The sequence below is a fragment of the Cheilinus undulatus genome, linkage group 17 (assembly GCF_018320785.1).
Source record: "Cheilinus undulatus linkage group 17, ASM1832078v1, whole genome shotgun sequence".
NCBI classification, from domain to species: Eukaryota; Metazoa; Chordata; class Actinopteri; order Labriformes; family Labridae; genus Cheilinus; species Cheilinus undulatus.
In genome coordinates this window covers 22,304,810-22,426,705 of record NC_054881.1, presented here as the reverse complement: position 1 = coordinate 22,426,705, position 121,896 = coordinate 22,304,810, and the positions used below count along the sequence as shown (strand labels likewise).

The window sequence follows — 121,896 nt, the reverse complement described above, 5'->3', positions numbered from 1 at the left end:
TCTAATCATAAAATCAGTAAAAAGGTAAAACATCTAAGGAGATGAAGCTTTTAAAAGGCACTGTATACAGTATATTGGAAACAGGAAGGTTTGCCACTTTAGGACCCTGTCTGATGTAGTCTGGAATTGGATTGGTAGCTAGACTTTACTTCCAAAGAACAGCCAAGTTACCCTTGGGCAAGGGCACCAGAACCCCCAGACGGTGCTCCCTCATGAGCAGCAGGCCTCACTTTGATACCTCTCCATCAGTGCATATCTATAAGATCCTGCTCCAGCATGTGCATATATATTCCAGCCTATGTGTGTGTTTAGTATGTTCAACAACAGAGGGTGAAACTGAATTTCCCCTTCAGGAATAATTTAAAAACATCTCATTCTTATTCTTCTACTGCTTCTATATGGCACATAAATCTTTATTCAAATCCTCAAGTATAGTAGGGTATATAAGGGAAAGACAGTGGATTCATATTCATAGACTTTATCAAACTGTTCTGTCTCATGGGGGATGTAAAGCAGACAAGTAAGATATAAAAGTGATGGAAGTTTGCTATTTCTTACCCAAATGTTCATTGCATCTTTCTATAAGAATATATTTGATTTTTCAATGTTCAAGAAAAGCATCAGCTCCTTTATCCAGGCACACCGAGGCGCTTTGTAATAATAAGCTTAATTATGGCGGAATTGCATTTAGCTGCCTCAGTCTCAGGTTGTGCTTGCTGACTCACTGTCACACTGACATGACTTACGCAGAAAAATAGACCCATTACTCTTGTTATAAGTGACAGTTGTTCTTTTTCTACAAGGACAAGTCAAAATGTCTGCCATGAAAGAAGGCCTAAAGCTTGCACGCATCAAATTATACCCCCATCCATCTGCACACTTGACTGCCTTTAATTAGAGTTATATACAGCCTGAACAACCACTGCTGCCACTTTCTGTAAACAACACAATGTTCAATTACAGCACGTATACAGAATACATTACTTTCACACACATATTGCATAAAACATGCAGTCTGCAGCAGGAGAAAGCTAGGCAAACTAAAGGCAATAGTACATCTTTCGTTTATTTCCATAAAATTAGAGCTCCTGGGAGAGTTTTTATCTGTTTTTGAACAGCATTAAATTCATACTGATGATTCTGAGACCATCAGATGAGACCATCAGAGACTGGATTGACTGTTTCTACATCATAGCACTGCTCTGTTTTTTTATCAGCAGCTGTATCGACAACATCTTCGAATACGCTACTCAATACATACTGGTAAGCATGGTATCTAAATCAAAACGCCAGAAAAACTACGTCCATGCGAAGAGTAACATGTTGTAGAATCAAAGTTCATTCTGACCACAGGTCATCAGTCTGAGCTGATCTGATGTTACTATTCATTATTGGTGATACAATAAATTGAATTGTGATCTCAGAATTTCACTTTTATGTCTCTGTGTTTATAGTTTACATCCCACACATTTGGTAGTTGTACACTGCCTGAGATCTCTGGTGTGCCCTCTAGTGGTGTCCTCCAGGAGCACATGTTGCACATGGGTTCAGTCCAACAACCCTGCAGTCACAAGCACTTAACCCCAGTTGCTTTGTCTGTGGTGTGTTGATGGGTACAGATGCATTCAAAAGGTATTTGCTAGTACTGATGGCCAATTCTCTAAATCAACCTCTGCCATCAGTGTGGAGTGAAAGGGTGTGAACAGGGAGGTGTGACCTTCAGTTTAAAAACATATGGGTAGTCAGACAACTAGAAAAGCCAAGACAGTCTGGCTGCATATCTCAGAGCAGAAATACATGGTGAAATGTTATTTTTAATTAAAGTCTGATTTTAAACTGCCATTTAGGCTTAGTGAGGGGTTAAGGTAAGGGTTAGGATACCAAAAGTTAAAGTTACGAACTTGACCTGCAAAACCTGATTACATAACATTAAATAGTAGTAAATAGTCGCTAGCAGTAAAAAATCTCCATGAAAACATTTTAAAGCAGCAAGCACATAGCTGACGAAGCTTAAGATAATCTCACAAAGCAGCTTCAAAGGCTACATATCTATGTAGCTAAGTAAGCTTTATCTTCAATTTCTAAAGCTCACATTGCTAAAGCTAACTCAGCTATAGATAACAGAGCTATGGAGTTAACATAGCTAAAGCTAAGCTCACAGAGCAGCTTTGTAAGCTACGTATCTACATAATCTACGTAGCTAAGTTTGCTTTGGTTATGTTTGCTAAAGCTCACATTGTTTAAGCTCACTTAGATATCACTAACAGAGCTACCTAGCTAACATAGCAAAAACTTGGCTCACAATGCAGCTTCATAACTACTTATCTACATTATCTACATAGCCAAGTTAGTTTTAGCTACATACATTAAAGCTACATTGCTAAAGCTAACTTAGCTTTAGATAACAGAGTGATGTAGCTAACACAGCTTAAATTAAACTCACAAAGCAGCTAGTATGTAAGCTATGTAGCTGCATTATCTTTATGCATTATGTAGTTATAAAGGTAATGTAGCTAAGTTAGCTTCAGCTACATTTACTAAAGCTCAGGTTGCTAAAGCCAACTTAGCTTTAGCTCAAGGAGCTACATGGCTAACATATGTAGCTAAAGCTAAGCTCACAAAGTAGCTATGAAAGCTAATTAGATATGCTATCCACGCAGCTAACTTAGCTTTAACCAAAGCTTACGAAAATAAATTGAACCACCATTTATATAAATACCTCTAAAAAGGGTCTAAAGGGTCTATACATAATTCAGTCTCAGATTAGGTCTCTGACCTTTTTCTCTTTATACTGTATTTATAAGTCTGTAATGTTTGCTGTGTGGTTATTTCATGAATGTGACTGCCAGACTTTATTTATGAATGAAGTTGATTTTTTAACAAAGTCTAAAGTTCCTTGCTTTAACCAGGTTTACTGTGAAATTTAAAAATAATTCTTGCCATTTCTCCAGGAGGTTTTGTTCAATCTTACATATTCAGCACGTGACTTTGTGTCCTAAATTAACTCTGATGTACAAAAGATGAACAGCAGCCTTTCAGATGAAGCACATATGCTTCTTGCTGTGTCAGAGATGTGGAGAACAAGCTATCTACCACAAATCACTCCTCCTCTCTCTCCCGCTCTCTCTGACTCCTTCTCTCTCTCTCTCTCTCTCTCTCTCTCTCTCTCTCTCAGCTGCATGCAGGAGCCATTACTGCCCAGTGTGTGTAATCTTGCGATTTCTAAAAAGAGACAGGCCATGCCTCCTGTCTGAATTTTTCATTCCCCACCTCTCTCTGTCTCTGTATAACAACTAATAAATAAACAATGAATTCTGCGGGCATAAAGCAGAATGGACTTGATTTTATATCCTGCACACACCAATGCAAACTCCCCTGGATACACATGTCATCTCAATCCATTTCTCTCTCCACTAGTGTGTTTGCCTGCTAATTTTTCTCTATTGCTCTGTCTTTAATGTTTACCCAGTGAACTGTGCTGATGCTTAAAAGAATGTGTTTTTGTTTTTGTGGATTGAATGTGACCTTTCGCTTGGTTAATCCATCACTGATGCACATTTAGACCACTGGTGGATTGGAGCCATGCAGCCCAGTGGCTTTGATGAGCAGATCAGATTAGCCTGAGTTTAGATGCAACATTGTTCCCTCATTATGCAATATTCTTCTTTGTCAACAAGTGTGTGGGTTGTTACAGACACAGCAGAGAGATGGTCTGAATATGAGTGCTGTGAGGTGGAATCAACAGTGATATGAAGGGGCTGAAATAAAGAAGTCAGTTTCAATGGTGCTTTGGCACCATCTGATGGTCTTACAAGGTTAGTGGACACATTTAAAGGGAACCTGTAGCATAAGAGAGGTTAACTTTATTGATATAACAGAAAAACAGTATTTATGTATATACAGTATTTACATTTATGACTATATAGCTAAGAAAATCATTAAAAGAAAATAACTCCATTGAAAATAAGTAAAAACAAGAATGTTTTATCAACTTCAATTAGGCTACTTTTTTTTTCAACTAAAATCAGACTTAAACTTTTGAGAGTGAAAATGACCAAAATGTGACTAAAAATAAAAAGTTTTTTTGAAATTGAAATATGGACAAAATGAACACTGTTCAGATGTTACTATAGAGCCTACTACAGTAATATGTAAGGTACAGTGATGCATACCATGGTATGGTACCACAGAAAGGTACCATGTATATCATAGTAACTCACATATTACTGTGGTGCATAGCCCTTACTACTTTTCCCTGGATTATATAATGGTTTCACATCTGTCCTTGATTGCACTGATTTTTGTTATATATTAAAACTTAATCCAATGAGTTTGCCTCATTCAGAACTAGAAAATAATCATTAAAACTGAGAAAAACAAAGATATTTTGTGATACTCAGAAACGTCTTGACATTAATTGAGTCCCATTATAACATGATGAATAGAGATTTGAAATTGATGTATAAATATAATAAAAATAAATGATAAAAACCCTATTAATATAGTAAAAAAAAGAAATTGTGTGTTACTGTATTCCATACAAATAATCTAATCACAGCTGCAATTACAACGGCAGGCTGTGCAATTACATAATTGCACAAAGGGCTGCAATTAATTGTGTATAAATACAATAGTGCCACTATAGCACTTTTTAGAAGAACCCTTATTTTAAAAATATTTTATTTTTTGGAAAACATTGTCATTTTGAAAGCAGTACTGTAAAAACCTCAGGTTTTGTATTTTATTGTGCTGCTTAATATTTAAATGCGTTGAGCTGAGAAATAATCACTTTCAAACTCTCTTTATTTTCTGCATTTTCCTTAATAGCTATGCAAGTAGGCTTATGATACCATTTATGAGTTACATATCGTAATCTCAATATTGCACATTATTACTTAATTTTGCAGTCCTATTGGGTTCTATTTATCTGTCTATCACTTAATCTAACATGCAAATGCCTGGGGCACAACTTCTATTGGAGGCATAGCACAACTTTTTTTATGAATGAACCATGACATTTCTGGCAATACACATGATTTATTTCATGAACATGAACATATACTATGATGTATTACCTGTTCTGTGGTACTTTCACCTTGATACCATGCTACTCATACTATGGTTTAATCTCCTAAGACCCAGCATGTAGGCTACACATGGACATTACATCTTGGCCTTCCAACAGCATTAATATAAAACTTGCCATTAGAATTTTTTGGGGATGACAACTTAAGTTTAAGAAATTTGCTTGAAATGTTTGGCTTTGAAATAAAAATTTCTGGATTTGTCATGGACATTTTTGTCCATTTTCAAGTATATTCGTGAAAAAATGGGGATATGTTTGTATCTTTTGGAGAGTTTGATTGGAAGTTAAAGGGTAGTTTTTCGGTATTTTCATAGAAATTTGGGAAAATGGTTAGAATGTTTACAAGACTTTTGATTCAAGACCCTCGAAAGAAGAGGTCAACATGTCGACTAGCTTTGACAAATTTGATTTAATTTTTTTCTTCAAAACAACTTGTCTTAAGTTTTGAACAAAAAAAAACTAGCAGGTCGAGATGTTAGATCAGATGGGAGGGACCAACGGCGCCATCTTTCACAGGATGACCAAAATGGTCTAGTCCCGCCTCTCGGTTTCAAGAACCAATCCGCTTTCAGTATGAGTCTGTTTACCAGCAGCCGCGAAATGCAAACTTCCGCCTTCTTCCCTACACTCCTCTGACTGCAACAGATAAATGACTTTGGCACATTATAAAACATTTAAGCCACTATGAACACAGAGCAGCTCGTTGAAACGCACCGTAGTACGGATAACTACCAGGTTTCTACGCCCGAAGGCAACGACTTGAAGAAAGGAGCTCTGAAAAGGTTCATTTTTAGCCCAAATGCTATTTACGCTGCTAGCCCGCTGCTAAATGATACTCCCACATCTGCCAAGATTATTTTAGGACGTGATGTTTAGTTGTCATCTTTAATGGGGTACATTTACCCCTCTATTGTCCTGTTTCGCTGTATAATGAGTTAAAGTCTCATGTAACGATATATGCTGTAATTTAAACAGTGTTTATGTGACTATATTGATTTTTATGTGAGTGAGCCATGATATTAGGTGAGTCAACGCTCTTTAACTCATAGTTTGTTCATATTCGGGCCCTAGAGCCTTTGAAACGAAAAAAAATGTTAGAAGAATAACCTCAGAAATAAAGTATGCAATACTGTATCTGACTAACTTGTACTGTATGTGGGAAAAACACACGTCTAAATATTTTTTACAACCCCATATCCCAAAAAGTAGTTATAAACTAGTATTATTCACACTAGAACAAAAACGGAATATCAGATGAAACTGAGACATTTTACTATTTCATGAAAAAACTGTATCTCATTCTGAGTTTAATGGCAGCAACTCAGCCCAAAAAGGTGGGGATGGGGCAACAAAAGGCAGGAAAATTAATTGGTGCTAATTAAAACCAGCTGGAGGAGCATGTTGCATCTAATGAGGTTAATTCCTACAGGTCAGTTACATTACGAGGTCTACAAGGAGCATTTTAGAGACGCAGAGTCTTTCAGAAGTAAAGATGTGCAAAGGTTCACCACATGATCAAAACTGCGTAGAAATACTGTGAAACAGCTCCAGAAAAATGTTCCTCATTATTGAAATACATAGACTTTGATTATCCCACCATCTACAGAACACAATATCATCAAAAGATTGAGAGAATCTGGAGAAATCTCTGTGTGCAAGGGACAGGTCTGAAGGTCAGTATGCAAACAGCCACGATTCTGTTTTGGAAATCACTGCATGGACTCAGGAACATTTCCAGAAGTCACTGTCTGTCAACACAGTATGTTGTGCCATCCACAAATGCAAGTTAAAACTGTATCATGCAAAGAAGAAGCCATATATGAACAGGAACCAAATTCAGCACTGTCTTCTCTGAGCCAAGGCTCATTTAAAATAGACTGAGGCAAAATGGAAAACTGTTCTTTTGTCAGATTAATCAAAATTTGAAATTATCTTCGGAAACCATGGATGCTGTGTCCTGAAGACGAAAGAGTAGAGTGAGCATCCAGCTTGTTATCAGCGCACAGTTCAAAAGCCTGCATCTCTGATTGGTTGCATTAGTGCCTATGGCTTGGGAAGCTTACATACCTGGAAAGCAGCTGTTAAGACTGAAAGGTATATAGGGTTTTGGAGCAGCATATGCTCCCATCCAGATAAAATCATTTTCAGGAAGACAATGACAATGCTAAACCACATACAACATCCATCACAACAGCATGGCTTCACAAGAGTCCAGGTACTGAACTGGCCTGCCTGCAATCCAAACATTTCATCACAGAAAATATCATCATCCTAAAAATCCAGCAAAGAAGACCCAGAACTGTTGAGCAGCTAGAACGCTACATCAGAAGAAGAATGGGACAGCATGCACCCCACCTCCCACCCCCTCTACAACTACTCCAGCAACTGGTCTCCTCTCTTCCCAGATGTTTACAGACTGTTGTTAAAAGAAGAGAGGGTGCTACATTTGAATATGTTTGTTTTGAAGACATGACTTCATAATATGTGAGGTTTGAATTCTTTATGTGAACTTTTTGTAAAGCATAAAAAACACATGATGAACATTCCTTACTACAAGAAAAGTCTTTATGTGAGATAACGTTAACAGAAATTACACTTAGGCTTGATTTTAATGTATGCACACACTTCTTTTCTTAACATTTCAAACTTACTTTGTCATTAACAAAAGTTTGTCTCTCCTCCTCCTCCCTAGAACTCCATTCTCAAAGTTTAAGAGAGTACACTCCAACTTCAAATCGCCTGTAAGCAAAGCCCCGCTCTGTCTGTACATCTATCTGTAGTGCCTTATGTGCTCTCCATTATCATCTTTGTATGTTTTGCGCCCGACAGCTTCAAGTAACTGAGAGTGCTAAAGTTAGCCCTGCAGAGGAGGTGGCAGAGCTAAAGAGAAGAAAAGAGCAGCTGGACGCTGAGATAGCACAGCTGGAGGCTGAGTGAGTACAGCTGTGGGTATTTTTGTATTTCATGTCAAACTCGAATGGTGCCAGCTGAAGTTAAGAGCACACCATTAATGGGGTAGTTTTTCATTGTGGTATGAGAATAAAAATTGATGCCAGTATCCCTGTGAAAGATGCCTTGTTATGAGGATGTCACAATCCTGCTTTTGTGGGTTCTGTGTTGCTTCTTCAGGGGATACAGAGTGGAGGAGCTGGAGCATCATATTGATATGCTGCATGAATACAATGACATCAAAGACATTGGACAGTCACTACTTGGGCGCTTAGGTAAAAGAAATACATTTCAATACACTTTTTTTGCTGTAATATTCAGCGGCACACTAAAATAGTCAGGGTTTGAAAAATTTACAAGACCAATATAAGCAATAATTACTATGTTGTGTTGTTGTGTTTAAAGTTGGAAAAACGTGAATTATTACCAGTACTGTCATGTTAGTTGTACCCTCTACTATCTCTGTTAGCATTGGCTTCCTTCATGAGCAGGTACAACTTTGACGGGTGAGATATTTTACTATCGTGAAGGACTGTAGACACATAAACATATAAAAAAACTTATGTAAGATTAAGTTAACCATGAATGTGAGTAAAATAAGCTGTCTGATTGTCTGTATGACTCATGTTTACACAAGTTGTGTGAACCAGTATCCAGAGAAATGGGGCTTACAAAAATGCATGTTTTTCTGCTGTGACTTTGACAAAATTAAACTAACTGTTAGCTTGTGTGACCAGATTTTAAACAAAGGCATAAATCACACATAAAACTATGTCAACAGTAGCCAAATGTTCGTATGAGATGAGATCTATTTTTATATTGAGGATTGTTGCATTACCAAATTTCCCCTAGTAGGGGATCAATAAAAATCCTTCCTATGTTGTAAACTTGGAGCCCTGTCTGCTCTGATGTCAAAATAAGATGTACATATGTTTAAAAAAAATCAAGATTAGAAACATAATGACGGTGTATTAGAGCCACCCTAGAAGAGTCTTCCTCATTTTTTTCATGTTTAGAGTGCCTGAGTTTCTCTTTAAATAGGATCTGTTAATTTTTGAGGAAAAAGGCATTTTTTATTGATATATTTGAGATTATAAAGTCATATATTTGCAAGAAAACAAAGTCAGAGAGTTTAAAAAGCAGCTAATTTACAAGAAATACTGGAAATTCTGAGATTAAAAAGTCTTTCATTTTGACACAAGAAACCCATAAATATCAAGTTTGTAGATTCATATATTTAGCACAGAGTAAAGATAAAAAATGAAATGAAACTAAATGGAAAACAGTAGTTTGACTTTAAAAATTTCAACTTTTTAATAAGAAATTATAAATTTTAGTTCAAAACATTTGAAGTCAAAAATTTTATTTTTTCTCTCATGGATTTATGACTTTAAACTTGAGAGTTGTTTTGTTTTTCTTCTTTTTTAATCCCTGGATACTCGTACTTTTTTCCTTAAGTGGCCCTAATAAGGCTTCATTAGAATGGATAGTTTATACATAGATCTTTTGTCAAAAACAAGTTTATGTAGGCCTTTTATGTTGGGGTATTCTCAATGGAAACAAGTAAAATTGAAGTTTAATTTTTGCAGGTGGGTCATGGCTTTTCTTAGTTGTGATAAAATTTCCGGTCAAGTTATTTAAACATTTCTCACTGAGATATACTGAGATTGATTTTGACTGTGGTTCCACAACCAACCACTAGGTGACGACAGAGACAATATACCACTTTCCTCTGAGCTGACTCAAAATCTAGAGCCAGTCTTTCATTTGACTTTAAACAGTATTTACACAACACTTATGTTTGCCTTTAGATTTTACTGGTGAGCCTATAAAAGATTCGTCCCTTGTTAGATTAACACTTGGAATGCCATCAGTTTAAGTATTGCTCGTATTTGGAGCCTGCTTGGTTATAATTAAGGTTAAATAAAGTGGACAGTGGAAATCCTTTACCTTTCAGTGCTGAGTCATCTCAAATTGATCAACAGACTTGTCATACATAATCGGATTCAAAAATAGTCATTTTTGGCTGAATAACTTCTAATAAATGAGTGAAAGTTTACTATTCATTTGAGTGTGCTTAAAATATCTTTGTGACTGTGCTGCAACTGCATGAGGTCAAGTAAATGTGGAGAAGTTCACATATTTCACGCGGTTTGAGAGGGGGAGTTTGGTGAATCACAGCCAAGTCACATTATGGTCTGTGTGTGTCATAACAAACAAGACTTTTAACCTACTTTGTCATTTACAGGCTCATTTTTGGTGCTGAAACAGAGATAACTCCTCAGATGCTTGGCTGTCATTTCAATGTGTCATTTGAGGTTTAAGCACTTGCTATCCCTTTAAATCCTCCTCTCTCAGTACAGTGGACTGTCAGGATGATAATGACCTCTTAGTGAATGGAGGTGGCGTTTCCACTCTGGCACAATGGCACTCTTTCACAGTGCTCACAAACACAGACACACATAAATACAATATCTTGTCTGTCATGCAGACGCATGCATACACTCACACATACACAGCTGTCTAATATGTACACGTGCCATCATCCTCTCTCTTATACGCACTTTCTCAGAGAGTGTACACTTAAACACTGAGTAGCTGTTTTACTGTGTGCTCTGTCTCTCAGAGGGAGGAGATGGGTGGGCAGGCTATAGAGAGGGCAGACAAGAGGAGATGCCCTGCAGTACCCTCTTTAAACAACAATCCCTTTGTCTCTTACCATGTCCGTCTGTCTGTTAACGTCATTGTCACATCTATTTAAAAAGTCCTCCTTAGTGTGTGCAGCTCTTTAAAGTTTCCATCACTTGAGGATATTTCACACCAGTGTGTTGCAGTGATAGCAGAATTGCCTTAAGAGTTTGAAGTCTTTGTTCCTGTATTATGAAAGTTTTTATGAGGACACCAGCAAATACTTCTGCATTAAATAATCCTTATCATTCCTATATTTCCTAGCTTTTTCCTGTTGATAAATCAGTCTGAAATTAGCATCCCATTTAGTTGCATAACTTTTTAAACTCTAATCTTATAAAATGTCAGGGCAGGATGAGTGCAATTATGAAAGGAAACGTGCCTCTCAAATTGTACTATAACAAGTTCTGAGTCTGCAAAATAATGAGTGCAGCCTCCGTTTTGACACTCAGTTTTTTCGATGCCTAGAGTTTTTCCTTTTTGTTGCCATCGTTTCTGTTTTATGAAAGCAAAAGTGAGCATATTTGGGGCGCCAATTTAGCTCATCTGGTAGAACAAGCATCCAGATACAGAGGCTACAGTCCTCAAGGACCGAATCCTGATCCTGGCGCTATGTGGTGCATTTCAGCTGTCCTATCCAAAATAAAGGCAGCATCACCAACATGTTTTTTTAAGTGGCCATATTTGGTGGAGAGGAAAGAGCAAAGGATTGCCAAACATTGATGAAAAGGCTCCCTCGTATGAAGTGGAGAGCAAGATAAAGATGATAAGCACAAACCTGGTTACTTGTTCTTTTTTTTTTTTTTTTAAGGTTTATTTTGGGCATTTTTGTACCTTTATTTGATAGAGGAGGATAATGGATAGAGTTGGAAACAGGGACGAGGGTGGGGGAGAGATGTGGTGAAGGGCCTCAGGCCGGATTCGAACCTGGGCCGTCCGCATAGATGGGGCATGCCTTAAACTACTCGGCCACCTGTGCCCCAAACCTAGTCACTTTTAATAACCATTACCATGATCAACCATTCTTTCTGTGGCAATGTTAATTTTTGCAGCTATCTTAAATTTTGTCTTAGTCCTTAGATTAAATATAAATATATATTTTAGTCACCTTCACTCTTAAAGTTTTTTTGTCTAATGTTAGTTGTCAAAAACTCACCTATATTTAATGCAGTTTGGTTCCATATAAAGCCCTTACATTTTATTCTTTCCTTTTAGTCAAGCATCTACAGTATTTTCTTTGATCTAATTTAATCCAGAAGATAGTTGACAGTATTTACACCTTTCTGTGGAGAAAAACGAGCTACGATCCTGACTCCTTTGTACTGGCCACCTCACATCAATCTGAAGCTGTTTCTCATTTCCGAGGTTACAAATCATGACCAAATTAAATGAAAATCTTTGCAGTTTAGATCATTTTAGATACAACAAAATACATTTAACTGCAGAAAAGTACAGATTTAAAAAAAACACATCTAAATCCCCATCTCTTAAATTACAATTTGTTTCTTTTTGCCAATTTTCCAGACATCTTGAGGATTTTCCTCATTAACATGGAGGAAGCAGCTTTGTTATGCAAGAAATGAATTGGGTTGAAATACTAATAAAACATTATAATTTACCCGTTACCATGCTTAAACAGAGTAAAATAGAATGTCAGGATTTATGTCTACTGAGGGCTCACACATGTCATACTTTTTGCCACCATGCTCTTTTTTTCCAGGCACACATTTGCAACTCACCGTTAACAGCTGTGTAATCCACCAGTTGAGATTGACTGGTTTTAAGGACCCTGCCATAGTAACTTTAATAAATATGTACAATTCTGTCATAATTAAGGATAAATGCACTTAAAAGTCCACCTCCACGTTTGCGCTGGAAGCACTGGTACTCAGGCATCGCTTCAAGCGTGTAGCATAACTTGAGGCCAGAAAATACTTGTGTTATTTGAACAGGGCGCCATACAGATCATTAAGTCTGTCATTAAAAATCTCAGGGTAGAGAAAATCTATTTAAGGCCTAATATCTCTCTCACCACTCTGCTGTGCAGCAGGAATCACTGGTCTGCTACAAGTGTGAATGCAGATTTGTATTTTTAAGTGCCTGGGTTTGACAGGGTTTGGAGGGTGGGAGGTAGAGGATAAGCAGGATGAGAGAAGAGGGAAAAGCAGAAAGAGGGACAAGAGAAACAGTAAAACAACAAATGGGTCACAAGTGTTGTGGCCATAGAATTACAGCCTCTTCCATTTTGCAGGATATAGCTTTAAAGTCAGTAATGACAGTAGCAATATGTGAAGAATTAGCAGTGACAATCATAACTGATTGAAGACAGAACATGTAGTATTAGCTTCAACCAACCCAAGAGAGCTCATGTCACTCCTCTTTTCATCTCTCTAAACTGGCTTCCAGTTGTGGCTCTCATTAAATTCAAAACTCTAATCATAGCTTACAAAGCAGCAATCAAAACTGCTCCTGTTTACCTGGAGTCTCTCTTCCAGGTCTACACTCCTTCTCGCCACTATGTTCTGCCAGCGAAAGGCGCCTGGTACTTCCAGCACATCAGGCTCCTAAGTCCCTAGCTCGACTCTTCTCTTCTGTTGTCCCTAAATAGTGGAATGAATTACCCAACTCTATTCGATTGGCAGAGTCCCTCTCTACTTTCAAGAGAAAGCTAAAGACCCAGCTCTTTAGAGAACACAATGCACTTAGCTAGACTATTCTCCACTGTTGTCCCCAGTGATAGAATGAGTCTCCCAACTACAGCTGGCTCACACTGTTCTACTTCTGGGATTTTTATGCCCAGCTCTTTTTGAGTGACCCAGCGCTTGGTACTTTGGTCATTAGTTGTTGTGAAACAATTTAATGGTTGGTGATGATGAGAGATCTCACATTTTGGTTGTTTCATTGTTGATGTCCATAAAAAAAAAAAAAAAAAAAAAAAAACTTGTATATATTATGTGCTTTGCCTTTAATACTGCATGGCAGCACCTGTGTCCAATTGGACTTGAAGCACTTTGTGGCATTTACTGATGTTGTTTCTTCTAGTCTAGATCTTTGCTTGTGTTGTTCTTGCTCTCAAATGTACACCACTTTGGATAAAAGCATCTGCTAAATGACATTGTAACATTGTGGCTTTAGCAGTTGGGATGATGATGAAATAGAGAGGACAATTATTAATATAGCAGTTAAGATAGAGCTGCTCTTAGATTCAATTTAACTGTTACATTGGCTTCCCTGTCCCGGGGTGAACACAATTAGCCGGCTAAGCAGTTAAGTCTGTCTACACAATAACACAGCCAACTGCCACTAGTAACCACTTTTGTTGTTCTCATTGACTACTGTCTTGCTGCCAAAGTGCTCTTTAATCTAATACAAACACCCGCTAACTGCTAGCACGGATAGCATTTCATAGGAATCAGCGTGGTTTAGCACAATTTTGATAAAGAAAATGCATATAAAGTTTTCCAGAGGCTGTGTCAGATTATACTCACATATAGCCAAAGCATTGAGTGACAAAATTCAGGATGTGGATGTTAACCTGCAAAGAGAATCAAAGGACAGCAGTGCTAGCTGTGCTAACATTAGCAACTTAGCATTGCTGCAATGTGAAGTTGGTTTAAAGGCTGTATTTACTTGGTATTGGAATAGTCTGCTAAATGAAATCATAATTTGCATTTAATCAAATGAGAAATTATTCAGTTTGGAACCTCACTACTTCACTCCCAGGCAGCTATTGCTCTGTCCATCTTAATATATGGTCCATGGTCCATGCCTTTTGTTTACAGTGATCAGTTTCTTTGGCACTGGTATCTCTGTCTGTTCAGTGTTTTCTGAGATTGTTTGAAAAGCAGGCGAGGGGGAACTGACCCTTCTGTAATCTGCTAGAGGTCCCTCACCCTCACTTTTCTATGTTTTGCAGCTGCTCTGAGGGGGACCACCACTCGGGATCTTTACAGCCACTTTGGTCTGGAGCTCGATGACTGAAAATAAAACTGGGCTGGAGAAAATATATGCAAATACAGCGGTGAGAATGGGTTTACAGACTGGGAGAAGAGGAACAAGGAGTGGGGGCGAAAAGGTCAAATCATTACCTTTGAGTTGTGACACAAAACTATGATGTAGAAAAAGCTTTTACTTACCTTAGTTGTTGAGTTAAACACTACTGTGACTCTATAAAGGTAATAAAGGTTTGTTTTGACATTTGAGCTTATTTAAATCGACTGGGAAAGCATATGCAAACTTAGTTTGTAGGAAAAGAGGGGATGCTAAGAGGGAATTGTAAAATATGTGCATATGTCTTTATAACATTGCTTTCTGAAAATGATATTTAATAAATAATGCACTAATACTACCTTAAACAACATTGTTTCACTTTTATTGCTGCATTTAAATCCACTAGAGAAATTCAAAAAAAGTTGCATATGAATTGTTTGATTATTTCAAGAAGTATCACAATACAAGTTCAGTTTTTGCTATTTTCTTCACACTTATTTAAGTTACAGTAAAAAAAAATCAGGTCATGTTCAGCCCTCCTGCTTCTTAAAAGTCTTAGTGGAGGCTGAAAGGATATTAAGCAACTGACATGCTCATTTACAGTTTCCTGTCTGCCTTCACTGGGCCATTGAAACGTTTAACGACAAAACAGGTTTGGAAACAGACTTACTTTGATGAAAAAAAAACTCAAATTGTGCTCTGCTTGGCTAAAGTGGTTGGTTTATGTACAGAAAAGATAATAAAAGTTACCCACTAAGCAGAAAACAGTTTAGTGACATAATACTCTGGGTGTGTCGTTATCTGTCTGAAAACTACTGATAAAGCACCTTCTTTGACTGATAGCAGCAGCGGAGCTTCACAGCCCCAGTTACACTCTGGTCAACTGTGTTGGTGGGTGTCTGTTCCTCACATAAAAATGTGTTTGATCAAGTGTATGGACACTTGTATCTCTTAACAGGTCAAAGCTCAACCCATGTTCTTATCCTGAACTTTGAATCTCTACTATCTTACAGTGTGTCTGCTGAGTATTTGAGCTCTCTAGGGAAATAACCGTTCTCAACCCTGCACACGTGTGTACAATGGGTCTTTTGTAATCTTCCTAGATTATGCAATAAACTTCATGACATGACACACTGCTGCGATGACCACTGTGTAAAATGTCAATCTCTTTAAGTTATTTAAAAGAAGACTTATTGTTGCTAGCTGCATTGCTCTATTTTAGTTTTTAGCTTCTGTGAGGTGTTTTTGGCTGTATTTCTTAATTGTTATTTTTAATGCCTTAAACAGCTGCCACAAGGAAGGACTCAGACAAGGTAATTAACAGCACTGCAGGAATAGTCTGTTTAGATCAAAATTTTCCTCTGATAAACATGCACATACCCCAGCTGGGTGTGTTGTCAGTTAACTTACTATGATGCTGCATCTACAAATGTAGGTTAAAATTCTGCTATGCAAATCTGACGAGTCCACATTTCAAATTGTGTTTTTGGAATTAACAGTTGAAACTTCGGGCTGAGATCATCCAGATCAGTGATTCCCAAACCTTTTGGCGAGTGACAACCCCCCCCCCCCCAAAGAAAAAAACAGTGCCAGAGACTGGGAATCCCACTGTTTGTACACATTAAAAGCACAAATCTCACTTAATAGCAATAGTTTTTTGTCAAACTTAACTGATTTTAAGAATATTTTTTACCATAATGCATCAAATTTGACACTTTAATTTTAAATATCATTTCAACACCTCCTTAGTGTCTCACAAAACTCTCCCAGGGGCCCTGAATCTCACTTTGGGAACCACTGATCCAGGTTGTTAACAATGCAAAGTCTGAAAGCCAGCAACTGCAATGGTGTGGGTGTAGTAGTACCCATGGATTGGGTCACTTGCACATCTGTGAAGGCATCATTAATACTAAGAGGTACATCCAGATTTTGGAGTAACATGCCATTATTCAGACATTTTTCCATCGATGCCCCTGCTTGTTTCAGCAAGACAATGCCAGTCTACATTCTGTGTAAGTCACAACATCATGGCTTTGCACTGAAAGAGTACTGGTACTAGACTGGCCTCAGTGGTGTAATGGTGCCTGCAGAAGTGGGTATACTCTTGATTTACCCACATTTTTTTAAGCAGCTGTCCAGCAGATTGGATAAGGATAACTGCATCGTAAGATCATCTTACATATTTAGTTCAGATTCAGGCTACTTTATTTGTACCCGTAGGTAGATGTGTTTTGCAGCCAGTGAGATTACAACATTCATTATAGCACACAGATCACAAGACAGAAGTAACATGAAAAAACACCTGAAGAAATACACCTATTAAAACCCAATCCAATACGACATTAAAAACCCGTAAAAACACTACCTCGAGGATGCCAAACTCCCCCTCTCTGCTGGTCGCTGTGTGCGCATGTGCCCACGCTTCAAGATAAACATTCAAACCATGTCTCTACATTGACTCTTCTGATGTCTCGCAGAGTAAGGATCATAATGGAAATAATGGCTGAAGAAAAGCAGATTTTAAAATCCCCTCTGGTCCAGCGACAGCTACATGATGATGCTTTTTGAGTGAACTCATCCATATTTCTCAGCAGTGATGGAGGTAGTGGGTGACAAGGAAACGCACTAGTGTACTCTGATTACTTATTGCTGCCTTTCCCATTCTAGGATAGAGGATTTAGACATGGGTTTACTAATGGAGACCTAATAATAAGTGAGTATTCTCCTTATACCAGTGTATACCATACCACACTCAATGCCAGTAGTACCGACAGTGAGTCTGAAAGTTTGGAAAGAAACTTCAGTGTTTTTATAGACACCTTTTTGTGCTTGTACTCCAAATGGTTCAAACAGCATTCAATTTAATTTGGGTATTCCTCAATAGGTGTTTTTGACTGATTTTACCTGGAATTCTAAGGGATTACTCTTTAAAAGATGTCCGAACTATTATGAAATTGAGGTTTGTACTTATAAATGACACATCCTTCTTTTAAAAGACAGCCGGGCTACTTAAAAGTGTATGGGACAAACTCATAAAAGCAGGATATGGTAAAGTGCTGCCCAAATGTGCCATGAAATCAACATAGACCACAAGTTCCTCCATGATCTTCAAGACTGCAGTAATAAATGACGAAAATAGTTTTTAATGGCATAAATACCCACATTTTAGTCTAATGCAAGGTTTGTGCAAATTTCACTCATTCGTAAATGGTGCCTTTAATCCACTCATTTAAACATATGTGAGTTACATCTGCAGAATATCGCTTTAACATATTGCCAGCTTTAGAAATGCAGACAGCTTTCAGCTGATATTGTTTGGTTGCACTGAAAACCTGCTGACTTATAGGTTGTAGTTTTATTGGCAGTCAGTGGCACATGATAAGAGAGTCCCGGCTATTGTTTGACAACCTGTCTCTGCATCCTCGTTGCTCGCGTCTCTACAACCGACAGATCCACACTAAAAGCCCGTCTTGAGGCTGGGTGAGAAGCCGTGAGTGGTCGTGCAGACTCGGACTGTAGCAGCAGATGCACCGCTCATCTCAGGCCACACGGTTCAGCATCAGCCTCCTGCTGTAACCGGGTGGAAACTGCTGTGCGTGTTGGCCTCACTGTGTGTCAGTGAGCGGGCAGGGCCACACCGCATTTCCTCTTCAGCAGTGCCGCAAACCCCGCCCATGCCGGATGGGATGTTTTAAAAACTCGCCCTTTCTGATTGGTTCGGGTTGCTGTCAATCAGTGCTTATTCCTGATGCACTGATGGGACGCTGACGGCAGTAGGCGGGCGCAGCTAAGAAAATTATAAGGTCATTTGAATTACGCTTGCTAGCGAGCTTATCGGCTACAATGAACCCAGAAATGATATCAATGATTGTGACAATGAACGGATGATGATCGCGAGGTCAAAGTCGACACGCGCGGCCAGGCGGATTTGACGCCCGAGCGGCAGGAGGAGAAGAGAGGAGAGGAGCAGCAGCTCGTCGTGGTATTAACAACAGGAGGGGATCCCGGTGCGTGTGTCCGTCCCTGTGAGCGTTTCTGTGAGCCTCTGTCAAGCCAAGCGAGCGGCGGCGAGTAGCGGAGGGGTCGACCAGGCTAGCCTCTAAGCCGATCAAGGCGGAATCGCTCACAACCAGTTCAAGTCCTGGGATTTCCGCGCATCTACATGCTGTAACGGCGTCAGCCAGGTGCAAGGTATGTACGCAAAAACGGATCAACTGAGGTGACTGAGCGCCCTCGCGATGCTTGAAAATATTCGCTAAGAAAGGGGACGGAGCCCGGTTATGACTCTGTTGTCCTCTATCAACCTTGTGAGCCTTCTAGCCGCTATTAGGACCCATGAGGTGGCTCGACACTTTAATATGAGACAGCCCCGCAGTCCATGAAAGGTAATTTATGTGACTGCATGTCAGCAGCATTGCCTCTTCATCCTGAAAGAGGCTGCTGCTGCTGCTGTCACACTGTCCATCCGCTTCCTCGCTTTAAGCCGATGCGCGCAATGCGCTGCGCATCCTGCTACAGGCGCGTCAGCGACAATGATAACCTACATCAGGTTAGCCTGATAATAAATGCTCTGGCCGGGTTAAGGCCCTGTCTGAAGGCGCACATGGCACGGCTAGTAAGACGCAGTCAAACCAAACAGTAGGCTGAGCCTGTCCATCATTTCCCCTCTGCTACCGCAATATGATGCGCCTCTGAAATTTCCGGGTGTAGCAGCAGCAGCGAATGATGAAGCTTTTTTCTCGCTTTGAAATGACTCCAGCCTCCTTGGCGTATTTTTACTCCATCATGCCGATCATCCAGGCTAATTTTGTCCTTCACAACCAGCTGTCTCGTCACACTGTTACTCGATTAATGTTTTAAATAGCAGCAGACTTATTGACCTGCTATTTTCTAGCATTTAATACAATTGCAGCCACATGCCGATGAGATAGAACAATAAATAGCCATGTAAAACACGTTATCAACAGAAATAAACCATGCAGAGCTGATCTAAACAGGCCACTGAATAGATAATAAGCAATCATGTATCCTTTACTGCTTTGGGATCATCTTCCCAGCTATCTGGTGGCAACTGAACACCAATGTCAACACAAGCTGTCCTCTGCTGCTCTCAGCTGTCACTATAGTCAATTTTCTTAAAGTAGTTTCTCCAGTGTAGCCTTAGGTTTTATTTTAACTCCAAGAAAAAACAAATAATCCCTCTGTTTAGAAATTCTGCCCATGTGAGATAAAATAGTGCTTGTGACTGCTTAACTGATTTCACACAGTTTATGACAAACTTGGCCTTTGACCTCAGTTATAGCAATCCCATAGAGTGCCAGACTGAGTCAGTAGGTTAAAATGTGCATACAGTCATGGTAGATAACATTTATAAATGGTTTGCTTGAACAGCATTGAAAAAAAGGAGGTTTAATATATTTTTCCTTAAACTGATTGATGTTTGCATATTTGTGATTAGTAACAGTGGCCTGCAGCCTTTATCTCTGTCTATTTATACGTGTGTGCATTTTTTCAGGATGATGCGTCTCGCGTGCTGCACGGTCCTGCTGTTTGTGCTGAGGCTGCTGGTGGGCTTGCCTTGGTACCAGGTCCTCCCGGCCATGCTGATCTTCTACCTGGGGAGCGGAGGATGGCGCTTCCTGCAGATTTTTGCCAAAACAGTCCACAGAGACTTACAGTAAGCATATTGATGTTCTGTTTATGTTAGTGTGGTTCTGTTTCTGGTTACAGCAAAAAAGCCACGGAAATGGACGTTAGTCATGCTCCTCCAAAGAGAATTAATGCTCTTCAGTAGTTTCTGTTTGAGTGTCAGTAAGTTAGAGCTTGAATGAACATATTACTGTCTGTAAGTATAGAGATGGGGACAAATTTTCAGTTTTGGCTCTGCACTGTGGAACATTGGACCTCAGGCAAAAAATGAAGGTACAATGCTGACTTCTGAGCTTTAATTTTAACATTTTAACAACCAAGTTTGGTAAATATTATAAGAGCTGTGTACTATTTCAAAACTATATAACATAGCTATCTATTTATCCATAAATAAGGTTATAAGAAAAACTTCAAAGTTACTAGAAAAAGTTGCACACTGGGTCCCTGTTTTTTCGCATCCATTTTTTCAAATCAGTAATCCAATAAGTGTCACATACAAACCTTGCACATTGAGCTCTGGTTCAAGTCCGGCCAGTGGCTCCTTTCCAGAATATGATTCCCCATGTTTCTGACTCTATCCACAGCACATCTCTGTGAAGAAAGACACTAAAAGCCCCCCAAAGGATTTATTTGGCTGGCTTTTTGCCTCTATTTGGAGATGATAGAACAGTAGATAGTGTAGGATATAAGGGAGAGAGTCAGGAATGACACGTTAGACAGGAGGCACGGGTCGGATTCAAATCTACGCTGCCCACTTAGAGGATTAGCTTCCATACTCGGGGTGCAGTTAAACCACTTGGCAATCTCCTTCCAAATTTATTTACATTCATTCAATTGGAGAAATCGAGATGGGCATACTCATGTTCTGTGAAGAATAAAGCAGTGAAGAAGATTTTGTGGCTCTTTTACTTGACAAAAGAAAACACTGGGTCAATCCTGACAGACCCATGTTTTCTAAGGTGGAATTCCATGGAATGCATGGACAAATCATTGTATCTAAAGTCAAGTTTTAGTGCGAGGGAGAGAGAAAGGGAAAGGGGACTGCAGCTGCTACTTGGAAGAGTTAATCAGCATTTAAACAACTTAAAGGGATACAGAAAAAACAAAAAATCAAACATGTTTTGGCAAAAATAACAACAGACAAAAGATTTGGTGTCATCATGTAAACACAAAATTAGAGATAAACTTACTATGACTGCATTTCACCTAAGGACACTACTAGAAGGCACACAAGAGAGCTCAGGCCATTTACAATTACCTGTTATGTTGGATGTAGACTACAAATATGGAGACACTCAAGGAGGTTACAATAATGTTAATTCTGAGATCAGAGCTAATATTTACATCAATAATCAAGAGTAATGTGAGATCAGGACAGACTGATGACTGGTCAGAACACTCCATCTACACAAGATAAAGGAATACCTTACAATGTTTTCATCTGCATGAGTGTAACACTCCCAGTGTATCGGTTTATTAAGTGACCGTGTTAACTGGTGACTTATAGCTGACTGTGTTTGTAGATATGGTCATAATAAAAGACACTTTTTTGTTGTTATTATGGACTGACTGGACTGGACCCCTGAAATTAAGTAAGTCCTTCAACAATAGCTTCCAAGGATATATGCCAATCAACAGTAGTGGCGCTAGCTTCCATGCTAACAGATGACACTTTGGTCCATCTCCAGTCAGCTTTTTAGAGCTTGCAGTAAAAGTTGTTATTAAGGGTAAAATGCCTTGGCCAAACATTTTCTTTTTCTTTAATTTTTGGCATCCCAAACCTTCGTGTGTGTCTTGAGACGGCTCATTCTCTGACGTTCTTGATTAACAGTTAAATACAACTGTTGCACTCATGTAAATGAACAAAGGATCACACCACTCTGAAGCCTAAGACACATTGGCTTTGTCTGGTGAAAGTCCCAGTGATTGCCCCCATTATTTTCTATGAGCAAACTGACAGTGGAGGCGCTGCAGCACTTTACACCACTGCTCCATTCCTGGCATGACCGGCCGCATCTGTTTTTCTGGGAGAACGGCTATTTTGTCTATCTCGGCTGCTGTTGTAGCAGCTCTGAGAGCACAGAAAAAGAAATTTAGCACTATCTTTTGTAAAAGTAGTAGAATACATGGGAGGCCTCTGCCACTGGTGAAATACCACTTCTTCTATCTTTTTTTCCACTTACACAGAGAGGCGAGCTCTGAACAGGCTTTCAGCTCTGGTATTAAGCACCTTGCCCAGCAGTGGGTGGTGGGTAGTTTGACCGTTGACACCCAGCCATCGGTGTGTGCTAGGGATGGCAGTTGAGGTGACGTATTTGTCTGGCACTGGTTTGTTTGGGGCTTAAGAGGTGAAATGTTTTACAAACCTCCATGTGGCCATTTTCCCCTCTCATGGGTGACCTTGTGACCAACAAAACTAATACAAACACCACTTTGGATGGTCACTTTTTGTACTGCAACACTGATCTTACTTCCATTACTTTTTTACCATTTTAAAACAGGCCATCTGTTCCAGGTAGTTTGACTGACATGTTTGTGCAGTGACAATAACACCGTAAAGATGTGGAGAATTTTGGACTTGTTTCATCAGTTTGTCTTTCAAACCTCCTGCTGTTGTTGTCTCTGCTTATGAGCTGACGTGCCTACTCTACCTCTGCTCCGCCTCTACTAGGCATTCTGAATCTTTGTCTCTGATATGTTAATTTTTGTGCACAGCTGATAGGTCAACCTAATGCTGTGAATGCATGGCAGCTATGTTATGCCTACGTATGTGTAGTTAACAGCACGCATATCTCCAGCCTTAGTGTGCACAGCCCTTTAAAGTCAAAGCTTTTGGACACTTTAGCTTCTTAGGAGCAGTGGATGTGAGATTTTCACTCTGCATTCTTAAAAAGTCACCATAGGACCATAGGAACTTTACATGTCTTTGTCCAGATCCTTTGCAGAGGCTTAAGTGTAGCTAGGTGAGAGTTATAAGTCACAGTTAATGTTTTTCACCTCTCCACAGAATGCTATATGATTACACATTGATATTGGCCTACGGTGATACACTGTAATGTTGTTTAGATTAATTATTAAAAGCATGCAGCGACTCAAGTTTCTTTTAATCTTCAATCAAATCATAGCTTTAAAATTGTACCACACTTGAGGAGCTCCTTTCAATAATTCATCAGCTATAATATTTTCCTTTATAGTTTCTTTGATCATAATTTTGCACATTAGAGGGGCATGTGCTAGCAAAAATGTTCTCCCTCCTTCCGTCTTGAAAAGTTTAACATCTTTGAACACAACCTGGGGCCCCAACAGGCTCAGTAAACAGCCCAGGTTCAAACCGACTGCTTATTCCTGTTGTGCATGTTTTAAAAACCTTAAGTATTTCAGACAAAGGATGGCAGGGGGATGGGGGAGGTGCAGGTTCTGTAACCGTCTCACCTAAAGCAAATATTTACATTCAGCGGTTCCCATGGTAATTGGTATGCGTTCAGCTTCCTTTTCTTTCCTCAATAGCTCCAGGAGTGGTAAAACAGGAAATTGTAAAACTAGAGCTTGCGTGGTGACTATAAATAACCCACTAACCTGTTCTTATCAGTGCCTCTATGTGTCAGAAGTCAGAGCTTCCAAGGCTATAGCTGAAAGACATTTAGCTGAATAAGCATAAAACAATAGCTAATAATTGTCTTTGGTTCCTCTTACCTTAAGGTTAACATTTCACTGTATCTGACCTTGTCAAAGCAAGCCTTTTTCATGGTTACTCATAAAATTTCTGTTGTTCACTTTGAGTAGACTCTGGTATTTACACTTCAAGAAGCGCTGTGGTTCACATCTTAATGCCTTTGTAATCTAAGCCATTTCTTTTCCCTGCAAATGCCAGTGATTGTCAGTGGGCAGTTTAGTAGGTGGAAAGCATCTGTGTTTGCACGATTTTTGCTCTAAATAGTAGTTTCTTTTTCCTTAAAGCTCCTGTGAGAAAATTTGTGTTGTTTTGACCTTTGCTCCCCTGTAAAGATAGAGGTATATCTTGTGGTTTTTCTGGTCTTAATCCTGTATGTGCTTATGTCGTGTTTATTTACAAAAGAAAAAACAACAATCAATTAATTCAGCCATCTTTGTCATGGAAAGTCGCGACACATTACCACCACAATTGATCTGAAATAAAACTATAAATTTTAGCCTCATACTTTTCTTTCCTCTAGAATCCCTCCTTTGTGCTGTTCTAATGACGCTATCCATGCATTTGTAGCCTTTATTGTGGCTTTTCTAGTGAGCCTAAAACCTTGGATGCCTTTCCAGGGTCTTTAGAGATTAAATCCACAACAGTAACTTCGATATTGACCGTCTTTTTATCCAATTAATCAAATTAATTTTTGATCGTTTCTGCTGTTAGCGGCTAACACTATCCAGCATATTGCTCTGTCATATTGGCTGTGACAACCAATGGCAGGCCATTCTATTGTCTCGTCATGCTTTGCCAGACTGCGCATGTCTTTACTCTAAGATCGTGATGGAGATGGCCTGAATAGCTCTTAATGAAGAAAACGACAGAAAGAGATGAATTTTCATATCTGCTGATACGATAATTCACTTTTTAAGCTAACATCTGTTGAAAGTGATTTGCTGGTAATATCATGTGTCTCTAGTGTTCTGCCTTTGATTTTGTCTCAATAAGTGAAAAGCATGTTCTGTAGGTTGTTTGCTGTAATGTGACGTGAAGTCCTCTTCAAAGAACTCTAGATGGTGGGCAGGAAATTGCTGGCACTGGACCAAAACCTTGTATCTCAGATTTTCATGATTTTATGTTTTTTCATAAAACAGTGCTATTTGTCACCTCAGCATGAACAAATTTTATATAGTACTGAACACCGCCAGTAGGAACACTCCTTCCGTCCTGAGCCGTGATTGGCTGCGAGTGCTAGCCTCTTCATTGGCTGGAGCATCGTCCCCTGCTGGGTTTCCTCAATTGGGAGTGCAGCACGAGGAGGCGTTGCAGAAGTTATTCTTTTAGATGGCTTCAATAACAAGCCCCTGACAGGTTGTGTTGTTTTTGTGGGCATATGACACTAAAAGTAAATCGCTTACAGCAGCTTCAAAGTGTCATAAAGGATGCTGACTAAGACCATTCAGTGTTCAAATTAGTTGAGAAATACAGTGTTTTTTTCATTCCTTGAAAAGGGGGGATTTTGGAGATATGAGGTTTTGGCCACAGTGACATTTATCACCTCCATGCAAGGTAAATTGGTTAACTTGATCTGAACCTGAAAAATCACTTTCTGTAAAGTGTAGGGATTATGCCCAATGTATGTAGAGATTTTCTGATGGTTATTGCAGCATTCAGGTCCATTTAAAGCTTTAATGTACTAACTTTCCTCCATTCACATTGTTTCCTAACCAATGTTCTGCACTTCCTGGCCCCATCTGACATTCATGTGTTATCAGGATGATGTAACTAGAAACAACCTATGGGCTAAGATCAGGTGAATGGCTTGACCATTAAAGAAAAATTAATTTCTTTGCCTTTCGAAACTCTTGGGTTTCTTTTACAGTGTTTTGTGGGTCATTATCCATCTGTGCTGTACAGCACCGTCCTATCAGTTTTGAAGCATTTTTCTGACAATGAGCAGAGAGTAATGCCCTGTACACTTCAGAGTTCCTCTTGCTACTTCTGTCAGTAATCACATCATCAATAAACAGCAGTGAGTTTGCCTGTTGGCATGCCATAACACTGCCTCCTCCATGTTTGATAGATAATGTGGTTTGCTTTGGATCAGGGACTGTTCCTTTCCTTCTCTGTACCTTTCTATTCCAGACATTGTGGTACAAGTTTCCCTTTGTTTCATCTGTCCAAAGAATGTGATTCCAGACCTGGAAAGTCTAATTTGGCCTTCCAGTTCTTGGATGCTACCAGTGGTTTGCACCTTGTTGTAAAGCTGTATTTATATTCATGAAGGCATCTCTTGATTGAAGATATTGACAATGATACACGGGCTGCCTTTGGAGTCGTCTTAATTGTCTTGATGTTTTGAAAGGGTTGTTCTTCACCAAGGAAAGGATTCTGCAATCACCTTTATGGATTTCTTCTGTGGTGTTCATGGCTTTTATATAAAATTGATCCTTCTGGTGAATTCTTTATGGCTGTAAGTCCTAAATAGTGAATACCATGTTTTATGATACATTTTAAATGAAAGCTCAAAACTTCACTTTAGTCACATATTGACTGTTTTATTCCAAATCCATTTTGGTGGGCACTGGAAGCAAAATAATAATAATAATAATAATAATAATAATAATAATAATAATAGTGTTGCTGCCCAAATAATTATAGACTTAACTGCATATTGAAATAACGTAGTTGTCCCTCTGATGGTTTTGTTGCTCAGAAATGTATGTATTGATGATATATTCATTTAAATTTGTTTCATAACCAAACTGCTCACTTGAGCTTAAATGATGCAGTCCTTTATGAAACTCCACTCATGAAAATACATTAGTAGACCAGCATTTTTAATTCTTGGATTTGACAGCTAAAGACTTATTATAGCTCTTTATATCTTTACTATGACTACAGTATATCCGTTGATAAAAAGAATCCTGATAAGAAAAGTATAGAGTTCATGTTGCATTAGAATCTGTTGGTGCTTCTAAACTGCCATCAGCATGTTCTGCTTATCAGGACCTGCAGGAAACTAATCCCCCCTGCAATGATAAAATATCATCATCACTTCAATTTAGCCATGATGTTAAACCGTTCACAGGTTTTTATGATTCTTCAGCCATTATAGACTGTACAGGAGAGTGCCCACTATCTGAACCTTGCACCATAAATGTACATAATCAAGTAAAAATCTGCCATTTAGGCAGACTTTGACCCTTGGATTTGTCATGCCATCTGTCATAATGTTCAGAGATATAAAGGTTAAATCTAACACTTTATGTAGATGACCTCAGCTGAACTTAAGAATATGAAACTTTGAATGACTGTGATTTTGTGCATTTTAGCCTCTTTAGTAGAAAATATAGCCATCCTATAAGTTTATAGGTGAATTTCACATCATTTATGCACCCTGTGTTCAGACAAAGTGTCAGTTTTCCTACAATAAGGCTGGGAAGTTTATTGAAATTTTGATTAAATCACAATATGGTCTACTGTTATTTTCAAATTACAGAAAGTGAGATGTTTCTTAACCTCCTAAGACCCTTCGTGCACATATGAGGATATTACATACTGGCTTTCTGACAACATAGTAATAATTTCTGCTATTAGAATTTTTGAGATAAAATGTCTATTGAAGAAATTTTCTTGAAATGTTGGGAGAATTTGCTATGAAAATTTCAAGAATTTAAATGGAAATTCTAGGGAATTTTTTTGGATATTTAGGGGAATTTGCTTGTATTTTCAAGAAAATTTTGAGGGTATGTTTATATATTTTGGAGAGTTCCATTAGAAGTTGTCTCAGGACAACTGACTGGAAATCAAATATGGAAAATTATTTCTTAGTTTTGGGGAATTTGGTTTGGAATTTCAGGGGAGGGAATCCTCTGAAATTTAAGACTTAAATTGAATTTTCAAAGTAATTTATTTTGTATGTTTGGGATCATTTTCATAGATACCTGATACCTGAAGTTCAAAAAGAGGCAGTCAATCTTGTCACTGAAGTTCTCATTTGCTTTAATAATTATAAAAAGTAATCATTATATGTTTTATGGTGTTTCATTACCAGCAAAAAACTACTCACAGGACCTTTAATGGGTTCAAACACACTTGACCTATGGCTGTTAGAATGAAATCGATTGGCTCTTACACTAAAGTGTGTAATGTTTTTTGATACTCTTCCCTTTCCCCTCTCTTAAGTAAATGTTTTCTGTCCCGTCAGTGCTGCATATGTGTTGTTGCGGGTGAAAATGAATGTCAGACGTCACCTCAAAGAGAAGAACACCATTCCTAAGATCTTTGCGGAGACAGTGCGCCGCCACGGGGACAAAACAGCACTGATCTTTGAGGGGACAGGGGAGAGGTGGACCTTCAATCAGCTGGATGAGTACTCCAACAGAGTGGCTAACATGCTGCTGGAAAGAGGTTTCAGGGTAGGTCTACAGATCACCTGGGATTTGCAGTGCATATTTAACACATTTTATCTCTAAGCAAAAGGACTATATTGTGCTTGACTGCTTGTAAACAGGCTTTAAAACTTAGTTTCTTCTGCTGAAACTTGAATTTGGCTAAAAATGAAACAGCTTTGGATGCAAAACAAACAGTTCCTGTTGTTTCAGTTGTGCATGATATAACGTTTCCATAGAGGCCTGCATTAAATGAAAAAGCAGTTAATTGGAATCAGTTTGACAAGCCTTTCTTTCTGCTGCTTCTCTCTTCAGGAGGGTGACGTTGTGGCCCTTTTCATGGAGAACAGGTCCCAGTATGTTGGCCTCTGGCTGGGTATGGCCAAGATCGGAGTCGAAGCTGCTCTCATCAACTTTAATTTGAGACTGGAGGCCTTGGTCCACTGTGTTACCATCTCCAATGCCAAGGCTGTGGTGTTTGGCGCAGAGCTGACTGACGGTAAGAACAGGGAAGATGAATGGGAAGGGAATGGGCTGAGTCAGGGATTAGAGAAGCATCCACAGGGTATATGGGAAAGTAGAAATATGGTTAAGTTTATGGGAAAAAAATCCTAAGTGTTTCTGTATCTATGAAGCTAAAGAGTGCCTCTATGCTTCTGCTGTGATAAGAGAGGTAAGTGGTGCAGGAAGGAAGCAACAGAGGTCATAAAAGATAGATGGGTAGGGGGGAGGTGTCTCCTGAATATCAGAGAAGGGAGCTTTAATGGCTGATGGATGGAGAGAGGGAGAGAAGTAATGAACAGTAAAGTGGAGAATTGTCTTTATCAACTATCTGCAGTGTTCAGTCTATGAACTGGTCTGAGAGGTCTGATTGATAATTAACTTGATCAGATTTTAAACCAAAGTTTACCATGTTACACTTGGTATGTAGGGTCAATTGTTGTTTTAATATATTAGCAATTAAGGGTGGGAATCACAGGCCAACTCACGACACAATACGTTGCAGGTATGCACATAGTTATTTGCATCCGCATGCAGATATGAACATTTCTGCTGACTTTTGCAGCCAATGCGTCTTTGATATAAAAGCTCTGAAAAAAAGAGAGTTTAGTTTTCATCTAGGAGACTAGAACACTAAAACACGACTTAAATGTTGCTGTGTATTTTAAAGATCCTGATTGAGTCCACAAAGACTCTGTGCTGTGACTGCAGTCAAAGGTGCATCTACTAAATACTGATTTGAAGGGGGTGAATATCTATTCAGTCACTTATTTCACATTATATATTTTCTCTGAATGCCAAATCATATTAACCATGATTAATGTATAAAACCAGCAAAAGAGTAAAACATTCTAGGCAGTGAACACTTTTAAAGGCACTGTATAGCCCTAATAATTCATTTCACTAGCTCCATCATGAGGATTCATAAAGTAGAGGCAAAATGAGTCAAATTGCCAATGAAATCTGTTTAAAACATTGTATGGTTTTAGCTGAAATATCAATATATGATGATTTTATGTCTGATAATGTAATGAAATGTGATAATATTAACACGCTTATCAGCACAATGACACAGTGCATCCGGAAAGTATTCACAACGCTTCACTTTTTCCACATTTTGTTGTTACAGCCTCACTCCAAAATGGAATTAATTCATTTTTTTCCTCAACATTCTACACACAACACCCCATAATGACAATGTGAAAAAAGGTTTTTTTGAAATATTTGCAAATTTATTAAACATGAAAACTAAGACACTACATGTACATAAGTGTTCACAGCCTTTGCCACGAAGCTCAAAATTGAGCTCAGGTGCATCCTGTTTCCGCTGATCATCCTTGAGATGTTCCTACAGCTTAGTTGGAGTCCACATGTTATAAATTCAGTTGATTGGACATGATTTGGAAAGGCACACACCTGTCTATATAAGGTCCCACAGGTGACAGTGCATGTCAGAGCACCAACCAAGCCTGAAGTCAAAGGAATTGTCTGTAGACCTCCGAGACAGGATTGTCTCGAGGCACAAATCTGGGGAAGGGTACAGAAAATTTTCTGCTGCTTTGAAGGTCCCAATGAGCACAGAGGCCTCCATCATCCGTAAATGGAAGAAGTTCAGAACCACCAGAACTCTTCCTAAAGCTGCCCCCCCCCCATCTAAACTGAGCAGTCGGGGGAGAAGGGCCTTAGTCAGGGAGGTGACCAAGAACCCAATGGTCACTCTGTCAGAGCTCCAGCGGTCCTCTGTGGAGAGAGGAGAACCTTCCAGAAGGTCAACCATCTCTGCAGCAATCCACCAATCAGGTCTATATGGTAGAGTGGCCAGACAGAAGCCACTCCTTAGTAAAAGGCATATGACAGCCCTCCTGGAGTTGGCCAAAAGGCACCTGAAGGACTCTCAGACCATGAGAAAGAAAATTTTCTGGTCTGATGAGACAAAGATTGAACTATTTGGTGTGAATGCCAGGCGTTATGTTTGGAGGAAACCAGGCCCCGCTCATCACCTTGCCAATACCATCCCTACAGTGAAGCATGGTGGTGGCAGCATCATGCTGTGGGATTTTTTTTCAGCGGCAGGAACTAGGAGACTAGTCAGGATTGAGGGAAAGATGAATGCAGCAATGTACAGAGACATCCTGGATGAAAACCTGCTCCAGAGCACTTTTGACCTCGGACTGGGGCATCAAAGGAGTGGCTTTAGGATAACTCTGTAAATGTCCTTGAGTGGCCCAGCCAGAGCCCAGACTTGAATCCGATCGAATATCTCTGGAGAGATCTGAAAATGTTTGTGCACTGATAAACTTGCAAAAAAAAAAAAAAAAAAAACTTTTTTCACATTGTCATTATGGGGTGTTGTGTGTAGAATTTTGAGGAAAAAAATGAATTTATTCCATTTTGGAATGAGCCTGTAACACAACAAAATGTGGAAAAAGTGAAGCGTTGTGAATACTCTCCGGATGCACTGTTTATTGCTGTATTGATATTTGACTCACTCTGGTGATATAATCAGCTTTATTGCTGGTTTTAACTGTTGAAAATTGCAGCATATTAATGGTTTACAATCAGAACTGTCCTCCCACTTAATGCTCTTAACCTTTTATGCTAAACTGAAAAATAGATCATTAAATTAGTGGCCAAGAAGCTGCTCAGTGTGCAGCAATTAGTTATATTTATTGGCAATAACACTGAATAATGTCCAAATCAAACCAACAGCTTAAAGTCCTAACCTGCAGTGTTCAATGATACCCACATTAATATTACCAAGACATAGAAGGCACTCATCATGTACAAGTGCAGCAGCTCAGTAGAGTAGTCAAAAATGAATTAAGGGACCTATTTCAATCTCCTCATTACCCCTTTTTGGGTCCCTGCCCAACCTGAAAAGCCCTTATATCGACAGCTGTAAAGAGGGAATGGTTTTGTGCTATTCATGCGGAGATTGATGGAGCAGTCTGTGATTTGGACCCCAGACTTGTCATGTGCTCCATGCCTCTTAAGTAATTGGAAATGCAGACTCAACTGTTGGCCAGTGAGACACCAGGCTTTTAGATTAAAACACAGTTTATTTCTTTTAAGGGGGAAACATGTTTCACTGTTTTATTTCTTCTGTCTGCGTCACAAAGAGACTATAGTATACTTTCTTCCTTTTTTCGCGCTGTAGCTAGTCTTTTTTGTCAACATTTTTATCTTGAGGCTTTTCATCTCCTGGTTTTCACCCTTGGCAGCACCCTTTCTTAATACTGATCTCAATTCCTTCCTTGTTCCTTGCTATTAAATCACCTTTCTTTTACTCTCATCCAATTTACTCCTGCTTGTTGATGTACCTCCATCAGTGCTCTTGAGTTTATAATATTGGAACCAAATGTGCTTTTCTTTCTCTCATAGCGGTGTCAGAGGTCCACAGCTCAATGGGGACCAAAGTGCAAGTGTTTTGTTGCGGAGACTTGGACCCCAAACGAGTCCCACCTGGAACCGAGTGCCTGGAGCCCCTGCTGGACAGTGCCCCATCTCATCTGCCAAGCCGGCCACAACGCTGCTTCACCGGTTAGAATTATCTCATTAAACACTTACAAATGTAGATCAGAGTTCACAGGTGTTTATTTAACTATAAGGAATTTATTGGAGGATGTTTTTTAATAATCCTGCAACCAAAGATGTAGTTGTCACTCCAGCTGGCACAACCAGTTATAGGCTGTCATTTGTTTGCATTTGCTGTTTGTCTGAAAGCGTAGATCAGCTGGCGAGTGGTGAGTCATACTTTTAGAAATGCATAATTAAATCACATCGTTCAATCAGAGTGAGGATTCAAATACTGCTCAGAAATATCAACAGGCTTTCAACTGAATTTTATGCTTTTGTCTGAGACTTTCTTTCATTTCAGAAAGCGATGATGCAGCAGCTGCTGGTTTACAGAACAGCATACACTATGCTGAGGGCGCACTGAAATCACTACATCAAGATTAGATTGGTTGTTAAGACACAACACATACTGGCATTTATTAAAGATATTCCTATCAGCTGATGTGATCTGCAGTATTCTGCAAGTTAACAAAAAGCATAGCTTTATTTATGTCCAACCACTGGGCACTGGGCCCTGGCCCACTTAGAGAGGTCGTCTCAGCCTGGACTCTGGCGGGTACAGATGAGATGTGAATGCAACCTCACCTTGATATGGGGCATAGACTTATATCAGCTATATGTTGTAGTCTTAGAAACAAAACTTCCTTTCCAGGCTTTGCAGTTTGTCCACAAATGTTTCAATGCACAGTGGAAATAATCAGAATCTGGTAAATAAATTGTCTGTTATGACTTACTTTACAAATGACCACAAGTTGTAGTCAATAAATGTATCCTGTCTCCTCTAAAACCATTGTATCCATGCAGAACGGGCCTATTTCATCCTCTGAGCTGTACCGATGTGTAAGTTGAGGGTCATTGTTGGTTTCTTAAAAATGATGGCAGGATGGAATCTTTGGCTGGCATGAAAAATAAACTATCATGGTCTGGTCATCATTTCATCATGACCAAGGTGGTTGCTTTTTCTTATGTCTTCTCCTTGGTGGATTTGTAAAACAGCTACGTGCATACTACCACGTATTGGATCAGACTGATTTTTATACGCATGTAGGCACCGAATTATGTTGGGAATTATGAAAGAAGAAGATCCAGATCATTTTGCTTTGCTATGTAATAAGAGCCAATCTTTTGATTACCAAACGCTTCTTCATTTTGCCTTTTTTAAGTCTTTAAAACAACAACAAAAATGTGGGAAAAAAAAAACGTTTTTGAAAAGGGAGCCAGCTCTTACTGTATAACCAGCTCATCTGTGAACGACACATCAGGACTCCCATGTAACAGGATTTTGAACTGAGTTGCCATTTTAAACCACTATCCAACATGATTTCTAAATCACTTTGTCTTTCAAAAGCATTTTTATGACAACATTACATAGACTGCTGGGGCTTATTACCTCCTCATTCACTCCTTTCACCAGCAGCTTCGCTGCACAAAGCATGTAGGGATACCAAGCTACAGTAAGACAGCCACAGTAATGATGAATTAACTGCTGTTTGCATAACAAGCAGACAAGTGAGCTCAGGTTCAGATATCAGGTTGACTGAAGACGTAATGTTTATACATGGTATGGATGTACCCACTAAAGTGTGGTCACTTTAAACCAGGGCTGTTTAAAAGTTTGTTTTAACCTGTAAACATTTGATTATTTTGTTTTTACAAAAAAATGAAAAAGGATACCTTAACAAAAAAAAAAATCACAATTATGTTAAAATAACCTGTAAAGTAGTTTTTTAAAATTGGAATCAGTTATTTAATCCAATTTTATGTAGTGGAATATATACAAATAAATACCAAACAAGTTAAATGTACTGATAAACAACATTTCACTGCATTTAACTGAATTTGTCTTGTTTTATTTGTACAGTGTTTAATAGCTACAGAGAAATTATTTTCACCCAGATTTCTCTGCTCTCACACACGGCTACTACGGCTACTCACAATTACCGATGACTCATCACCAGACGGTAGCTTGTTCCCAAGGCAACGTGTAACACAGCGTACGGGTCAAGGAGGGGAACCAATTTACACCACAGCGTTGATAATCAGGATAGAAAGTTATAGACTTTTTACATAATGATCAGTCAAAAACCTCCCCTCTAAGAGCTCATTATCTCTTAGCATACAGCATCCTGTATCATTCCAGCATCTGTCTAAATGATGTGGAATACAAAATGTAGCATCTTTGCATTTTATCAGCTGAGCTTAGAGCTGCCGTGCAATGGACTTTTTTCTTCTTTTTTCTTTTAAAGGTGCCTTTATTAGAGAGACAGGGTGGCCGAGAGGCCTGGAAATAGGAGAGAGAGAGAGTGTTAAGAATGACAGAGTAAGAAAAAGGCAAAAATGACTCTTGCCATCTCTCAATTTGAAGTGATTTATTTCTGAAATTACTGTACAATAGATCGGTCTCTATACGAGGGACAGTGTCTCACTTTAATTGTTTTTCCTGCGTTTTTTTTATCATGTTGATAGCACCTAACATCAGGCTGCAGATTCCTCCGTCATCAATATCGTTGTGTTGTAGGGAAAATTTACAGCACATATTAAAAAAAAAAGGTTTGCTCGCTCAGTCTTGAGACAACTAAGTAACCGGTCCAGAATAATTAGTTTTCCACAGAGAAATTTAGCCACTACAGCCTTGAATTTCTCATGTATTTGCTCATGTAGCTCTGTTCATCCTGCTTATGTGCACAGCTGATGGAGGAGACTATAAAATGCTAAATAACAGATTTAATATTGTTTTGAGGCTATTGTTTTGAGGCTAAGACCTTTCTATAAACTGTCTGATAAGTGTTAAACCATGATTTTAGTTGATATGTAGGAAACAAAGAGCTCTAGCAACACTTGTAGTTTTGAGAACAGTTTTATTATTATAGGTCTAATTGAGTCATTCAGAAATACCAGTTGTGCCAGAAATACCTACTTTAGCTCCTTAGTTGGTATATGCAAATCCAATTTTGACAACCTCAGAGCAGACAGAGCTGGTGTGAGTCCCAAGGTTGGGAACAATACAGTAGGCTGCTGCTGCCTCGTTTAGTTTCTGGCTGTACTCACATTCATGTCAGTTCACTGTAAAACCTAATTAGTAAACCTGACTTTTAAAAAGTCATGCAAAAAATAATGTCTTTAAAAAATAAAGTAAAATAGCTTTTTGACTTCAGTAGAATAAATATTGTAAATATTGTGTGCTGCATTTACAAAAGAAAATTTTGTGTTGTGCACTTGCTCTTGAGTTTGAGTAACTTAAGATACTTCAGCAATATTCACTGAAAGATGTTTTTTTTAAGTAGCAGGAACTTCACTTGTGTTTCAAAAGTGTTTACTTTTTTCCTTTAAGTAAGCACTTAAATGATTTTCTTCACCCTGCAAATAAACATTACTTGGTAAGACCTAGTAACAGGTGCATAAATCTGACTGTCAAGTAATGTTAAACTGCTTAATTGCTCTTGCAACCCCTTCTGCACCCCAGCTCCTCCTTCATTCTGTATCTGACTTAACTGAACCAGACTGCTCGGTGATGCTTGCTCTGCTCTGGGCTCTGCTGCCTTAGGCTTTCCTTATCAGCATAGAAAGAGCGTGTGCTGTTCCTGCTTAATGCTCTCCACGTTGGCTCATGGCTGAATATAAATAATAGCATAAGTGCTAATTAATAACTGCTGATAAAGAAATATTCAAAGCTGCAAACATGTGTGTTTCTTGGTAAAGTGGTCCTGACCAAACTTAATTTATGTGAGTCTGGATAGCTATCAGGGTTTACGGTGTTGCTCCATACAGTGCTGAGGCGTTATTGTCCCTCACTGGCCTTAGCATACACCGTCATTTTGTAAAATGATACACGCAGTTTCAAGAAGCTCAGCCTTGCAGAGCTGGCACTATGGATAAACACACAGACAGCATGGCAGTAACTTTACTCACTTTTGTGGCTTATTAGAAGTTGTTATTAGATACAGCCCTCTGACACTCCGCCATTGTTTAAATTGATTGTCAAGAGGAACTGTGATATTGACCATACATCACTTGCACATTGTGCACCACTGCTTGTGCAGATATGTGAGTGACCACACCTTGCCAAAGCCAAGTTCTTCCATCTATACCAGAGCCGGGAAAATGAACTGAATGCTTCAGTGCAATACAGAGCACTTGCACTAGTCAAACAAACTGGATTTGGGGGCTCAAGCATGCTCGGGTATGGTACAGATTGCCATGCACCCTTAATATGAATTTTTCAGGGTAAAAATGATTTTAATAGATAAAAAAACAAATGGACAAGTTAATTATCAGGACAATGAATCATGCCCTAACTACTCACTCACTCTAGCTCTTGAACAACACAAGTAACCAATGACAGCCAAGATGGCTTTCACAGAAATAAAGTGTGATCTGTAATGATCTTTACACTTTCACGTCTCCGACAGTTGCAGCCATGTTACCATATTTAGGCTAGCACTCATGTAGCCCAAATATTTTTGTGGTGATTAAGAGATGTTATTGCACCTAAATGTTTTGTTTTGTTGAGCAAATGCAAACACATATGTTTAGTGTTACCTATTCAGCATATACAAAGAATTTATGTATAACTTTTAAATCCAGGTCTCGCTGTACATCAAAATTAGAGAGTGTATATTCTCTGTTTTTCCAGGGTTGGAGTTTCAAACAGATAAAAAGACAAACTGCACATTTAAACCAGAGAGCTTTTTGTTTTAAAGCCCTTACTAAATTGCTGAAGCCAGCCAAAGCAGTTGTATTTGTTGTCATGAATATTATCTGACTCTTACTCCTCTGTGTGTTTCAGATCGCCTGTTCTACATCTACACGTCAGGAACCACTGGGATGCCTAAAGCTGCTATTGTTGTGCACAGCAGGTAGGAAGGACTCCTGCAGTGGGCTAACAGATACACAGGACAAGCAGCTGCTGGCTTTTTTTTTTTCATCTTTACAGCTTTCATGTTTAATATAAATCCTGTTAGAAGAGAATGGATGATAAAACTGGTTTTGTTTTGACTGCTTTCCCTTTTACTTTGCTTTGCCCCACTCCTTCCCTGGTTTTCAGGTACTACCGCATGGCAGCTTTGGTGTATTATGGCTTTAGGATGACACCAGATGATGTGTTGTATGATTGCCTTCCACTCTACCACTCTGCAGGTAAAACTTTCTCTGAGAATGGTGGAATTGGATTTTAATTTTAAAAAACTCTTACATCAGGAAGTCCATCTGCTTTTGATGATGCTAACAGCTCATTTCTATATTTACAGGAAACATTGTGGGAGTGGGCCAGTGTATAATACACGGTATGACTGTAGTGATCAGAAAGAAGTTCTCTGCTTCGCGTTTCTGGGATGACTGTGTCAAATACAACTGCACTGTGAGTATAATGTAGATAACAAGACACTGCTGCAGATTAAGTGGGCAGAGCTGCACCTCTCATGGTGTGTTTCCATCAAGTGCTCCACCTCAGTTTGGTACAATACTTAGTTATTTTCATTTCTACTGTCTAAAGTCAGGAAAGGTGCCAAGACATCCCATCTGTGCCTTATTACCTTTTGGCATCCCTTTTGGGGTAGCAAGTGTCCCTATCTGATCCTAAAGGGTGGAGCAAAACACACTACTGGCCATTGATTGCCAAAAGAATCATCACTTCTGTGTGACAGTGGTAATAATGGACAAACACTAAATGCCCATGTTTAAATGTCCTTTGGATTTCCTGAGAGTAATTTCACAGCTGTTTCACCAAGTAAGGCCAGAGATAAACTTGCTGTTTTACATTGCATTTGTGAATGCGTCCAGCGTCCATCATGAGCATTCTTTTAAACTTGCCTATACATGTATGAATTATGTGCTACTGTAGGAAACCTCCAGAGCAGTGTTTTGGTCATCTGGTTGGTCCCAGAGGTACTGCAGATTGTTTGCAAGAGGCCATTGAGAATTAATCGAAACCAATCAAAAACCTGTTTTTATTCCGAAACCACATTGTTAATGATCATAAAATACCTGATGACATGTTTAGCACAGTGAGAACTGGTGTTAAATTATCTGCTGGTCAACATTGCACAATGCACATGTATCCAGATTGTAAGAGTTTGGCACTCCCTTTAAAGACATTTACATTACTAGGAAAGAGTTTGTGGAGTCACAAAGAGCATTTTCAAGAAATGAATTTTAGAGAGGAGAATATAGGTGACTTTGCATACACTGATGAAAACAAAGTAAATGGTAGTGGCTCGTCTACTTTGTCTCCGCAAATTCTTTTATAGTAATGTTAATGCCTCTGAAAACTTAGCATGCACACTGAAATTCTATTTGTGAAATAAAATAAGGATATAAAATACTTTGAAACTTTAAAATCTTCTGGGGCCCTCCAATATCCTCATAAAACCCCAACAAGAAACGTAAAGTAAGTTGTGGCAAATTTAAGTTTGGTAAAGGCTGGTCTAGAGCATTGGTTCCCAACCTTTTTTTACATATGCCCCCCTACTCATTTAAAAAAAAGCCTAGCCACCCCCCAAGCCTCCCACTTGGAAAAATTTTAAATCAATTTTATCTGTTTTTATTTACAAAATCCCAGCATAATAGGCCACTTATTTAATAGGTCCTTGCCAAAGGATCTACATATACATTTTCCATCATTGCTACAAGGGCCACTCTAAATTTTCAAGAAAAAACTTGAAATTTTCAAGTCTAAAAAGTCATAAATTTACCTGAAAAAAGTTGAAATTTTTTACTTTAAAAGTCATTAGTTTACATGAACCAAAATTTATTAGATTATAAAATCTAAAATAGCCTATCATGTTGAGGACATTCATATCAGAGGAGTCTGTTTTTGCCTGCGCAAGAGCTGATGTTGGGAGTCTAACCAGATGATACTTCCTACTGAGACTGATGAAGCTTTCAGTCTGGTTTCTTGTAAATAAACGACTTTATAATGTCATAAATTCTGGACTTTAAAAACAAGAAAAGCACTCAGGGAGCACAGACCTCTGGCGTTAGCCCTATCTCCCAATAGTGAAGAATCCTTTAAAAACATTCCTGGATCCAGACAGTGATCCGGATGACTCCCAAAATCTAATTCGCCGATTATTCCCTCCCTGGTGGGGTGGAGACACGATGAGGCAAAGCATTGGCTTCGCTACGTGTGGAAGTCATGGCAGAGGGTGAATATTCCTCTATTCCTCCCAGCATTGTGAGTATTCTTGCTACAATTCGTTGTCTTTCTCTCTGTTACGCTTCGACTCGACTCCTCGACCGGCGTGTGTCTTTCAAACTCTATAAACTTCAAAACTTTGAATAAGTTACTCATGTCCGCCATCTCCTGGTGTAAAGTGGTAACAGCGCAGACCTCCACCATTAGCCCTATCTCCCAGCAGTCCAGAATCCTTTAAAAAACTCCTGGATCCAGACGGTGATGCGGATCAGTCGCAAAATCGAATCAGTTCTTCCTTATGCCATTTCTGACATTTCCTGAAAATGTCATGAAAATCCTTCCATGACTTTTTGAGTTATGTTGCTAACAAACAAACGAACAAACAAACAAATGAACAAACGAACAAACGAACAAACCCACCCGATCACATAACCTCCTTGGCAGAGGTAATTAAAATGAACATTTTGAGTTGCAAGTGTAAAAATGTATGACTCGTAACCTTAGAATTTTTTTTTCTCATAGATTTACAACTTAATAAACACAAATATTTTGAGTTTGATCTTTTGTAAATAATCAACTTTGAAATATCAAAACGTGTTAGTTTTTTCCAAAAAAAATGAGGATGTTTTTTCCTAAGAAAATTAGCAGATCCTCTTTACTTTTAAAAAATGATTTTACTGTTGCCCCTGTCAGCTGTCATTCATTATATTTCTAATCATGATTTAAAAACAATATATGCACATCTAATTTTGTCCATGTCAGAGCTGACAGTTTATGATTGTGGTGTACTATTGGGCCAAATTCAACCACTTGCAGTAAAAGCATCTTAAATCTTGCAGAGAGGTGCACAGATTAATGTCTTCTGGCTGTTAATCTAAAAAAATGTCCATTTTTATTATTGTTAGCTTGATATATAAACAGTAATTACTCTATCCTTATCTCTGTTTTCCTCCAGATTGTGCAGTACATCGGTGAGATCTGCCGATACCTGCTGAACCAGCCCATACGGGACACAGAAAAGCAACATTGCGTCCGCATGGCGCTTGGTAATGGCCTGCGACAATCCATATGGGAGGAGTTCATGAACCGTTTTAATATACCCCAGATCGCCGAGTTCTACGGAGCCACAGAGTGCAACTGCAGCCTGGGCAACTTTGACAACAAGGTGGGAATGTGTCCTGTGACAAGCCAAACACAGGCTTTTGTCAGTCATTTTTAAAGGGATAGTTCAGGCTTTTTAAAGTGAGTTGTAATGGGTCAATCCTGAGTGCTGCTGTACTTTAAAACTCTATTTTTTGGATGTTCTCACCTTGACGCCTGATGGCCCTTTACTTCACTGCTATGTTTTTAACCATGTTTCAGGCTGTCTTTTGTACAGAGTGCACTACTAATATTAAAAACTTCATCTAACCCATCAAAAAAACAACTTCTCTTTAAATGAGCAACACTGTATTGTCATACCCTCTTCTGAAGTCCTTAAGACTCCCACCACCCACTCACGTCTTTTAACCTGACAGTTTCATCCATGTTCAAAGGCTTTCTTTTTTCTGTCCTTCATTTTATGTCTTCTGTTATTTTAAAAATGTGTTGTTTTCTCTGCAGCTTTCTGGCTGCCTCTCATCTTATTCAAACACTAAAAGCTTTGTGTTTGTTGTTGTTTTTTTGACCAGGTCGGAGCATGCGGCTTCAACAGTCAGATTATGCCTTTCATCTACCCCATCAGACTGGTGAGGGTTGACGAAGAGACCATGGAGCTCATTAGAGGGCCTGATGGTGTCTGTATTCCCTGTAAACCCGGTAGGTTTAATGTCCACAAATGTTACACATTATCATTAAAGGACAAAATGGGCCTTAAAAAAAAACACCTCAGTATGCATGGTCACTCATATATTCTTGCAAACATTGCATGCTTTATCATCAGTAAAATAACGCTTTAGTCTGCACTGTTTAGGAGCTCATAGTAATTTTGGTCTTTTCTACTTGTAAACATTTTTTTAACTCCCTTATAACAAAAATTACATGACTGTCTTGCACAAGCAAGCTACTAAACAGAAAGAAATAAACAGATTCATAGACAATTATGATGTATTAGAAACCATAAGTCTATACAGACGGTATAGTAATGGTGGAGGTGGCAGTAGAGCTTGCTTCGTGAGTAAGCTGGATTGCCACTTAGCTCATAGATTTATATTGTTGTTACAAGGCTTCAACACACCCGCTTAAAATATTGCTTGGCCTCAGGGCGCAGATGGCATTGCAGCTGGGTGAAATCCTGTGTGCAGAGGCCGTTGTCCTCTAGTACAGTGGTTCCCAAAGTGGGGGTCAGGACCCCAAGGGGGTCACAAGACAGTGAAGGGGGGTCACAGAATGCTTTCCATAGAACAAAGAGAAATTTTATATGATTTGAAATCATAACTTGTATCTACTATTCTAAAAAAAAATATTGTTAAAATGAGTTCAAATTTAAATCAAAACATAGTTATTAAGTGATACATGTGCTTTAATGCAAGTAAAAGTTGTAGATACCTAGAATGAAAGTTTTGTCCATGATGCTTTGTGAAATATACGCTTTATCCCCCTCAAGGGAAGATGGGGGTCCTCAATCTTTGACACCGTTTTTGGGGGTCACAGGCTGAAAAATTTGGGAACCCCTGCTCTGGTAGACACCTCATGGCTGTCCCAGCCCAGGTTTGGGACAGACCTGTGGCTTCACTCTTTCGTCTTATTCACTGCTCCTTCTCTTTAATTTCTTGGTGTTTCCACTATCCTGTTCCTGTAGATAAAGTCCTACCTACCTGGCTACCTCCTAAATCCCTATCTATATATGTGGTGCTTAGTGCTGAGTTTATGGTGGATTGATGTTGGGTCTATATGAATAATATAATAACAAAGAGTATGGTCTGGATCTGCCTGCTTTGTAAAATGGCAGCTTTGTATATGAATTTGGGCTATACATTTAAAAAAATCCATTGAAAGACATGACGTAAAATACACTGTACAAGATGAACTTTTTAATCTAAAAATTGGGCCGCCTTCAATATACAGATATGACCAATATACCAGAATAAAGTGCTGAGATACATGCTGTAGCCACCACAAATAGCATCTCTCAATGCTACCCAAGCCAACTAAGCATTCACTTCACTCATTGTGTGTTGTAAGCATCCACTTCAATGCTGACGATGTGCCAGAATACACAACAACACTGACCAGACTGAAAGCTGTTTGTGCCAAATTTAACTGCTTTTCTCCCCTGTTGGGTCATAATCTTGCCTTTAAAGCAAACGGGGAGTATACAATTAAGAAAATAAACCTTGTGGAGTGATGGTGCAACTGGAAAGACAGGGAAGATCTCAACAAGTAGATGCGCAAACGGACAACAGATGCTACTACTAGGGGGACATAGCTGCAGAGGAACTACACATTAAGAAATCTGCTGAACAAAATATAAATAATTCAGCAGAAAGACACTGTAAAGGTGCAGTGTTTAATATTAAGCCTAGTAGCATTTAGCAGAACAAATTTATAAAAAACAAAAACACACACACAATAATTTTTTTAACTTAGAATATGCGCCATTACTCCCCCATCTCTACAGTACAGCACCACAGAAGGGAATGAATACCAGATATCATTTTTTTAAATTCCACTGGTTTGTAAAGGTACCACCAGAAGTGAGCATTGCTATTTAGAATCTACTTTTGGACTTCCCTAATGTTATCTGTTTTACACACTGCATCTTAAAACCTTTTTCCCTTTGGATATACAAAAAAAAAAAACAGATTACAGCCTGTATAACACAGTGGTTTAAATTCTGTTTATACAGTATATTAGAGTTGCACCAATTCCAATTTGCTGTTTTCAATTTTGGATTTTTTCCTGGTCTGATCTGCTGATATTGATTTTCTTTCTTTAAAGTATTGTTCTTTACAGAGAAATTGATTATCTGTGTGCCTTTTCTTAAATGAATGTTTGGTTTATGTTCATACTTAACACTAGCTTTTAATTGACTTTAATTTTACTCTTTTATTTTTTCATATAAGTTTTAATTCAAGCCTATCTCTATCAGAATATTTTGTATCACAGCCAATAAAAACATGTATTTTATATGTACAATTTAACAATATAAAGTGCTTTCACACATGCACAAAATTCCTGCACAACGTTTTTTGTCCTGAGTTGTTCCATGTATGACTTTACACACATATTTTTATGCTGGCCCCTTGAAAAAAAATTCTAAAAAGTTGGTGTGAGCCTATATAAAACACAGCAAGCATTATTCTAGGAAATTCCCTATAACTGACCCAGAAAAGGAATAGGTGTTGAAATCCTGCTACCGGCATATAACCAGTGTGATATCCATGCATATGAAACTGCTTAATCAGAATATGTCTAAGTACGAGTAGCTTTGACAAAGAGCAAAAATTGGCATCTCAGTGTCAGACGCGATTACTTCTTCTGTCATTTCTACATCATTCTTTTACATCAGTGAAACTAAAACTCTTGATGAAGCTCAAATATTCCCACTTGTATCAGAAATATTAATTTTATTTCACATAATTGAAAATTTCTCTAAACTCCTGCTCTCTTTCCCTCACTGTAGGTGAGCCTGGCCAGCTCGTTGGCAGAATCATCCAGAACGATCCTCTGCGGAGGTTTGACGGCTACGTCAACCAAACAGCCACTAGCAAGAAGATTGCCCACAGTGTCTTCAAGAAGGGAGACAGTGCCTATCTCTCTGGTAAGAGTCGCTTACATACACATGGAGTTAGAGACTGAATCAGCTGAAGTTCAAGTAAACATAAATCCCTCCCTATCACTAGGCGACGTATTGATCATGGATGAGTACGGCTCCATGTACTTCAAGGACCGCACAGGAGACACTTTCCGCTGGAAAGGAGAGAACGTCTCAACGACTGAGGTGGAGGGGACTCTCAGCAGGCTGCTGGACATGAAAGATGTGGTGGTGTATGGAGTGGAAGTACCAGGTAAAATCTTTCATGCTGGAATGCAGTATCTGCTCTTTTCTTAGGCCATACAAACATGGACATACCTACCAAGACATCACCTATTTTGTTGTGGACTGACCCTTTTTTAAGACTAATTCCTGACACTTTGCCTTTATCAGCAGTATTGACAGCCAAACCTGCAGCTGATTTGTGGGTAATGCAGTGTTTGATTTAGAGTGTTTTCATCAGCTGATTACAGTCAACTCAACATGTTTAAGAAATCAGTTTGAGTTGATTTGAGTTCTGTGGAGTTCAGCTAGATGTAGCAAGGAGATATCCTTTACTATGACACTACCACTACCAGCCCAAATGGTTGATACAAGACAGGATGGACCGATGCCTTTTTTTCCCAAGCCTTCTGGTCACACTTTTTCTAACCAAAAACATCCTTGTATGAACTATATTTTTTCAATTTTTTTTAAAGACAGAGAATATGGGGAGAGAGAGTTGGGGAACAAACATGCACCAAGACAGGGAATCAATCCTGCAACCAGTGCCTTGATGATTATACCCTCAATATATGGGCGCCCACTCTACCAACTGAGCTGAACCTCATCCACTATCGTTAATTATTCCAGTTTGAGCAAATCTAACTATCTCAGCCACAGAGCAGACAGAGACTCGCACCTCCCGTGAGATCTACGGTGCTCCCTACGCTGGGAACAGATGAATTAGACTGGAGAAATTCAGAAAGAGTTGTTGAATGTTGCTGCAGTTTTTCCCTCATATCCAAAGAGAGTGTTAGCAGAAGGTGAATGACTTAAACTGGACAATAAAAAGAACCAGTCACCTCAGCATTGCACTAAAAGAAAATGGCAATATTTATTCCCATAAGCCACTATAAATAATAAATATAAGAAACACCTCTGCAACTGGTATACATACAGAGTAAATGACATAATACTAAACTTTACTTCCCTTAAAAAGGGTGCATTGACTGCTTTGTCTATAAGTGTTATAAACTGCTCAGTTAGCCACATTATTTGTCTTACATTTGCATGAAGTAACCCCATGAGGCTCCAACAACACAAACACATCCCAGTGGTTAAATTCAGGGATTAAAATTAGGTGAGTCACAGCAAACAGTGAGAGGCATCCACCTGTCTCTCACAGCTCTATGGCCTTCAATATGCATAACTCATAGCCTCAATATGATTCAAATGTGTGAACCATGTCAAAATTGAACCCTCTAGCTACAAAGACCCTAACTGCATTTGTGCCATGCTGTAAACATATTAAAAGATGACTTTAAGTCACGCCTACTATCTCTAGTAGGGATTGAGCCACTTTTGAAGCCAACTCCTAGGGGCAACTGGAGGAACTGCAGTTTGGGCCATTTTCACTGACTGTATTTCTCAGCCCTGAAGGTTGCTGCTTAAATCTTGACAGCCGTTATTAAGAACACCAATTTAGATTTCAAAAGGAAATAAATTGTAACAAGTAGAAATACCATAAATACTTAGAAGCAAATGTCTAAGTGAGGTACTGTGTTAAGACATAAGAGTGATTCTATCATCTTGAACATCCATAAATATTCAAAATCAGCAATCCACAGCACTGATATCCCTGTTTTTGTGTACATAGGTGCAGAGGGAAAGGCTGGAATGGCCGCCATCGCCGATCCGTCTCACTCGAGTGACCTGGACAAATTTGTCAAAGACATGGAAAAGGCTCTGCCTCCGTACGCCAGACCTGTATTCCTCCGCTTTCTGCCAGAGGTCAATAAAACAGGTGAGATGTTCTTTTCAAAGCCATTTGGGGAATAGCATAGCCATAGCTTACATATTTTGATTTCTTTAAAATGGTCCTGAATAACATCTAAATAAAACATTGAGGGTTAGGTTGTGTTGGTATTTTACAAACCCCAATCCCCCAAAAAGGTTGGATGTTGCTGAATTAAGAATACAAAAAACAGAGATTTGCAAATCACAGTGACAGATATATATTTAAATAGAGCACAGAGACAAGACATTTAATATAGAAATTCAATAGATTTTTGAGAATATACACAACTTTATAAATTTGATGCCTGCAACAAGTTTTTTTTAAGTTGGAACAGGAGCATGTGTGCTGTATCACCTTTTCTTCTAACAAAACTCTGAAAGTGTCTTGGGACTGAAGGCACTAATTGTTCAAGTATTTAAAGTGGAATTCTTCCCATTCTTGCTTTATGTACATCCTTAGTTGCTCAACATTACAGGATTTTTGTTCTCGTATTGGTGTTTCATAATGCTCCATACATTTTCAGTGGGAGACGGGCCTGTCTAGTACCCACACTTTCACTGTAAAAGCCATGCTGTTGTGACTCGTGCAGAATGTCGCTTGGCATCATCCTGTTGAAATAGGCAGGGACATGCCTAAAAAGACGTTGCCTGGATGGAAGCATATGTTGCTCTGAAACCTGTATGCACCTCTCAGTATTAATGGTGCCTTCATAGATGTGTAAGTTACCCATGCCATGAGCACTAATACAGCTTCACAGGATCACAAGTACTGGCTGTTGAATTTTGCACTGACAGGAATCTGGATGGACCTTTTCCCTTTTAGCCAAGAGAACTTGATGGCCGTTATTTCCAATTTGAAATGTGCACTCCTCACTTTAGGTCATTCTATCTGGATGAGCTCGGCACTGATGTTGAGCTCATCTGCGACACTTCAGGATCTTGGTGATTTATTGTTGTTGCTTTGTATGAAAGAGTTTTAAAGCTGATGTAGCAACCTTATACAGCGCTAAGTTAAAGTGGTTTTTGAAGTTGTCCTGTTCCCGCATTGTAATGTCCAACACAGGATGATGCCGATTTTTGACACATTGCCACCTGAGATCACAGGCATTCATTCTTGCCCCTCATGCAGAGATTTCTCCTGATTCTTGTAATCCTTTGATGATATTGACTGTAGATTGTAAAGTCTCTGAATTCTAATGCAAGTGAACATTAAGGGCAATTGCAGTCTTTCACGCTTTGCAGAACCTCGTATTGTTACTGATTGTGAATGACTGAGCCTTTCAGGGGTGCTCTTTTATACCTTATCATGGTACCCTCACCTGTTATCCTACTTAACCTACTCACCTGTGGAATGTTTTGAATGTTTTTTGAGCAATCTCCAACTTTCCCAATCTGTTCTTGCTTTGTCCCAACTTTTTTGGAACGTGTTGCAGGTATCAAGTTCAGAATGTGTTTATATTTACAAAAATGTCGTTAAAGTTGATCAGTTTGAACATCAAATATCTTGTCTTTGTGCTGTATTGAACTGAATATAGGTAGAAAATGATTCCGAATCACTGTATTGTCTCATTTTACACAGCGTCCCAACTTTTATTGAATTGGGGTTGCAGTTATTGCACTTTAGACATTAAATTACTGTATAAAAAACCTGCATAATCTCTCTATCTCTCGATCTTTATCTCAGGGACTTTCAAGTTTCAGAAAACGGACCTGCGTCGGGACGGCTTTGATCCCACCGCAGTGTCTGACAGACTGTACTTCCTGGATTCCAGCAGAGGGCGCTATACGCAGCTGGACGAGGAGCTTTACCGCTCCATACTGTCAGGGAAACACAAATTGTGATGACCAGGCTGAACACTACATGTAAACAAACCCACTTCTACAGAAACAGAAAAAGACGACAATATTGTCTGACCAGGAGAGCAGAAGGAAGGACCTCAACCCCGCCTACATGAATGCATCCAAGTAATAGCCATACATACACTCCAAATGCCAACACATCAACATAAATGAACACATGGACACATTTAATTCCCACCTTTTGCTCTTTAAAACCTCTTTAAAACAGACTTATGCACGCCACAGACACTCAGACACATTGCACCACTCCATCCGTCCCTCCTGACTTTTCCGCGGCAACTTTCCTCTCGCTACCTCAGCAAACAGAGAGTCACATACACCCTACAACCAGGTCTATTTGGTAACTTGAATGCACCTCTCATAGCCACACAATCCCCTGCCCACACCGGCTTCTAACAACCATGCCTGTCCGTCCTGGTCCAGATGTGTAGCTGGAGCACACAGCTGGTGTTTGGGCTGCAAACTTAGAGAAATCACAGACTCAAAGTGTGCTGAAGACGAGCATGGACAGCACAGACAGAGCCTCTCTCGGTCCTTTGCTTCATCATGAAGATTGTTTTTGAATGACTACAGCCTCCACCCCCTGACTGCACCTGCACAGTTAGCCAGCAGTGACACTCCTGTCTCAGTCTGATAACTTTATTTTTATTCTTTTCATTCAAAAGGGAACAACGTAAGGATGTGAGGGATTTAAATTAGACCAGTGGTTGAAGCTGAAAGATTCACTCATGTGCAATAGTGCTCCAGCATTGGCAGTGCAATAATCAGCCACACCACATAAGCGCTGATATAAAACAAGAGCTTTTTTTATTTAAATATGTCTGCATCACACCAAATATATTTAAGTTGTAGTGTTTGTTTACATATTTAAGAAATTAGAGAGTCTTAGTAATTTATTATGTTGTAAAAGCTTTCTCCTTTTTTTCTATATCAGGTTGTTTTTGCTTTTATGCATTCTCCACAAACTGTATTTTATATCAGCTGCTGGAACACAAAGTCAAGTGATCTGACTGGTTCAACCCTGGGCTAAACACATTGGATTTTTCTTTCCCGTAAATAGGATGTTTTACACACTGAGCTGACATGCAATCTGCAGGTTTTGTCCCAAAAGTTACCTATCATAGGATGTGCATTTTCTTCCGAAATACATGAAGAGGACCTGACTGAAGACAGAGAGGCACCTGATAGTCAAAACTGGTGTTTTCATGTTTGTTTTTGGTGCTAAAAAGGGTTGCAAGTGAGCCGAAAGATCCAAAGATACAAAGGCGGGAGAAGAGACTTTTATTATGAAGAGGTGTGTGAAGAAATGAAACAGTAGAAGAAGAGAAAATGTGCTTTGTTGTTGATGTTTTGTCTGTTTTTGTCATCAGAGGTTGTAGCAGTATGAATGAGCATTACCAACCACAAGCAGAGCACTGTGCCTTACTGTGAGTTCACCTCCCAGATTCACAGGCCCTGGCCGACTAAATAGCGTCTCACTGGGTCCCCTGTCAGACCTATGCTCCCTGTACTTTCCCTTCTGTAATTCCAGTTAATGTCTTCAAGTCCCCATCATGCAAAAGCTTACTAAAAAAAATCTAGTTTTATTCTGAAAATCATCTGCTTAAAATCCATGACTGCAGAGCCACAAGCAAGTTTTTTCCTGGAAGAGTCTGTGTTGATGTCTGAATGGCCAAGAGTCCAAATTTTGCAAGGCTGTCATAATGTCTTTTCAATCAGTCTGTCTTCTCTTTTTCTTTACCTTCAAGTCTCTTCTGGTCCTTATTATAACTCAGATTCCTCTGTAAGTAGGGGTGTAATGATACCTCACAATACAATTCAAAACTAATACAAATATGGACAATTTAAATCAATTTGGAAAACGTATATTGAGATGCTCTTATTTAAACAGCAGAGAGTGCTATTGTGTTGTTTTGCAACAGTAGCCTAAGAAGAAAGGCTTTTGGAGCTCAACAGTGTTTGGAAGTAAAATACCTGTCAGTTTTCACCATAGCATTCATGCATGATATTTATTATTAAAAGGAAAGCACTGAAAGCTTTCTTGATGGAAAATATAGTTTTGGCTCCACTAATAGTGAACAACTATAACAGCTCACATGATTTGATTCAAACATCTAATGGGTCACACCTACAAACACCATGCATGGGTTGTTACCCTAAAGGATGTTACAAAAATGAAAACTGAAAAAAAGGGGATAAAATCATGTAGGGTGTCCAATATTGTGATTCATATTGTATAGTTAGCTGAGAGTATTATTACATTCCTGTCTTTAACCATCTTTTGCCTCTTAGGTTGTCTAAAGCTGTAATTTGCCATTTTCTGGTCACCTTTTATGTAAAGCCTTTCTCATTCTGCCAAGCTCTCAAGTCATTCTGATCATCCATCTGTAACCTGTTCTCCTTCTGTGGTCCTACACTGCTTCGTAACAGTACCTCTGTACGATCCGATTCTCCAATTCGCCACTTTGGCTCATTCTGCTGTGCTTATATTCAACCAAACAATGGTATGATTTGTTTGGTGACACAAATCTTCAACAGATCTCCTGTTCTAAACTGTTCTCTGAAATCTTTTCCTGACATGTGTCATGTCTAGTCCGCCATTGTTCTATTGACTCTCTTTTTTGAAATCGCCTCAACACAGCCAGTCTGACTGTTACTGATATTAAATGTGTAACAAGTCATATGAAGACTGGCTGTACCGTGGAGGACCTGTTCCTCTTCATGACCTGTTTTTTTTCTTTTGCCTAGCTTTGGCTGCTTTGTTTCCTGCAGTTTTTCTCGGTAGGTTCAAAACGATGTCTTCGTACTGTGAACCGACGACTGCACATAGTAGAAATTCGCCTCTTGATAGAAACAGAGCTTCATCGCTGCTTCCTCTGTGGTCTTAGTTCAAAGACTTTTTCCTCTCGCTTGTATTTATTCTTTAATGATGAGTGTGAAATGTTCTCATGAATGTCTGAAAAAGCAAAATGAGTGACCAATGACAATAATAATGGTGATGTTGTAAAGTAATGTTTGTGTATGTAAGGGAACAGTCTGGCTGTTATGATGCTTGAGCCCTGTCTGAACAGCCCACAGCAGAGCACTCTGAATAAGATGTTTCCATTGTACACTTTTTTAAATGAGTTTAAATTATTATTTTTGAAATAACGTAATTATTCTTTGATTGTGTCACTGCTAAATATGTTTGCTTTATTTTTTTGTTTCTTGTGTGGAATCATAGCTTTGTGATTTGGGTTTTTAAGGGGGATACATGCGTGAGTGTAAGACAATCAAAAGGCACTGTTTTTTTTTTTTGTTTTTGTTTTTGTTTTTTTTTTGGTTGTTTTTTCCTTCTCCCTTCCAATAAGAAAAGGCACTAGTACAGAGCTCCTGAAGGGACATGGATAGAAAAAAAATTACAGAGAAGTCTCTGTTGTGTACCAGTCAATAACCCCTGCTCACAAGAAAATTTGCTGTGTATGATAAAGTCTTAACATGTTAAAAAAAAAGTTTTATGCTTACTGTATGAAAAGTTTCTTGTGCTCACGAAAAAATTTGACACGTTAACAAGATAGTTTCACATGCTGACAAGATAGTTTCAGGCGATGATAAAGTTTCTTGTGCTCATGAGAAACTTTCAGGTCTGCTGAAAATGTTTTAAGACCTTACTTAGAGCTTGTCCTCTCAAGAACTTACCGTGCTTAGGGATGAGTGTTGAAATCCCCTTCCAATACATCTGATCCTTACCGTAGCAAATTACAAGACAGATTTCGGTGCTTCATTTCGGTACGTCACTCTCCCAATGTGATTCCTGTCATTCCAAAGGAAAGGGACGAAACACATTATTTGAAGGAATTACACCTTTTTCCTTCACTACATGTGCTATTGGCGTCTATTTTCCGAATCATGCGCACTACTTAAACAACTTAATTCAGCTGCCGACTTCTGAAACACTTTTTCTATTAAGAATATCGATGAGTTCACTGTTAGTGTAAAACGTGGCAATTTAGCTCCGCTATCACAAAAAAGACAAAGGATACCCAAGCTTAATCATGCCCACAAATGTATCTTGAATCCATGAGAAAGTTTAACATGCTCAGCATAAAGTTTCATGTGCTCATAAGGCAGTTTCACCCGCTTTTTAAAGAAGTTTTGTTTTTTTGAAATTTACTCATTTTGTAGTTTAGAGTCACTTGGAGTAGCATGCACACAAATGTTCGTATGCACGCCACTTTTGTTTTCATCTGACAGCTTAGTGGAAAGAAGACTGAGCATGCATGTGTTTCATTACAAAGTAACATATCCAATACTGACCTTGCATGTGTACTACAGCTTTTATAGTCATTTTCAAAGAGCCTTGAGCCTTTATCAGAACAATGTGGTCTGAATTCAGGACTTTTTAACAAGACAGAGTTATCAATGGACATTTTTGTGAAAATAACCAAAGTTTTCTCATGGCAGTTGAAAGCTTTTAAGACATCTCTGGCCCTCAGAGGAGCGACCAGAAGTTACAAATTGCTGGAAGCTGTATGGTGCATGCACAAAGCTTTCTAGAGAATGTGAAAAACATTTTTCTGTAATGAGTAAATGTGAGCATTATTCTTAAGGTATCCAGTGGTCAGGTGAGTTTTCTGTGCACACCTTAAACTTAAATATTTGTATTTCTTTTCCCATGTCCTCTTTGGAGCTCCGTGCATTAGGAAACAGCCTTTTCCGGGTTAAATGAGTCATTTGTTTTGACCAGGTGCAGGTTTTCATGTTTCCAAAGGTAGATGTCGCACTATTTGACAGAGCTGCCATGCAAGCTTGTGTGTTTCTTTGGGACAGTGTTAACATTTGGTTTGACCAGATGGGGGCGCTGTGTCCTCAGCAACAAGGGAAACAGACAAAAGTGCATGTCATCTTTTTATCCTGCAGTTTTTGGACCTCATGTGTAAGATTTAAACAACTGTACATAGGAAGTTATTAGTGAACAAGAAAATTTTATGAAATATTTCAGTTTTTGCAAAAAAAACAGCAAAAATGTCATGTTGAAAGTCTATTTAAGCTGATGATCATTTAGACATCATGGTATGGCTGCAGGCAGGTTACACTGCACATTATAATGCTTTTTCACATGTCTCTGGTCTGACTGTCCCTCCGGACTCTGATTAACATTTCTGCTTCTGTTTTTTCTTTTTGTTTTTGTTTTTTTTTGCACTCTGTTTTTCTGTTTTCCCTGCCGTGCTCCTCAGGAACATCCAGCAGTGCTAGAGAAAAAACAAGTCTGTACACGTCTGCCTATGTGAGTGGGAGGTTGTTTTTTTTTTTTGTTGTTTTTTTTGTATTCTTGTTTTTATTTAATTTAATGGTCTGATTGCACAGGCGGCAGCTCTCGGCTCATGCAGAGTGAGTAGTGGAGGTCTGTGAGGTGTGCCCACACTGATGTCCTCTTGTCCACTGAAGGCTAGCTGTATACATCATGCATTTCAAAAGAATGAGATAAAAGCAGTGCTGCAAATGGAAAAAATCATTATTAATAAAACTATTTAAATTGTTCATTTGGGCTCTGATGCTTTTCTTGTGATTAGTTGGACCGAATAGCCTAAATAACAGTTCAGTCAGATAACCCAGATACGTAGCACTAAAACCTTTAAAGAGGTTAGCAATACTGCTAAACTTTAAACCAGCAGCCCGGACATTAACCCCTATAAACACCGTTTTATAAATGACTGCAAAATTGGGTCAGTTCAGTTTGGGTCAATCTGTGATGTTTTTTGTTTAATTTCTAGGTATAGTGTCTTTTCTTTGCGGTAAAATCTACATTTATACCAATTTAAACCAATGACAATCAAGACTTATCATTATAGAAAAGTATGATTGGCCATTTTAGGCCGTGGTGCTGTAAAAATTGCATGAAATTCTGAACATGTTTCGACATGACCCTTATTTTTCAGATGCATGTTAATAATTCACTTCAACATCAAGGGGAAAGAAAGACATGCACAGTGTAGCTTTGTTACATCTTTCAAAACTCCTGCAAGCAACTTCAGGGTTTTGTCCCTGTTGGTCCCCCTGGGGATAACATGTAAGTGTAAGTCCAGGTCATCAGCATGTTTTGCTCTAGCAATACAAGCAGATGGGTAACTAACTGAACGTCACCCACTCGTGCCATTGTAATCAAACAGATATTTTAGTATTTTTGAAGTTGGGCTATATGAGGTATGTAGTAGAAGTGGCATTTGCCTCCAGTGATTTCAGAGAGCATTGCTCCTTTAAAAAGGACTTGCTGGTTGTACCGGCCAGGAATCTAGGCTATACAGCGTAACAGATGGGTACAGTTTCTCCCCATGGAATTTAGCTAGTTGTTGGTTAAAATGGGCCACAAAGCAATGTTGGCTCAGACGTATGCACGATTAAAATCTTTGAAAATGTTTATTTTTTTAACCTGAAAAAATCAGCCAACATGTTTTGTGGCCCTTTTTTTAATAAAACTCGCTAAATTCCAGGAAGAAACTGTACCCATCTGTTATGATGTATAGCCTAGCTTCCTGGATAGTACAACCAACGAGTCCTTAAAGCAGCATTGCTCTCTGAAACCACTAGAGGCTAATGCCACTACTACTGCTACATACCTCATATGGCTCAACTTCAAAAATACTGAAATATCCCTCAAAGCATAAAGTCTGTAATAACAATAGCATACAGCCAGTTTGCTAGCTTTGCAAAGCATTTCTGTCAGCCTGTGTATGGCTGTAACACACGCTGTGTGCCGCATTAGCTACTTACTGGTACCATTGCTAAAGATAAGTTAAATTAACGATTAGCATCTGGTGCTTCACAATTAAAGTCTGTAGCTGTTTTTCTCAAGTGCTTTTATTTTGAACATCCACATTAGGAAATATGCTTTAGTCTGCAGCAACTTAGCACACACTTAGAACTATGGATGCAATTAGAAAGAACTGAGTACAGAGACATGATGTAGGGTCAAAAAGGGGTTGTAATACCTGAATGCATTAAAGTGCATGATCTCTTTTTAATTTTGCAATACTGTTACTGTAAAGGGCAAGAAAATACCAGGATAGGATATTTGAAATCACCCAGGTCGAGTCTTTAATGTAGTGTAACTCAAAATGAAAACTGTATGTTGAGTAGTTATAAATGGTATGTCCAGCAGCATTTGTTAGGGCATTTTCACATTAGACACAAATGTTTTGTACTATGCTCAAGTGTGGAGACAGGAGATGTTCACAGCTCTACCCTGTACTGGAGCAAGGTTATGCTCACATCCCTCTTTGTACTGTGCCCAAGTCCAAGGTGCTGTGAGCAGGGTACACCTGTGTTCACACTGATCAAATCAAATGGACTTTAGGGACAAAGTGCACTTGGTTCTAATGTGAAATCATCCTTTAAAGAGCCGGCCCTGTAGATTAGCATGTTTGCACATTTATTTTGATAACTTCACATGTACTTCTAAGGCTTTAACTGGACAGAAAATACTGCCAGTTTAAAAATCAGTCTTTGATAGAGATGTCTCTTTCATAAGAGGGATGACTTGATCTTCTTGTTAAGACTTGAGTAATAATTATGTTTACTGACTCGGTCGATAGTTGTTCAAACTTGCCTCTCAAACTTTAATTGAAGCCAAGAATTCAGACGTTATTTTTCCCAGCAGGTGTGGAAAAATACCATGCTGAGGTTTCTTGTAGGTAAACAATATGCTGAAGAAATAAAGCAGTAGCACTTCATCAGTCTTTAAGTATATTTTCTGCAGTAGAGAGACGTGTTCTTTATGAACACTCACCATTGACATATGACCCCAAACACACTCATGGCTCCCCTATGAGGACTTATCAGCGTGTTATGAAAACATAACACGCATTTAATCAATCAGCTACTCAGTAACTTTTGAGAAATATACAACTGAAAAATTAGGAAACTATACAAAATACAATGATTATATACAATATCATTTTATTAACAAAAAAGTATCACAAAATCTCTTTAGTCTATCTCATCAGATAGCTCCCATCAATTACATCAACAATATGTGCGTCTTCCATCAAGTCTCCTTCTCAGATTTCCACATTCATTTTACTTTCTACCTTTACAAGCCTTCCAGGGCCATCCCCACAGCATGATGCTGCCACCACTGTGTTTTACAGTGGGGATGGTGTGTTTGTGGTGATGTGAAGTGTTTGGTGTCCGCCAAACATGGCATCTTGTCTGATGCCCTAAAAGCACCGTTGTGGTCTCTTCAGAACAAAGAACTTTCTCTTTCTCTTTGCCACGCTCCCATAAAGCTTTGACTGGTGAAGAACCTGGGTAACTGTTGTTGTATGCAGAGTCTCTCCCCTCTCAGCTGGTGAAGCTTGTAGCTCCTTCAGAGTAGTTACAGGTGTCTTGATGGCCTCTCTCACGAGTCTCCTTCTTGTTCGGTCACTTCTTGTTTGTGATCTAGACAGGTTTAAGCATGACATAGTCTTTCCATTTCTTGATGAAGTTAACTGAACTCTGTGGATGTTCAGTGCCTTGGAAATTTTCTTTGTTTCCATTCTCTGACTTATACTTTTCATTATACTTTTCTCTGAGTTTCTTGGAGTGTTCTTTTGTCTTCATGGTGTAATTGTATCCAGGAATACTGATGAACTAATGATTGGACCTTCCAGACACAGGTGTCTTTACACAACAGTCTCTTGAGACACATTCACTGCACTCAGGTAATTCCCATTTCAACTACTATTACCAACTGGCTGGACTTCTGTTAAATTTGGTCAGTCACTTTTAAAAGGGTGAATATTTATGCAGTCACTTAATTTACCAAACATATTTTTGTTTAATTGACATTACTTTGTAGAAATCTGTTTTCTCTGACATTTAGAGTTTTCTTTTTTGTCAAAAAGGCCAAATATATTGACCATGATTGATTTATTAAACCAATACCAGGGTAAATCAGTACTGCAGTGTAAAATATACTTATTTTTTCCTTCATTGCATGACAAAGTCAACCCATGACTGTGCATGACAAAGTCATATCATACTTGTGTTCTGCTCATGAGCTTCAGCTGATACCAGGCGACCACAGTACCAACTACTCCTGCATTTACGGGAAGTTAAAGTCTGAGTCAGGCTTGTTTTGGAGCCACACATCTTCAACACTTACCCACTGTTCCCTGCTCTCCTGGAAATGATTGGCTGACGGGCAGGTGGGCGGATCAGCAGAAAAGCAAACATTGCCACAGGCTTTGCCACTCTGTACCTGTGTGAGAGCTGCCTTCAGTTCACTTCAGGCTTAGGTCGGATACCCTTTCTTTTCACCTTTCAGATCCATCCAGTGCTTCCCTTTTTCTCCACGCAGACATGAGGACCACTGTGGTTGCTGTTGTCATGGTGATGTGCGGGATGATGGCGCACGCTGACGTGAGGCCCCAAAGAGATTTCAACCTGCAGAGGGTAACAAAGACATTTCAGTGTTTTTATATTGTCTTTAACATTCTTTGACTTTAATAAGTGTGACTTTTAAATGTTAGTCATTATTGTTTTTAAAGTAATTGTTTTTGAGGCAGCTCTGGGTTCTGTGTATGTCCATGTGGAAGTTTGTCACCATACGTTTGACTTAATTCATGGCCATATGTCTGTGTTTGTAGTCAACATAGCATATAGCTTCTAAGTACGTACCTCGAAACAGAAACGAATGGATTTAAAGTCTTGCCCCATCACCTTATGATTGATAAATGTTTGATTCCTTGATGTCCTGGTCTCCTCACACAGGAGAGGTTACAAGAGATCATTCTGACATTTCCCATGGTAATTACACCATGAAAAGTTCCTAAATATGAGGATTATTTCATTTGCTTACATAAGAGCTGACTTGATTGATCCTAAAAGCATTTAAGATTCATTAATGTTACAAATCCATATTTTAAAAGGGCCAGATACTTGATAATCTGGCATGAATCCAATAAAATGCGTAAGCAACTTCTAGCAACAAAAAACTTGTGCCATAACCTTTTTTTAAATCTAAAAATCATACAGACAAAAAGCCAATGTTTTTAAAAAAATAAGGGATGCTTTAGTGGATTTCAAAAGTCACTCTTCTTCAGTCGAGTCTGTTTTTATGATCTTTATGCACGCATGAGGAATTTCTGTACTTAGAAGAAGTGTTTGCATGATAGACCAAACCAGCAACAACCAGCTTGTTTTTCCAGTTGAGGCCATGCGCTGTAAAAATATAGACTCTAAAAATACATGTACTCACAAAAATATATGCTGTTAAGCTGCATATGTTACATGATGTTAAAGGAATATTTCAGTTTGGAGTTGGGTTGTAGAAGGTATTTAGCAATAGTAATGGCACTAGCCTTCAGAGATTTCAGTGTGTAGTGCCCATTTAAGGAGAGAGCACTGGGAGCACCAGCAAGAAAACCAGGCTATACAGCACTACACAAGGGAACAGTTTATCAGCATAACTTAGCAAGTTCTTGGTAAAAATGGGGCAGAATATAATGCTGGCTCAAGCCTTCAGGTTTGGCCTATTTTCTGATGCAACTTTCCACAATTGCCACGTGTTGGCAATGGCCACGTGGAGGCCATTCTGAGGAAATGGATCGTCCACTTCATATCTCTCTAAATGACCAAAGAAACAACGGTGGTGGACGGCTCCTATCCCTTCGCTGCAGGACGGAAAGATTTAGAAAATCTTTCATACCATCAGCAATTAGACTTTATAATTCTACTGTAAACAGATGAGAGAGACTCCAGACAATTGAATTTTACAACTCTAAGGGACATTACTGATCAGGCCTGCAGCCTGCCTATCTCTTCATCCAGAGTTCCCTGCCTTGCTCAGTGCTGGTGTTTAACGGATCTTCTTCAAATTCCAAAGACAAATTGGAAAATCAGTCAGTACAATGTGTTTCGCTTATGAAAACTTGTCAGCTGTTAGTAGTAGAAAAATTGAGCCGAGGTAACTAGTTTTGAGGTGAAAATACGCTGGGGCAGAGGAACACGTAGCCAAAAGCTGCATTCCAAAACAGTCACAATTTTTTTAGATAGCTTACACTTGAGCCAACACTGTTCTGGCCAATTTTTATATAAAACTTTAATTTAAAAAGGTAGTACTGTATAGTCTAGCTTTCTTGCTAATGCCCCCAGCATGTTGTCCTTAAAGGGCGGTGCGCACTGAAATCTCTGTATGTCAATGCCGTTGCTATTGCCAAGTACCAGATACAACCCAACTTCAAAAATATTGAAATATCCTTTAAATATAGATCCATATGACTGATTAAAGCAAACAAGACAATCAGAGACCAGAGGTGGAAAAAGTACAAGACTAATGTACTCAAGTAAAAGTAGTTACTCTGGTTAAAATTTACTTAAGTAAAAGTAAAAGTAAAAGTACTGGTCTATAAATCTACCCAAGTAAAAGTAAAAAGTATTTAGTTAAAATTTACTTTAAGTAATGAGAAGTTACTGAGGAGTTTTACAGTAAAATATGATCTTTCATTATTGGCAAGAACAACAAGAGAATAGATCTCCAACCAGGTTGTTCAGGTAAAGTCACACTTCTATAATAAAGTACAGCAAAATTAACAGTGTTAATATAACTCATAAAGAGTTAACTTTAACCATACACGTAGTTAAACTATAACCTTGCAAAGCAGATGGATACACCTGTTTCTGTGTTTCTCACTGGCGAATCCATCTTGCAAAGCTCTTGTCTGAGCGGTTTGAGCTCGGTTAGAAGGTGACAGGACCAATCAGCGCCGAGGGGCAGTACTCTCAGGTGCGGCGGAGTTGTGACGTAAGCAGGCAGCAACAAGAGGCCGGTGCAATTGTGGAGGAAGAGATTAGCGTGGATGTTGCTAAAGCGCCAGTTTTATCAGAACTTGACAACATTTCTTTGTTAAAAGAACAAAGAACAGCAGTGAGTTGTTTTCTTTTCAAAAATGACAAAAGTCGTGAAGTGACATGTCTATAATCGCCATGGGTCATGTTATGCAGTTCTATATGGAGTTTATTCCTCGGTAGCTGCACATGCGCACCTCAGTAGCTGCGACAGCGTCACATATTTTGTTGCTCTGATTGGCCCGTAAAGATGTGACGGACAGAACGTTCATCCAATCACCCTTCAAGTTTTTTTTCAAAGGCTCTGCCCTTTCCCAAACGCTGCATATCAAAGGTTTTCCAGATGGATGTGTGAAACAAATCCATCTGGCGTGTCAGGTTAGTTAAACTAGACTTTTGAAAGTGTTCAATATCTATATCATGACAGAGCTGCAGCAAATCTTGAAAATCTATAGCAGGGTGGGTCTTCTCTGACACAAACAAAGCAGAGAGTCAACCTCATAGCAAGGTAATTCATACTGGTGAAGAATATGCACTATGCATCTTTTAGGAGCACCTAAAAGCACAAATGGGAACTCTAACTCAGAGGATAAATTCACTCATGGTGCAAATGTGCCCCACATCATAAACAACAACAATCCACCAGAAACATGACCAAAGGAACCCCAGCAGGGGTCACTGTACAACATCCAAACAGAACTAAACCAAAATAAAACACATCTTAACACACTGCCCAAGGGCATGATGGGGAAACTCTGCCTAAATGTACCCCAAAATTGAAATCACAGTGGGCAGATCTTAGATTGACTATTTACAGAGTTGAATTAACACTGGTGGATCAACACCGTCAAATAGTTAAATTAGTTGGTAGTTAAATCAGCTCTGAGATGTTTAATCCTGACATATCAACACTCCAGTGGAAAAAGTACAAGTACTGTTTATATGTTCAGTTTGCAGGTAATTGGTACCGGGTGGGTCTGGCCTATGACTCTCCCAGATTTGCCCCCTTCAGAGATAAACTGAAGGCCTCCATGGGCACGATCACACCTCTGACAAACGGCAACGTCAACCTGACAATGTGGGACGCTACGTGAGTACATTTGAATTTTAGAAAACTATAGAAGTTACAGATGGTTTGAAGGAAATAGACATGATTTTGTGTTGTGTTTGTGCTGCAGACCTTATGGGTGTGTGAGTAGGGTGTACCAGTATGAGAAGACCAACACACCTGGACAGTTCACCTACTTCAGCACACGTGAGTCTGCTAAAAGCTAACCTTACTCAAAACTGCACTAAAAGAGAGAAGATTACTTTACTGTATGGCCTTAGTTTTTCTATGGCAGGGTAAAATGTAGACAACTTTGAATTCTTATGTTAAGGGGATGTGTCATAAAAACACAATTTTTTTAGTATTTTAGGCTCGTATATTTGGGTTTCTGGTGTATTTACTGATCCACAACATGTGAAAAAAGAATCTGCCTATGTATAAAACTATTAAACTAGAAAAGCACTCAGAGAGCGCAGATCTCCGCCATAAGCCCTCCCTCCCAATAGTGAAGAACATAACCTCCTTGGCGGAGGTAATCATTTGCTGTTACAATGTATTTCCAGTTTTAGATTATTATTTTTAATTAAACCTCATTCATAAACAAAGTCAGGCACTTACATTCATGATATAACCACATTTCAAACATTACAGACAAAGCAGCATTTCATAAATGAAACGGATAGATTGTATAACTACTATTGAAACGGGTTGATCAATTATTTTACAACCCTTTTTAGTATCACGTAGCTATGCTAGCTATGTGATGAAGGTTATTACATGAGTCGATGTAGCTAAGTTAGCTTTAGCAATGTGAACTTAAGCAAACATAGCTAAAGCTAACGTAGCTATGTAGATAATGTAGCTTTGTGAGCTTAGCTTTAATCATGTTAGCCACATAGCTATGTTAGGTTTGTAGCTCTGTTATCTACATTGTTTACGCAGCTACAGGAGCTACATAAGTTACGCATGCTGTATTAGAATGTTTTCATGGAGGATGAGCTTTTTTCCTATGAGACTGTTTTTATTTAACGTTTTGTAATCAGGTTTTTATCTTTAAACTTTTGAATCCTAACCCTTACTTTAGCCCTTACCATAACCCTGACTGGATTTTAATCTGATTTTATTTCAAAAGTATAGTGTGTGTTTTTGTTCTGAGAGATACACTGCATCTCAAATTAGTGCTCCATGAGAGTGGTAGTCAGAGATGTAAGCTCTGCTGCCAGAACCCTCTCCAGGATTTGTCTATAATGCCTACTTAATTTGCAGTCAGTCTACTAGTACTTACAGATAGTGAACATATTAAGCCTTACTCGTACTACTAGTGAAATTAGAGGATTAAATACTTTTATAACTTTCTCACTTTGATAATAATAGTGTGATATGGATTTGTATTCATCTATTCTTTGTTTTTTAGGTGGATATGTTATTCCCAGAGGTCTTTTTTCTCACCAGTATGTTATGTTTTAGGCCACAACATGGTGAAAGACATCACAGTGGTGGATACAAACTACACTGACTATGCTCTGGTTCTCAAACACAAAGTCTTTCACAGAGAGTACACACAGGTGGCACTTTATGGTGAGAAACACCTTTATATATAATTTCTTTATGATACATCTTACCATATGAGCTGCAGAGTCACTGTTTTCTCTCACTGTTCTGTCTCTCTGTGTGCAGGTCGCTCTCTGACTGTCAGAAATAACATCATACAGAAGTTTAAAACCTTTGCCAAGTCCCTGGGTTTCCCGGCTGAATCCATTCTGACTCCCCCCCCTGCAGGTAGAAGCAGGAACACACACATTTATACACACTACCACACGTATGTGACTTATATGTATGCAGATAATGGACTACATTAACACTCAAGTCTTTCTTTTGTCCAACAGAAAACTGTCCACCTTCAGGATCTGGATGAAAAGTGAGTCTTTCTTTTGTCTCCATATTGAAATAATAAGACTTACTTTAGGATTTGTTAATAAAATATTGTTACTTCCTATATTTTTGTGTAAATTTGTCTTTTTTTACACACCATAGGTCCCATGGTGTACCTGAGATGAGGGTGTCAGTGGTCTCTGGTGCTGCAGTTTTTTCCTGTCCACTTTTTCCTGACGTGCACTGACACACTGCAAGGAAACTCTAGCAGAAAATGTCATCACTTTGGTTTCAAACATCACAAATAGCAAACTGAAATCAATGTACAATCCTTTTTCTGTGGTGCTCTACATCATGTACACATTCCTTTTTCTAACCACCAAGCTAAAGACTTTTCACTGTGGTCACCTGTATTTAACCTTCATTAAAGCTTCTTTTAGCTCCTTTTTGCTGATTTTGTCCCGCACGTGTCTAAGTAATGCATCATCACAGAATAATCATCTTATTTTTTTTTAACACTCATATGCATCAATTATTGACCATGATGGTTGATGCATCATTCTCCAGTGTGGATGTAATTGACCCTGTGTTAAAACTTTGATTGGTTGCAGATCCACCAATCAGAGAGCCCCTTCTCTGGGCTACCTCCAGTAAAGCAAACCTACACCCATGCAAAGTCTTTTCAGTGGGTTAAAATAGTATGATCAACGGTATCAAATGCCGCACTGAAATCTAAAAGAAATAAAATGGCTCCCTCCCCCCATCTGCTGCTAAAAATAAATCATTGGTCACCTTGGGGAGGGCCGTCTCAGTGCTTTAACAGATAATGGCAAATGCCATTAGCAGGCTAACCTTATTAATGGAGGCATTCAAACTCAGGAAACAGTATTTATTTAACGCACTGAAGAAATAACGTCACATGTCTCTCAAAATGTGTGGAAGCAAACTTGAAACAACTGCTAACTTGCTACACTAGTCTGGTCCACAGACTGTAGAAAAAATAAGATGAAGCCAGTGTGACTTCAGCCATTTGGTCACTAAAGAGAGTTTCTGAGTCCAAACTGTGGCAGCTGCCATACTGAGAGGCTGTTTTAAACTGAACTTTAGCTTAGTCATTCACAAAATCTAAATAAAGGCTAAATAAAAACCACTAAATAAAGCACTTCTAGCAAAGCACCGCTAATTACAGTGGTGTGAAAAAGTTTTGGATCCCCCCCCCCCCCCTTAAAAAATTAGATAATCATTCAAACACTGCATTTTCCATTTACTTGGGGCGTCTTTGTGAAATATAAAAAATGGTTTGATGATCCAAAACATTTAAGTGTGATAAATCAGCAAAAAACTCAGGAATCAGAAAGGGGGCAAATACTTTTTCACACCACTTTATGTGTGACAATTTCAAGGTAAATGTAGAACAAACAATGAATTTCGGCCAAACATTATAACAACGAGAACAAAGGTAAGAAAATACACTATATGGACACAAGTATTTGGCCAGCTGACTATTACACCAACAGGGACTGTAATCACATTGCAGTCAAATAAATGTACTTTAGTATGGAGTTGCTTGCCTGTTTCTACTATAGCAGCCTCCACACTTCTTGGAAGGCTTCACTGCAAAGTTTTTGCTCAGCTGGCAACTTTTATGCACCATGCACCTTTGCAGTTATTGATCCTGCTCTGTGATTTTGCAAACCCTCTCAGTTGCTGTTGTTCCTAAACTTTTCCCCCTTTTTGATAAAATCACTTACTGTTGACTGTGGATTATCCAGCAGGGATGAAGTTACTGAGCTCTTCAGAACAACCCATTTTGTATCACAAATTTTTGCAGATTGGAGACAGCATGGCTAGGTGTTTTTTATACACCTGTGGCAATGGGTCTGATTGAAACACCTGAATTAAATAATTAACAGGTGTGGCAAATACTTTGTCTATATGTTGTTTAATAAGTCAAATTTTGCCCTCAGCTTCACCTTTACCTCTAATGAAGAGGTTGCCAAACTTTTTCACCTTTGACCCTTAAAAATAACAGTGCCGGTAGTCACACATAGCCATGCATATTCAAGATTCATCATGTGCGGAATTACATTTTAAAGATTTTTTTAATCATTACTTTGATTTCAGCATAAATACCTTTACCTTACCTAATAACTAGAATTTTATTTAAATTGATTTATTTTAGTCATATATTTTCACAACATTGGTTAAAAATACAATGTGAAATCATTTAAAAATGATATTTGAGAGTGTCTCACAACTTTCTGGGGGTGCTGACCCCCTCTTTGGGAACCGCAGCTCCAATGAATCAGCATTTACTACTTTGTGACTGTGTAATGTTTATTTTAAGGCACACTAGACTTACAGACCCCAGATTTTGAAGTTCACACATATGACCACCAGAGGACAGACTCTACATACACTTATGGTTCTGCTGCTGCTTTCACATTGCACCTCAAATGAACAACCAAGAGCTAGACAATGCTACAGCTGACTAGCTTGCAACTGGTATATGATGAACTATGTAGTGTAAAAGTAGGTTAAATCCACTTTAGGTAGATCAGACTTATATTGATCTTGTTACAGAGGCATCCAGCCTCTTCTTTTCATCAGCTGTTAACATGTATTGACTAATTGTTTGTTTTAGCCTCAGATTCTAAAGTCCAGTGATTCAGCACTAAGAAAGAACAAATACAGTCACATGGTCAGTTGAGTGACACGCTGATAGAGGCCTTTAGTCCTCTCTCTTGTCGTGTAGGTTTTTTTAGTGTTTTGAGAGGGAAAAGTGTGTCAGTTTGACCCTGAGTGGCTGACGGGATGCAGAGAGTCGTGAATCTGCTGTCTGTGTTGGTCCTTGGGTCGGCCTGGACCCTGAGAGCCAATCATGTGGACCCAGGACCTCTTGTAGTCCCACAGGAGAGCTTTGATGTGGGCCAGGTGAGTTTGTTTTTAAAACATTTTTTTTCAAATATTATTCAAATATTAAGTGGTGTAAAATTTCTTATGACAGTATTTTTCCGACCCCCTTCATCTTGAAATCACGTGACTATTTTCAGAAATTCTTGCTCATTAAACCGTAATTTTGTTACCTAATGAGAACTAAGCGGAATTGTTTTTTTTTTTTTTACTGTTTTCTTATGGTAAAGAGTAAATGTTTCCTCCTTGATGCTGATGTATTAACACTGTTATTTAGAGGTTATAACCCTGGTTTTAAAACAATAAAAATCATCCTTACAAGAGAACCAGTGTAATAATTAAATTAACAAACTTTTTTTTTTTCTCTTTAGCTTTCACTGTGACTTTTGGATTAACAATATTCTATTCATTTCTTTCCTCTCATAACATATACCACTAAACATACACCATCCACTGCTCTTATATGCCTCTACTTTGTTTATTGTCTTGTCATTTTTTCCTTGTTTCCTTGCCACTGTGTCCTCTGTGCCACTTTTGTTTTTTTGTCATGTTATAACACCAATGATTTCGCTGTTCCTCACAGTTCATGGGGAGATGGTATGAAGTAGCAGTGATTTCTACCTGCCCTAACTTTATGCAGAGGAAGAGAGGAAATCCTGTCATAGTTGCAATGGAGCTGCAGCAAACTACCTCTGAGGACAGCTTCACCATGACCTCTACTACCTTCAGGTCAGCCTTGCTTTGATTCTCATAGACACAGAGGTGAAGTATGAACTAAATTCAAGCAGAACTTGTGTTTGCATACATGTATATAGGAATGGTTCATGTAAGCAGACATCAACAGATTATAGTCTGACCAACACTCCTGGAGGATTCTTCCATCATGTTGCAAGTATGTTTGTCCATGTCTTTCTCACTTCATTGACACAGTTTTTTTGTTTGTTTGTTTTCTTTTCTTGTGCTAGTGCAGATAATTTATTCATCACTCCTTTTCCTCTGCTCAGGGTTTGGGGTGGATGTGGATTCCTTTGTGGTTCATACAAACTACACTGATTTTGCCAAGATGATCCAGCTAAGCACAGAGAAACCATCAGGAAATAAAACTACAATAGCCAAGCTTTTTAGTGAGTGACATGTTTGAATCTATCACTTTGTTTATATTTTTCCCCCTTTCAATATTCATGCCATTTTATGTTCTGTGTCTCCAGGTCGAACTATGAATGTGGATTCTGCTGTGTTAAATGACTTCAAATCGCTGGTCAGACAACATGGAATGAGTGATGACGATATCATCATAAACCAGAGCAAAGGTGCAAAAAATAACACAAATGCATACATACGATGCCAGAAGAGTTGAATCTTTGTATAAAATGTTAATTTTTATCAGAATACAGTGGTTTCTAAATCCTTTCCAACCTATTTTCAATTTGAGGAAGCACAAAAACAAGATATTTGGTCTTCACACTCTTTTTTTACTCAATATCTTTTTATTGAATTTTTTCATGATAAAACAAAAGTGCAGTGCTGGAATTTCATTACAAAAATAATTAACCAGACATAAGTAAGAGCAGCTGACTCCTTTATCTCAAACAAAAAAAGCAAGCATGGATAAGAGTGATATTAAATATAGAAAACTATACTCTTACAGAAACGTAATATAAACAGTCTCTACCAGCACACTACACACACTGTAAAAACACTGTCACACCATCAGTCTGCCCAAAGTATTCAAATAGTACATGGAGTTGTGAAATAGCACCAATAGAGTCTGGAATGTATTTAATAATGAACCCCATGTTTTCTGAAATTTCCTGTTTGAATGCTGGAGTAAATAACTAATTTTCTCCAATTTTTGAGTGGCAAAGTATCCTTCCATCTCAGCAGAATTGTTATCTGAGCAAGCACGGAAGCAAAGGATAAAGTGTTTCACTTTCCTGCAGTTAATCGTATTTCCCTGCCAGTGACCCCAAAGCAACCAAAGGATTTGGCCCTAATTTTAATATTAAATGTAACAAAGCTCGCAAGTTAATTCAGCCGATAATCTCAAGCACACTGATTCACACCTGATATGCATCTTAATCAAATCACATGACTCACATCCTCCTAAATTAGTGGTCTATTTAAGCTGCAAGATTTCGGGTCTCTTCTTCTGCTGGTGAATTAAATCATGAGGTTAAATGTTCCCTTCAGGTGATTGTGAACCAGGTGTCAGGACAAAGCCAGTGTCGACTGAACCACAGGTACCTGCTGCATTATTATGAACGAGGGTAAGATTATACATTTTCTGTGCACATATTCTGAGATACAACAGCCATTTTTTTCTGATTAACTATCTGTCATGTTGTTATAAAGGAAAGTGGTGCCAGATGTGGCTCCTGCTCATGAAGGGGTGATGTTTGGTGAGAAGATAAGCAACATCACACCCATCATTTATACTGGGACAGCGGTTTAAAATTTATACCAAAGAATAAAGCTGTTTTTTACTACTGTATCTCATGTATTTACAAAACTCCTAAAGGCATAAGACCTACAGGAAAACACTTCAGCATGCACAAAGTCCTTTAACGGCTTTTAATCTGGGCAGAACAGCAGTGTACAGCGAACAGACCAGCAGCTAACACATTTCACAAGTCTTCATAAGTGTTGCAGACAATGTGCAGAAATGCTCCTCAGTAAAGTGCATTTTTAACAATATAACTTTTTCCCAGAAGATACCAAACACAAAAGAGGGACATTCAATACTGTGTAACTTGTAATAAAGGGGCATGACCAGATAGGCTGTTTAATTCTGCCCCATTTTACAAACATTATGTGGTTTATGTTTTTCCTGATGCCTTGTTTATTTTCCCCTCTTTAATATTTGTGATCAATTGTTAGACATAAAATAAACTTCATCCTGTCCCTTTTCAAACATTTACTGTTTGTTTCAGGTTAAATATGTTTGCTGATATTATTGTATAGGTTCACTTTATCACTGTATACTGTGTATCTTTTTTGTGTTTATCAGTCAATAAAGAATTTTTAAAAATGCCTCAAAAGCACGATTATTCATCATGGTCCTCACTTTGAATCACAATTAATTATTTAATCATTCAGAAGATTTTCCAAATTTCTCCATCATTATATCAAAAATCTCTAAAAAAAAAAAAATATTATGTTTTGTGGTTGATTATCTCTGACGTTTATTTATAGATAAGCCTAGCAGTTGTTAGTGTAGTTAATTGTTATAATTCATTAATTTAAAAAAGAGTCGGTTAAAAGATTTGTTCACGGTGTCGTTCATACCCCCTGCCCTGAGTTTCACCTGCGTACTCCCGTCCACTGTGAACCTACATGCTGCTTCATAATGCTCTTTTCATTTCGACTGTGGGCTGGAGAGAGAGACGTTCATTGAGAACAAGGTGAGCAAATAATAAGCTATAATCAGCTACCTGCGGATAGTAATTTAAAACAAACAAAAAACTCACTATTTTTAACATTAATTTGTCTAATTGTGCTTTTTTGATCCAGTGTTAGCATGTGCTCTGTAGCTAGGTTTACATTTGTATAGAGAGGCTAAAGAAATACATTAAAATGCGTGTTTCTCTTAGCAAAATACCAAAACCATGAATATATGAAGCCTGAAAAATGCTGCACTAAGAGTTGAAAGTGAAAGTTTAAATGTGATTAAACATGTTTTTTGTTTTTGTAATTTACTGTGTTTCAAATGTATGTTAGCTAGAAATAAAGTATCTCCTCATTTTTGGTACACTGTCCCACAAAATCTTTTTTTTTAATTAAGGATGCTTTCATTTGAGAAACTCATTGAAGGATCGGGTCACACTTCAGTGAATTTAGTGAACGAGTCTCTCAATATGAACGACTCCTTTCCTACAAATGAATCTCTGAACAAGATCTCTAACTTATGATAAGCAACTTTGAGTCTCAGTCTAGTCACATCTCTATTTTATTACAAATTAATATCTTATTGCTCTCATGCAGTGACTTAGTCCCTGTACACTGAATTTCTCCTAACTGAGAGGAGTGATTCAATCAAGTTTGTTCAACCAGAGGATTTGTTCTCTTCACAACACAAGGTAAACAACACCAGATTAGTGATAAGTGGACCTGTCTGGTTTACACGGCTCAGTGTCTTTGTAATTGTGTTAATGGATTAGCACACTAAACCAAAGTCTGCCTTTGTAGGACAACTTCCTTTAATATCATTAGGCCGTCATCCAAAAGAAATGAGGAGCATGAGGTACTACACATCCTAAAACAGTAATAACTTTAGAGCTATTAATCTGAACAACACTCGGTAGGTTGTTTGACTGCAGTTTGTTTTTTTGTTCTTTCTAAATGTCATTTAAATTATGTATGAGCAACAGGTGGGGACAGGTCCAGTGGGCAACCAGCCAAAATGCTAAACCAATGATGGGGGATGAGCCAGAGAGGGTTAACGTTAGCTTAGATGTCTGGAAGTGTAATTATGAGGCACGGCAACAGGGAGACACCAACAGAGAATTTAGGGTTTGGTGGCTTGATATGAATTTCAGTGTATGTTCTGACTTTTGAGCAGATAAATAGCGTATATAAAGGGGAAAACATATTTCCAAGGTAAGTTGTTTAACAATATTTCTCTACTGTAATGGTGGCAGAGTTTAAACTAACTGGTGTTTGGTCAGTGTCTATCATCCAGTCCAGAGCTGCAAACTAATGTGGATTAACATTTTTTATCATGCTCAGTTTGTCTGAAGGTCTCCGTTTTGTGTTGAAAGTCATTTTTTCCCAGTTGGGTCCTTTTCCTTTTACTTCCTTTTTTTCCATTTATTCCCCTTTTTATTGTGTGTCAGCCACCAAAGCAGTTAATTAAACAAGCAATAGCTGTAAACAAGCTGCAACGGCAAGTTTACCATGCTAAGAAGCGACCAGTAGGTGGCAGTATAACACCAGTTACCACATGTTGAAAAATTTCATGAGGAAGAAAGCAACAGGAGTTTATGGGATTGGATAAGATTTTGTTGATATGGATGCCATATCAATATCATTATAGATTGCTCTTATCAATTCAATTCTTTATCAATTCCTTCCTGTGAATTTGTTTTAATAAAAAGTAAACTATATAGGTTTTCACTAATAACAACTCAAATTGTATTGAGTCTCTTTTCTCTGGACACCGAGCACAATGTATGCCAGCTTCAGTGAGAATCAATGACTTGCACACTTTAATTAGTGCTATAATGAACAGTTTTGATAACTAAAAATGTTAAACATCAAGTGTATGGGAGGAGAACATGATAAATATACAAAAAAACTTATTTTTGTTGGAAATGTCTCACTTAAAACAAACTTATCTCTGGATCTTCAATCTCTGAACTTGAATTAGAATACAATACTACTGCTCATTTTCTTTAACTAGAATAAACATAAAACTAGTCTCTGGATCCTAGATCTCTGGATGTATAACAATAAAAGGAAATCTTGTTGACAATGAACTGTTTCTGTGCAAAAAGATTCATGCCTTGCATGAAATCAGTGATTTTGCACTTTTTGCATAATTTTTTGAGAAATTAAGCCACACTTTTGATCGCTTTATCCTGTTTTTGTGACTGTCCGTCATGTTAACTTATGGACTTCTCTGTTCTTGTTTGCACTGACTGCCTATTAAGACCGTGTTTTTCAAGGCGTATGGAAGGAAAGTATTGTTAAGGGAATTGTTAAGATTTAAGGTAAATGATGTTGATGCATTTTTATTAATCTTTGATTAATCTTATCCATGGGGAATCATTTCAGTGAAAAATTCCTTTAGTGTGCTGTAAATTACTTTAAAAAAAAAAACCTAACCCTGGCATTATAGCTATATCCAGTGCTTAACAAATTTATTAGACCACCTGTCATATTTGTCTCAAAGACCATCCAGCATCATGAAGTGCTTTAATGCAGACTCTTTCATTTTCAGTGAGCTCTCCATGTTTCTTTCAAATTTGAGCTGGTTCACTGGGCTTCTCTGTGAAGTCAGAAATTAATCAAGCATAACATTCAACCACTTAAACTCATTTTTCTGTTCAGTAATGCAAGTAAATAACTATAATTTGACATATTAATCAAGAAATATTAATGTGCTTTACTATTTTTTCAGTTTTTTTGTTAATCAGTAAATTTGAAAATTCATGGATAACAATAATAATTATATTTCAGCATTAAAAATATCATTTTGGTTAAAGAGCTTCTACATATTGGTGTATTAACTATTGCAGAAACATAAAAAATGATTTTGGTAATTACCGATGCTGTTAATTTAGGGCAGCTGTGGCATAAACCTTACTTTGGTTAGGGTTAGGGTGGTCTAATAAATTTGTTAAGCACTGTATGTGCACTGAAAATAGCATCGACATTTTTGTCGCCGATTGTCTTGTTTGCTTTTGTTTGTCATGAAGATGCATCGGTGTCAATTTGCTCTGTTTCATAAGTAGTTAATAATTTCTCACCAGAACTTTAAATGTAGAAAGCTCATTCCTAACACCTCCTTGCCAAGGTCAACAAGGGAAATTCATGAAGTTTTGATAAGAACATAATATATAATGTATCATAAAGTCTTTGAATAAAATGAAAAATAGAACTAAAACCTGGAAAATATCCACAGTACACGACAAAATATCATGTGGTTTTCACCCGTTAGTGTTTTAGATGATCACTCTTATTGATTTGTTGATGTTGCCAAAAGTCCAATGTTGAAGTGGTCAGCTGCCTGAAGCGAGAGACAGAGAGGGAGGACTTTGCTCTGTTACTTGTTTGGCTGATGGAGTGAGCATGGGGGCAACTGCACACAAAACTCAGGTCATCGCCCCGTCGAGAGGGGAGTGAAAAAAAATTAGGCAATAAGTTGAAACTTTTCTTGTTTTATGTGTCTTGTATTTTAATTCTGTCACAGACGATTAGACGGCAGGATGCAGAAAGCTGTGACTCTGGTTTCCCTGCTGGTCCTGGGGTGGACATGGACCCTTCAGGGGCTTCCTGTACTCCCAGAACCTCTGTTCCCCACCCAAGAGAACTTTGATCTGAGCCAGGTAAGAGGCCTCTTAATGAAGTTTGTCAAGTTAATTTTCTTCTTTTATGAACAATTATCTATCTTACATTTGTTGTTAAAAATGTCAAGAGGCACAGATGCAGAAATGCACTCTTTTACAGCCGAAATGTCCTCTTTCCCATCCTTTTATTTCCTGTAAATTTATAGCTTTTTACTAAAAATTTATGACTGTTAGGCAGCTCAAACTTTATGGAATTGATTTGTAAAACCCAAGAGTGTGCATTTATTAGACATGTGCAAGTATAACATCCTCTGCATAGAGGGTTATTTTATATGCTGTACGCATCTCTAATAGCTACATTTTTCTGTTGGTAGAGGGTTTGATGTCTGTTTTTAAGTGAAACATGCTGAGTGGTCTTTCCTTGTTAGGATTGCTGTTATTGAAAGGGATTTTAAACACATAATTCTCATTAAAAATATTTTAGATTCTTTATAAATCTTGTTTTGTTTTTTACCAACAAGCAATTTTTAAAAATAACAATAAATAGGACGGTTTAACCAAGCCATATCCTGTTATTGTCTCCATATGCAAATGTGTAAATCAAACATCCATCATTTTCTATTTCAATAACAGCCTTAATTCTATTATGTTAATCATTGATACATGGTTTTATGTCCTTTTTTTTAAATCAGTTTTTGGGAACTTGGCATGATGTTGCTGTGGCGAGTACATGTCCTCATATGCGACAGCATCGGGGAGATGCAGCCATCGGTAAACTGGTTTTGGAGAGAGGAAGCACTGTGGACAAAATCCAAACAACTCTAACCGTACTCAGGTCTGTGACAAGGGCATACGTCGCACATTTATTCACTACTTCATATGACATAGAAAAATTGAAACATGTAATGACATACTCTCTTATCACTTTTGAAATATTAAAAACAGGGCTCATGCAGATCCTTGAAAAGTCCTTAAAAGTTTTTGAATGGACTTTTGAAATTAAAGGTGATAAAATATCTGATTTTCATCATTATTTATGTGTATATGCCTGTTCACATGGCAATTAACAGCATTTACAGCAGTGCAGCCTGTACGCAGGGTACCTGTATTAACTGTTCAGAATCAGCTCAGCATGCCTGCAAAAATGTGTTATGATAAATATCACTATACAGCATATTGATAGAATAGAGGCATTAAATTTGCTAGAAATAATCAAATTACTTTCCCTACACCATCTGACATTTCATTAACAGTACATTAAAAGAGAAAATTCAGCCCTGGTTTGGATAAATCACGTGCCTTTCAAACGGTGGTTTTAATTCTTCTCAGTTCAGGTCTGAAAAGGACTTAAATTTGATTTTTAAAACTCTGTAGGAGCTCTGAAAATATCTGAAATTATAGAATGTTTAAAAGTGTACTCGTAACCTATGACTATAAAATTGTAAGTGTAACTTGCCTTTCACCAAATGACGGTGAGCATTTGCTCCAGTTTTATATTGATTTTGTTGGGTTTTCCTTTAATTTTTCATCTAGCTATAGACTATTGTGAGGAAAAAAAATAGCGTAATACCTGTCCTTACATGATAAGGAAGTGAGTTTGTAGTTTCAGTATATTTGTATAAATACAGAATTTACCACAGTTGTGAGGGGCTGGAAAGCTCAAAAAAGCACCTTGGAGTGATTGATTAAGTTTGACCGTGGTAAAGGTGTATGAACCATGCAACTATTCTCTTAAGTATACACAGACATCCTGCACTCATTGTTAATTCCACTCCTTAGTTGTTTTTCTGTGTTTATGCAGACATGGCACATGTAGGGAGATGTCTGGAGACTATGAGCTGACCTCCACACCAGGACGATTCTTCTACCACATCACAAGTGTGTCTCTTCTGTCTCCTTCAGTGGGATTTTACGGTTGTACTTTCACTCATTTTTTCAGTTTCTGTAACAGCCATGTTTCTCTCCCTGTCATTTAAAAAGGGTGGGCGGCTGATGTTGATGCCTACGTGGTTCACACAAACTACAATGAGTACGCCATTGTGATAATGGTCAAACAGAAATCATCAGGGGGGAGCACCTCAGTTAAACTCTACAGTGAGTAGACACTTCACAGATGTACAGTACATGTTTTTGCTAGGCCTGCTTTACATCATAAATATGACATTTTATTTATTCCTCATCAGGTCGAACCAAGTCTGTTAGAGACACTGTACTGGAAGACTTCAAAACACTGGTCAGACAACAGGGGATGAGTGATGACACTATTGTCATCAAGCAGGACAAAGGTATGACACAGTCACAGTGGTTGTTAGTGCCTAATAAAGTAATCAGTAGGTGTATAGTACTTTATGTGATGAGAACGATAGTGTCTAATACAGGACATTCAACTGATGTGTTACTTTTCAAAGCTTTTCTCATTTTTACCTTCACCCTTGTAAAGGCTGTACAGTACTTATAAAAAGTTTTCACTCCCTTGGATATTTTAACCTTTTATTGATTTTATAAATCAGTCATGGCTCTTTTTGACCAAAATACTTGCTTCGTATCAAAGTCAAATCAGATTTCTACAAAGTAATGTCAATAAAATAAGTTAGAGCATAAATATTCAACCCCTTCAAGTCAGTATTTAGGAGAGTCACCTTTGGCTGCAATCACAGCACTCAGTTTGTGTGGGTAGGTCTCAATCAGGATCGCAAATATGAACATTGCAATTGTACTCCATTCCTCTTTGCAAAACTGCTCAAGCTCTGTCAGGTTGTGCAGGGATCAGATGTGAACAGCCCTTTTTTAATCCAGCCACAAATTCTCTCTTGATTGAGGTCTGGGCTTTGACTCGTCCACTCCAGAACATTCATCCTGTTGTCTTTAAAACATTTCTGTGTAGCTTTCTCTGTATGCTTTGGGTCACTGTCTTGTTGGAAAATAAATCTTCTCCTAAGCTTTGGTTCTCTTGCAGACTGAGTAAGATTTTTCTCCAGGATTTTCCGATATTTTGCTGTATTCATTTTACTCTCTGTCTTTGGAAGCCTTCCAGGGGTTGGCTGATGAGAAGCATCCCCACAGCTTGATGCTGCCACCCCTGTGCTTCACAGTGGGGATGGTGTGTTTGTGGTGATGTGCAGTGTTTGGTGTCTGCCAAACATAGCGTCTTGTCTGATGACCAAAAAGCATCATTTTGTTGTCATCAGACCAAAGAACTTTCTTCAGCTTGACCATGGATGCCTAGTCTTCTTGCATTGTCACTCAGTTTGTGAGGACAGCCTGATTTATACATGTGACATATGTTTTTCCATTTATTGATGACAGACTTAACTGAACTCTGGAGGATGTTCAGTGACTTGGAATTTTTTTTACCCATCCTGTGACTAATACTTTTCAGTAATCTTTTCTCTGAGTTGCTTGGACAACTACAATGACTCGAGACATATTTAATGCATTCAAAGAGAGTCAAGCTCAAATCTATGTTTTAAAAAAGGAAATTAACCTTTTTAAATCTTGTTCTGAAGACAAAAAGGATAACCCAAGAAAAGAGAAAATATGACACATACTTCATGCTACATTGTTGAATTGATGAAGTGATGTTGAAATCATTTGATTTCATTTCATTTCTTTGTAGGTGATTGTGTTCCTGGAGAGGTGGTGGAAGAGCCGGCACCTCAGCCTCAGGTACTCTCAACTCTTTCTCAAACCTAAATTCTCTGATATCGAAAACCTCTAAAAGGGTTTATCTCACAGGGTTATTTGTAATAATTTTGGTTCACATGCCTTTGTATCTCAACCTGACTCTGTCTTTGGCTGTGATTCAGCGGAGAAGAAGAAACGTTGCAGAAGAGGAGGGCTCTGGTGATGATAGTCTTCTTTTCAATTCAGCAGGTAAGTGATCAATCCTAAATAACAGGATGCTCTGATACTCAAACTTTTAATGGAAGATACAAGATTTTAATGGTTGCTACAGCTGAGTGTCTCCTGTCTTTGTTTCAATCTGTGTCTTCACATAGAGGCTTGTCACGCAGCACCAGAGACCGGACCGTGTTTCGGGCTTCACCCTCGTTACTACTACAATTCCTCCGCCATGACCTGTCAGACGTTCAATTACGGAGGTTGTTTGGGCAACCAGAACAACTTTGACACTGAGAGAGACTGTCTGCAGAGATGTCGCACAGAGGGTGAGGAGCAATATAAAAACTACACCATTTATCAAATTATTATAAAATATCATCGAAGTCCGTCTGTTACCAGTTGATTCTGTTAGTGCAAGACAAACTTATATATAGTGATGAACATACCAAGTAAGCATTTCATCAGCTAAACTAATAAGTTGCAGTCTTTTCACAGAGCTTTAAATACCACATTTTGTAACTATAGATGGGTACAAGTACTCTACTGGAGAGCTGTCATTATTTAAATAAAGTTGCATCACTTGCACACACCCTGTTTTTTTAAGCAACAGTAAATTAATTTATTTAACTTTCCATGTGTACTCAAGTTTTCTGGATTCAATTAATTGAAAATACATACAGGGGCTATAAAAAAAATCTATACACTGCTGTTAAAAGGTCACAATCGTGTGATGTAAAATATTAGGCCAAGATGAATAATGAATAAATCCTTCATAACAGCAACATTAACTCCAGGGACATATAACTCAAAATGCAAATCAACATTTGCTCTGCCAGCTCCAGGTAGCGCATGTTTTTTATGATGAAATCAGAGTGGAAAGTATTGGCTTGCGCTCTTGTTAGGTTTTTTGGAAAGAGAATGCTTTCCCAAGCCGATGGTGTAAGTTTTGCTGGAGTAAAAGCAACTAAGGGGGGATTTTAAGTTATTTAGAGGCAGTGGAGAACAAATTGAGGCCCTTGCCCATGAAGCTAAAAGTAATCAGAGCAAGTAAATCAACTATTCTAAGTCTTTTTTTGCTCATTGCATGCCATTTTACAACACAGTAATCCACCTATTCATTGTTTCAGTAGGTCAGTGTAAATCTTCAATAATAAATCTATTTATGAGGTGCTTTTTCAAACAGATGTTTCAAGGTGCTGTACACAACTTTAAAAAAAAACACACAAAAAACATTGGGACCATTTTGTTTACACACCAGCTTGGTGCATCAAACCTAATGAAATACAAAAAGTAAGGAAAAACAGATACTTTAAAGACACATTGTGTTGAAACTTACAAAAAGCCATCTGGTAAAATATTTTTTTTAAATGCAACTCATAAAAAAGCACAGAGTCAGCTGATCTGATTTCCTCAGGCAAATTATTCCAGAGCTTCCTTGTGTAATTTGCTTGATATAAAGACAGTTTGTGGCTTTTGTGGGCCTTGACCTCGCTGTTAGGGCCAGGAGTACTTGGGGAATTTTTTTCCAACCAAAATCTATTTTTAAGGCCATTTTCCTCACTCTCAACTCTGTAATCGCAATCAAATCCACATTTTAAACAATGAAGGTGATTTAAGATGTGGACCTCATATTTAACTTTTCCTTTCTTGTAGTAGCTATATTTTAGGCCCCTTGGCAATGAAAGTGAAACAGAGGATGTTTGAGGGCCAAGTGGTGTGTTGATAAAGTGACTGTTTCCACAGACTCTCAGATAGATATCTCTATATGTCACTGTTTGCTGTTTTGTTTTAGAGTAGCACATTTTGGTCTGTTGAGTAGCTGCAGGCAATCTTATTCATACTACTATGACTGTGTAGATATTTTACAAATATCATCCCTTATGGCAACTGTAAACTTGCACAAAATACTAATCATAAAACTTATTAAGATGAGCCCAAAAATTAAGGAGTAAATAACTTCACCAAATGGGTCATCAGTGTTATTTCTGAAAGTATTTAGTATAAGGGCTTTCAGGGAGAACTTGTTGCATTAAATCATCAATATAGGATGCAGCATATCTGAAGAAAAAATGTATAAAAATATTGATTTTAAGACACAGATTTCTTGGACTTTTTTTTCTCAAATGTTAGACTAAATCTGTGAATATCTGTGGGGTCCTGCAGTGCTTCATGCTGGCTATAATAAAGCTGTTGTAATTATTATTAACCAGCAGGTGTCACTGTTATAGTGTACTAATAAATACAGCTCTAAAGCTTTAAGACTTCATCCACCCATCAATAAGAAGCAGAAATGTAACTGTCAAACCTGTAAAAGTTGTTGTAACAAAAGGAATGTTAACTGGCTTCCCACCCCTATTACTATAACTGTCACTGCTGTAAAGGGCCTCTGCCTGGTGAAATCCACTGAAATTAAGATGTTGCCAAGCTTGAAAAATAAGGATCGTCCAGAAAAGCATGGAAATATCAAAACTTCTCCATTGTTTCTCTCCAGCCGCATGCCGTCTGCCCATGGAGGCCCAACCCTGCACTGGTCAGCCACAGATGTGGGCCTTCGACTCCACCGTGGGTGTGTGTGTGGCCTACAAACCGAACTTCTGTCCGACCAAAGCCAACAAGTTCTACAGCGAGGCCGAGTGTAAGGAGTACTGCGGGGTCGCAAAAGTCGCTGCTGACGGTGAGATTTTGGAGATGTGTGGAAATAGCACAAACATTCATTTATGATCCAGCTTGTGGAATATCTACAACATCGGCGAGAGATTTTCTTAAAACTCCCTGGACTCTTGATTTTGTTCATACAACACTAAAACAAAACGAATGTACACCCACATATAACAGATGTATTTTTCCTCTTTTGCAGAAGAAGAGCTCCTGAAGGCAAACTGAATCAGCACATGTCAGCGCTTCAATCAAAAACTAAGCTTATACAGTAAATGGGGGTGCTTAGGGTCCTCCTCCAAGAAATTCTGAGTTACAGAGTCAACATATTATGTTCTTGCAATCTGGAGATGTTTTCAGATCAACAGAAACAATATGTGAACTTGTGTCATTACAGATCCAAAATAAAACACCATGCTTGTCTTTGTCTGTTTCTTATCTTGTTTTCTTCTTGTTCTCGTTTACTTGTGGTTTATAATATCTACCAGACTTCTAATGACCAATCAGAACACCATGATATGAGGAGAGGCCAGCGCTGCTCAGCTCTGCCCACATCTGTGGCTACTATGAGCTTTGAACTGAGGACTCAGTCCATCAAAACCAGCACTCCAGGAGGGGTTTTTTCTAAATAGTAAAACAACAATTTGATTTCAAAAAGAGGTCAGAGTTCTGCATCACAGGGGTAAGCCTGGAATTTCTTTGGTTTGAAAACTGTTGAAATATTTGAGATAATAAAAATACCCTTATTAATATAAATAGCATAGGAACAGTAATTTTTATTTAATATAATAATAATAATAATAACTTTATTTATATTTATTATATTAATAGCCATATCAGTGAAAAAAATCTACTTATTGTAGCTTGAGGGTCTGCAAATTACCAATGAATTGGTCATTTCCACCCGAGCCCCTGAAGAACTCAGTCAATGGGCCTGTCCAGGTTGTTATTTACTGATGATATTGATCGATATATGCGTTTGATCAGTAGCATTAGTGCCGGCATCTTTCAAACAGTTACCCCATTGTAGAGTTAGACATGTGTCAAGCTTTTGTCAGGTTGTAATGTCAAAAATACTAATATTTGCCCATTTTAACATCTTTTCACCACTTTTTAACCTCCTTTCCTGTTTTTTTCTGCTAATTTTGACACTTTTTGGACTTTACACTAATTTCTGCCTCTTTGAATCCATTTTTGACACTGCCATTTTATTGCCTCTTAAAATACATTATAACACTTTGAACCATTTTTGCCAAAATGAACCCACGTTTTGGCCTCTTCTAATCCACTTTTACACCTCTAACCCCATTCACCACTCTTTTCTGCCAAGTTTTGCGACTGCAAACCAATTTTTTAAACCATTTGTGTCTCTTCAAACCCATTTTTTGCCACTTTTTTACCATTTCCCACTTTGAAACCTATTTTCCACACTTATTTACCCAACTCTGCCACTTTCTAACCACTTTTTCCTACCCATTGTGCCTAATTTTTACCCTTTTTTGCCACTTGTAACACATTTTTGCCACTTTTAACCCTTGTGACCACTCTCTCTGCCAATTTCTGCCACTGGTAACTTTTTGTTGACACTGCAGTTGTTTAATCATTTTTCCCTTATAATGGTCTCAGTTTCTTCTACATTATTTTTCTTGCATTCTGACACTTAAGCACATCATGACCTATCTACAAAGCCTGGCATTACTTAATGGTTTAGTTTAATGCATCTATCCACATTGTTAACATAAAAGAAATGTAATTCTGTTTTAAGAAAAGGGGTTTACCTTTTTTAGAAGGTTGTTTACTACTAACCTTGCAAAGCAGATGGATACGCTCGTTTCTGTGTTTCTCACTGGCGAATCCACTGGTGGATGAGTGAAACAAATCCATCTGGCGTGTAAGGTTAGTTTATTACAGCATAGATAAATACAATTATTTTGTATTATGGGTCACCTTGCCTGTAAATAAATACACGTGTATTTCTGATATTTTATAACAAATTCATTATGAATTTTATTTGATCTTATTTTACTTTCATCTACTTTTTCTTACCAGTTATTTTACTGTCCTGTGCATTTGTGAAAAGATTTATGCACAATGTTTAGAACTAATAAACTGGAATTAAACTGCTTAATTCTTCCTGTCAACATCTTTTAACAAGATGCAAAAACAAATATCAGCATTTAAAACATAGATGTTTTAAGATAAAGCTGTTTAACATTTCTGTTTTTGAACCCTTATTTCTTCTATGGCAGCGTGTGAGGAGTATAACAGTTGTAGATGGATGCGTTGTGTGGCCAGAACATCATTTTTAACATTGATGAGCAACAAAAAAATCATTCAGATCAGTGAGTTGATTTATTGGTAATCTCATTCTCCACATTTTTTGAGTGCTTAAACATAAAATGTAATGTAATGCCTCAAGCTTTATCTCTTAGTTGTGTTTTCTCATCGAGGAGCAGGTTTTCACAATCAGACCCACAATTGCTCTGCACCCAAAAAGAGCTCAGATAGCAGTTGTCGTCAGAGATTGGTTTTCTGTCAAAGAGTGCAAAGATTAAAAAAGTCAGACCATTTTTCCATCTTAGACTGAACTAAGATGTGTGAAATGTGCTTTACATTTCAGTCCTCTTCTTCAGTGTGACAATTATTCATACACTCCTCTGTACTTTCAAAGTTGTTCAGGTTGCCCGCGCAGCCTCCGTAGACAAAGATGTCACAGGTTTTGGTGGTGGAGTTGTAGTAGAAACGTTCTATGTGCGCCTTACAAGGACCTTTTTCTGAAGCCATCACACAAACTTCTATAGGAAGAGAAATAAAGGAAACAGAAAAGAGATAGCCAATAGACTAGACTTTTTGACTGGAGTGGCCTAACTAAAACATTGACATATAAATCTTCCAAGCTTAAAGACCCAAAAGGACATGTGTCCAGAGTCACAATTTTAAGTATAACAAATCTGGTGTAAAATTCTTATTTAATACCTGCTGTGTCATCTAAAATGTTGCCTGTGTCCTAAATACTGATACAACTAACATACCTGTATAAAGTGCTGAAAATTTTACCCCATTCTTTGTGAATTACAAACGGCTTCTTCTCTGTTTAGAACATGCTGGAATACATAAATACATGAACCAGACTAGTCTGGGTTGTTGCCCCTTTTTAACCGCTCTCTTCTGTATTAGGTCAGAATTTCATTTAAAGAAAGCAAGGAGAATGCTGTTAAGTAAATAAAGCATGTGGAGTGCTGGTTTGACTGAAAACACTCCTCAAGTAAAGGAAAATAAGAGACAGGTGACAAGTGACAGAGAGATGATAATAGATGTGCAGACTTCTTGGTACATGATTGGCCACGATGGCCAATCAGCATAAAGTATCTCTGAAGGACCAGCCTGGGGGGGCGGAGGTTCATTCAACTGGAAAATGGAGGAGAAATTTGTGATGTCTGTCTATGGCTACCCTGAGCCATATGACACAATGTGCGGGCTCTTCTGGCACAGGAATAAAAAGGAGCTCATTGGAAGACGGATTGTCTTGAGTTAGCATAACCCCCTCAGGGAAGCAAATTTTTCCTCCACAATTTGTGCCTGTGCTAACTGAAAATAGCACTGGAAGCAGCTGTCATCAGTCGTGGAATTCTCTGAGTTGTGTGCGCCTCTGAAGGATCCAATGGAGTTAGATGAGGCAGTGTCTTCCTCAGTTTTGGGCAGATACAAAGCAGCAATCCTCTCAGTGTAGTATGTGATGTGGGAGAAGGAAGCTGCCTTCTCTCATCTTTTGAGTACTCACAATTTGACGTGGAGCAAGTTATTCATACGAATTAAAAACCAAACCCTTGGTCAAGACCCCTTAAATTGATGAAGGATTTATGTCCAAGACAGCCAAACTGGTAACTTAAACATTTTTTTCTCTTCTTGTGTTTGCTCTTTCCTCATCTACATTTTCCTTTACAACCCCAACACAACTTTGAGAGATGACTGCTGGTTCTGCTGGAGGTTTCTGCCCAGTAAAAGGAAGTTTGACCTTGCCACTTAAAGTTGCTAAATGCTGCTTAGAGCTGAGCTCATGGTGGATACATGTTTGGTCTACATCAATAATTTGCATTGGTTATGAAGTAGCACTATGCAAATAAAGGCTGACTGACTGATTGATTGATACGTGCAACGTACGTATTTGCATATTACTACACACATTATAACTGCACCATAGTGAAAATTAATTAAATGAGAAAGTTTCTTACCAGATTTGTTGAAGTGAGCTTCAGAAGCTGCAGCATTACTCTCCTTCTGTATCAGGAAAGTGACAATCACAACTTAAAATACATGTTTTGAATATACTACTACCTCCAGTTATTGGCTTTATGGAAACAGATGAAATGTTTTGCTGCTCACCTGATCATCACTATCATCTGCCTCCATATTGTGCACCTGGAGGGTCCATGTCCAGACCAGAATCAGCACAGAAAAAAGAATCACCACTTTTTTCATCTTGTCTGTAGTTCTCTGTGGTCGTCTGAAATGTTAATGGACTGAAAGTTAAACCATCACCTCACACTTTCGTGTACTCCTCCTGTCCTGTTAGCCCAGTGAGGGCATTGAGCCTTGACCTCTATGTGCCATGTTGCCAACATGTTCTTACCACTACAGCCAAATTACAAGAAAAAGACAAAATGATCTTGCTCTGGTTGTTTTTTGACTTGATAAGAAACATTGGACTTCAGTCATACAAGAAAAATCTAAATATTTGTTGTTGAGGACCACTCAGCCAAAACAAGTAAACTTCAGTTTGGACAAAAAGTTAAGACGAATAGAGTGGATGGTGAATAAAAATATATCTGTAAAAGACCAAAAATCTGCTTTATTTTTCTTTCACAGCATAAAAATGTGTGTGCTGATGTTGCTCAACAGTTCAGCTTTATCAGATGTCTAAATAGAACTTTGCCCTTTTATTCATGTGTGTTTTGGCTGGAGTAAGTTGAGAGAATCATACCACTATTAGTTAAAGGGGAATTGTACAGTGGTTGAATCAATCAAAATTAGAGAAAGCGTGCACATTCACATACAAATGCATCAACGGAAGCATGCAGCAAATGAGAATACTATGCAACAAAAGGCCAAAACAAATGCTTTGATATCAAATGTGCGGCAAAATAAAATTCTACAAATTCAGTCTAGAGCAGTAGTAGCTTGTAGAGCTGTTTAAATCATCATGGAAATCAACTGTGTATGATCTGGACTTTGATTTAGCATGCATTCATAGCACACCACTTAACCAAAATGTTTGTACAGTTTTTCAGCCTTTAAACAGGCAGAAGTAAAGGAACCTTCAGGAAAATGAATTAAGTTCTATTATCAAAACATTTAGAAACTAGAAAAGCACTCAGAGAGCGCAGACCTCTGCCATTAGCCCTATTTCCCAATAGTGAAGAATCCTTTGAAAAAATTTCCTTGATCCAGACGGTGATCCGGATCACTCCCAAAATCTAATTTGCCGATTATTCCCTTCCTGGTGGGGTGGAGACAAAGTGAGGCAAAGCATTGGCTTCGCTATATGTGGAAGTCATGGCACAGGGTGAATATTCCTCTATTCCTCCCAGCATTGTGAGTATTCTCACTACGATTCGCTGTCTTTCTCTCTGTTACGCTCCGGCTTGTCTCCTTGACCGGGTGTGTGTCTTTCAAACTCTATAAACTCCAAAACTTTGAATCAGTTACTCATGTTCGCCATCTCCTGGTGTAAAGTAGTAATAGCGCAGACCTCCGCCATTAGCCCTATCTCCGAGTAGTACAGAATCCTTTAACAAATTCCTGGATCCAGACGGAGATCCGGATCAGTCCCAAAATCTAAGCAGTTCTTCCTTATGTCATTTCTGACATTTCCTGAAAATTTCCTGAAAATCCGTCCATGACTTTTTGAGTTATGTTGCTAACAAACAAACGAACAAACGAACAAGCCCACCCGATCACATAACCTCCTCGGCGGGGGTAAAAAAAGCACACTTTTCAGGGTTTTTTTTTTCCCACAATATCATTTTAATATAAACATTAGATAAAAATATGTGGTGTAAAATAAGTGACTGCATAAATATTCATAGGGTGTGAACAGCCCTTTTTAAGTCCAGCCACAAATTCTTTGGCCTTTGACTCATCCACTCCAAAACATTCACCTTGTTGTCTTTAAAACATTTCTGTGTAGCTTTCTCTGTATGCTTCGGGGTCATTGTCTTTCTGGAAAATAATTCCCCTCCCAAGGTGCAGTAGTTCTCTTGCACACTGAATGAGATTCCCCTTCATTTTACCCTCTACATTTACAAGCCTTCCAGGGTCAGCTGTAGCATGATGCTGCTTCTGTAACAAAATGCCAAGTAAAGGACTCACAAGCAGACTCAGGACACCAGGAAAAAGTTTCAATCTGTTTAATCAAACAAGTTCGGTACACACGAGGTCAATCAGGACAGGCAAAGTACAAAAATATGGTAGACAAAAACTCAGAAACGGAGGACTATAAACTGGGTCACCAAACATAAGGATCTATCAGGAATAAAGACTCGTAAGTAATGCTCACGGGTAGCAGAACAAGACGATCTCACATAGAGGGAAGGGAGTGAATGGTATAAATACACAAGGAGAGGGAAGACAACCAGACAAGGATCCCCAGGTGCAGCCACTCAGACAATCAATGCAGGTGAAACACCTGAGGTGATTACAGACGCAGAGAACAGGTAGGAATGGGCAGGAAGGAATGATCTGGAAAAGAGACACAAGGTAAGTATACAAAATAAAACAGGAAATGACAAGACAGGAAACATGAGGGAAAAATAAAACTTAACTAACTCAACCAGGGGATGTGACAGCTACCACCGTGCTTCATAGTGGGGATGTGTTTGTGGTGATGTGCTGAGTTTAGTGTCCAGTAAACATGGCGTCTTGTCTGATGGACAAAAAGCACCATTCTGGTCTCATTAGACCAAAGAACTTTCTTCATCACTGCACTCAGGAGATTATCATTCCCAAATTTTTCTTCCTTTCATTTTTAGGTTTGAATTGTTTTAGAGCGAGACAAATGTATAATCAAGATCTAACTATTTTATGATCATTATTACAGTTGGTCACTAAAACACAAAGACTTTATAGGGCTTCAATACAGTGTTTCAATAAAAGAGCATTACCAGATGGGGGCGTTATGGCTCTATTTATGAATGACTCACATTTACTTTCTTACAAATTCATTTTTATCCTAACAAATCAATGCAGTAAATAACACAATCAGCACCTTATCGGACACATACCACAGCTTTTTTAAACTCTGCTATGGAAACAAATTTGAATTTTGATGCAACACTAATAAAAATCAAGCCAATAACATCTTAAATATCTATTTTGATATCATGGCTACTACAAATGAAATCTCAAACACCCATAACATGTTAATTTAGTTACTTTGTATGTCAAACTTTCACATTAGAGAGGATCCCTGGGCACATATTTACACAAGACACACTGTTCATAGTATTAAAAGGCAAATTAAAGTAGATTTTTCTTTAGTAATGGAAATCAAAATAACATTATTTATCATTGATAATTTAGAAGAAGTGCATAAAGTGACTCTGCTCTTTGACCGGAATTTTTTATTCTCTTTCTCTCTGTTTTTTTAAAGAAAAATGACTGTAAATCTGTTAAATATTTTCATTACTTAAGTGGTTATGGGAACTATTAAACTTTAAAAACTAACAGATAATGCTACATTTAAAGTACAGAGTCTTGGAAAAGTATCACAGTCTTGAAAGTTCTGACATGCCTGCTGCTTGTTTGTTATTTTCACACAAAGTAATGACTCATAAAAATCACCACATACAATCATTACCCCCACCTCTCTCTCTCTCTCTGCTCTGAAGGAGCCAGGCTTCCTGCTCTTAGTTCCCAGAGTTCCCGGCTGCTGGCAGTAGAATGCTGGGAATATCCGGAGAGGAAGGGGAAGTGACATCACAGCGGTGACCTTCCGTACCAGGCCATATCACCTGGTGCTGGATGGATGAGAGCCACCAAACAAGCTTAAAACACACTCACAGGTTAAAAAATGACCATAGATCACAGGCTGATTAACAATTCAATTCAATTTCCAAGACAAGAGAGAGAGAGAGAGAGAAAGATGGTAAGAGAATACTTCTGTAAAGAGATGAAAACTTTAAAAATATGAATATAGAGCTCAATTGTGGGGTTCTATAAGTAAAAATCACATTCCAGTCAGGACTACTTTGTCAAGAAACACATGATTTATGGTACTAAATATAAGTATATGTATTTTATCAGTTATTGATTTGCTTTTATTGCTGTTATTAGTACCATGTGCCCTCCCCTGCCCTTCCACAAGCCTACATGGAAAGCATCAAACAGGAACAGCACATGTTCCTGCCTTTTCTGTGCTTACAAGGAAAGCCTGAGGCAGAGAGGAAGAGCAGAGCAGGCATCACTGACAACAGAATGACACTGATAAATTCAGAAGCTGAATAAAGGAGGAGCTGGGGTGGAGGAGAGTCGCAAAAGGTGGCTTGCAAAGCATAGCCAGGCTACAACAGTTTAAATATGGGAGCATGTGTGGGATTAGCCAAAGCGCGCTTAGAGCAAATCAGCTGGCGATTGGCTAATGAGGGCTTTTGTGAGATCAGCCGATCTCATTTACATGGCAGCACTTGACTCCATTGCCTGCCTGAAGTAACACAATATGCTTAATTCATTTTCTCCATAGCAGATTTGATATGAGCCATAATGTCAGAAATGTCCAAGTTAGACTCACCACAAGTATACATACATTTTTGTAAGAAATAAACCTGTTTTCAGAAAAACATAGTTTATCCATGATCTCAGCCAAAAATACCACAGAGCCCACAATGCTTGAGTTTCACAGCTCAGCTCCAATTTGTAGGGTCTCTGATAACCATAAAAATGTCTACTGCACCCATGAACAATGACTGTTGGCTGGTGATGATAACACATGCCTCCATTGTATGAAGCAATATATATGAAAACTAGGATATATTACAATATTATCATTTGAAATGTGAAGACTACAATAAAGATGAAACAGCAAATCACTGCATTGGATTTGTGGAAATGTATTCCTGGAAAAAAATGCAACAAGACAATGTCATTTAGGAAGATATTTTTTATCTGAAATGCTTGTAGACATGTCAAATCAGATCATTCGCATGACTTGATTATTCCCAGTTATCAGATTATTTATGATTGGGATAATCTAGTCAACATGATCACAGATAATCTGATAACAGGGAATATTCCAAGACAGTCTGACTGCAGACCGTTCATTTCTGATGGCCACTCTCACAGACCGCTGATCAGAGAAGCCGTATATCTCAGAACAAAAATACACATTAAAACTTTTGAGATATAAGCAGGTTAAACTTGCATTTAGGATTAAGGTGAGGATTGATGTAAGGGTCAGGATACTAAAGGTTAAATGTCAAAAACTTGACCTGCTAAACCTTATTACAAACAGTCTGCTTACAGGAAAAAAAAAGCTTGTTCTCCAAGAAGACATTCAGCCAGCATAGCTTAGACAGCTTCATTAGCAGCATAAGCTACATAGATAATGGAGCTACGGAGCTAAAGCTAAGATCACAAAGCAGCTACGTATCTACATTATCTGCATAGCTAAATTAGCTTTAGTGACATTTGCCAAAGCTTGTGTTACTAAACCAAGTATGCTATAGATAATGGAGCTACATAGCTCACGTAGCTAAGGTTGAACTTACAAAGAAGCTATGTAAACTACATAGTTACAGTCTCCACGCAGCTACGTTAGCTTTAGCACATTTCTTAAGCTCACATTTTTAAAGCCAACTTTGCAACACTGGTAGTAACTCAATTAGGTAGCTAGCATAGTTATATTAACTTTAATTCTGACTTTAATCTCAGAATTCTGACTTTTTTCTCAGAATTCTGACTTTAATCTCAGAATTCTGACTTTTTTCTCACAATTGAAAAAAAAAAAATTTGTCTCAAAATTTTTTTTTCAGTGGTCCTAAACTCTTCCGTATAAGTGTAACTGCCAGACTTTTATGAATAAAGTTGAATTGGAAATACGCTGTACAGGCAAATTACAGCACTTCTTTTTGAGATACATGGCATCTCAGATTAACGTCTGTGATTGTGGCAGCCAGACCCTTCTCGAATAATCAGGTTATGGTGATAATCTGTTTTAATATGAAGTAATTATATGAAAACTTAGGATAGGAATATGCAGTTACAGACTACTTTAGCGCTGTAACTGATCTATGGCTGAGGAAGTGTTTGACTATGTAAGGACTCAGTGAGCACAACCACGCTATTGAGAGAGGACACTACAGTCAAAGCAGGATACCTAAAGAAGACAGACTGTGCACCCATTTCAGCCACCCGGAGATGGAAACAGAGCTGCAATGCCTAACCACCTCTCGGTTTTACAAGGACATCAAAGACAAGTTCTTTTCATTTTCCAGACCTCTGTATTCCCTTACTAAAACTCCCCCTGCTGTCCAAAGAGGGTTGGACATTTAACCCTTAGCTGTCAACAGTTGGCAGAAAAAGCCACGAAATACAACAGCAAATGACTTTTTTCCAACAAGAGCGACATTAGAAAATAAAATCCTGGTATTTCAAGATAATCCAAATAAAAATCACATGCACAAATCGACAAACAAAGAGAAACAGATGTCAATACACATGGGCTGAACACAGATGGGAGCTGGAATTAAACATGGCGTATATTAAATGTGTTGAGCAAGTATCTCATGGGTTATAGTCTTTAGGAGCCAAAACTGAAAAACATTTCTTACAAACTCAAACACTGCAAAAACACAAACCTACAATGACAGATGAAGACAACAGAAAATGCTAAAGTCCTTTAAAGCCAACTCGGGAGGGGGACGGGTGACAGAGACAGAGGGAGAGAGTGTGGTGGAGACGTCATTATACAGGATGACAAAAGAAGAAGGGGATCTCTGGTCAGCTGCTGCTGCTGCCACTGTCTATTGTCCTGCCAACACAGGACAACCCCCCTTCACACATACACACTACTCTCTCTCTCTTATTTTGTGTTGGACATCACTTTCTTTCCTTCTTCAAGTTCAACTCTGATTACATGGCCGCCCCCCAACATTTAGAGACCCTGTGAACCCCCTCCCCTAAACCCCAGCTGTTTCATCGGAGGGTTTTACAAACTCTGAGATCCAACAGATGTTTGCAACAAAAACATAAAATGCATGAAAAGTTGACACAGACGCTGATGAGAAGAAATAAAGTCAGTGAAAAAAAAACTTTATTTATGGAGCTATCGCCAAAGCCTTAAGTCAAAGTTTTTAAAAAATGCTTTGCTCGATGGACCTTGGCTCTTTAAAATAAATAATAATTTTCCTGCTTTTATTTTTATTTTCAGAAAGGGTTGTCTTCTAAAAATTCTAAGAAAGACAATAAATAAATACGCAATTAAAAGTAATATACACCTTGCTGTGTCATAATGCTTGGAAACATGTCATTGGTTCCAGTTCTTAGGTTAGGGTTAGGTTCTCACCAAGCATTATCAGGAAGAAATTTGTTTCTAAGAAGATTCTGACATCCACCAGAGTTTTATTTTCTGTGGTTTGCGACATTCTGGCTGCCGATCTCAAATCTGGCCTATAAATCTACACAAGTAAAAGCATTTAATTCTAATTTTACTTGGAGTACTGAGTAGCTACCATGGAGTTGTGCAGTAAAATATGATCTCTACCACTAACTTGGTGGATAACTTCAGTCATGGTGCAACACGTGTCTCACAACAAAACAATTCATTAGAAACATTAGCAAAAGAACCTCAGCAAGGATCTCTGTACGACAGGCAACATCCAAACACATCTAAACACTCTGCTTAAGGGCATGATGGGGAACACCATCCACATATCCCCCAGATTTGAAATCACAGTGGGCGGAGCTTAGATCAACAGACAGAGATAACATTCCTGGTCTCCCTCACATAGAGTTTATGGCATCTGATAGCATAAATAGCACTTATCATGGAGGGTTCGTGTGTTGGTTGAAAATGTGGGGGAGTTTTTTTTACAAAGCTAATAAAGTAGCAAAGTTACATAGCTGTGGACATAGGTTGTCCAAATATCTAGTATCTGTAAGCTAAGGCTAGCTTGGAGAAGGTCCAAGATGTAACTATATATTAGGATACAGGCGCAGTATCACAAAAAAGCTATGTTTTTTAATATTTTTAGTTGTGTTTATGCTGTAAAAATATATATGTACTCCAACACTGATTCATCTTGCTGTGTAAAATGTCTGTTAAATATTTCTAGACATGTTATAAACATCAACGCTCTGTGCACAAACCTCCCAAACCAGCAAGATAGCACCACTATCAGCACAGCTAACTAAGCTAACTAGCTTACAAAGTGAAATCGCTACATCTAGCCATGCTAACTTTTCACAACAAACAATTTCAAAATTTAAATAAGATATAGCTACAGAAAATATCCAAATCTACCTCTCTGAGTTTTGTGACAAAGCTAACAGGCTAGCAGAGTCATGGTGTTGCTAGCATAGTATGTTCAAATCCCCAGTGCAAACAGCTAATGTTAGCTTGAAGAGCTTACATAATAGGAGATATAGCCGCAGAATTTGCAAACAGCTTTCTGTTTAATAGTTGTAGACGCATGTATGCTTTAATAAGGAACTCAAATTTAAGTTGTCTTGTTGTGTAAAATGTAGTGTGTTGATGCCTTTAGTAGGACATTTAGGTAACAAACTATTTTCTTGCAAACGAGACAAGCTTTCTATTATTTTTCTTTAAAAGAAGGTAGAAATTTTCACTGACAGTTGGGGTAATGGTAGGTTTAATATTGTTCTTTAAGGTAAATGCATGGAATACTTTAGAAAAAAAGCATTGTGAATCACAAAGCCATACATATCCTGTTATTTACTTTTTAATGCAGAACCTGCATGATATTTTAATGAATGGCATTATTTAATTAGATTAAAAAGGGAATTATAATTCAACTACTAATAGAAGCCCTACCTTAAAACTTTTATACCATATCCAAAGTTCACTTTAGCAAGTCTTGAGGCTCTAACCCTTTTTTAAAATGGCCTTAGTGCATGAAAAAGCTGTTCAATTAAACCAATGATGTTGCTTGTAATTAGGTATTTTCCACCCACAGAGAAGTTGAATTGTTTTTAATGAAAGATGTTTTATAAGAGGAGGCAATAAATTCAGCCAACTAATAGAAGCAGCTATGAATGCAGCTCCTTTCTTCCCTTTGTGTGTCTTCTGTGTATGTATGCGCATCACGTAGCCACTAAAGGTGCTGAGCTCTGCATTATCATTTATCTTACTCCCTGGTGTTTTTTTTTTTTTTCCAGGGACAACTTTAATGTAAGTTTTCTGATGTCTTCATTTAATCCAGACTGAATGACCCCTGACCAAGCTGCCTCAGGAACATTTAACCCTTCTCTGTCCCTGCACAGTGTGTAACTCTTGGGCCCATTCTCCTCTGACTGGCCTCTCTCTGACACACAGATTATATGACCACTCAGTGACTCTCGCAGACAGACACAATAGGAGAAAGCACATTCCTTTCCCCAGGTGGCATAAAAGACGCAGTCGGATCAATAGCCCAATGGGCTTCAAACCGATGGCCAACGATCATTAACCCCTGATGAGTGCGAGTTCCTCATTGCCCTGTCCAGACTATTGTGTGACCACTGTGTGTTGGATATGGACTATTGTGTGAGGGCTTCTAATGTCGTGTGGAGCTGGTTAACTGCTGAACGAGGGGTGTAACTTAGAGCACTGGATGGTGATGGCATGTGGTGTCTTGACCTGAGAAAAAGGGTGGAAAGTACATACACTGAAGTGGTAGGCCTGCAGAGGGGACATTATTAAGCACATTTACGCAAGTATGGTTTGAAGGTATTCTTAAACAACTACAGTATTTTCATTTATTGTTATTAACACATTTTTAAGATCAGAAGATCAGAAAGACTTTATCGTCATTGTTGTCGGTACAATGAAATTTTGTTTGGAACTCACAGTCCAGCAGCAGTAAAATTAGAATAGAATAGAAAAGCGTACAAGAAAAAGCTATATCTTTCACTCTTCTATCTAGAAGAAGCAAATTTAACCATGTCTACTACTTACTTTTATTACTTACTTCCATGATTCAGATTTACATGCATAGGCATTTTAACCTTACAAAGCTGATGGATTGGCCAGAATCCATGTCTGTCATCAGGCAGATCCATCTTGTAAAGACTCAAGCTGATATGTGTGTTCCCAATCAGAGTAATAAGTGTCATTTGAGGAGAAAGAGGCAGTAGCTCTGGGGGGGACCTGGTCGTTCTGCAAGCATGTAAACATGAAGATATTAGCATGGATGCACCTATAGCTGCAGTTTGATCAACAACAGGACAGAAGATAAAGAACCACACTGAAAACTTTTCTCGTTAGAAAAGGTGGTTTTGCTCTTCTTACAATCGACTTCAGCAGGAGTTTAATTCACTAACTGGCTCCACTGATAGTGAACAATGATAACGGCTACCTGTTGCGCTCATGTTGTATAGTTAATTCCTAAGGTGGCTACATCATACTGTATGCTTTGTGGCTCTTATTGGACTGAATGAATGTGACTGACAGATTTTGTCAGTCATCCTCTGAGATTTTTTTTTGAAAGGTCCTGCCCTTCCCAAGCATTGTCTATGGGACTTTACCCCCAAGTTCTTTTTATTGTGCATGAAACATATTGAAATTCTCCCAGGATTAGGAGAATAATTAACCTTTACCACTGTACTGCTGTATGTTTGTTTAGATTGTTGTTGTGTTTACTCTTTATCACAATAGCATCAAAACATGCTAAAATGATGTTTCAAACACAGATTAATAGCTCCTCTGGACATCATTGGTGTGTGCTGGGACATACATCTTCAGCTAAATTTAAGTCCTCATTGACAGTCAGCTTGAGTAACTCATGCAAACAGCGAGTAAACTGCAACAAAGCTACCATCATATGCCGTTCTCTTCTGCATTCAATCTCAACGTTTGGGAGCCGCTTAATCCCACATGCGTGCATAAAGCCCATTCTGATCTAAAATGCATCAGGTTACCACAAGATAGTAGGAAACCTGAGTTCCAACTTTATTTCCATCTGTGTTTTCGTTTCCTCTCTTCCTCACTTCAGTCCCCAACATAAAGCTCCCACTCTACAATTCTCTCTCTCCTGCAGGCCTTTACTCCAGCAGCCTACTACTGAGTCTCCACAGCCGTGTATGAGTGGAGAGCTGGTGGTGGGAGGACAATGGGCAGTAAGGGGGCTGGTTGAATGGGACCATTGAGTCTGCTCAGCCAAACAGAAAAGCATCTTCCATCTCACTTCAAAACCCACAGTTTCACTGTGTACAACCAGGCCTTTATTCTCCATAATTACTCCCTGACACACATGTATACACACACATATAGATATACATATTCACATGTATCAATATTAATTAATCTATTTGAATAATACAATGCCTTATTCACAAATATAACAGATTGACTCTTGACAGACTTTTAATGTGTCAAGTGTCAGTTTAGTTATTTGGATGGTACAGGTTTATTTCTATCATGCCTGTTAAACCTTAAAGGTTATACAAAATAAAGGATTTGTGGCAATGCTAGTGAGCATATATATATTTTTTCTTATTAGTTTTTAGAGTTATTTTGCTCTTCTAAGAGGTAATGAGTAAGCACTGTTGGGTATCTAAATTTCTAAATTGTTGATATTTCCTGTAATTCTCTGGCCTTGTTACCTGATAAGAGAGGCTTCAAAATATTTTGTTTACTTGCTATGATTCAGTCAGGAACACCCTCTTCATACATTTGACCATTTTATTGCAAAATAGAAATTCAGTTTTACTTGGCAAATAAGGCTCTGCTCAAAAGATGCTCCCTGCGTTAGTCAAGCACCATGCTTTGACTTTCCAGGGAGTGCATCGCTAGAAACCCCCATATGGATTGATATATTTATGACAATGCATATTGAATACAATAAGATTAGTTCAGAAGCAATTATTCCATGGTAGCATGAATCTAAATATGAGAGTGCAGCAAGTTTTATGTTATAAAGGAGAAGGCTGGGGTGGAGGAGGTTAAGCTTTGCCAGCAGCTGTGTGGTGCATCAGCATTAATGCAAGCAGCGATTAGTGAGAAGTACGTCATATTCAAATATACCACTGTGTTGCGAGAAAGAGCTGTGATTGGCTATGGGAGCAGAGATCATTAGGGATAATGAGGCCCATTTCTGATAAAACTGCCACTTTTCTACAGCTACATCCAAGCTAATTGCTACCCTGGCAGCAGCTATACACCTGCTTACAGTACAAGTTAACCCCACTAATGATTGCAAACTCATGCTGATGCAGGTTGGTTTTCCATCATGAAAAGCTTTTAGTGCAGCTCTTTGTTCTTGTTTGAATAAATGAAGTCCAGTTCTGTTAAACTGCCACTGTGGATACACTGAGCAAGTCGCTCCCTGGTGGCAGCCATTTTACATTCAGACTCACTCGACAACAATCGCAAAGTCATGCTGAAGCAGGTCAGGAGAAGAGCAAAAATACCTTTCTAGCCATGAAAAGTTTTCAGTACTGTTCTTTGCTCTTGACTTCATGAAGAAATGGTCCAGTTCTGATGAAATTGCTACTATACTACAGCTTCATCAAAACTTATAATACACTGGTGACAGCCATTGCCATGAGCTCAAGTGCTGAAACTGCAACTTTTATAGCTCCATTACTGAAACTTGAGAGGCCGTTTTAATCTCTGTTTGGTACTAAGTAGGAATCGTATGCAGTGCTGACATTAGACAACACTTTAGAACAATTTCAGTGTTGGATTGTTGCTACTCACCTGCAACTGACCTACATAACAGATGGGATGTGTTCTCATTAACCCTCCTGCATTCTTTCAAAGCAAGAGAGCAACAATTCATTCACCAGCACATATGGAGATTAATTTCCTAATCCAGCTGAACCCTAATTTCTTTACTGTAATCAAAAAAAATAGCTACAACAGCTGTGCCACAATATGTCCTAACAACCTAATTCACTGTAAGCCCTTTAACAAGAGGTATTATGGTACACAGCCTGTCAGACAAAGGTGGTGGGCCTTGACAGAGAAAGTGCTGTGCAGTATCAGCCACAGTTTTGTCAGTGTTACACAGAGCCATTTAAACTTCTCCGAGCTCGTTAGCCTAGATCCAGCCCTGCGGCCAGCCCATTCATTGTGCATCCTGCACACTGAATCATTGTGTAGGAGGATAATCCATACAGGGTAATTGTTGCTCCCATGCTGCACATAAGGACAGCAGGACAAGTAGGCTATATTAGGTAAAAATCTCATATCTATGACTATCAGATAGATTGAAGCTATTTGAATTATCACTACCTACTTGAAATAATGACCAGCTGGCCCAGTTCTTCCATATTGTGGCTGGCCAAAACCTCATATCTCCAAAATCACCACTTTTCAGGGAATGAAAAAAACACTGTATTTTCAATTAATTTAACACTGAATGGCCATAGTCAGCATCTTTTTAACAGATTTTACTGCTTAAAAGTGGTTTAAACCCACTGACAAATGAAAAGAAAGACCAGTAGCACTGATTTTCAAGTTATGAAAAATGGAGATTCAAGGTTTTGGCACAATGATAGCGATATCTAACTGGGAACTGTACAAAATAACTATAAATCTCCCTTGTTTGGCTGTCTACTTATAAACCTATTTACAGCAAAATACTTAACCCTATTTATTGTATATGCTATTATTCTGTTTTGTTGTGTTAAATAGAAAACATCTTATGGGCCAATCAGAGCAACAACACACGTGACGTAGCCCCTTGCTAGGAGTAAATTCCATAGCGTGAACCATGGCAACTGTAGACATGTTAGTATACGACTTTTGTCGTTTTTGAAGGAAAACAACTCGATGCTGTTCTTTGTTCTTCTTTTAACGAAGAAATGTCAACTTCTGATAGAACTGACGCTTCAGCAGCATCCACGCTAATTTCCTCGTCATATCTGCACCAGCCTCTTCTCGCTGCTTGCATACGTCATGACTGCTCGTCAGAAAGTACTGCCCCTCGTCGCTGATTGGTCCTGTCACTTTCTAACCGGGCCCACACGGTTCAGAGAGGGAGGGAGGGAGCTTTGCAAGATGGATTTGCCAGTGAGAAACATGGAAACGGGCAAATCCATCTGCTCTGCAAGGTTATGGCCTTTTACAGTCATTATTGAATTCATGTAACTTGTATTTTATATTTACATTATTTGCTTAAAGACAGTTAACTTATTTTGCCCCCCCTCGTCTTAACTGTATGTGCTTCCATTGCAAACAGCACATTAGCAAGCGGATGCTAATGTAAGCTAGCTAAGTTATGCTGCCTTAAACACCATTGTCTTGATTGAAATGTGTTGCCATTGCTTACAGCACGTAAGCTAGCGGATGCTAATGTAAGCTAGGGCACTAGCATACTAACAGGACGATAATCAGCTAGGTCACCAATATAGTATCTATGAAGCTTGCTAAATGTCCATCGTTCATACCTCAAGTCTTTGAGGTTTTGAGTTTGCAAGTAATACACTGCTTCTGAGTACGAGTTCTGAGAAAGAGGGTAGCTAACATAAAAGCTAACTGTTCCGGGCCATAGCTTATAAATAAAAACAACTCATGTGTGGGGCTAGCTGACTAGATTAAACATTGCCCCCCTCTTTGGTTGGCAAATCTATATCTATCTAAATCCAATAAGCTTTATTGGCTGAAACTGAGCTTCGTCTAATCTTTTTTAACTAAAACTTAAAGATTAAAATTAAATGTTTTCACTTCAGTATTAACAGATTGGTAGGTAAAATTATGTTAAATTAAAAATTACATTTATAAATATGTAGAAATTCTATAATCCATCCATGTTAGCTACTGAATACCACCACAGCATTCAGTCTCTCAGCCTGGCTCACTACAGGTATGTGTGCCAGAATGGTACGACATATCCATCACACACACATAACCACGCATGCACACACACACACACACACACACACACACACAGAGGAACAAAGGGTGAAGGCAGAAGGAGATGTGGTGCTGGAATTGTGTGCATGTGTGTGTTAGTGTGTGTGTGTGTGTGTAAGGCTGGGTCAGGTGGCGGTGTTGGTGGTGAGGGGGGTGTTGAAGCTCCATATGGGCACCCCACCCTTTGTACACCCCCCTCCCCTGCAAACAGGCAGATGTCAAATGGGACGTGCCTCCCTGATGGGGCACAGGGTCACACTGCACAGGGGTAAATAACAGAACAGGAGGGATGGAGAGAGAGAGAGAGAGAGAGAGAGAGAGAGAGAGAGAGAGAGAGAGAGAAATACCCCCCCATCCACCCAAACACAGCATAACAAGAGACATACACTCAACTAGGAAAAGCTGCTGACACAAACATACCTTTACTGTTAAAGTATCATATTAAACCTGTTTAAAGTAAAAAAAACTCAACTACCAAAGCTTTTTGTAAGTTTCACAAAAAGAAAAAAAGTTCTGTTAATATGTAAAACATTTCTCAGAATTTTTTCTACATTTTCAATTGAAGGCCATAAAATAAAAGCATCTGTTTTCATTAATGTTATGTTTTACAGACTTCAATTGTACAACGGTTATTGCCTTTTTTTCTGGGGCTGCCAGAGTTTATGTATTAAGCATGATTAGATAATGTTCATAATTAGTGCATTCAATTTAAAATCATGTGATTTATTGCCCCTTTCAGGCAGTGTCTCCATGCAGCAACAGCGATGAAAAAAAGTCCACCACTGCGCTTGAATCTCATTTCACTTTAAAAACTCACTGACAGCTCAGTGGACGTGTCATTAGCCTCCTGCACATTGTGATTTCAAACATTTACCTTTTTAATGTTCCCTTTTTTTCTTTTCAGTCCATAACAAATTCCTTTTTCCATGGTTAAGTTCAAGTCACAATCTTTGATCGCCCTTAAGTTCCTTAAAAATAAAAGCAGGTCTGTATTCAACTTTTTAAATGTCTAAAATAGCAGCAGCGAAGCAGGTGTCAAACAAAATGCTTCAGATCAGCCAGCAGAAGAAGCCTTATTTCTTAATGTTCTTGATTTTGCCTTTATTTATAAGACAGCTAAAGAAATTTAATTTTCACAACAAAGTTTATGAGTGAGTGATTACTTTGGTGACAAGTGACGAAGTATAGTGACAATGGATGATATTTTATAGCTGTAAATATTGTTCCACCATGTATGATTAACACACCGTTTTATAACAGAAAAGGCCAAAAAAATTGATGACAGATTAATAAATTAATAAAATGAAGGTTTCAGTGGTGCTAACTTCAAACTAGGTTAAGAAGGACAGCTGGCGTACATCAATTTCATTTTGAAATACTCCCTTTTTACAGATTTTACAAAGTGATTTAACTTTCACAGAGCAATGTTTTACAGATAAGCTTGGATAAAAGAAGTAAATGAATCACTAAAAACAGAGAAACAACTGATCTTAAGCTTCAAATTGACAAGACTCTGATGTTAATTCAGTTTCACATTAATCACTGATGAACTAAGCTGATGTGGTCTCCTACTTTGTGTGCTTGAAATCAGGTCCATGTAATGTCAGGAAACCAAATTTAAGACCACTTATCAATGTCAATGGCCCACTGTGCCTTTAGGGGACAGTATGGATCTCGGTCCAGTCCAAATATACTAATTTACGCAGATATAAGTCAGATTTTCTCCTGCTTTTATCCGTTCCCAATCGAGCAGACAGTGGTGTTGCAGAATGTTTTGTGACTCAGCCTGACTGAGCAGCTGTGTTGCTAAGAGTGAAGCCAATGCATACCCTTTTTTTGGCAATGTGATTTTCAACATGACAAACGTATGACGCTAAACTTCTTTTTGGTCTTTACAGTAGAGCTACTAACTTTTACATGTCACTGTGGGGACTTTATAGCATCAGATTTAATGGTCAGTTAAAAAAATACAGTTCCTCTGTGAACCTATCAGTGTTTTGAGTGAACTTAATGTCCAGCATAAATACAAAAATGAAATGGCCACAGATAAACATGTATAGTTTGCATGAGCACACTGTGTGATCAAATAAATGTCAAATATCAAATAGGTTGAATATTGACAAAACAGTAATTTATAAATGAATAAAATCCACTTTATTGTAAAGTATTTTTAATGTTTTATCTTAAGGTTGTAAATACAGCGTCACTTCCAAATGTGGCCATCTCTTGTGGACATCCTCCTTTACAGATCAAGAATCGAACCAGTGTGGTTGTCAATTTCAAGTATAGTTTCAGCATCAAGTATAGTGAAACTAAAATAGGTATTGGTGTTGCACATGTGAAACTTTGTCTGCAAATGTAAGAAATTTTGTCTGCAAACGGAAGAAACTGTGACTGAAAACATAAGAAATTATGTGTGCAAATGTATGAAACTTTCTTTGCTAACATACAAAATTTTTTCTGCATATGTACGACATTTTGTCTGCAAACGTACGAAATTTGTTCTACAAACATAGGTAATTGTGTCTGCATACGTAGGAAATTTTGTCAGCAAGCATAAGAAATTTTGTCTTCAAAAGTACATTTTGTCTGCAAACGTACTAAATTTTTTCTGCGTGCTTAAAATTTCTCACAAACATATGAAACTTTTCCTTCACACGAATCACATTTTCTTTGCGCACGCAAAAAACGTTCTCTGCCAACAAAGCTTTGTCTGTAAACGTATGAAATTTTCTCAGCGCATGACCAAAACTTTTCTGCGTGCATGTACCAAAAATTCTCTGTGCACATACAAAACTTTCTGTGCACGCTTGAAACATTTACTGCGTAATTCTAAATTATGTGCACACATTATGAAACTTTTGCTGTGCACTCAAAGCTTTATCCGTGCACATACAAAACTTTCTCTGCAAGCTACGAAAGAGCAACTAAAGATTTAAGAACAAGCAGACATTTTGAGTACAGGGAAATCTTAGCACCTGTAAGTTGTTTTGAGCTCAAAGGCAAGTTTTAATAGAAAACTGAAAAAAATCTGAACCCAAAACCACTAAGTCATGTTCTCAAAAAGTTCAAATGTGCTCTTGAGTTTTGCATCAATAATGACTCCACATACCTTTCTTTAATAAACAGTCTTTAATATGAAACCGTGATAGGGATGTTGAAGAAGACTGCTCATCTCTTAAGTCAGAGATGCAACTCAACTCAAGGACAGGTGTCAGTTGTGTTTGTGTGGAGGTATGGGCTGCAGTCCTAAACAAAGCAGGGGAATGGACTCACACAAACTCACAGGCTGTTCTCTGTGTTTGAATTGTTACGCCCGCGGGGCAGGAGTAAGGTTACTTTACATACTGCACTTACAGCTCCCTTTACCACTGGGGTATAAAATGGATTTGAATGAGAAAGAGGGAACAGAGGGATGGAGGGGGTGAGAAGGGGAAGGAGAGGAGGGAGGGTGCCGGGGGACTCCCTTTGTGTAACAGGAGGTCTGCTGCTGCTCTGGCATGGCTATGGAGATAGAGGAGCGGGGTCACTCTCCCTGCTCTCCCTCCCTCCCTGCCCCTTCACTATAGGCTGGCTGCTCTGTCTCTCCTCCATCTATCCCTTCCTCCCTATTAGCATAGCAGCTGCCTGATACAGGGCATAGGGTGGGGACTGGCCAGGTTGCTGTGTGCATATGTGTATGTGAGGGTGTTTGTCAGAGGGGAGGGATGGGGAGGGGGTTAGGATGGAGGGGGGTCCAGTCAATGGCGGTCCGTCTGGCTGGTGAATAGCAGCTAAAGCAGGCCCCAGCAAGCTAGACAAAGGAGCCGGGGAGGGGAGGGGATGGGGTCGGGGATGGAGGGAGGAGGGGAGGGGTGGAAGAATGAGGCAGTGAATGGAGCGCCTTGTCACTGGCGCTATGGAGAGAAGCACAGAATGAACTGGAAGAATGAAAGAAAAGTTCAAAAAGGAGCGGAGGGCAAGGAAAAGACCGGCCCGACCACCTGTCTCTCTCTCTCTCTCTCACTTCTTTTACTCCCCTTCTTACTCACAGGCAGACTCTGGGGAGGGGGTGTTCACTTGGTCGTGTATAGCGACAGACATGTTTTTGTTTTCAGGGAGAAAGTGTTGTATCAGCAGGATTTGAAGCTCACTGTCATCCACCAGCATCACTGACTCTGAGCTTGTGCTGAATTTGCTCCTTATGAGCCACGATGTGAGATTAAATTGAGAATTTCTCTAAATGACTCCCAAAAGGATGAATCCATAAGAAAAATTCTAATGAGTAAAAACATGATGTAGAGCAGGGATGAGACACTTTGGCTACCAGGAGGACCACTTTCTTTTTATTCTCCATTCTAAAGGGTGAAGTTGCTGCAGATTTAGCAGAAAATATCGTCAATTTAATAACTATGATTACCAATAATGTCATGACAGAAAGAGCATAAAGCTTTCATTCTATTTTTAAACCAAGATTTATATTTGAACAGCAAATATAAATGATTAATGAATTTGAATTTAAGCTACTTTTTCGATGCAGTGAAAATATTAGTTTTGAGTTATTTTAAGTATTTTCACTCACATGCAGAAGCAAACCTGGCAATAAAACCTTGTGCACTCTGATAGTATTGCTTTCATCAGTATTGACTAGAGAGCAAGGGATGAGCATGAGGCAAAGGCCTTGACATTTGACCTCCAAAAATCTAATCAGTTCATCCTTGAGTCAGGGTGAACATTTGTTCAAAGTTTGGTGAAAATCTGCAAAAATGCTCTTGAGATTTTATACCTCATGCTTTGTCTCAGTATCTCGGTGACCTTACACGTCAGATTGCGTGTTTCATATATCCATTGTATCGAAGTATTTCACATTTGTTTAGGAACCTGCCATTGAAAGAATTTGGGAAGGGCAGGACTTTAAAAACATCTAAGGTGATTGGATGTACGTTCTGTCACATTTATGATGAGCCAATCAGAGCGACAAGAAGATGTGGCAGAAGACATGAACAGCTCCAATGCTAAGAGGCTATACAGGCGAGCGCTACTCTTTGGAGGCAAAGCATGACGGTGGCTAAAATTCATGCCAAAGTCTATTGCATGTAAAAACTTTCAGTGTGAATCTTTGTTCTTGTTTTACTAAAGACACGTGGTCGAGATCTGATAAAACTGCCACTTTTCTACGGCTACATCCAAGCTAATCAGCTAATCAGTACTGCGGTGGTAGCCATTATATACGCTAGCTTACAGTACAACTAAACCTCACTCATAACGATTGCAAACTCCTGCTGAAATAGGTTGCCAGAAGGGCGAAAACATTTTTTTTGTCATTAAAAGCTTTCAGTGTAGAAATGCAGTCTAGGTCTGATAAAACTGCCACTGTGGCTACATCCAAGCTAAACGCTCCACCAGCAGCCATTGTGCATACCAACTCACACTACAAGCCTCTACAAGCTGGTGCAGTTGACCCTGGGTTCCTTCTGATGCATGACAATGCTCGACCTCATGTGGCTAGAGTGTGTAAGCAGTTCCTGCATGATGAAGGAATTTACTTGTCTGCTTGTTCCTCAGACCTGAATCCAAGCAGACACCTCTGGGACATCACGTCTTGTTCCATCCAACGCCACCATGTTGCACCACGGACTGTCCACCAGCTGACTAATGCCCTGATCTAGTTTTAGGAGGAGATCCTTCAGGAGATCGTCCATCGTCTCATCAGGAGCATGCCCAGACACTGTAAGGAGTGCATACAGGCACGTGGAGGCCATAAACACTACTGAGCCTCATTTTGAGCTGTCATAAGGAATTTCACTAAGTTGGATCAGACCGTGATCTGATTTTTCCACTTTTATTTTGAGTATGAATCTATATCCAGTCTTCCATGGGTTAATGATTTTGGTTTCCACTGATCGTCCTTCTGTCATTTTGTTCTCAAAGCATTCCACTATGTAATGAATAAAGATTTTCAACTGGAATATTTAATTCATTGAGACCTGGGATGTATTCTTTTTAAGTGTTCCTTGTATTTTTTGAGCAGTGTATATCAGAAAAAAATTGCTAAGACCAAAACAGCCAAAAAACAACAAAACTAAGTTTTTTAAATGGAAATCCTTCTATCCATACATTTCTTTGACAATTAAGCCTTTGCCTGAAAGTTTTTGTTTACAGAAGAGGACTAGGGCCACAGGTAAAGGGAAAAATTATGCTGGGCCCTTCAAGATTAAAGTTGAAATGACGAAAAAAAGAAGTCTTTTTTTTTTTTTTACTGGCGGAAACAGGCTTCCATACTTCTAAGCCTGTGCTTTGCTAGTGTTTTATCTGGATATCAAACATACTAGATAGAGACCAAAATGCATACTCACAGCCACATAAAAATGGATGGAATTGAAAAAGATGCACTCTCTCTTTCCAACTTTGCACAGTGCTGCTTGTGCAAATACCCCTATAAAGCTCTCAGTCAAGAGTGGATAGACCCGGTGTTTTGTTTTGTTTTGTTTTGTTTTGTTTTGTTTTGTTTTTTATGGAGTAAAAGAGCCACAGAATCTTCTTCACTGTCCTTTTTTTTTTTAACAATTTAATATCTAATAGTAAAGTATCAGCATTAGACTCAGTGTGTAAAAGTTGAGTGTGTTATGTTTTATTTATAGGATACTTGTCTATGTCACAACCATGCTTGTGCACATGCATGAACAAGTATAAAATGCTGCAGTCCACTTCCTCTATTTGTGCCAAAACCAAGGAAGTGTACATACTGTGTCTTACCACTCAGAGCACTCACACTGTCCAAAAAGCTGAACTTTGGGGTTCAAAGATGATTCGGTACAGTATAAAGTGCTTAATGTGACAGCACCCTTACTGCAGATTCAGGCTGGGTGCATGGCTGCTGCACAACAACACTTTAGCAGCCTGAGTTTGATTTTGGCATGCATGCTGAAGAGTCAAGGCTTTCAGCCTGCCTGTATGTGCGCCATATCTCATGTACCAGGATCTTGAGAGTCGAAGACTCACCTATTTTAACAGCAAGCTGCACACAACTTGGCTAAAACAGACAGGAAAATTATAAATACAGAGCAACACTTACCTTGTCAAAGAAGTAGTTGGTAGACGGGGGGACTATGGAGCTCAGGAAAATCATGGTCTGTTGCAAAAAGCTGTGTTAACTGTGTGTATATAGCCTTAATAATAGCCACTCTTATCAAAACCAACAAATTAACGTTTTTATTTATACTGTAGTATATAGCCATCTTAAAAATATAAATCCCTTTTCATAAAATAATTTAATGGGTCAAAGTGTCAAAAATGGGTAGGAAAGGGAGTGAAATGGGATTTTAAAAATAGCAAAATTGGGCTCAAAATGGCAAAAAAATTGATTCAAAAACCAACAGAAAATTTCTGAAAAGGGGTTACAAGTGGAAAATGAGTTTAAGTCAATAAAGAGGGTATAACAAACAATAAAATGCAGGTAAAATTGGCAACAATTGGCTATAAAAAGTGGCAAAAAGGGATTAATAGTGCCAAAAATGGGCCAATAGCAGCAATAATAGATAGAAAGTTGCAAAAGTGGATAAAAGGGCATAAAAAAGTTGTGGGAAAGGGTCAAAAGTTGCAAAAATGGGTCAACAGAGATATAAAATGGGTAGAAAGTTGTGAAAACAGGCAAAAATAGTGACGGAAAGTGCTTAAGAGTGATATGAATTAGTGGAAAAAAGGAAATGTGTTTAAAAAGTAGAAAAAATTGTTAAAGAAGGTTAAAAAAAAACTGATAAAGTTGGTATAAAGTGGCAACACTGGGTAGAAAGGTGAAGAAAGGTGTTTTGGCAAAAATAGTTTAAAGTAGCAAAAATCTGGGGCGCGCCGGTTGTCGAGTGGTCAAGGCGCACGCCATGTACGCAGGCGACCCGGGTTCCAATCCGGCCCGTGGCACCATCTCCTGCATGTCTCTCCCCGCTGTCTTCCGTGTTTCCGATTCTATCCACTGTCCTATCTAATAAAGGCCAAAAATAAACCTTTTTTAAAAAAGTAGCAAAAATCTGTAAAAATTGGTTATAAAAGGAAAAAATTGCACCATATTGATGATAAGTGGCAAATAATGGTGGCAAAAATTGCCAGAAAAAGGGGTTCAAAGGTGACACAGATAAATTATTTCAACATCAGAACCCAATACAAGCCTCTCACACTTTTCAGCTCTTGAATGAGGTAACTGTTCACCTGGATGCTAGCAAAAAATGCTACTGATCAAACACACATGCATCGATATCATCAGTAATTCACACCTAGGGAGGGCCCATTCACTGGGTTTTTCAAGGGCCAAAACAAATCCGTGGGTAGGCCTGCACGCAACAAACATGCACCCAATCTGAAATGAGTGCTAGTCTGACTCTTACCCTGTAGCACCCATGATTGATCTTACCCCTGTTTGCTTTTGCAGGTCATACAGAGGCAGTAGTATTCATTTCAGCCTGTATGATAACTGGCTAAAAACTCCATACAGGAGCTTTAAGTTAACTTGTACAATTTAGTGAAACAAGTTACCTAACTGTAACCTAACAAAATAATTTCACATGTGTTATACAATCATCTTCATGAACAAGGCCTCAGACTGACAGGCTGTTAAAGGTTGTGGGAAATTCCCACACAGGTATTTATCTTATTACTCATGCTGATTGCACCCAAAGTCAGGTGAAAGTTGGGTGCAGCTGTGATGGGAAAAAGGTGGCATTGCCAATCAGATCCTGTGACTGATGATGTTTTCCTGAAGGGAAATGCTGAGGGTAAACAAGACCTGACAAATGATACCTAAATTGGTTCATCCAGGTTGAAAACTGAATGACTACTACTGCACATAAAGCTGACTTTTGAAGGGTTTCAAATGAAAAACTTAAGTCATAATATCAAGTGAAGCTCTAGCCAAGACAGGAAAAGGGGAAAAGCTGTCAAATGTTTCTCTCTGTTCCTTTTTTTTAAATCAATCACCAGGTTCCTGTGAAAACTCTCAAAGTTCCTCATCTCACGCTAAAAAAATCATTCAAACAAGCCGTTAGTGTTACATCATTACTACACATGTATATTACAGAGGCACTTTGAGGAACAAGATGTTCAGAGCTCCCATCATTGTTCACCACTGAAACACGGGCCGTTATAAAATGAGGAATTCAGTGTTGCAAAACCAATTAAATTTCATTGATCACAAGATGTTCAGTTAATCTTGTGTATCGCAGATCCAGTGTAACCCTTTAGATGAGGGCTGTTAACATGGAGATGAATATTTTATAAGCTGCTGAACAATGGGCTTTTGAATGGAGGTGCGAGATAATCAGTGATGTCTGCAACTGCTGTGACATCCAGGAACCAGCAACGTTTGACTCATTTTATCTGTTAAACATAGAAGAATACATGAATATAATGGAGACCACAGGGGACATGCATTCATACACTTTTTTAAGTCTTATTTTTTATGGTTTTACCTGAATAGTTGGAGACCACAGAGAAAGCAGGAAGAGACATGCAGGAAAGGAGCCACATGGTGCATACAGTAATAACCACTATACAAAAGGTGGCCCGCGTCAATGCATTATTATTAAACTCTGATTTCTCTGATTTTTGAGTATATTTCAGCTGTTCACTTGAGATTGAACTGACAGATCTGAAGTAAACTACAGAATTAAGGTGCAATCATGAAAATAAACATTTTCCTGAGATAATGTGATTATCTGTGATGAGATCAGCTAAAGTTTATTCATTTTCACGCATGCATTCATTTTATTTATTCTTCCTTATGAAAATGAGTGGATTTTAGTTCTTTTCTTGAGATCACAACCTACTTATGAAATTTCAGACAGCCACTCTCTCAGATGATTCATCTAAGACACTGTATGTCTCTGAAAGGAAACACCAGAATTAGCTTGGACAGCGAATTTTCAGTTTTATATTAATTTAATCTTTATTCAACTTTATTCATAAACAAAGTCAGGGAGTTACATTCATAAAATAACCACACTGCAAACATGACAGAATAAGAAACATTTCATAAATCAAAGCGGAAGATCAGAGGTGAGTAGTTACATGGTGGCTCACTTTAGCTTAGTTAGCTTTAGCTAAAGCCAATGTAGCCATGCAAGCTACGTAATAAGCCAATCTAGCTAAGTCAGCTTTTCCAACATGAGCTTTAGCAAATAAAGCTATGTAGATAATGCACCTATGTAGCTTATATAGCTGCTTTTTGCTTTAACATTAGCTCCGTAGCTATGTTAGCTATGTAACTCCATTAATCTATAGCTAAGTTAGCTTTTCAACGGGAGTTTAGCAAATGCTTAGCTACGCTGGCAACGTAGATATGTAGCTGCTCTGTGAGCTTAGCTTTAGCTACATTATCTACGTAACTTACGCAGCTAACAAAGCTATGTAACTACAGTGGCTGTGTTCAAATGTTTTCATGGAGGACAAGATTTTTCCCATAAGCAGACTGTTTCGGCTTTATTAATAGTTTTTTAATTATGTTTTGCAGGTTAGGTCACTTTTTACTTTTGGTATCCTAACCGTTACAGTAACCCTAAGCGAAAGTTTAAATCAGATTTTATTTTATTATGTAAATGAGGATGTACTAACTTTAGAATGTACTTGTTTGAGTGATATTGAAGGAGATAGGTTAGAAAATAACATGGCGTGAACCATCATTACAAAAAAATAAAAAAATACTGAATGTACAAGGAAGGTAGAGCAATAATGTGGCACCTCCACTGGTCGAGTTCTCAAGTATATGAGCAGAAATTACTCTTTAATGAATAAACTGTATGCAGGCATTCACTCTTTGGGCTTCCATTCAAACATAAGGTTGTGAAATTATTCTCCCTACAGTCAGTACAAAACTGAGCCATTCAAGTATGATAAATGATGCAAACCCCCAAACTATTCTGCTGATTTTTCTCTGCAAAACAACAACAACAACGAAAAAATCTTCCCAAAATGCCTTGTGCTGTCTGGCTCGCTACGAGCTCCTCCATGCACAGGCCCAGACCAAGACGAGCAAAGGGAAGCCAAGGCACATGAAGAACCTATTAGGGGGCCTTGCAGCCAGCAGCAACCCTGGGAGGCCAGCCAACTCAGTGTGTGAACAATAGGGAACCCAGCTCAACAAAAACATCCTGCAGAAGTGAGAGACTGGGAGGGAGGGAGAGAGGAAAGCCAGATAGGCTGTTCGGTATCAAAACACAGAGGAGGTGGTGTTTGAAGGGAGCTTACTTTCTTGGGTGTTGAGTTTGATCAAGAAATCTCTCAGACTGGTGCAGAATTGTGTGGTCATTCCTGATTTAAGATGAAATCAGCGTGCGAGGTCAGTTGGGGCAACTTTAAGAGCTGTTTTTAGAAATGTTATGTACATATGATGGATCTAGTTCCTTATTTTCCTTTTAGAATTTAAATAAAGGATCCGTGATATTTTGTAACCCGAATCTTGCTCAAATATTTGAAGCTACATCAGGTTGACACCCTGTAAATGTTACAACACGAACAGGTCCGACATGTAGAAAGATGCATTGTTGTGGCTCTTTTCCCACGACCCTCCCACAGCCGCGCAATATCAGTCACAACTCAGCATTTCCAAGAAACAGAGGAGCATGACTTAATGAAAGGCTTCGTTTCACATAAACAGGTGCAGGGAAACAGGAGCGGGATGCAAAGTGTCACCCACAGCCGGGCTAAAAAGTTCACACGCAGGACAAAATCAGGCCAGGAAGACTGGAAATGTTGGTTCACATAAACTTTTGCTGCCCAGTGCAGAAAAAACACACACTCTCACTGTGTTTCTCAACAGTTTTTTTGGCTGCAAATGACTCAGTGTGTTCCAGTTTTTCACTCCTGACTGGTCCAAATTATGTGAGAGCGGTTAACAGTAAAAGCAAACTATTTTCAGGACAATTTCATGCATCATTACGACAGGATATTTCACAATGAAATTAGCACAATCCTGTCCAGCCACTCAGTTAACTGATTGTGTAGAAGCAGGGCTGTGCAGCTTATGTAAGGATGAGTAAGACCTAAAAAAGAAGAGGAATACAAACCCCAATTCCAAAAAAGCTGGGACGCTGTAAAATCTCATAAAAACAATACGATGACTTGCAAATCATTTGAACTTATATTAAATTGAATTCAGCACAAAAACAAGAAATTTAAGGTTAAACTGTTATAAAATATTCTGACTGTAATATCTGTAGGAGCAGGGGCAAGGAAAGACTGGGAAAGGTGTGAAATTCTCAAAGACACCTGGAACATTCCACAGGTAAGTTGTTTAGCTGGTAAAAGGTGATAGTACCACAAACATAAAAAAGAGCATTCCTGAAAGGCTCAGTCATTCACATTCAACAATGGTGCAAGGCTGCATGGGTAGTTCATGAACAATGTTCCTCAGGGTGCAGATTGCAAAGAATTCAGAGATTTCTCCATAGTCCATAATATCATCAAAAGATTCAGAGAATCCGGAGAAATCTGTGCATATAAGGAGCAAGGCTGAAACCAACAGTGAATGCCTGTGACCTTAGATCCTTCAAGTTGCACTACATCAAAACCAGCATCATTCTGTGGTCGTTCTTACAAAGTGGGTCAGAAAACCATTGTCAGGTGACACTATATATCACTGTATTTACGAATATAAGAGTCAATCATGCAAGTGAAAGCCATATATCAACAATAAACAGAGCATCTCTGAACCCAGTCCCTGGTCTGATGCGTCCACCTTTGATTTTTTTTTTTTTTTTTTAAATATTGGCTGTTGAGTCCTCTGGGCTTAAGAGGAAAAACACTGACACAAAGTTCAAAAGTCAGCATCTGTGAGGGGGTTAGGTGTATTAGTGATGTCCACACCTGAAAGCATCATAAATACTGAGAGGTACACACCGGTTCTGGAGCAATATATGCTTCCATCCAGAAGACCATGATTTTCAGAGATGTCCCTGCATATTTTTAGTCACATTTTCAATCATATCCCAACCTTTTTGGAATTGTGGCTTTTTCTGAAATATACCAGAATCACAAAGGGGACATGTGCCAATATATTTTTGAAAGACTTAATTATGAGCTTTTTTTATCCTTTTACTTAAGTGACAGGCCAGTAGATTGAGTTGGAAACAGAGAGAGAGATCAGGAAAGGAGCCACTGCAAATGGGACATATGGACATAACCTGAGCTACAGACACCCCACATCAAAACATTTTATCACTCTGTTATGAGTACATTTCAGTTGGTTTTCTTGAGATCATAGCATATGTGGATAATTTTGGCAAGATTGTGATGATATACAACAGAATGGCTTCACAGTAAAAGGGCCTGCATGCAGTGTAGACCTGTCTCCCATTGAAAATGTATGGAGCATTGTGGAGAACAGTATGACAACAGAAAGCCTGCAGTGTTAAGCAACTTAAGATCTACATCCTGCAGGAATGATAATGAATTCCACTTTTATTACTTTACAATTAGTCTTCAGTCCTGTCTTACAGAGTTTTTAAAAGAAAAAGTCGTGCAATGCAAAGGTACGGTTCCTGTGTCAAGTTTTTTAGATTTTCTTGCAGGCATAAAATTCTGAATGTCTCTATTTACTGAAACAATTAAGTTTGTTCTTTGAGCTTGTTTTCTCTCTCAGCGTTTTTGTCATATAGGTGAAAGTCATCGAGTGAGAGGTAAAAGCAGCTTGCTCCTTACTCATTAGAAAGAGGGCACAAGAGGGAGAAGTGTGTGTTTTTTGAGTGTGTGTGGGGGTAACATAAAACCAGCTCTCCCACAACACACACAGGGGAGGGGACCCTTCTTTAAACCAAGCCTACCCACAATGCAACGGGGCTCCTTTATCCCGGCAGTGAAAGGATGAGGCCAGATGAATGACAAAAGGAGAGAATGGGGATCTGGGTTGGGCCCGGCTTGGAAGACAGGGGAGGGAAAAGAGGGAGAGAGGGAGAGAGGGGGGAGAGAGAGAGGGGAGGGTGGGGTGTTTCCCAAACTTTTCTATAAAATCACAGGAGGAGGGGGCAGCTTTTCTCTGACGAAGAAATGTATGCATACACAGAGGGATTTGAGTTTAATGATTTCTTTACTGGCTTGTACACAAACGTACAAAAATAATACAGCACTCATCTCCACATGACATCACGTCATCATCACAGTGTTACAAAATTAAAATAAAAAGAATACAAACAAAACGATGGAACATCTGCATCACTCTTGAAAATATCAGCTGTTTCCTCTCGCTTGAAATGAAGCAAGACCAGAAACACAACTTGGTCCAAAGAAGTCAGCACTTTTTAAAAACATCTCACTCATGTACACCAATCCGGCGGCCGGCTCCTTTACGTCATAAATGTTATGACCTTGTAAGCCCAACAACCACACAACCGTGCAATTTATTTTTAATCACGTTACAATGATCTTACCATCAAATGTATTATTCCCCTTTAAAAGAAAACAGGAAGACAGCACTTCAGAAAAGAAAGTGCCCCAAGATATCATCATCATCATCATCATCATCAGCATCGATATATATATCCATATGTATATATACATACACCCAATCACAGAGATACACGCATCTTTGTCAAAAAAAACACAATGTTTTTCCCACAAAGTATCACACACATTAGGACATCATCACCTGGAGCATATATTTATACAATAGTATTTTGTTGTGTTTGTTTCTTTTTTTCTATTCAGAAAAAATTAAAATGTTGGCGCATAAAAGCCAACTTTCAACAACAGTCATCAGTGCAATATTCAAACAAAAATAACAAAAAAGAGGAAAAAGAAACATCAAGTTTAAGACAAGCGATGCATATTTCATTTGTTGCCTGATACCAATTTGATGTGTTGGATCTATCCCTTCAGTTATTCGTGGTTGTTCCAGGGTAGGGAATAATGGAAGCTATCAGTCTGGATGAGAAGCACACATGCACACACACACAAAAACTTTCTCACTTGCTTCTCATGAGGCGAACCTACACAACTGTTGGTCATTTGAGCAGTAGGATTTGTATTAAAAAAAAAGAGGAAAAACACATTAATAATAACAAAAAATTAAAAACAAGCAGCATTGATACAAACATAAGGGTGCCATGACTTATAAAAACGCAGCAGGAAACTTTGTGAACCCAATTTTTTCCTCTTTTTTGACATCCTGCAACAGCCATGTGTTGTTTATTTTGAAGTCTTCATCATCCAACAGTATTAGGGTCCTGCTCAGTAGTAGTAACTATTCCAAAGCTCCTGCTGTTGCCCCAGTTAAACGCATGGGGCGCACAAGGCTCCACATTTTTGTGCAATAAAACTCCCTGCTTTTTTTAGTCATGCCATACAATTCCATTTTTATGACTGTAGAAAAAAAAAGGATGAAGAATGAAGAAGGGGTATAAGATATGCATTAAAGGAAAGAAAAAATAGTCCCTTGCAGAAAAAAATGCTTTGCTTGTCAGGATTGGTTTGGTTGTTGTGTAGAATAAACTGTCCCGACTGTGGATGCACGAGTGGCATCTTCTGAAGTCCAAAAATAAAAAGGATGGTCACAGACAAATTGTGAGACTCGGAGCTGAACTTGAGAATACTTTATAGTCGAGGTAGCTGGCAAAAGGCAACCAAACAAAGTCCTTTAAATGGGAAGGAGGAGGGAGGAAAGTGGGGGGGTCCTCTTGAGGGGTCAACAGGCTGGGGGATTCTGGGTGGCAGATACCTCCACACGGGACAGTTTATACTACGAGTCTGAAGCAGCTTGAGTCACCCTCTTACACTTAAAGATTTTTTAAAAGAAGAACCACAACATATTAAAAAATGCATCTTCTCAATGTACCTTCATAAATAAAAAAAAAAAACCCAGCCCGCTTTCACAGTGATGACTAGGATGTTCATAAAATACTGAAAGGAGATTATAAAGTGATTTTTTAAAAAAATGCAACTTTTGTTTGATACAAAGCGGAAGCAGCGGTTTTTTCTTTTCAAAATAACACAATATTGACCAAAAACAGTGGTCACACTGGCCTGAAAGAGTTGGACGCCAGCATGGCAACATCAACACAGAGAGCATTCAGCTACTGTCCCTTTTCTTTTCAAAATAAAACAGAAACAAAGTAAAGCTATTGTGTGTACAGTACTTCACAACAATGATGGTTGTTGTTACATAATGATTACACATCTTGAAAGCGTGTTGGATAGCCATAATGCTGCTCTTTGAGTGGATTTATTAAAGAATTGACACCTCTGCTAGCCAACAGAGGGCAAAACTCCTGCTCTTGTTCATGTCTTCCCTTTCAGATATTCCAGCATGCAGCCACACAAGCATCAAGTGCTGTTATTTTTCCATAAAATAACTTAAAAAGGGTTTACAAGTGAACAATGAGGAGCATAATACAACTGTACTTTAAAGGGATGGGAGGATTTCAAAATAAAACTGGGCCATCTGCTCTCTGGAGTCCAAACATGCACATGTGATGCACATGCTGGCTTCTTTTAGAGTGGATCTAGGAGACACATTCAAGAGGAAAGCTTTAGTACCAACAAAACTCACCGAAATGGCGTTGCTTTTTAGTGGAAGATTCGTGTTGCAGCTATGCAGCATGTGGTGCTTGTCTCCAGAGCGCACGGAGAGCCCTGTTTGGTTACATTGAAATATTGTGCAGGCCTATTTGATTTCTTAAATTTGGCACAACTATGTAGACAGTTTTGCTTTCACAAGAGCCTGGCTTTCCGTGTGTTGCAGTTTGATTTTCCACTTGTTTTCTGATTTTTACCTGACAGCAGAGACAGATCACCGGGCCCCAGAGGAGTACTTGGCCTTGGTGATGAGGTATAGCACAATGTCTTGGTGGCCCCCGAAGGCGGCGATGTGTAAAGCGCTCCACCCTTCCCTGTTGGCCAGCCGGATATCTGCGCCAAACTTCACCAGCAGTTTTACCAGCTCCAGGTTGCCGTCAATGACGGACTGGTGCAGGGCCGTTTGTCCTTCAGGCCCGAACGAGTTGACGTTGAACTCGCAGTTTGTCATGTTCTGCAGCAAAGAGTGCAGCTCCTTGGTGTTCCCATTCTTCACCGCCTCCTGGAAAACCCTCTGCGGCGCGGAGCAAGTCGACACATCCGCCTGGCTCATGGTTGCAGCTCACTGGAGGGGTGGTAGGGGGGGACCAGTAATCCTGCCCGGGCTCTAAAGCTGATAACGATCGTCTTCTCCCTGTTGAGCGTCTCTGGTCTGGTGACAGTGCCACAGTAAGACTGGAATACAACCAGTTATTAAGGCACTTTAAAGTCTAAAACGGGAATAGAAGCACTGTGTATATCCCAAAAAGGACAAGAGATGAAATAACACACTCGGTGTGCAAAAAAAGTTAATATCTGAGAGATCCTAAAATCCCCTAAACATAAAAAAGGAGCTGGAAAGCGATCCAGAAGTCTGTAGATGTAACTCCCCTCCTGAAGCAGCAGCAGGTAGCCTGTAGCTGGGGATGGAGAAGAGAGGCACCTCCGGCTTTACTCGGGGAAGTATGACCACTATCTCCACAGGGCAGCCTCCGCAGCTTTTCCTTAAACTGTCCGACCTGTTCCCCAGCTGCACGTCCCGGCTATAGATCTCTGCTCATGTGCTCTAGAAGAGACAAAAAGACAAGAAAAGTCCGCATGAATCCCAGCAAACAGCGAGAAGACCCCCACATTCCTCCACATCCAGCAGCCAGAGCGAAACCTCCGTGCGTAAAGCGTTTACGCACGGAAAAACTGCTTGATTTTTGCCAATTAACATGTAATCCTCTGTAGACTTGAGACTTACCTGTGACAGATGGACGGGTCCGTAGCGACGAAAACGATACAAATCCACCGTGGGGCCCCGGTCTGTGTCCTCCGCGCGGTCCGTGTGAGTCTCTGCCCTGCGCTGCGCTCTGGGGGAATATTTTACGCGTCCTCTATTTGCATGACAATACAGTCCTAAAGAATCAACTGTGGAGGAATGGGCGGAAACCCGGGGAGGTTATAGGCTGCCGGCTCGGTTAGGGGGAGGGATCAGAGCTCCTGTGAATCGCAGGGAAGGGGGCGTGGTCTTCTGAAGGGGGAGCCAAATGTTGCTGCAGAAATATTAAACAAGCCGCCCGCAGCAATATTAACGGTGAGCTCTACATCCGATCCGAGACCCCAGGAAGCGGACAGGGAGCTAGAGGCACGGTGCTGCTGGGACTGTAAAGGTGTTAGGGATCATCCACTGGATTAAAATCAACAGGAACTACATCCACGTCTCACTGACAGTGATGTCAATGGAGCAAAGGTTGCTCATAAAAATACCGATAAGGTACTTTAACGCAAAATCAAAATACCACAAAAGGTAAAATGACTTCTGCTTTGAACCTTAAGGTTAATTTGGTCTTTGGCCAGGATTGTTTCCTATCAAAAAAAAAATCATCTTTGATGCGTGGAGAACCGATAAACTTATGAATAAAAATGGCTTTTGCAAGCTAAGATTCAGCAAGGTCATTAACATCGCGCTGTGAAATGAGGGCAGTAAAGGAGCTGATAATGATACACCACACAGGACAGGGTGTTAGAGACATGCTTAGCTTCACTTTCTCTGCAGTGCTAACCCTCAAACTATAGCCTAAGTGCTTTGGAACATCTTGGCAAACTTGTGCGTAAATGTCAAACAAACTGAGTAAAACATGGCACAAGTCCTCTGCTGAAATATCTTAAAAATAATGTGCATTTAGTGTGGAATCAGGGCTTACAAAGTGACCAAACAACCAAAGATGGTCTCTGGTATGCCAGGAATGATCACCAGCGAACCAAATGGAAAGGACGGTAAAATCAAAGCCCAAACGGTTCTTCAGGATCCACATAAAACACCTCAGAGGAGGGCATAAAGGCAGGGTGTTTCAATCATAAACTGCGGATATATTCCAGTTGTTTTCAAACGACTAGACTGTGCGACTTCAAATAACAAAAGCCCTGCGCTACTTCCTTTTTGCAAGTGAAAAGAGGTGACGCTGTGCGCAGATTGACACGCCGCTCAGCTCCCCCACCACCGTGGGAACTGGGTGCCTGTGTGTATGTGTGTGAGAAAGAGAGATGGAGAAGGTGCTGATAGATACTGATAGGTTGAGACGCACTCTGGCAGAGAGAATGCGTGTGAAAGTGACATATCTGGATAGATAGAGGAGGGGAAAAAAGAAAGAAACGTGGAAACCACAGCAGGTACATCTCGGCTTCCCTTGCGCCGTTTGCTCCGTTTGGCGGCCGCCGTGCTTCATCTCATCTGTGTGACACTTCATAAAGCTCTCCGCTCTGTTGCTTTGGTGGCTTTCACACTGTCCTCATTTTCCCACACTCTGAACTGTACATTTGGCGCACGTCTGTGGCTGCATCTGTCTGTGTGTGTGTGACTGTGCATCTGTGTGGGAGAGACTGCAACAGATATCCCACATAAGAAGGTCATAACCTAATTTAACTTATCTACTCAAATCAAACTGTCACTGTGTTTAGCACAAAGCTAAGCGCATTATATGCAATACTGGCACAGTGGGTGAGCAGTGCAAAGATTATATGCAGGGTTTTTTAACCCTTTAGTTGATTGCATTTATAAATGTTCTTTATTCTGGCACCTGGCAGATAAGAGTTCAACTTCAGCTGTTTAATCAAATTCAGATTAGCCATACAGGTCTTATATTCCTAACTTTACCATCAAAAGTCACTTAAACTACAAAATTGGCAATAAAACAAACAGGCTGCAGCATTAATGCCACTTCCTAGTCATTCTTATAAACATTGCCACTTATCCCAGCCAGTTACTTACTTTATGAATCAGTGGTTTTTACTCACATTTAAAAAAAAAAAACTATTTTAATTATATTAATTTTTACGTCCCCGGTCTAGGGGAGCCTAGACATAACAATGTAACATCCACTCCCAAGAAAGCCAGCATCACAATTCCTCAAAAATTAACACAGTGGTTTATTTGCTTGGCGCAGAGCAAAAACCATACAACAAAAGATCACCCAGTAACACAAAGCTTCTATTCTCCTCCCTTTATACAAAATAACTGAGGTGTTGAAATCTTAGAGTTAACACAAAAGTGTGTTTTTGGCTTTAACCACAATTTAAGCAGCTCACAATTTAAAGTTAACACAAAGGTTGGCTGCTACAACATTTTAAGCAACTTAACACTGTACATAAAAGTCTGAGACCTGGAAGGTAACAAAATGATCTTTAACAACAGTTAAAGCATGTATCACTACAATTGGACAGCTGAAATCTTAAAGGTAACACAAGGTGTTAAGTTTTGGCTTAACAACAAACTGAGTTAACACACACTACTTTTACTTCGCTAGATACACTCTTAACTCTCAGAATACTACACACAGAGCAAACAATACACAGGCTGCTTTGTTGGAAAGTGGCTGGAGCAGAAGAGGAAGAGCAGGCTGCAGCAGCAGGTATCTGTAGAGTCTCTCAGGTGGCAGCAGTCTCTGCAGCAGCCAATCAGCCTCAGCACCAGGACCTAATCACACTCACACACTCCAATCTGCCACAGACACACTCATTGACAGCCACACCGACTACTCACACTGCAGGAGAGGAAGCAAAGCTTCATTTACAAACACTACAAAACACATGACCTAGGGTCATTACATGTTTTTGAACATATAATTGGACTGGGTTGCATATTGTTCCATATAGATGAAAAGACTAATCCTGCTCCGCCTCGTTGATGAGAAATCACAACCAAAATTTCTGAAAAAAATGCAACCATGAAAATCTATTTAATGAAAGAAATATAATTTTGGACATTAGATACAAAAAAAATATGACTGAAAAAGACAGGTAATAGAAAAAACATGTTTAAAAGCACTCATTACAGAAGCCCTGGAAGGACATCCTTAATATATAGAAATTTACTCTATTTCCCATGATAACGTAAAGTTTGGTTGGTTTCAAGTGATCTCCGGGAATTAAAGCACTGTCATGGGAAAACCCACTTTGCTGTGGCAAGATAAAGAAGCTCAAATATGAAGAAATCAAACAAAATCGTACTCATCATCACAGCAAAATTGATTAATATCTGTAGATGTATGCCTGCTTAGGACTTCTATAAATGTGACAAATCAGTCATGATCTTGAGGAACAACCAAAAGGTTAAAACAGGTCAAGATATCAGGAAAATAACCAAAATGTACTTGTTTTCAGGGTAAACATGATATAAATATACTGATGGGTGTACACTTAGGGCTTATGTACAACATAAGTCTGAAGTCCATTTCAGACTGGCTGGCTTTCACACCAGGCACAAGCGCTGTCAAAGCACTTTTGGGTCCTGACCCTCCAGCTGGGATCCACTGACATAAACCACAGCCACATTTGTGGAGTAGCATCATCAGATTAAACGCTTCTGTACAGAATATAATCCCTCTTCTGAACTTTATATAAGACTGGGAAGACTTACGGGAATGTTAATGATGATGTACAAAAGAATTCAACATGTTTCAGTTTCTGCTGTTCACTCAGTGATGCTGGATGTTTACTGAGGGTTAAGAATGGACAATGAGTTTAACTGTTAGAATGTGATTCACATGTTTTTTGGACACATTTAGGATCACTAGCAGGTGACCGTGTGACTGTGCCCTGCCTGTTTGTTCCTCTACAAGTGGCTCACAGCTGCAGACTCCAAAATAAAAACTGCGGCTCTGACTCATTCATAGAAATGCGGTGAATACCTAACTCAGACCTTTTATGTCAGCCACACTTGCAGATGTGTTTCTCTCCACAGGTTTTCACATCATATGCTCGACTTGGCAATTCAAAACTCTCACAGCACACTGGGCTATGGTTTCTTTTCTTTTTTTCTGAGATTTGATTCCACTGCTGTCATTTTAGGATTAGAATACTTTTTATTATGTTTGTTATATAAACGTTTCTTTCTTGGGTTACTGAATGGTGCTGAACATCTCCTAGAAAATCAGGAACATCTGTCCGCTATCAGAGCTTTGGCTGCACTGCGTCTGGACACTTGGAAAACATTTGCACAGACCGCAGGAGCCAAAAGTTTCTCCGATTGGATGGGTTTCTCCCCCCTTAACTCTGTGGCATTTGCTTTCCTTCTCTCACAGACACATACTTTGCAGCAATGAGTCTTTCCTGGTAATGTGAGTTTGGGAAGCAGCCAATACAGATACAACCACCAAAGTGTAGTCTAGATACACTTTAGAAAGACATGAAACACATATTCTAAATTTTTTGAATGCATTTAAAGGTCAAATTTTTAACCCAGCAATGGAATGGCTAGGATTCAAGTTAAATCAGTCGTCCGTATACGTGCGTAAAAGCGCACAGCAGCGGAGTCCAAGTCATGATTTGCAGAAAATAAACATATTTTTGCACATTTAACCAAATCACTCTCAACCCCTACATGGAAACTGGTCTTAATCGGGTATAAAAATCTATGCTATTTTCAATTTTGCAGTCTTATTTTGTACTGCTGCGGCGTTTTGAAAGAAGCCAGAGCCGCGCAGTGCTGTTACTCTCGGAGCGCCGGTTACTTCGGTGCACTATTCCGAGTTTTGGCGCCGAGACCCAGGGCAGCCGGGGCCAGTCTCGACGGGAGGAGCCTCCCATCCAGTCTGAGCATGCTGGTGCGCGTGCATGTTGCAGAGAAGGAGAGACAAGGTAATGAAAACTTGTTGGAAATTAACGCAAATCTGTCATGTTGCAAAGTCGTGTTGGCAGAATTGTTCTCCAACATTCATGCCTGGAAGTATGTTGAACTCAAGTTACTGAGAAAGAGAGAGAGAGAGAGAGAGAGAGAGAGAGTGAGAGAGGGGTGACGTGTTACCGGGAGGGGAGGGCCCAATGAGTCCAATTCATTCCGGGCACCACGTGTCCTCAGAGCGTGGGAAAGAGGCGAGCTTTTCTTCCCAGCAAAGAAAGAGCAGGGATCAAATAACACGGTGCTGCAGCAGAAAGCTCGCGCTCTGTGCAGAGGCTGCTGCTGCTGCAGCGACCACCCGGACAAGGACGGGACAGGACCCACAGAGAGGGGTTTTATTTGGGAGCTAGACTTCATTCATAGCAATACAAGCACTGTGGGGTTTTATTAATATTACTGTAGCTCGTATGCAGTGTGCTTTGAAGAAATGCGCACGGCAACATGCCAAGATTTCTTGTTTTCCAGGATGTAGGATTTGCTTCAGAAGAAATAGGTCATGATATATGAATGTAACGTATTATAGAGGCTAAACAAAGTTGTCTTGACAAAACTCGACTTTGCAGAGATTTTTGATTGATCTCAAACCATCTTCTGCAGTCCTGCTTGCAATAATAAAAATGATTCAACACAGAGATGGAGATCAACTGTTGTTATTAAAATGAGTGCATGAATGGAGAATAATCACCCATGTGGCCACAGTCAAAGTTTTTTTGTGTTTAGTAAAATTAAAATTAAAACCCATCTGATTCCAATAATACTCCAATGACACCATTAAAGGTTTTAAGTTTTTTTTACTGGT

The 121,896-nt window shown here is 38.8% G+C and overlaps 7 protein-coding genes across 8 annotated transcripts; 5 read left to right on the top strand and 2 right to left on the bottom strand.

The window, feature by feature from the left end:
• Positions 1-5,702: 5,702 nt before the first annotated feature.
• Positions 5,703-15,062, top strand: swi5 (SWI5 homologous recombination repair protein). Its single transcript, XM_041811521.1, has 5 exons — positions 5,703-5,868; positions 7,779-7,827; positions 7,916-8,019; positions 8,216-8,310; positions 14,640-15,062. The coding sequence occupies exons 1-5, from the start codon at positions 5,771-5,773 to the stop codon at positions 14,702-14,704; spliced, it is 411 nt and encodes a 136-aa protein (XP_041667455.1). The 5' UTR covers positions 5,703-5,770; the 3' UTR covers positions 14,705-15,062.
• Positions 15,063-18,510: 3,448 nt separating this feature from the next.
• Positions 18,511-53,697, top strand: slc27a4 (solute carrier family 27 member 4). Its single transcript, XM_041811352.1, has 14 exons — positions 18,511-18,904; positions 20,229-20,390; positions 28,231-28,441; positions 28,730-28,913; positions 32,297-32,455; positions 37,278-37,347; positions 37,536-37,627; positions 37,738-37,847; positions 40,579-40,788; positions 41,294-41,420; positions 44,227-44,364; positions 44,447-44,611; positions 46,217-46,363; positions 48,041-53,697. The coding sequence occupies exons 2-14, from the start codon at positions 20,230-20,232 to the stop codon at positions 48,196-48,198; spliced, it is 1,932 nt and encodes a 643-aa protein (XP_041667286.1). The 5' UTR covers positions 18,511-18,904; position 20,229; the 3' UTR covers positions 48,199-53,697.
• A 3,653-nt stretch (positions 53,698-57,350) lies between these two features.
• ptgdsa (prostaglandin D2 synthase a) lies at positions 57,351-63,388 on the top strand. Its single transcript, XM_041811518.1, has 7 exons — positions 57,351-57,630; positions 60,975-61,114; positions 61,203-61,279; positions 62,540-62,650; positions 62,750-62,851; positions 62,959-62,990; positions 63,107-63,388. Exons 1-6 carry the CDS (start codon positions 57,538-57,540, stop codon positions 62,985-62,987), a joined length of 552 nt encoding a protein of 183 aa, XP_041667452.1. The 5' UTR covers positions 57,351-57,537; the 3' UTR covers positions 62,988-62,990; positions 63,107-63,388.
• A 2,272-nt stretch (positions 63,389-65,660) lies between these two features.
• On the top strand, positions 65,661-68,883 carry LOC121525537 (protein AMBP-like). 2 transcript variants are annotated; one of them, XM_041811579.1, is made up of 7 exons: positions 65,661-65,878; positions 66,441-66,586; positions 66,673-66,749; positions 66,862-66,981; positions 67,066-67,167; positions 68,048-68,097; positions 68,210-68,883. In XM_041811579.1, the coding sequence occupies exons 1-7, from the start codon at positions 65,759-65,761 to the stop codon at positions 68,240-68,242; spliced, it is 648 nt and encodes a 215-aa protein (XP_041667513.1). In that variant the 5' UTR covers positions 65,661-65,758; the 3' UTR covers positions 68,243-68,883. The 2 variants fall into 2 exon arrangements, with proteins under 2 accessions (XP_041667513.1, XP_041667514.1); XM_041811580.1 differs by having other exon boundaries at positions 68,048-68,124.
• A 3,806-nt stretch (positions 68,884-72,689) lies between these two features.
• Positions 72,690-79,782, top strand: LOC121524846 (alpha-1-microglobulin/bikunin precursor). The gene is made up of 10 exons (XM_041810368.1): positions 72,690-72,903; positions 73,557-73,699; positions 74,666-74,742; positions 74,845-74,958; positions 75,048-75,149; positions 76,481-76,530; positions 76,671-76,737; positions 76,863-77,030; positions 79,196-79,378; positions 79,562-79,782. Exons 1-10 carry the CDS (start codon positions 72,784-72,786, stop codon positions 79,585-79,587), a joined length of 1,050 nt encoding a protein of 349 aa, XP_041666302.1. The 5' UTR covers positions 72,690-72,783; the 3' UTR covers positions 79,588-79,782.
• A 1,910-nt stretch (positions 79,783-81,692) lies between these two features.
• Positions 81,693-83,903, bottom strand: LOC121525535 (PI-actitoxin-Axm2a-like). Its single transcript, XM_041811576.1, has 4 exons — positions 83,743-83,903; positions 83,592-83,637; positions 81,973-82,154; positions 81,693-81,891 (listed from the first exon to the last, which is right to left on the bottom strand). Exons 1-3 carry the CDS (start codon positions 83,836-83,838, stop codon positions 81,976-81,978), a joined length of 321 nt encoding a protein of 106 aa, XP_041667510.1. The 5' UTR covers positions 83,839-83,903; the 3' UTR covers positions 81,693-81,891; positions 81,973-81,975.
• Positions 83,904-112,456: 28,553 nt separating this feature from the next.
• Positions 112,457-116,381, bottom strand: nrarpa (NOTCH regulated ankyrin repeat protein a). The gene is made up of 2 exons (XM_041810077.1): positions 116,184-116,381; positions 112,457-116,003 (listed from the first exon to the last, which is right to left on the bottom strand). Exon 2 carries the CDS (start codon positions 115,509-115,511, stop codon positions 115,173-115,175), a length of 339 nt encoding a protein of 112 aa, XP_041666011.1. The 5' UTR covers positions 115,512-116,003; positions 116,184-116,381; the 3' UTR covers positions 112,457-115,172.
• Between the last annotated feature and the right edge of the window lie 5,515 nt (positions 116,382-121,896).

What these genes read in the sequence shown, in the direction of transcription:
- swi5 (XM_041811521.1), top strand. Translation starts at nt 5,771, where the DNA reads ATGAACACAGAGCAGCTCGTTGAAACGCACCGTAGTACGGATAACTAC. An exon ending in AAGAAAGGAGCTCTGAAAAG is followed by an intron (nt 5,869 to 7,778) that starts GTTCATTTTTAG and finishes CCTCCTCCCTAG; the next exon opens with AACTCCATTCTCAAAGTTTA. An exon ending in ACTCCAACTTCAAATCGCCT is followed by an intron (nt 7,828 to 7,915) that starts GTAAGCAAAGCC and finishes TGCGCCCGACAG; the next exon opens with CTTCAAGTAACTGAGAGTGC.
- slc27a4 (XM_041811352.1), top strand. Translation starts at nt 20,230, where the DNA reads ATGATGCGTCTCGCGTGCTGCACGGTCCTGCTGTTTGTGCTGAGGCTG. An exon ending in TGGCGCAGAGCTGACTGACG is followed by an intron (nt 28,914 to 32,296) that starts GTAAGAACAGGG and finishes TTTCTCTCATAG; the next exon opens with CGGTGTCAGAGGTCCACAGC. An exon ending in AGACAGTGCCTATCTCTCTG is followed by an intron (nt 44,365 to 44,446) that starts GTAAGAGTCGCT and finishes CCCTATCACTAG; the next exon opens with GCGACGTATTGATCATGGAT.
- ptgdsa (XM_041811518.1), top strand. Translation starts at nt 57,538, where the DNA reads ATGAGGACCACTGTGGTTGCTGTTGTCATGGTGATGTGCGGGATGATG. An exon ending in GAGATTTCAACCTGCAGAGG is followed by an intron (nt 57,631 to 60,974) that starts GTAACAAAGACA and finishes TTATATGTTCAG; the next exon opens with TTTGCAGGTAATTGGTACCG. An exon ending in CTGACAATGTGGGACGCTAC is followed by an intron (nt 61,115 to 61,202) that starts GTGAGTACATTT and finishes TTTGTGCTGCAG; the next exon opens with ACCTTATGGGTGTGTGAGTA.
- LOC121525537 (XM_041811579.1), top strand. Translation starts at nt 65,759, where the DNA reads ATGCAGAGAGTCGTGAATCTGCTGTCTGTGTTGGTCCTTGGGTCGGCC. An exon ending in ATGACCTCTACTACCTTCAG is followed by an intron (nt 66,587 to 66,672) that starts GTCAGCCTTGCT and finishes ACATGTATATAG; the next exon opens with GAATGGTTCATGTAAGCAGA. An exon ending in CAGTGTCGACTGAACCACAG is followed by an intron (nt 68,098 to 68,209) that starts GTACCTGCTGCA and finishes GTTGTTATAAAG; the next exon opens with GAAAGTGGTGCCAGATGTGG.
- LOC121524846 (XM_041810368.1), top strand. Translation starts at nt 72,784, where the DNA reads ATGCAGAAAGCTGTGACTCTGGTTTCCCTGCTGGTCCTGGGGTGGACA. An exon ending in ACAACTCTAACCGTACTCAG is followed by an intron (nt 73,700 to 74,665) that starts GTCTGTGACAAG and finishes GTGTTTATGCAG; the next exon opens with ACATGGCACATGTAGGGAGA. An exon ending in GCAGAGATGTCGCACAGAGG is followed by an intron (nt 77,031 to 79,195) that starts GTGAGGAGCAAT and finishes GTTTCTCTCCAG; the next exon opens with CCGCATGCCGTCTGCCCATG.
- LOC121525535 (XM_041811576.1), bottom strand. Translation starts at nt 83,838, where the DNA reads ATGAAAAAAGTGGTGATTCTTTTTTCTGTGCTGATTCTGGTCTGGACA. An exon ending in CAGATGATAGTGATGATCAG is followed by an intron (nt 83,638 to 83,742) that starts GTGAGCAGCAAA and finishes TTCCTGATACAG; the next exon opens with AAGGAGAGTAATGCTGCAGC. An exon ending in AGCTCACTTCAACAAATCTG is followed by an intron (nt 82,155 to 83,591) that starts GTAAGAAACTTT and finishes CTCTTCCTATAG; the next exon opens with AAGTTTGTGTGATGGCTTCA.
- nrarpa (XM_041810077.1), bottom strand. Translation starts at nt 115,511, where the DNA reads ATGAGCCAGGCGGATGTGTCGACTTGCTCCGCGCCGCAGAGGGTTTTC.